We start from the raw sequence: 144179 nt of genomic DNA, 5'->3' as shown, positions 1-144179 counted from the left end.
TATCCTCTAAGTTTAAATTGTTTTGTTGTGAGAACCCTTCCTTGAATTGTAGCCCAGGCAAAGAAACCAACTTTTGGGAGACAAAATTTATCCCAGCATAGTTTAGTTGGGATGTAATCCTTGCAGATCTTTGCATCATCATATATGGTTCAAAAGTTGTCTTTACAGTTGTACTGCCCATCCTAGATTTAGACCATATCAGTTCATCTGACCCATGTCTGAAGATTATCATCCTACATCTGATTATTTGATGTAGTTCTTGAAATTTATTATCCCCCATGAAAGGATCCATGTCTTTCCATTTCCATCCAAATGTCGAGTTTGGTTCCATTATTATATATTCCCTTACATAATTTCCCCATAGGACTTTGAATTGTTCCTTTATACCTATAATATCCATAAGTTTGTCTATCAGAGGATGTCCCCCCCAGGAGTCTTCCCAGAACAAGGCAGATTTGTCATCATGAATGTCCTAGGACAGGTGGTTGGAGATGAGTATGCGGCAGTTCTTTATGAAATTCCAAATTTTGGATCCTTTGGGCGGGTCCATATCCCTAAATATTGCCTCCCTATGATTATTCATCAGATATTTGTTCCTCAGAATTCTGGCCCATTTGGCTTTTGAGGAGGTGTATAATCTCCAAACTAGTTTTGCCCCTAAGGCCTTATTTTGCCATAGAAGTTTCCCAATCCCCGTACCACCATCACATCTGTCTCAACATATTTTATCCTATGATATTAGTTTGGGTTTGTTCCTGTCCTCTGTGCCTAGCCAATAGAAGTTTTTGATTGTTTGAGTCAATTTCTTGTAGTCCCCCATTGAAAGTGGGATACATGATAAGAGGTAGATGGGCATCGCCACTAAGACTCTCTTAATAAGTGTTAATCTTCCCGCCCCTATCAGCCATAAACCTTTCCAAGATGACAACTTTTTCCTAACCTTCTCATTCAAGGGATCCCAGAGTTTATTGGTCCTGATGCCTTAATCCAAGGGCATTCCTAAATATGTGCATGGTAGATGACCAATTTTGTAACCTAAAAATTTTGAAATTCTAGATTCCTCCTATTCTGTCATGTTAAAAAAGAATATTTTAGATTTTTCCCCATTGACCTTTTCCCTGGATGCTAGCCCATACGAGTGCAAGATTCTCTTGATTTCCTTGGCTTCATTCAACTTCCCTTTTCCCAGAATCATTGTGTCATCTACGAACTGTTGGTGTGTGCATGGGTCGACACCTCCTGTAATTTGGATACCAACTAGCCTTCCAGCTCTCTGTGATGCATCAAAGCATCTTCCTAGGGCTTCAGACATAATAATAAATAAAAATGGGGAGAGTGGGTCTCCCTGCCTTAGGCCCCTACTTGCTTCAAAAAACCCTTCCAAATTTCCATTCAATAGGATTGAGAACCTTGGGTTTGAGATGCAAAAGTGGATCCAATTTACCCATTGTTTGTTAAAGCCAAAGGCTCTCATGCAACTATAGAGGAAATACCAATCCACTTTGTCATATGCCTTCTTAATATCTAGTTTTATCATCATATTTGGCTGGCCTTGGGCTTGAATGGAGTGAATAGTTTCCTGGACTATGACTATCCCATCTAAAATTGATCTATTGGGTACAAAACCAGTTTGCTCTTCTGAGATAATGGCTAGCAATAGTTTTTTCAACCTATTGGCCATGACCTTTGATAATAGTTTACAAGTCATGTTGCACAAAGAGATGGGCCTGAACTCTTCCCATTTTGAGGGGTTCTCCTTCTTCGGGAGTAAGGCTAGGAAAGTGTTATTAATTTCTTTCAAGAATTTCCCTGCATTTCGGGCAGATTCTAGGGCATCGGTAACCTCTTCTCCTAAAATGTGCCAATATTTCTGATAAAAACTGGCAAGGAATCCATCCAACCCAAGGGCCTTATCCCTTTGGAATTGAGATAGGGTAGTTTTAGCTTCTTCATGGATGATTTTCGAATTCAACACATGATTATCGTCATTTGTTATTAGTTTAGGTATGTTTTTAAATAAGGCCCTATTGTTAAAGAGATCAAAATGCTCCTAGTTATTGAGGATATTTTTAAAATATTGGGTTGCATCCTCCACAATTAGATTTTGTTCCGTAATGGTCTGGCCGTTGTTGTTGGCGATCTGAGTGATTCTGTTTATTGCCCTTTTCAGTTTGACACTGTTGTGGAAAAAAATTGTGTTTCTGTCTCCATCCTCTAGCCAAGTTTCTCTAGATTTTTATTTCCAAAATATCTCTTCCTTGGCTAAAATATCCTCATACTCACATAGAAGCCTTTTCTCTGCCTCATATGTTGTTTGGGTCATCTCATGTTAAATAACATCGTTATTCACTATTTCCAGTTCCTTTTCAACTCTTGTCTTTTCCTCGAAGATGTTTTTGAAGTTTTTTTTGTTCCAGTCTAGTAGTTTATGTTTATCTCTTTCAGCTTTGAGACAAGACGATACATTTTAGATCCAACAAAGACTCCTTCATTCCACCATTTCTGGATATTAGGGGGAAATTCCTCATGTTTGAACCACATCATTTTGAACTTGAATGGATGCCCAATTGTCTTTGCTTCCCCCATTAACTCTAATAGTATCGAGTACTGGTCAGAACTTGACCATGGCAATACAGTGGCCTTTAACTTAAATTTAAATTCAGTCAAGTCTCCTTTGAAGAAAAATCTGTCTAGAGTTTCAGCAATGTTGCAAAATCCCTTTCTTCTATTATTTCATGTGTGGAACCCCATCTCAGTCCTAATTTCTAGAAGGTGGTTGTCACTTATCTAGTTAGCAAAGTCTCTTTGTGGTTGTCTAAAGGACCTTATCCCACAACTTTTGTCTTTTTGATGTAGAATGGTGTTAAAATCACCTCCTATGATGATGTGTTGTGCTTCCTGATTTATTAGGAAGTGCTCTATTTCTTTCCAAACTAGTCTTTTCTTGTTTGTTGGGATTGGACCATAGACATTCAAGATGATAAACTCAAGGTTTAGGATAAGGGATCTTACTTTGTCAGCCAACCAATTCTACATTTTGGCATAGCATGTGAATGTGATTGAATTCTTTTTCCACATTATTCCCAGCCCACCCGAAGCCCCTGTAGAATCCACCATCTCCACCTGCCACTGGGTGAATTTTTTACTAAAGTCGATCATGTCAGCCTTTCCCAATTTTTTTTCTTGCAACATTACTAGATCCATAACATATTTCATTATATTGCGCTTGATTAAGCGTTGTTTGTTAGGGCCCTTAGGCCCCTAACATTCCATGTCAGTATGTTTATTCCTTTACGGGGAGTGGAGGGGGACTTTCCCGGACCCAACAAAGTTGTGATTTTGGTCTGCCCCTCCACTTCCCCATCCATTTTCATCTTGTCTAAAAAAGACTGCCGTCCTCTCTTGTTGGCAGTGGATTTGCCACAGTCTGGAGTCGATTTATTGCCTTCCATATGAAGGATGCCTTTGTTATCCACATTGCTTTGGTTGTTGTTCAATACCATATTATTTTCCCCTTCCTGCATATTGATCAATTCTTTGATTATGAATTCTCTCTCTTTATCTTCATTCAACCCTTCCACAACAGGAGAAGAATCCTCCATAGTGGGAGAGTCTACGGTGTTCTCCTCAGGTGTAGCCTGGGTTGAGTTATTACCCAATGTCTGGGCTCTGGGGGAGTCTGTTCATAATCTAATGAGATTGGTGATATTGGTTGCAATGTCTGCTTGAGCATCGTTGTAGACCTCCTCTACAAATTCTTCTACTAGTTTTCTCATTAAGTTATCAATGACGTTGCTTAATTCCTTCTGAATCTGATCCTCATGCCTACACTCAAGGGACTCATAATTATGATCTGTCCTGTTTGGATTATTTCCGGCGCGTAGATCCGGGGGGGTTGCATGGTTATTTACCTCCTGGAGGTTAACATTAATGATGAAGCTGCCAATATCATTGTTAAATTGGATATCAATTCTATTGAATGACTCTTTATGCCTATCCGGTTTTGGGGCTTGGGGTTTTTGTGTGCTAGGGTTAACCCTTTTATAAAAGGATAAATTCTCAGAGACCGGACCATGATACCATACTGGAGATAAGATATAATTTCCATCTACTGTATCTAGGGATATATTTTTTAAATTGTTCATGCTATTATCTACTTCTATTAAAATTTTGATATCGTATTTTTCCAACCAATTTGCTTCTACGACAATGAATTTGCCCAATTTATCCCCGATTTCTATGAGGATTTTGGCATGCATTAACTCAACGGGAACATTGTGAATTTCAATCCATTTAGAGGTTGATTTGAATTCAAACTTGTTTGCATCGAATTCAGAATGCCAGCCAATGAATTTAAAATTTACTCCATTGTCAAAAACATACTCCTCATACAAAAGCTTAGTTTTCAGCGATTTCTTATAGCATTCGATATACAAAAAATTGTTAGCTAGGGCAGTGATACTTACCTGGCCTTTGAATGTATCTTTCCACCAATTAGCAATCTCTGCAAGGGGTTGGTCATTGCCATGCCATTTTGCAAAAAGCCCATGCTCCTCGTAATAATTCCTCAACTTCAAGGCGACACTGGGAGTAGAGATTTTAATACATTCCAGGTTGGGTGTTACCGACTTTAGGGAATACTGACTACTTCTTGCCTTAGGGGCATAATTGTTCACATGATTCAGAGAACTCCTAACCACCGGAGTAGGCTTGATATTCCTTAATTTGTGGCATCGTTTTGGCAGGGCCACTCCTCCAACACCGGTAGGTTTTATGAAACCCTCTGCATGATTTAAATGTGGTTGTGAATTGTGCAAAGGCCTTTGAAGGGGTTGACACGGGCCAAAGGCAACAACCCTAGTTCCCAAGGGGATGCGATTTGCCTTTGTAGCACAGCCTAGGATTCGTGATGTAATGGGAATCACCCAAACATTAGACAAGTCCATCGAAGCCCTAGCCTCCCTTCTTCTTTCGGCTCTAACGACTCGCCTGCTTTTTACCATTTGCCATGGTTTGTTCTGCGAAGGGGGAGCCCTACTGGTTGTTGAAGGAAAACCTACATCGTGCCTATCGAAACCCCTATCTTGGTGATTGAGTTGTCCGAAGAATTGCAGAGCCATATTCACATTAAACCAAAAAAGTAAATTCACCCAATATTTGAAATTTATTTTAATTTATATAATTTAAAGTAAATTCCAACTTAAAACCTAAATTAAACGTTTAGAACAAGAGAGCAAGAGAGAGCAACTAACTATTGATAAGTACTTTCATACCAATGGTTTATAGATAGTTGTGTCCTTGAAGAGTTATACTAAGGGTAACATGTCATTTGATTATTATCTCCATCTATATCTCCTGCTAAGCTATCTATATCTCTTTCCTCTCCTTCTATCTCTCTCTTTGCCCCCTCTATCATTCCCACTATATCTATCTCCCTCTCGCTCCCTCTTTTTGTATATCTCTACTTCTTTGTCCTCTTTCTCCCTCTCTCCCTCACTATATTTATTTTTTATATTTTTATCCCTCTATATATATTTCTATATCTCTTTCACTCGCACACATTCCATATTTCTTTGTCCTTATCTCTATCTCTATATCTCTCTCACTCACACAAATACATACTCCCTATTTCTCCCTCTCCCTTGTTATCTCCTATATCTCTACCTCTATTTCTTTCTAGATCTTATACACTCCTCTTCCTCATCTCTCTTACTCTCTCTCTATATCCCTCTGTACCTCTTCACATGTAAGTTCCTATATCTTTATCTTTCTATCCCCCCCCTCTCTCATTGTTGCCCTCTTTCTATCTCCATGTCTCCCTCTCCGCATTTCCATCTCCTTCCATCTATTCCTCTCTCTCACCACCTTTATATTTTATAAGTTATATATATTCTTTCTCTCCTTTCTATCCCTGTCTCCATATCTTTCCATCCCTAGATACATCCCTCTCTCCATCTTTCTATCTCATCTCTCCCTCTCTTCCTCTCTCCCCCATCACTCCCTATTTTATGTCTCTCCACTTCTACTCTTTCTAATGTGTATACACATACTCCCTATTTCTCCCTTCCTACCTCTATCAGTTTTATCTCTCTATATTCCCCCCTCCATATCACTCTCCCTCTTTCTAAGGTCTACACCTTTTTGTCTATTACTTGTCTTTGTCACCTTCTTTCTCTCTCACTCTTTCCCCCTCTATCTCTATTTCTATACATCTATATCCCCCTCTGAACTTATATATCATTATCTCCATCTCTCTCTTATTCACTCTATTTTTCTTGTACGATCTCTCTCTCTCTCTCTCTCATATATATATATATATATATATATATATATATATATATTCCCCCTCCCCCCCCCCCCTCTCTCTCCCCTAGATCTCCCTCTCTCTATCTTCCCCTCCTCTCTATTTGTCCCCATCTCTCCCTGCATCATTCAAACCCTACCCCCTATCTATCTCTTTATCTCTATCCATCTCTCTCTTTCTCTTCTTGTATATCTCTACATCTCTCTATTTCTCTTCAAATATATGTGCATCTCTCCCTCTATCTCCCCCTATTTCTCTCACCCTCTTTCCATCTCTATTTATCTATCCCTAGATCTCTTTGTTTGTCAATCTCTTTATCTCTCTCCCTCTTCCCCTCTCTCTATTTATCCTTAGATATCTATTTCTCACTCTATCTCACCATATATTTATATGTATCTCTCCCTCTTCCTTTATAGATTTCTCTCTAACTCTATATCCCCCTATCTTTCTATCTCCCTCTACCTCTCTCTATCTCTCTATCTATTTTCCCTCTTCTTCTCTCAGTCTATCTTCATCTCTAACTATATCTTTCTCTCTCCCCTATAAATCTCAACATGTCTCCTTTTATCCATCTCTCTCTCTCTCTCTCTAGGCCTCTATTTATCTATATCTCTTTTCCTCTATATATCTATCTCTCCCTATCGCTTCTTTCATCTATCCCTCTAACTCTATCTAGTTATCGCTATCTCTCTCTACCACTATATCTCTCCCTCTCTTTATATATCACTTACTATCTCTATCTTTTTATCTCTCCCTTTCCATCTTTTTATTTTTCTTTTCGATCTTTATCTATTCCTCTCCCCCCTCTCTTTTATCTCTCCATATCTCTCTCCTCCTCTCCATATTCCTCTCCATGTTCCTCTCCTAATTCTCCATCTCTGTCTCTAACTCTATTTATATCTCTATCTTCTTCTTCTCTATCTCTATCTTTATCTCTTTACCCATCTATCTCTCTCGCTCTTCCCCCCTCTATCTCTCCCTCCTTCTAGCACTATCTCAACCTCTCTCTCGCTCTCACCATATTTTGTTGGTAGTGTAACTTGATTTTGTTCTCAATTTAAAGGTTTTTTTTCAATTATGATTGGATTGTTGTAAGTGGATGCATAGTTAATTTGAAGCTATCACTTTTCTAATGAGAACTTTGTTGCACAAACAACATTATGACCTCGTGTATTACCCAACTTTATGCTAAAAAATAGACCACTATTTTTCCTAATTCACCTTACACACCTCTTTCAGCATACCCATTGTACACTAAGGTGCAATTGCTAGTTATATTTATGATTATAACTTATTAAATTATTTTGTATATATTAAAATGATTAAAAAGAAAATTATAATTTTCAAAAAGTGCTAAAAACAGAATGACTTAAAAAAAATATGTAAAAATAATAATAATTATAAAAATAAATGCAATAACTGGGTTTATTTTTTGTAGTGAAATAGTTTAATCTTTCATTTAATCTAAATTTAATATTGTAAATCAAATCCCTATAAAATCGCTAATTGATTTTATACTTATATTTTGATAAATAAATAATATTAAAATTTATATATCTATATAGAAAAATCACTCTATTTAAAAAAAAAACAAAACAAAAAAAAACAAAACTATTTAAAATAGTCTTTTCCTTTTTAAATATAAAGAATGCCAAAGAAAACTCTAAAAAACTATCATTCATAGAAATTCCTCCTTGTCACAACTTTAAAAAAATATATTATTAAATAATTAATTATTAACTTATTTATCTTTTATTTTAAAATAAATAGGGAGAATGAGCATAAGCATAAAGTTAACTACTCATTCAACCCACTCTCCATTTTGTACATTGAATCTGTAATTGAAAGTTTATCTAAGTGGTGAATGCAAGTGATTGCTGATTCCACAATTTGCTTTCTCTCTTTTTTATAGATTTTATTTTTATTTATTTTTTTCAAATTTTAAGTGCACAAATTATTATTAATATTATTTATACAAAGTTAAATGTTTTGTTTAAAAATAAGTTAAACAATCGCATGAAAACATATTCTAAGAATGGTGTCTTTACCTTTCAACCGCTAGAAACTTATTTTGAATAAAATATGAAAATAGAAAAATAATTTTTAAAAAATATCGCTGTCATGCTTAATAATAGAAGTAAGAGTTAAAAGTAAAGAGGAGGAGAGAGACTACCAATGGAAGAGGAGATGCATTTTTATAACATCGCCACAATCCCCTTTCTAATGGAAATGACTAGGAGAGAGTTTAGGGGGAGTTTTAATTTTCGTTGGGGTGGGGGGAAGAGAGTGGGCGGAAAAAAAATTACTTTTCTTCAATGAAAGGAAGGAATATGTTTTCCTTCATTACATCTAAATGACTTCCTGGGGAGGAAAAAAAAAAAAAAGACTTGGTATGAAAAAGAAAAAACAGTTTTGGTTTTTATATGAAAGGAGGGAATACAGAATACGCAGGCGATAGTAATGGCTTTAGACCACATGGATTCGATCAATCATGGAGATACAGAGGAGCCTTCGGTAAAACATCTTAAAAGGACAATGTCCCATTGCCAATAGATTCAAGATCGAAATTGAAGGAAAGAAGTGATAGGAAAAAACAAAAGAAGTGTCAACGGGTTCAGGTACGCCATGATAATGGTTTTGTCTGTTGCTAACAAATTTATGTAAGTCTTGTCGTCGATCTAAGTTTTCCAAGAGGCCCATGAGGTGGTCTTCCTTATTAATTGGCAGGCTTAAGTTCTTTGACTCAATCAGAATTACACCTTCAACGTCTATTCCGGGAATCTTTAGATTATACTTGACCTGTTGGCTTTGCCTGCAACTGTAGGCCTCTACATTGCACTTCGAATGCTTTCTCATCCTCTCTAATTTGGATTCCTCGACTCTTCTGATGCTTTCGGTGACATAAATTTCAATCATAAGTGCTCGCTTTGGCTAAGACAAGTCTGGTTATCTTATACCTGTTCATATTAAACAGAATCAGACCTGTATTTTTAGATCGTTTCATTTAGCATTACCTGTAACCTCCACAACGACATTGTCCGCGATAAAAAGATGGAAACGGTTCACATCTCTGAGAACAATTACAATAAACTAGAAGATGAATCTAGACGCAGTGTAGAAAACAGAACATACTTGAAGGATCTTTTCTACAAACTTTCAACATATCCATTCGCTGAAATCACCGCAGGGGACACGGACAAAGAATTTGATTACATGCCTGTCAATGCATTTGCTTGAAAGTTTGTAAAGCTTTTAATACCAAATCAATCTTGTGCATATTCTGCAATCTTTAGAATTGATTAGGCCAGAACAGTAATTTGATGTGGGTGCTGTGTTGTTTAACCGTAAACATAATGTAGATTTGATTGTCTGTTTCTTTTTGCATCAATATTTCAATATTTCAGATTACTTTTTGTGATCATGAAATAGGTTATAGAATATATAGTAAACTTTAGAGACCCAGGGGATGTACCAAGTCACCTATAAGCCAGGTACATCGAACAAATCTGGGCCTTGGAATGGAACGCGAAACCCACAGCTATATATATATATAATGTAGAATTGGTTTAACACAAATCTTCTGTGTTTATATCTCATGTAATATTGTTATAAATATTAAAGTTCTTGAAATTTTAGCTATCAAGTATTGGGGTTAGGTTATATTTTGAGGGGAAGTGATAGAGCATTCTTCTTCTTACTTAAATAAATAAATAATCCTTGTTATTAGGATGGGGCTTATGATTCATAAATGATAAGGAAATAAGCATTGTAATAATTGTCGATCATCTTATCTTCTTATTTGTAGACCCGTGGACATTAAACAATAATAGCTTTTGATGATCCTTAATGACTAAGGTTTTGGGTGTATTTAGTATGAAGTTGACATCATATACGTTCTTTATTGAAATCTTGATTTGTTTATAAGGATACTTGAACCTTGTTGAGAAAACAAGTAGACATACATAGATTGAAGCATTCTAAGTTTACGTGTCTTAAATCTTGTATAATCTTATAGATGCTTGATTAAGTTTAGAAAGATAATTGTGATTATTAAAACCTTCTTGATTTCCTTTGAAATAAAGAAGACTATTATTTTTACAAAGTTGAATAAATCGTATATCTAGATAACCTACAGTAATCAATCTATTAAGTAGGGTTGAGATAGGGAGTTGGTCTAAGGAACCAATATCTAGTTAGCATGTCTTGAATAAGTAACATATGCTTTAGAGTGTGAGATAGTATATTATGATAAGCATAAGAAATGATGTTTGATAAGTATAGCTGGTAAGCTTAAGTGCATGTGAGTTAGGTCATGTACATGACAAGTTTTCTTACAAAAGTGTAGGAAGAATTTGATCCATATTAAGGAATATCTAAGTTATATCTTTAAAATCTTCATAAATAATGATAAGATGGAAAAATAAGTTTATTTGCCAAATTTTGTTTCTTTATTGATAATGGCTATAAATTGCCCTCTATTTATAGTCTTGATATTTACATATGTAATTTACTTTTGAAATAATAGGCTTGGATTGAAAATCAAGTTGATATTAACAATCAAGAAGAAAAAGGAGAATATTGTGCTTAAACCATAATGCCAAATTAGCTTGAAGTTGTTTATTATTATGCATAGCCTAGGGTGATTTATTAATATCAAAAGAATTCTTCATGTTGTAAAGAGGAGCTAATCAATTTAACATTAATGCATTGACTTGTGAACTAATTGTTAATTATATTGTAGAGAGGAGACAAGAATAAATTGGTTTGAACTTAGCATGGACTCAAGTTATTTAGTTACACTAATGCTTAGACATGCTTATACATGCTTTTGCAAGCTTTTATATTCAATCATCACATGGGTCTGGGGAAAAATTGTGAATAGTTTTCTTTTTTTACCATATGATTTTGAATTGGTTGTCATGCGTGATTTTATTTTTCTGCAAAAGTGTGGATAAGACTAGATCGTCAAATTGTATTGCACTAATGTGCTCTTGTATACTATTTGTATGCTCATGTGTGTGTCTGTGAGCTTCTATAAGTACGATTGTGTATTTCATTGTGTATCTTCAATGTGTGAGCACAAACGTGTATTGAGTATGGAGTAAAAGAGAAGGGTGAGTTTTTAGAGAGGTTTAAGTCTCTGCTTTAGCTCATCTGCTGGTAGTCTGCCCTAAAAGATCTTTGGCCAAAGTTTCTAGTGATCTCTTAGTATATGCTTGCTAATTGAATCATTGCATTTTCTCTCTCTTCCATATCTTAGTGTCATTACAATAGTATCTTAGATTGTAGATACTCTAAGTTGCATTGGATTCCATCCCCTACTAGTTTTGAGTTGCTAGGTGTCCTCGTGTAGGGTTAGAGGCTCTTTGTGTCATGAAGAACTCTAAGGAAACATAAATGATTTCCAGTTGAGCGGTAAAGTGTTCTAGCAATGTTCTCGCCCATGGTGTGTTCATAAGAGATAGATGCTAGGAACCTTGCCAGGATGAGTATCGACTATGCTTTATATATTCATTGTAAATCAAACTTATGGTCTTTTGTTAAAAAAAAAAAAAAAAAAAAAAAAAAAAAAAAAAAAAAAAAAACAAAAACAAAAAAACAAAAAAAAACTTATGTTTTGCCAATCTTTTGGCACATGAATTTAAACATTGTGTCAAATTATAACTTCTTGTATTTATTTAGTTTATATTAAGCAAGTTGTATTTGTGAATGATTAATTATGTGTAAATTGTGTAGTTTATAATTTTAATAATATGGAGGTCCTTACATTATATCAATCATAGTGTAGATAAATAATTTCTACAATATATAAAATTTAAAAATATAAATCTCAACTTTATAATAATCAATTTTATTTTGAAAATAAAAATAATAATCACTTTTCATTGGTGCAAAACAATTGATTAATTGGCATCAATATTTTGAACAATTCTTATAAATAAAGATGTTGTAAGAGTGTTGTAGAAGTAAAATATTAAAAATAAAAGAAAAATTATAACGATAAAATTTGTATATTCATATTATTTTTTATTTAATTGAATTTATTTTGGAAAAACGTCATAATACAAATGCATATGGATATAATACACATTTTGTATTTAGGCTCTTTCCTTGATCTATATCTTTTTACATAGGCTCTTTCATTGTCAATGCACATATGATCTTTTAGCTTGAACTGGTAAGAGCAAGGAAATCGACAGTCAAATGATTTTCAGTGGTCGATGCCTTCCTGTGATCTTTTCAATGGCAATTATTTACCAGAAAAATGTTATTTTCTAGCAACAAATAATTGGGAGTGCCAACTGTGAGAAGCCTATACCTTTGGTAAAATATATAGATAACTGTAAATAGTAACCTTAATTTTATCTCGATGAACATCATTTGTTTGTGGCAGTAAATCCAATAAATTTCAACAAAAAACTTAAATGGAACAAAAAAGAGAGTCCTTATGTGGTTGCACAGGGCAATTCTAATGGCACTTGGGTGTTTCAGCAGAAATTCACTTGTAAAGTTCCAAAAGTAAAGATTTATACAATATTGGAGAAAAAAAATGATCGTCGAGTTATATCATATAAGAACTTTCCAAATTTCCCCCTTAAGATTTATAACACCATTTTCTCGAGGGCTGCCAGTCAATATATATCATGCTCTTCTACTCATCCATAATAATGGGAATAGAAAGCCCATCAATGTAAAATTAAAATGCATAAATTAAATAATGCAGAGTCTCGAGCTTAAAAAATATTGTGCCAATAATAAATCCTCAAAATAATATTGTATCGATAGTTAGAATGTTCATAATGCCTTAAAATCTTTGCAAAACAATACCTTTTATTTTTCAAGGGAGAATATCGTTTATAAGAATATGTGAGATATAAATGATAGCGAATAATAAATCATTACAGTATCCTTGTTCAACGTGGAATGCAAATTAAGGCTTAACGTCACTGTTTGGTTAATCCGTTTATGTTAAATAAATAATGCAGGGAGCACCAATACCTTGAGCATTTAGTAAGATTCTCGTAAACAAGGGTGTTGTACACGTGTCAAAGATAACAAAAAAAATCATAGAATATGTAAGAACCCATGCACCATTGGATTCTATTATCGTTACGAGGTGTAGACAAAGTGTTGTAGGAGAAAGGATTCAGTAGTTGAGCGCATTCTAATTCTTGTGATAGAAGTTGTTTTAATAATCTCATATTTGTTGATTTAATGTTCAATTTTTGTACAACATTGCACCAATAGTTGTGACTTTAAAGTTGTTATTGCTGAGATGAATACCAATAATTGAATGAAATATAATATTTGTTATAAAAAGAAACCAATCATGTGATGCCGCACCAGCTGCACAAATATTGGGACACCTTTTACATGCCTATTGGTCTCACTTTTTTTTTGGGCTGTTTTGGACACCTTGGCAAAAAGCATGCTGACGTGGCATCATATTTGATGATATGGCCCTAAAACCTTAGTTATAAGCAGGAGACTTGCCAAATAAGTTGTTGCCAAGAAGTTGTTGTGAAACAATGAGAGTGACTTAAAATTTCCATGTAGGATTTTCAGAAGCGCGAAGTTAGGATGCACAACTACTGAGTCCTCTCCCCTATAGGAGATGTGGACAAAGTGTTGGTATAGGAGATGTGAAAAAAGTGTTGATATAGGAGATGGTACAACTAGCTTACATATATTTGATTTTAATCAAATATATATATAGTACGCCGAGAGATATCCTTCTCAAGGCGCCTATTAGAGTTCAAGTGCCTCGAGAAGGATATCTCTTGGCGTATTATATATATATTTGATTAATCAAATATATGTAAGCTAGTAGCAGTCACAACGCAACATGGAAATCAATACAAAAATCAAAATAGAACTATATAATATTATATTATTAATGTTTGTTGCAATAATATGTAATATTATTGCAATTATTATTATTTTCTATTTGTTTGTGTAATAATAATATAAAATACTGTTATTATTAATTTATATTGTTTTGATTATTATGATATTATTTTATAATTTATTGAAAATAATATTCATAATATAAATTTGAAATATTTTAAATCTATTATATTATTATTTTAAATTATTTTTAGTTATAATATTTTTTTATAGTTTTATTGGTAATATTATATTAATAGTGTTATATGATAAGTATAATACTATTATATTCTTATTTTGAAATTGTAATATCGTTTTATAGTTATTAAGTGTATAATATGAGGGCCGGGGTTTAAATCTTGGTTAGAGTTAGGGTTAGGATTATGGTTAGGGGTGGGGCTATGGTAATAGATAAGATTATGATCATGATAGAATAAAAATTATGATGGGCTTTAGTTGAAGATTAGGGTTAGGATTAAGGCTAATATCATAGTTAGGTTTATGCTTCATATTAGGTTTTGCATTAGAGATATAATTATAATGAGAGTTAGAGTTATAATTATAATGAGGGTTAGTATTATACTTAGGATTAGGGTTAGGGTTGGGGTAAGAGTTAGGATTGTAATTAAACTTAGTGATTATAATTAGGGTTAAGGTTAAAGATTATAATTATTAATTACAAATAAAATTAGGATTAGGGTTAGGGTTAGAATTATAATTAAGATTAGGGTTAGGGTTAGGGTTAGGGTTAAGATTGCAATCAAAGATAGTATGTGATGATAGCTATAAGAGTTAGGGTTTGGGTTAGGATTAGGGTTTGGGTTAGGATAGGGTTAGGGTCAAGGTTAGAATTATAAGATTAAGGTTAGGGTTTAGGTTAGGGTTTAAGATTAGGATAAGGATTATATATAGGATTTATTCTTAGGATTAGGGATAGGTTTCGAGCTATGGTTAGAGTTAGGGTTATGGTTAGGATTATTGTTAGGGTTAGGGTTAGGGTTTATGGTTATGGTTATGGTGAGGTTAGGGTTAAGGTTTAGAATTATGGTTAGGGTTATGGTTTATATCATGGTTGAGGTTGGAGTTAGGGTTAAGTTTATGGTTATGCTTAGGGTTACAATTATGGCTAGGATTACCGCTAGGGTTAGGGTTTACATCATGGTTAGGGTTAGGGTTAAGGGTTATGATTAGGATTAGGTTTCAAGGTTAAAGTTATGATAATGGCCAGGGTTATATCATGGTTAGGGTTAGCTTCAAGGTTAGGGTTTCGTTTAGGTTTAGGATTGTGGTTAGGGTTATGGTTAAGGATTACAATTAGGGTTAGGGTTAGGGTTATCGTTAGTGTTTAGTGTTAGGGATAATTTTATGGTTAGGATTATGTTTTATTATTAGTGTTACAATTATGTGTAGAGTTTATATCAAATTTAGGGTTTAGTGTTAGTGTTAAGTTTATGGTTAGGGTTTATTGTTAGTGTTACAATTATGTTTAGAGTTTATATCAGTTTTAGGGTTAGGGTTAGGGTTAGGGTTAGGGATAGGCTTTAGTGTTAAGGTTAATCTTATGGCTAGGGTTAGTGTTTATTGTTAGTGTTACAATTATGCTTAGAGTTTATATCAAATTTAGGGTTAGCCTTATGTTTAGGGTTTAGTGTTAGGGTTGGGGTTTATTATTAGTGTTACAATTATGTTTAGAGTTTATATCAAATTTAGAATTATGAGTAAGATAATTTGGTTTAGGGTTACGATTAGCATAATGGTTAGGGTTATGGTTAGCATTAGGATATACATTATGGTTAGGGTTAGGGTTAGGGTTAGTATTATGTTTAAGGTTAGGATTTATGATTATGTTTATGGTTAGGATTTACATTAGGATAAGGGTTAAGATTAGGGTCATGGTTATCTTTTTGTGTTATGGTTAGGACCATGAGGGTAAGGGGCAGGCTTTACATCATGGTCGAGTTAGAGTTTACATCATGGTTAGGGTTATGAGTAAGATAATGGTTTAGGGTTAAAATTAGGATAATGGTTAGGGTTAAAAATATGGTTTGGGTTATGGTTAATGTTAGCATTAGGATATACATCATGGTGAGGTTTATGGTTAGTATAATGTTTGGGGTTAGGGTTTATGATGTTGGTTAGGGTAAGGGTTAGGGTTAGGGTTAGCGTTGTTAGGGTTTCAAGCAGATCTGAAGCAAATATGAACTAAAAATTATATGCAGATTTAAATACAAAACATAAAGAAATAAAACAGGACACAAATAACACAGAGATTTAACGTGGTTCACCCAGAATGGGTTACATCCACCATACACAGTTGTCCAATCTTTCTTATTATCCAGCAAAAAATAGTACATCAACCTTACAATGCCTTAAGCATCCTAGCTGCTTATAACATGCGTTTTTAGGACAAAAACAAAGTTGGCCTTTTTAGATTTTATTACAATGTCAGTTTTTATCAAGAAAATACCCCAAAAAAATTTCTCGAGGGCTCCCGCCCTCGAACCCCCACTTTTCTCGAGGGCTGCCACCCCTGAACCCCAGACCCCGGCAAGGATACATGCTGAGTGTATAGTACTTTGTTGATCAGTCACCACATTTCAACAATCTCCCACTTGGAAACTGATCAAGCTCCACATCGAACAATCTCCCACTTAGAGACTAATACTACATGACACCACTGTACATGCAACATCCGCTGGATAAAACACTAGGACTCAACTGGTATAAATTCCACAATTATCAATCAAGAAGACCAACAGAAACTGATGAAGAAATCAGCTTTTCCTGTGGAACTGCCTTCGTGAACATATCGGCAGGATTCTCACTAGTGTGAATCTTCTCAAGCCGTAACTGACCCTCCTCCAAAACAGTCCAGATGAAGTGGAACCTGAGTTGAATGTGCTTTATCCTTGAATGAAAAGCATAGTTCTTCACAAGATGAATGGCACTCTGACTATCAGTATACAATGGGTGATCCTCTCGTGTCTGACCCAATTCCTCCAGAAAACATTGTAACCAAATCATCTCCTTGTTGGCTTCTGTAGCAACAACATACTCAGCTTCAGTGGTTGAAAGTGCAAAAACCTTTTGCAGCCTAGAAATCCAACTGACTGTAGTTCCCCCTATAGTAAAAACATACCCTGTAGTGCTCCTCCGTGAATCAATATCACCTGCCAGATCAGAGTCAACAAATCCACTTAGAGCAGCATGAGATCCTTTAAAACATAATGCCTTCGTAGTGGTTCCTTTAAAATATCGAAGGATCCATTTCACAACATTCCAATGTTCCATACCCGGATTACTCATAAACCTTCTCACAACTCCCACTGCATGTGTAATATCTGGCCTTGTGCATACCATTGCATACATCAGACTGCCAACAGCTGATGAATACAGGATGTTAGACATTTTCTTTTCTTCTTCCTATTCCTTTGGGCACATCTCCTTAGTCAATTTGAAATGACTAGCCAAAGGTGTACTAATTGCTTTTGCATCCTGCATGTTAAATCTTTTCAACACCTTCTTTATATATTCACTTTGGGATAAATTCAAGGTTCTATTTTTTCTGTCTCTTGTAATCCTCATACCCAGAATTTTCTTAGCTACACCCAAATCCTTCATAGCAAATGACCTGGCTAATTTCTGTTTAAGATCATTTATGTGTTCCATGTTAGAACCAACAACAAGCATGTCATCAACATAAAGCAACAGGATAATATAACTGCCATTATCCAATCTCTTAAAATATACACAATGATTAGAATGACATCTATGATAACCATGTTTAGCCATGAAACTATCAAATTTTAAATACCGTTGTCGAGGTGCTTGCTTTAGGCCATACAAACTTTTCTTCAACCTGCACACCAAGTTCTTCTTACCTTTGACCTCATATCCCTGTGGTTGCAACATGTAAATTTCCTCCTCCAAATCTCCATGGAGAAAAGCTGGTTTCACATCTAATTGTTCAAGATGTAAATCATCTGCAGCCACAAGACTAAGTACAGTTCTAATTGAAGTCATTTTTACAACTGGAGAAAATATTTCATCATAATATATACCCTTTTTCTATGCAAAACCTTTTACCACAAGTCTGGCCTTATATCTTTTCTGACCTCCTTCCTCCTCCTTCAGCCGATAAACCCATTTGTTAGGCAAGGCTCTTTTTTCTGCAGGTAAAGGGACTAAGTCCCAAGTCTTATTTTTCATCAAGGAGTCCATCTCCTCTTTCATGCCTAGCTCCCATTGTTGTTTGGCATCCACTTGCATTGCTTCTTCATATTCTTCTGGTTCACCAGAATCAGTTAATAATATAGAATACAAAGAAGGAGAAAATCTTTCAAGGGGTCTACTTGACCTCGTAGAACGTCTAACACTTGCAGGAGTTTGTGGGACATTCTGTTGTTGCTGAGCATCATGTACCTATGGCATTTCATTTTCAGGAATCTCATCCAACACCACATATTCTTGCTTGTCCTGTTCATGCTTCTTTTCCTGCATCTGTTCTTTATACATAACCTTCTCATTGAATATAACATCTCTATTTCTAGTTATTTTCTTATTTTCAAAATCCCATAACCGATAGCCATATTCATCTATCCCATATCCAATGAAGGTACATTTCTGAGATTTAGCGTCAAGCTTGGTTCTGTTTTCTTTATCAACATGGGCAAAAGCTTCACAACCAAAGGTTTTCAGAAAAGAATAATTTACCTTTTTACCAGTCCATGCCTCCTCTGGAATACCACCATCCAAAGGGGTTGAAGGTCCTCTATTTATCAAATAGATAGCAGTATGTACAACATCTGCCCAAAAATGTAAGGGCAATCCAACATGCAATCTCATGCTCCTCGTGCATTCCATGATAGTCCTATTCATTCTCTCTGACACACCATTTTCCTGTGGAGTTCTTGGAACTGTCTTCTGCTTTCTAATCCCATTTAAGGAGCAGTAATCTTCAAATTCTTTTCTGCAATACTCACCTCCATTATCCAATCTGAGACACTTCAATTTTTTCCCTGTCTCATTCTCAACCAAAGCTTTCCATTTCTTAAAAGTTTCAAAAACATCTTATTTTTGTTTTAGGAAATATACCCATGTTTTTCTAGTTGAGTCATCAATAAAAATAACATAATAACAAGAGCCACCAAGAGATGATACCTGAGTCGGTCCCCATACATCTGAATGCACAAGCTCTAACTTCTCACTCTTCTTCTCTTTCCCAACCTTGAGAAATCTGACTCTTTTATGTTTGCCATAAACACAATTTTCACAGAACTCTAAATCAATCTTCTTTAGTCCTGGCAATAGATTTTTGGAGTGAAGGATTTTCATCCCTTTCTCACTCATGTGCCCAAGCCTATGGTGCCACATTATCGAATCTGTTCTTGCAACATCTATTGTTGTTGTCCCTGCAGTAACTTTATCTATAGCAGCCAAGGTAGAGTAAGTGTTACCAGTACACAGATATAATGTGCCTACCTTTGCACCTTTAGCTACTACTAATGATCCTTTACTAACCTTCCAAATATTGTCTGAGAAGGTAACTATGCAACCTTCACTACCTAGTTGTCCTGTAGAAATTAAATTTCTTCTTAAGTTAGGAACATGTCTTACCTCCTGCAGAAACCAGTCATTTCCATTCTGCAACTTGATCTTTATCTTTCCTTTTCCAACAACTTGACAGGGCTCATCATCACCCAAATATACCTGTCCAAAATCACCTTGAACATAATCTAGAAAATATTTTCTATGGGGTGTAGCATGAAATGAAGCCCCAGAATCTATTACCTAGGAATCATTAACATTATCCAAACATAAGATTAAAGCATTTTGTAAAGTATTACTTGCAATATTAGCTTCCTTACTGTCATTTTCATTTTTGTCTCCTTCTTTGTTTTTCTGAGACCAATAGTCTTTCTTTAGATGACCAGGCTTTCCGCAGTATCAGCAATCCTTTTTTCCTCTAGATTGAGAGTGTCCTTTCTTTGACTTCCCTCGTGACTTCTCATTCCAAGGGCCTTTTCCTCTTTCCTTTGATCTTCCTCTGTTCTCCACATTCAAAACACTACTTGATGATGTTGGAGTCTCACCTGTGCTTTTCCTTCGCATTTCCTCGCTTAGGATAACACCAACAATATCATCAAATACCAAAGTATTTTTTCCAGAGACAAAGTTACTTACAGCCATAACCAAGCTATTCCAGCTTTTTGACAAAGAACATAAAATCAAGAGAGCCCTAACCTCTTCTGCAAAGGTAATTTTTACCGAAGACAATTGACTGGTAATTGTATTAAATTCATTTAAGTGCTCTGCTATAGATCCTCCCTCACTCATTTTCAAATTAAACAAATGCTTCATAAGAAATACCTTATTCGAAGCCGAGGGTTTCTCATACAACTTAGCCAATGTTGCCATCAAATCTACAGTCGTTTTTGCTTCTATTATATTGAATGCTACAGATGGTGCAAGGCACAATCAAATGGATCCCAGTGCCTTTCTATCTAAAATGTCCCACTCTTCATTTGACATTGTGGTCACTTTCTTTGCCTTTCCTTTCAATGGTCGCCACAAATCCTTTTGATACAGGTAATCCTCCATCTGCATTTTCCATAACTAATAATTCTGGTCGTTAAACTTTTCGACCTTAAATTTGGAATCCTCCATTGCTCCCACTCAAATCTGAGAGTCCTGCCAATTTACAGAATACCTCGCTCTGATACCAATTATTAGGGTTTCAAGCAGATCCGAAGCAATTATGAACTAACAATTATATGCAGATTTAAATACAAAAGATAAAGAAATAAAATAGGACACAGATAACACAGAAATTTAATGTGGTTCACCCAGAATGGGTTACGTACACCATACACAGTCGTCCAATCTTTCTTATTATCCAGCAAAAAATAGCACATCAACCTTATAATGCCTTAAGCATCCCAGCCGCTTATAACATGCGTTTTTAGAACAAAAACAAAGTCGGCATTTTTAGGGTTTTATTACAATGTCGGTTTTCATCCAAAAAAAATTCTCGAGGGCTCCCGCCCCCGAACCCTCACTTTTCTCGGGGGATGTCGCCCTTGAACCCTGGACCCTGGCAAGGATACGTGCTGAGTGTATAGTACTTTGCTGATCAGTTGCCACATTTCAACAAGCGTTAGATTTTAGGGTTAGAGTTTAGTGTTATGGTTAATATTATGGCTAGGGTTGAGGTTTATGTCATGACCAGGTTAGCGTTTACGTCATGGTTAGGGTCATGAGTAAGATAATGGTTTAGGTTTAGGAATATTTAGGGTTAGGGTTAGGATTATTTAGGGTTATGGTTAGGATTATGTTTAGATTTAGAGTTTGCATCATGGTTATGGTTCAAGTTAGGTTTTACACCATGGTTAGAGTTAGGGTAAGGGTTGGGGTTATGATTACGATAATGACTTAAGGTTAGGATTAGGATAATGGTTAGGATAAACATTATGGTTAGGACCTTAGGTTTAGGGTTATGGTTATGGTTATGGTTAGCATTAGGATATACATCATGGTTATGGTTAGATTTAGTATTATGTTTAGGGTTAGGGTTAGGGTTTACATTAGGATAAGGGTTAGGGTTAGGGTTAGGTTTAGGGTTAGCAATCAAGTTTAGGGTTAGGGCTTAGTGTTGGGGGTTTACATCAAGGTTAGGGTTATGAGTAAGATAATGGTTTAGGGTTAATATTAGCATAATGGTTAGGGTTAGGGTTAGTATTATGTTTAAGGTTACTAAATTTATGATTATGTTTATGGTTAGAATTTACGTTAGGATAAGGGTTAAGATTAGGTTCATGGTTAACTTTTAGTGTTAGGGTTAAGACCATGGGGGTAAGGGTTAGAGTTAAAGATAAAAATAGGATTAAGGTTAGGGTTTGAATTATAGGTAGATTCAATTTTATGATTAGGGTTACAATATCATATAGAAATAGATTTAGGTTATGGTTATAGATAGAATTATGGTTAGGATTAGGGTCAAGTTTAAAGAAAAAATTGGGGTTAGGATTTGAATTATAGTTAGAGTTAGCTTTACAATAAGTATTAGGATTTAGTTAATAAATAGATTCAAGGTCATTGCAATAGGCTTGCAAATCTTTGATGTTCTCCTCATAATAACTAAAAATACTTGATGTAAAAGTATTGTAAATCTTTGATGTGCTTCTCATATATGCTTTCTTTTTTTCTTCTCATATATGATTTCATATTTTAAGATGCATAATATGACAATCTTACATTGATTAAAGTGGTTCATAATATAAATCCATATACTCTCTAAGTTAGTAATACATGACTCTTCTAAGTATAGATTGTTATAAATCCATATACTCTCTAAGTTAGTTAATAATAATACATGACTATTCTAAGTAAATATTATCAATGCTCCCTTTTACTAACTTCTAAAGAAATGAAACCATTAATTTAAGGATCCTAATGTTTTAAAAACAGTTAGAGAACATATTATGGTATTTATATTATAATCTATATTTGTTATAAATAACTTTAAAGTAAAATAAAGTAATACTTTTACACTAAATAATAATAGTAAATGAATATTATCAAATACTAATTTGATATTTCTATTTTTTATTATATTTATTCATATAAAATATATTATTATACATTTTTGAACTGAAGTTAAACTTGTGTAGGTATTAGCATAGATCAACTAATTTAAAATAGTATACTTTTACTTGTGAAATTTTTAAAAAATAGAAATTAATCTAGATATATAAGCAACATTTTCTATTCTATTTTTTCCTTTTGCATGTAAATCAATTCAATTTCTAAAATTAAACTCAATTATTATTATTTTTTTAAAAAAATTGAATCAACAATTAGTTTTACACTAAATTTAAAAATAAAATCTAGATATAAATAGAATATTTCTAAAAAAATTGTAGATATATAAATAAGATTTCTATTCTATTTTCCTCTTTGCATGCAAATCACTACAAATTCTAAAATAATTGAAAATTTATTTTTTAATTTTTTAAAACAAAAGTCTGGATTTAAATGGAAATTTTCTATATTTTCTAAATACATTAGCAAAATATCTATTTTATTTCATCTTTTTACATGCAAATCATTGCAAAATCTAAAATTAAACTAAATCTTAATTTTAGAAAGAAAATTTTAAAAAATAGAAATTAATCTAGATATATAAGCAACATTTCTATTCTATTTTTTTCTTTTTGCATGTAAATCAATTCAATTTCTAAAATTAAACTCAATTATTTTTTTTAATTTTTTAAATTGAATCAACAATTAGTTTTACAATAAATTTAAAAATAAAATCTAGATATAAATAGAATATTTCTAAAAAAATTGCAGATATATAAATAAGATTTCTATTCTATTTCCCTTTTTGCATGCAAATCACTACAAATTCTAAAATAATTTTAAAAAAAAAAATTAATTTTTTAAAACTAAAATCTAGATTTAAATCGAAATTTTCTATATTTTTCGAAATTATTTTTAATTTTTTAAAACAATATCATTTAACTGTATGAATATTGGTATGCCAAATGCGGTTTAAGACAATGGAGAAGTATAAATATATTATGGTAGCAATATTTCATTATGAGAGATGCTCTATTCAAGGAAAAATGAAATTCCTTTGGTTTTGTGGATGTTACAGAATAAAAATACTTTGATTTCTTGAGTACAATCTTACAAAAAATTTATATTTGGACCTCAAACTTTTATTTGAATTTCAACATATATTTTGGTAGTCACAAAAAGTTTCATATTTCTAAAGATTCAAAAAATTTTAGTAGCAATATTTTGTTACTTGAAGGACAAAGACTCTTGGACTATACAGATCAAAGGATGAAACTCCTTTAGTTTTGTGGATATTGGAGAATAAAAATAGTATGATTTTTATAGGGAAATATTACACAAGGGTTATATTTAAACTTCCAAACTCTGAATTTCGACATATATTTTGGTACTCAAAATAAATTCCTAATTTTTGAAGATTGACAAATTGTAGTAGCAACATTTATTATGAAAGATGCTCTATTCAAGGACATAAACTCTTGGATCTAGAATCTAGAACATGAAATTCTTTTGGTTTTGTGAATATTAGAAAACAAAAACATTTTGATTTCTTGAGAACAATCTTACACAAGATTATATTTGAACTTCTTTGAATTTAATCTCAATTATATTTTGATAGTCGATAAATTTTATAATATTATATATGTATGCAGGAAAAGCGGGCCGATAGAACTCAATATGTGAAAAACTGAGCTCTATGGAGCCTTGCTCACACACCCACAGGACTTCTTGGTGCAAGCTATAGAGTCATGAGGTATGGCTCAGCTTCCCAAGGATGGTTCCATGGTTCTCTATCTTACACGGTCCCTCAAACCAATGTTTTTGCTCTCAGATCACTAAGCAAAATGGTTTAGGGATGGCAAATGCAAGAATGAGGGATGCTTTTGTTGATTTAATATGAGATGCATCCTAAGCTATGTATGATGCTATAAATGCAATAAACTAGTTATAAGATGACAAGATTAGTAAACAATACCATCCTAGCATACTATATTAGTTCATGATTTAAGCTAAATGATAAGGAACATGCTCTAAATTAGCATATTTAGATTAATTCTTGTTTAAAAGAGAAGCTAAATGATGAGCATAAAATGAGATATGAAAGCTTGAATGAATTTAAATATAAGTGTGATGCTAAAGACTTGGATATGAAAAATGGAGGAATGAGAGCTCTATTTATAGCAAAAATAGGGCAATGGATGGTCAGGATTGAAAGAGGCAATCAAGGGCCAAGTTTGAAAGTTGGGAATCCATGTTTGTAATTGGCACCAATGAAATGGTGACAATTGTCAACATAAGGTTGGTTGAGAGGAGGTGTAAGAAGCATTAAATGCTTGAGAAGACCTCATGGTTACCCTAGGGTTTAAGGGTTAAGGTTATCCATTGGATAAAGCTTTTACCCAAAGCATAAACTCTTGTGCAAAGGTTTAAGGATAACCATGGTCAAAGCAATAAATGCTTGATGAGACCCTTGGGTTAGATGGAGGTTGAGTTTATGGAAATTTTTTAACCATGTAAAAGGGTTGAGTTAACTATTAATGGTTATGAGGACTTTGGGGATAACTTTGTAAGAGTCCTTCCAAATTTGGGGGCATTCAACAAGTTAGCTTGTTGAATGGATAAAGGCTTTAATGTATTTTGAAGACTTTGCTCCAAATTTGAGAAGTGACCTCCTCAAATTTAGGGAAAAGGGATAATGGATGGGTTTGGGTTAATTAATTAGGTTTAGAAGAATCTAGAAGAGGTTAGAAAGAGGGTTAGGATGCAAGTGGGAGGTGTAGGATCTTGCAAGTGGGTGAGGGAAAATAGGTTTTAATTGAATTTAATTCAATTTGGTTGTAATTAAATAAATTAGATTTATTTAATTTAGGATAACCATTTTAATTAAATTTGAATTTAATTAAAAAGTGGATAGAGGATTTAATTGAATAAAATGATTTATTCTATTAAAGAGGTATAGTGAATTTAATTAAGCAATTTACTTAATTAAATAGAGGAATGTGGATTATTTAATTAAATAGAGAAACGAACATAAAATATTCATTTAGGAATATGGTCATTTTTATACGTCTACATTTTGCCCCTCTTTGAAGTGACATGTGTGCACATGTTATTTCAAAGAAAATGATGTGTCGTTGCGATTTTATGATCAATGTCATTTTTATGAATTTTCCTGTTGTGCCCCAGATTTGATGTGTGATGCTCCAGATTCGATAAACAATGGTGATAATGCCCCCTTGGGAGATGAATCAAAATTTTGAAAAATTTGATTTGATTTGATAATCGCGTTTGCGGCGCAAAATTTTGGCTAGGTGAAATGTTGAAATTGATTCATCTCCCGATAATTGACGTGTTTTAGGGTATGAGGGAGACCGCGAGCAAATTACATGCTCATTGCCCTAAGCCTAATTTCATTTTTCTCCTATAAAAGGCAAAAAGTGCTTTGATATGTTTCATTTGTGCTTGTTGACTTTGGAGAAAGAGACTTTTGGAGAGAAGACAAAATGCCTATTCCTTATTCCACGCATCGATTTGAGCGCATTCGGAGGCATCAGAGACCTGCCACATATGGACCACCAAAAAGTCAACGCTTTTGACCCTTTTTTGATTTTGAATTTGAATGTTTTTGGTCCGTCTTTGATTTTTGAAATTCGATTTTAACGTTTTAGCGCGTAGGGGTCTTAGATTAGCGCATACGATAAATTAGGTAGTCATAGGGTAGCATTTTAGGGTAGCATCCGAAAATGAATAGGGTAGCACATGAATGTTTTAAGCTAGCACATGGTCTCAGGTTAGCACATGATGAACATAGGGTAGCACGTCAGGTTAAAAGGGTAGCGCATAGGTTAGACCTAGCACATAGGGTTCCCAGGAGGTCGCATGGGTAGGGGGATTTAGCGCGTAGGTTAGACCTAGCGCATAGGGTCAAATAGGTAGTGCCAACATGGGATAGGTTAGCACATAAGTCGGTTTTAGCACTTAGGGTAGGCTGGGTGGCGCATGGAGGAAAAAGAATAGCGCATAGAGCTAGTCTAGCACATAGGGTAGACATAAGAGCGCGTAGAGAAAATAGGGTAGCGCATGGGTGTATTTTAGCACACAAACAAGTTTTTTTAGTGCATGGGTCGAGTTTTGCAAGAGTTAGTAATTTTTTGAAGGTGAAAAATTACATAGGAAAAGGTCAGTTTTGCCTAGGGAGGTGGATTTTTGCCATTTGCTGTGTCTTTGATCATGTTTTTGAAAATGTGTCCAATATGAGTGTTGATATAACTTGATTTAATTTGTGATTTGTTTCAAGTTATTGATGTAGATATGAATGTGTTGTTTTGATCGAACCATGATTTGTTTTTGCACTGTTTCAAGTTCAATGTGTGGAGCCTAATTTGTGTTACAAGCTGATATGGGTTGGAAACTTGAGTTGTTTTACAAGCTGATATGGGTGGGAAACTTGATTTGTTTTACAAGTTTATGTGATGTGGAGACTTGAGTTGTTTTACAAGTTTTGATATGGTTTTTGAAAACTTGAGTTGTGTTACAAGTTGATATGATATGATGTTGAACTTGATTAGATGAGCAAATTGTTTCATGCTTTTGATGTGGTTTTGATTTTGATATCTTTGTTTTGATGTGGACACTGATATTGGACTCGTTTTGTGTTTTGACAGGAGCGATTGAGAGTGGTGCAGTCGCGAGAGTGGTTTCCCAGACCTTGGGCATTGATACCACAGTTGACACAAGCTGACTTAGATGTGATCGAGAGATGCAGTTTATCATCTTTGCTAGACATGCCCTGGTTCACTGTGAACCGGGGTCTACTGATAGCGCTTGCTGAGAGGTGGCACAGTGATACGAACACCTTTCACTTTTCTACGGGTGAGATGACAGTCACTCCAGAGGACTGTTATAGGATTTTACGGATTCCCGTAGTAGGTGCTTTATTGCCATATGAGCAGACGGAGGAGGGTGGTACCGAGGCGATGCGGCGTATTTTTCATGATGAGATGGTATGCGAGTATGAGATCCCATGGCAGGACTTCCTGGATTTAGATTATGCCCCCCTCCCGTCAGTACTAGCAAGGTTTATCAGTGGATTCCTTTGTCCTAATCGCAAGTCAAAGGGATTCTCTGTGGGTTAGGGATTGGTTCTTGAGGAGATGGTGACCTAGGGCCGTAGGTTTGCTTGGGGATCAGCCATGTTAGCCCACTTGTACAGGGACCTGCATGAGGTTGTGTATCTGGATTATGGTAGTTTGTCAGCTGGCATGACACTTTTACAGGTATAGTGCTGGGAGCACATTCCAGCAGCGAGACCACTGGTAGACAGAGACAGGCCTGCTGGGTGGGCATATGCTTATGGTTACAAGGGTCTAGTTGTCCAGCATAAGTTGGGCAAACTGGAGCATTGGAGGAGGGTCTTGGATGATATAGATACGGTTGTCTGGCGACCATATATAGATTGTGAGGTCTAGGCAGAGGATGGGCTAGAGATGCCCTATGTGTTTATGAGTCGATTTTTGATAGGGCAGACGCCCTTTGTGATAGAGAGATTTTCGGTGGGCAGGGTGCTGAGGCAATATGGTCGGCAGCAAGGTATACCACAGGGGATCTGCTTGTATGCACATCGGAGATAGGATGTACCTGATTGGGGTCCCACTATTGACAGTGGAGCATCCGTAGAGGAGTTCTCTAGCTTAGCGGGGCAGATATGGGACTATGCTCCCGAGATTTTAGACGCACGGATGACCCATGAGTTTGCAGATTTGTTTGCAGCTTGTTCTGTTGCCAAGATATCATATCCTGAGGAGATGCGGTCGGCCTTTGATGATGATGAGGAGGATGTTGGGGGAGATGGAGATGATGGAGATGATGGAGGCAGAGGCGAACGACGAGGGAGAGGATATCGAGGGAGGAGAGGAGACAAGGGTAGGGATGGGGGAGGTCGAGTGGAGAGAGCAGTTCGGCGAGCTATGATGGATAGGGGGAGAGGAGGGCTAGTGATTGGAGCAGGGGAGGAGGGGAGAGTGGGAGAGGTGATGGTAGCGGTGGGAGGGACAGATGAGTGGAGGCAGCCGACACAGAGGAGGAGGACTGATGAGTTACCTCCACCAACACCTAGGACAGGCATAGGGATAGGAGGTACCCCTTCTCAGGTGCCCCTATAGGTCTGAGTCCCGACGCATGTGGAGGATGTGCAGATTAGGACCCTGCAGTTGATAGTTCAGCAGCTGCAGGCATAGCTATTGGCGCAACAGCGTCAGATTACTCAACTGACACTAGAGTGAGACACAAAGATACAACGGCGTGGTCGGGCAGAGGAGCTAGCAGCTAGCATTCATAGAGCGGCAGTAGGGGGCCCGATGAGAGATATTATGAGGGAGTTGTCCTTGAGAGTGAGGGAGGCAAAGTATTATAGACGCCATTATGAGGATGCCGTGCCCAGGGAGTGTAGAGTACAGAGCTTTATGCAGGCGAGATTGAGTCGAGCTCGAGAGACTGGGACACAGTCAAAGAGCAGAGGCATGATGGGGCCCTCGAGCCAGGATCCTTCTGGAGATCTAAGAGCTGGGATATCAGCTGCAAGACCATCCCCCTCAGGAGATAGTCCTACTTGAGAGACGATGTCTCTATTGTATTTTTAGATCATTGTTTTGCTTGTACTGGGCACAAACATGACAAATTTTATATATTTGGATCATTTTTTGATATTATATATAGATGGCACCATTTTCTTTGATCATGTGATGTGTTATATGGATGCATGTTCTATATGCTCTTTCTTTTCTTTATGATGATGCAATTCTTAGATAGATGATATGATGCATGATGTAAATGTATGATGTATGTTTTGATATGCTATGAGATGTATCTTGAAAATGAGATGTATGATAATGATAATGATGTGAGATTTATTTTGAAAATGAGATGTATGATTTGATATGCAAAATGATATGCAACTACTTTTAAAATGAGAACAACTTATTTTAAAATGATATGCAACTATTTTAAAATGACATGCAACTATTTTAAAATGATATGCAACTAATTGTTTTTGAGCATCATTCTGTATTTGTCATCCGATATAACCATATGTTATTTTGCTTTCGATATAGGTATCATCATTGAACATTGACTTGTTTGGGATATGTTGAAATTTTATACAAGCATAATGGTATAATTGAACCATAATGACCTGAGAAAAATTTACATGAGTTTTGATTTTGCAAGATAGCACAAGCATCAAGGTATAATTGAACCAGGACAACTAGAGTTTGGATTCGTATAAACAGACAAAATTAAACCATTTGTATGCGTAAAGTGGAATAATGTCTTTAGTGATATTCAATGTATCACATCTTGAGACAAGTATTTACATAGTACAAATGATCACCTCACAGACATAAGACTAAGAAAATATTGGAGTTTCCCTATGATCTCTAGCTTTGAAGCATTTAGTGAGAAAATGGAGAGAATCCAATAATTTAAAAAGTTCAAATGCAAAAATAGTCAAGACTTTATGCGATAATGCAACATTTAGTACTTCAGAAAATCATCCATCTTTGGTATTTTTGTGATTCTTTGTTTTTGCGATCCAATGTTTTTCTCTGCGATGGAGTGAAGTTTTTGGTTGTTGGATGTGATGTTTCTGAGTTTGGCAAATAGTTTTGATGTCTTGAACGTGTTGCAAGTGTTGATGATTTATTGCCCCTAGTTGAGTGTGGCTCTTGATGTGGATACGTTCAGTGATTACCAAGCCATGGTGGAATGTGGTAAGAGGATATATGGATAGACTAGGATAGTGACTATGCTAAGTATGTCCTAAATGGATATTTGCTAAGTGTCGGGCGATGGCCGATAGTACTTTACTGCAAGTTTATAGATATAGATGAAGGAGCTGTTCTTTCACAATAGCGCCTGTTACCAGGTTTTCACCAGTTGCTTTTATTGTACCTTTTTATTTGCTTTTTCTTGATTTTTTTGATTTTTTTTGCTTGTTTTTGCTTTTTTCGTGCATTAGACTACTCAAGTGTAGTATTTCTTCAGATGAATGTTGTTGGTTGGTTCATCGAACACATCTCCCTCCAAAGTTGTAAGCTAATAAGCACCTGATCCATAGACTGATATGATGACATAGGGACCCAACCAATTAGGTTCAAACTTCCCTTTCTTTTCTCGATCTTGTTGATTTCTTGGATTTTCTTGAGGACTAGGTCACCAACTTTGAAATTGCGAGGGATGACCTTGTGATTGTAGCTTCTACACATGCATTGCTGATGTGTTTTGAGATGAGTGTAAGCATGTTGACGTCTTTCATCTAATAGTTCCAGTTCTTGTAGTTGGTTAACCCGATACTCTTCATCTGGGATTAAGCCTTTTAGAGAGACTCTGAGAGACAAAATTTCTACCTCCAGTGGTAAAATAGCTTCTGATCCATAGACCAACAAGAAAGGTGTTTCTCTTGTAGGTGTATGGATGCTGGTTCTATATGCCCAAAGTGCTGGATTGAGTTGTATATGCCAGTCTTTGCCTGCATCATTTACTATTTTCTTGAGAATTTTCAGTATTGTTTTGTTGGATGCTTTTGCTTGACTGTTTCCTTGGGGGTAGTATGGTGTAGAGAGCCGATGTTGTATTTTGTATTGTTCACATAGTTCTCGGACATCTTAGTTTTTGAATGGTCGTCCATTATCGGTGATGATGGAACTTGGAATACCATATCTGCAAATAGGATAGTTTAGGATAAAAGACGTAATTTGCATTCCAGATACTGTGGTCATTGGGACTGCTTCTATCCACTTGGTAAAGTATTCTATTGCAGTTATAATGAACTTGTGTCCATTTGAAGATGAAGGATGAATTCTACCGACCAAGTCTAGTCCCCACTGACAAAAGGGCTAGGATGTTGTAAATGGCTGCAGTTCCTATGCTGGTGCATGTATCAGATTGCCATGGATCTGGCATTTAGGACACTTCTTGGCAAAGTGGTAAGAATCTTTCTCCATTGTAGGCCAGTAGTATCCCATCCTTAGAAGCTTTTTAGCAAGAGTAGTCCCACTTGAATGTGTTCCACAAATACCTTCGTGAAGCTCGTGTAAAGTGGAATCAAAATCATTACGATCAAGGCAACGAAGAAGAGTACCATCTAGACCTCGACGGTACAAAGTATCAGCAGTAAGGGTATAACGGATGGCTTGTCGGATAAAATTACATTTTTGGTTCCGAGATAAGTCAATGGGTATGATGTTGTTCTTTAAATAATCATAATTTGGTCCATATAAAGGAGAATCCGAACTGGTTAAAGCATAGACAACATGGGATTCAGAGTGGTCATAGGCTGGGAAGAACAGTTGCTCTACCAGGAACTCATAACGACTCTGTTGCTCTAGAATTTGCAGTAATGAAGCGATAGTAGCCATGGCATCGGCTGCTTTGTTGTTCAACCTTGGTATTTGTTCGAAGGTGATGTGTACAAAATACTGTTTGAAGTCATCTACCATTCGTTTGTAGGGTAGTAGCTTGTCATCCTTTGTTTGATAGTCATTGTTGATTTGATTGACGACTAGTTGCGAATCTCCATATACCATTAACTCTATGATTCTCCATTCTATGACCATTTTGATGCCTATAACCAATGCCTCATATTCAGCCACATTATTTGTGCATGGGAACATAAGCCTATATGATCTTGGTATAGTGTGTCCTTCAAGAGTGATGAAGAGAATGCCAACACCTAAACCATGTTGGGTGTAGGATCCATCAAAGTATAGGGTCCATTGCATGGTAGAAATAGCAAGAACGTCCCTGTCCGGAAATTCAATCTCCATAGTTTGTTTTCCTGGTAGTAGTACTTCAGCTAGTTGATCTGCAATTGCTTGTCCTTTGATGGCTCTTTGTTCTGTATATTGGATGTCAAATTCACTAGGAATCATGACCCATTTAGCCAATCTGCCAGTAAGAGCTGCCTTACTGAGTAGATATTTGAGAGGATCAATTTTTGCTACTAGCTTAATTATGTGTGCTAGCATATAGTGTCGGAACTTTTGAGATGCGAAGACTACTGTTAGACAAGCCTTCTCAATGAATGTGTAGTTGAGTTCATAGCCATTTAATGTCCTGCTGATGTAGTAGATGGCTCGTTCCTTTCCTTGTTGATCTTCTTGTGCTAACAGTGCCCCCATTGATATTTCTATTGTTGAAATGTATAGAATAAGGGGCTTTCCTGCAACTGGTGGTACTAGAACTGGTGGGTTCATCAGATACTGTTTGATTTGATAAAAAGATTCTACACACTTGGTCTCCCATCTGAAAGGTACATTCTTATGGAGCAAATGATTGAATGGTAAACTTTTATCAGCTAGCTGAGCGATGAATCCCCTGATTGATTGAAGTCGCCCTTGTAGAGATCTGAGTTGACTGATATTCTTTGGTGGTGGCATTTCCATAATGGCTTGCTGGATCTACTTCAATACCTTTAGTTGAGACAATGTAGCCCAGTAACTTTCCTGATGTAACCCTGAAGACACACTTCTTAGGGTTGATCCGAACTTGGAATTTCTTCATTTGATCAAAGATTTTTGTTAGGATGTCGAGATGTTCTGATCTAGTGAATGATTTAGCTAGCAAATCGTCCATGTAGTCTTCCATGAATGTGTGCATCATGTCACGAAAGATTGTTGTCATTGCTCTTTGATAAGTAGCCCCTGCATTCTTTAAGCCAAAAGGCATAACATTCCAACAGTACGTTCCCCAAGGACAGGTGAACGTTGTTTTATCTTGATCTTCTGGGGCTATTTTTATCTGATTATAGCCTGAGAAACCATCCATTAGTGAGAGCATTGCATGGCCCGCTGTGAGGTCTACAATTATGTCGATGCTGGGTAAAGGAAAGTCATCTTTTGGACAGGTGTTGTTAACATCTCTGAAATCAGTGCAGATTCTGATACTGTCGTTTGGTTTTGATACTAGCACTATGTTGGAGATCCATTCTACATAGTCGATGGGTCGGATGAATCCAACATCTAATAGTTTCTTTAGTTCAGCTTTGACCATGAGTGCCACTTGTGGATTCATATTTCGTAGTTTTTGTTTGATTGGCTTAACTCTTGGAGAGATGGATAAGTGATGCATGATTAAGTGTGGATCAACTCCAAGCATATTGGCATATGACCAAACAAAGTTAATTTGCTTTTCTTTAAAAAAGATGATAAATGTCGATCTTTCCTCCTCTGTCAGAGATTCTGCTAGGTGTATGTTTTTGACTGCTTCTGTGATACCAATGTTCATTGATTGAGTGGGCTCAATCAATATGGGTGATCACTCATGAAAGTGTTCTGGAAGAGTGTCAAGTCTCCCATCTTTAGGTGCCTTAAAAATGTTTTCACCCTCAGATGCGTCCTTTATTTTTACTTTTTTGTGATCTAGAGCTGCCATTGACTGGTTTTCAGCATCAGATCTTTTATTTGGTTCATTTTTGTGACTGGGAGACTTGGCACTCCCTGTTTTGCAAACATCATTACTTTGTTTGTCGATAGAGCCTGTTTTCGGGTTAACAATACATAGGTAATGGATAATAGATTCATCGTCTAGGAAAATTAGTATATCATTTATTTCAGGTTCGTCCCAGTCAATGAGGTCAGGAAAGACAAGCGGTAAGGAATCATTCGGTGGATCAAGTTCTGCTACTGTAAGTGTCAAGACAGAGGTTTCATCGTGATTGGTTTTGGTAAAGAAGCCAAGGATTTCATTGAGGTCTTTGATAGTATCATCTTTCGTATAGACTTGTTCATAATGTTTCTATTCACTTTCCTTGATGTCATAGATATTCTGCAGTCCAAATTCAAGAGGTCTATCTTTTGCGTTATGTTCTTCTTGAGAAAGGGATATGGTACGAGTATTATCAGTGATATCTGCAGTAGCATTTGAGCAGCTACCCCATTCATATTCATTGGAATCAGTCTCTAAGGCATCATCCTAGATTCTATCAGTGTTGTAAACAGGTATGTTGTAGGGTGAAAATAGATCTTTGATGATGGATACCAGTTTGATAGTTTTTGTTGATTCGGTGTCAGATCCTGCCTCTACTTTCTGTATTTGTTCATAGACTGTGCCTCCTTGGGGAGGAATAATGGTATCAGTAGATGATATTATCAGTTCTTGAGAGATTGGCGTTTGAATATGAGCTACTGCTACAGATATGGCCTTCTTGTGGCTTAGAAGCTTTTCTTGATGTAGCTTATGTTCTTGACGTTCACGTGCCTTGCGGATTGTTTCTGCTGACTCAAATAGTGCTTCTTGCCAGGATTCTTCTTTGTACTTCTTCTTTTCTTTCCATTGAGGTTTTGGAGTTATGCGTGGTGTCTTTCTTAATAGGAAGGTGAGTTTACAACCCAATCCTGTTTTGTCTCTACTAGGTTGTGAAGGAAGATCTATGGGCTCAGTGACTCCTTCTTTGCGTTTTCCAATAGGTCCTTTACCGTCATATCCCATTTGCTACATGATTAAGTAGCCCTTTGCATATAGGTGTGTTGGCAGAACTATGTCCAGAGCAGCTGCTTTGTTATCTTCTTCCTCATCTTTGTATAACCAACTAAGAATGTCTTTATATTCTGATTCATGTGCTAGAGTGCCTAGTTGGATGAAGGTACCATCAAATTTGGTGATGGGCTGAGTTACTTGATGTGTTGACGGAGTGGGCAATCCATGAGATCTGGGTGATGTTGGTAGTTTGGCCAAACACAGGGGTTCAAAAGAGTATTCTCCCATACCTTGTTCTTTGATTTGCATTTTCTGCTTGAAATCTCCAGATAATGATTTGGGCTTTCCCCTTTGTAGATCTGATGTTGAGGATCTCTGTTTTTCCCTATTATGAGGAACCAAATTGTCTTGGGCTGCCCCCATTGCATTACAATGTTGAAATGGATTGTGATCAGCTGATATAGAGACCTCTTGTCCGTTATAAGGAAATTTGACACACTGGTGATACGTAGAAGGCATTGCTTGCATTTCAGGTATCCAAGGTCGACCTAATAAAATATTGTAGGTGAGGTCTATATCTAAGACCTGACACATAGTATCTTTTTGCACTGGCCCAACTTGAATGGGTAACATCACGGTTCCTTTAGATGACCTTTCCTCATCATCAGAGGACTTTATGGTAATCTTTTTAAGGGGATCAATAGACTCCTCTGAGAAGCCTAATGTACGGATAAGTTTTAAGGTACATATATTAAGTCCAGCTCCTCCATCTATCAATACTCTTTTTACTCAGTGTTTATAAACGATGAATTCAATATGGAGGGGAGTGTTATGCGGATGACTCAAGGAAGTATTATCATGCTCTGAGAAGGTGAGATTATGAGGCCCTGTCATATGGACAACCATGGTTTGAAATCTGTCTGTATCCAGATCTTGAGGTACATTTGTTTCCAAGAGCGCTTGTTCCAATATGTTTTTGTGTTTGGGTGATAGTTTCAGCAATTCTAGTATAGATATCTGAGCCAGAGTTTTGCATAGTTGGCTGACTAAATCATATTGGATCTTTGGTGTAGTGGTTGTAGGCGCAATATGTCATTTCAAGACATATTTCTGAGTTCGGGGTGTTACATTGACAGATTCATGATCATGCTGGTCTCGGATTGTGATGACATTTACTTGATGGTCTTCAGCTGATATGTGATTGATGGTGTTATTGTAGATATGGTTGATACGAGCTCCTCGTGTATCGTTTGAGGTTGAAGCTCCATCTTTGTAGTTTGGAAGAGGATTTTTAAAGGCTCCGTGGTCACCATTTGTTTTGAGACCATCTAATGTTAAGTCACCCCGATCAATCATGTCTTGAACAATGTTTTCAATCTCATGCAATCATTCGTCCGATGACCCTTGTTATGATGAAAATCACAATAGTGTGAATCATTCCACCAAGGTGGTTTGATTTGGGGTTCATAGTTTCTGATTGCAGGCAAAGAGAGAATCTTGTTTGCTAGAATCTCTCTGAATGCTGACTCTAGTGATTGTCCGAGTGGTGTGAATACACGTTTTTGGAAATTTTTAGTGTCATCGTGCGAATTGTTATTAGGTCCTGGATTCGTGGTTTTGTTTTGAGTGTCATTGGTGTTGTTTGCATTGGGTTGACCTTGATTGGTGTTTGGTGCATATGTGTTAGCATTTGGATTAGCACCTTTAGGATTTTTCGTAGCCTAAGGATTTTCGGATAATGCGAGCACTGGTTGTTTAGATTTTGGATCATGCGATTCATTGTTGCCTTCATTTTTGTTTCGAGTCCAGAATCGAGACTTGTCCAAGTTGCTGTTGTTTTGGTTATTGTAGTATGATGAATTTGTTCCTTCTTTGAAGAATTTGAGCGTTCCTTTTTTGACACATGCTTCCTCTACTTGAATGTCATTTTCAATCAATTTAGCGAAAGACGGTATGCATTGGAGTTTGAGCCTGTAACTCATCTCACCATTCAAGTTGTTGATGAAGATTTCCATTTTCTCCTTTTCAGGAATATCTTGAGGATATCGTGATACCATATGTTGCCAGCGTTGAAGGAATATCATGAATGTTTCATTGTTCTTTTGTTTGGTGTTGCAGACATCTAGCATGGTTATATCATGTTGAATGTTATAGGAATATTGAGTTATGAACTTGTTAACCAATTCATCAAACGATCTGACAGGCAGTGTAATTTTGGATAACCATTCCATTGTTTGCCCTCCCAAGCTTCTTGGGAATAACCTCATCAGATAGGTGTCATCATGAGAAAATTCAAGACTCATGGTACAAAATTCTCTGACATGATCACGGGGATCACTTTTTCCATCGTACTTGTCAAATTTAGGCACGTTTGAGTTTGGAGGAAAAGGGATCATGTGCAATCTTCTGTCAAAAGGATAAGGATAGATTTCATTTAATGAGTACCGCACTATTGTCCCTTGTTGCATGTCTTGCATTTGTCTTTGTAACATTTGCATTTGTTGAGTAAGGGCAACCAAAGGTGCATTGTTTTGTTGAGGGAAAGGTTCTTCCCTTGTATTGATCCTGGGTTGAAACAGTGTATGGAACAATATGTTTTTCTCGGGAATGTATTGTCTTGGTGTATGTTGCTCCGATATGTTTTGATCCAGGATGTTTTGTCTTGGTGTATGTTGTTATGGCATGTTTTGATCAGGGATATCTTGTTCAGGGTCCCGTGCTTCCCTTTCTCATTGTCGTTCTTGATATTCGTAATGTTGAGGTTGCATTCTAAACACATCTGCATCAAGGTTTTCAGGGAGTTTTACTCCTTTACTTGTGACCATGAGCAAATATTTTTCTTTGTCATTTTCCATGAGCCTTTCTACAAGCTTTTGGAATGAAGCGCTTTCCTGACATTCCTGAAGAAGCTCTTTAGAAATTTTAGTATCTTCCAGGTGTGGACCTTCAAAAGGATTTGACAACCTTCGATTCATACTAGACTCTGCTTGTGCCTCGCTTTGTTGGTTTTGTTGAGAGTGAGTAATAGGCATTTTAGTAGAAACTTTCAGTGATGAAGGGGAGAAAATCCTCTTCGATACATTGCTTGGGGGTTGATGGTTCAGGTCGGGGTGTTTTATAAGTGATACACTCATCGGGCAAGAATGCCAGATTGATCCTTCCTCCACAGTTTATGATTTGATTAAAAGTGGATTTTTGACAATATGCCCTAGTCTTTAAAGGCTCTTTATCAAATTCATTGGATTTGTTTTGGATATAACGTTTGACGTGATGAAGGAATACTCGATGAGATTTGAAGAGTTGACGATTGATGTATAAAAACTTGTTTCTCTTAATGAATTTGGAAAAACTAGGTTGTTGTTTCTTCAACATGATGTTACGATAAAGATTCTTTCTTCTCAGAATATGGGGATTAGTCATGCATAAGTGATCAATGGTTTCCTTCGATTTGTTTTGGATTTAGTTGATCTTGTTTTGAAAATTCAAATTTTACTCTATCAAAGTGAAGGTTCAGATGCCCCTTCACGACAAAGTGTGTCAAATGATATGGATAAAAGTCTCCCGATATGGAAACTTGATTTGACAACCTGAAGTTTTTAAACAAGTGTTTTTGAGATGAAATCTGTGAGATGACAAAGGATCCTTTTGATACATGTGATGGTGTTTCCAGATTTTGATAGGATAGATATGTTTTATCGTGCAATCAATTTTGGATTTTTACAACGTTTGTTTGAGACAAACTTTGCTCAAAAAATGGTTTTTAAAGATTTGTTTTCGCTACTCTGCTTTGATGAAAAATGATGCTGATGAAAAGAGGCTTCTGAAGATGTTTTCCAAATTTTTAAAATTCCTCACTGTTTTGCCCCCTGTCTTTTTGTTTTTGGTCACATGTTAAAACAGAGACAAGATGCACTACTAAATCTACTTCACGCACTAAAAGAATGACCACACGCGTTAGGCTGCCCCCAGCCACACGCTAAAGTTTCGACTGTTAAAATTTTGTTTTCTACCTGTTTTGAAAAGCTATGCGCTAGTATGGGTCTGCGATGCGCTAATTGTTAAACCCTACACGCTAAAGTTCGACTTCCACGTGCTAAGTTGATGCTTCCACGTGCTAGGCTATTTTCCCGTTGCGCTAATTGTTTAACACTGTTTTGGAATTTTGGATAAAACGCTACTGTTTTGACCAGATGCACTAACTTGATGCTTGGATGCGCTAACAGAAGTACCCTATGTGCTAAGAAGTTGTTCCCACATGCTCAATTGCCCTGATTTTTCCTTTGGCTGGTTTCTTAATAATTTTTGGATTTGATTGTGAGTTTTTCAGTCTTGAAGGATGATTTTCTGAAGTAGTAAATGCAAGCACAACACAAAAAAGACAACCATTTTTGCCTAATCTAACAAAAAGTGTATGTTCTACGAGGATGTGTTCAAATCCCCAATGTTTTAATAGGTTTGGATACGAATAATACACTTCAGAAAGACTCTTTATTCAAAGGTCATAAATAACATCATAGCCCCCTAATCTCGATAGTCCGTCAGCTCAAACAACCGTGTCACCCCCTAGAGGGCACCCATTTTTTTGCCTTTTGTCAGAAATTAACTCAAAGTGAATCGCTTCACAATTGAGTAGTTATCTTGGGAGATATATGGTGAGTGATCTTGGGGGTGGATTCTTCCCCACCCTTGCACTATGATGTTATAAATGTCTGGTTACTGACTCGGTTCAAGGTTTCTATTTTTATGGTTTGTAATCAGGCTTCCTGTTTGGCCGTCAGTGATAAACTCCCTCAGGAGGCTTCCCAACTTTTAGAACAAAGGCTTTACGTATCTCGAGGATACTGGGGGAAGGCTAATTGCTGTGCGCAACCATTGAAAATGAATTTTGTCACTTTCCACTTTTGATTATAGTGGGTTGGAACACTTGGCGTCAAAGTCGTTTCCCACTTAGGTCGTTCCCTTCATAGCGGCCATAAATGACTTTAAGAGTTGATTCCAACTCCTCGGGAAGGCAAGCCTGCTAAAGGATTTTTATTTGCTTGAAGTAAAGAAAGCTTTAAGAGTGGTCTGGATTTTTGATCACCTAGTTAAGGGGAGAGCATATTCCTTCCACTTTCGAGACAAGGCAAACAATTTTTCTTTTTAGCTTTTCAAGATAAATGATTTGCTAACTTCTATTGGGAGATGTTGCTCCAAAAAGCATGGTGTCAATTTTACTTTCCCCAAATCAGTGATTATTTAATCTACGAAAATAATCGAGTCAACAAAGAAAAAGGTTCGATTTGGTCAACAAAAGAAAAATCGGTAAACAAAAGGGAAATAACTTCCCTCTTTGATTGCAACAAAATTTTTAGGTGAGGTTCTTTCCTTTGCAAAAAAATTTGAAAATGAATCCTTTTATACACCAAAGGATGGTGAGGTTCTTTTTATAGCTATTTTTGCAAAAAAGGAAGGTTTGTATGGTTCTTTTTAAAGCCCAAAACTAGGTTTTCTCTTATGAAAGCAATAAATGTTCTGATTTGTGGTTCTTTTTATAGCCCAAAGGAAACAAGTGACTTCATTTTTAAGAATAAAAGAAGTTCAAAATTTTAAACTAACTTAACTAAGTTAGTGAAAATCCTAACTATCTTAATATTTTTAAAATTAAGTTCCCATCTGCAACAAATTTGTTAGAATCCTGCAAGAAAACAAGTGGAAAATGTTAGATGGTTGGTGGACTTCAACAAGTCTACTTTTTTACTCTTGGTTACAGATTTTAAATTTTTGATTTCTGTCTGTTTTTGATGCGCTATAGAACAAACTGTATGTGCTACAAAATATTCGTGATGCACTAAGAGAAATTTGTGATGCGCTACATTGTTTTCAGGATGCGCTAGTCTGTGTTCCGAAAGCGCTGCTCTATTTTTCTCCCGCACTGAGACCTACAGGAAAAATTTAGTATTCTGATGCGCTAATAAACAGACTTAATGCACCAGATGATGGACCCAACGCGCTGAATAGTGAACTGGATGGGCTAGGTTGTTGACCAGATGCGTTAGGGAATGATTCCCACGCGCTAATTCTTGTTTCCCACGTACCTGCAAAAGTGGTTATATTTGAAAACCGATTTGATATATGGGGTAATGCCCCACGGTGGTCACCAAAAATGTATGCGGGAAAAGCGGGCAGATAGAACTCAATATGTGAAAAATTGAGCTCTATGGAGCCTTGCTCACACACCCACAAGACTTCTTGGTGCAAGCTACGAAGTCATGAGGTATGGCTCAGCTTCCCAAGGATGGTTCCATGGTTCTCTATCTTACATGGTCCCTCAAACCAATGTTTTTGCTCTCAGATCACTGAGCAAAATGGTTTAGGGATGGCAAATGTAAGAATGCGGGATGCTTTTGTTGATTTAATTTGAGATGCATCCTAAGCTATATATGATGCTATAAATGCAATAAACTAGTTATAAGATGACAAGATTAGTAAACAATACTATCCTAGCATACTATATTAGTTCATGATTTAAGATAAATGATAAGGAACATACTCTAAATTAGCATATTTAGATTAATTCTTGTTTAAAAAGGAAGCTAAATGATGAGCATAAAATGAGATATGAAAGCTTGAATGAATTTAAATATAAGTGTGATGCTAAAGACTTGGATATGAAAAATGGAGGAATGAGAGCTCTATTTATAGCAAAAACAGGGCAATGGATGGTCAGGATTGAAAGAGGCAATCAAGGGCCAAGTTTGAAAGTTGGGAATCCATGTTTGTAATTGGCACCAATGAAATGGTGACAATTGTCAACATAAGGTTGGTTGAGAGGAGGTGTAAGAAGCATTAAATGCTTGAGAAGACCTCATGGTTACCCTAGGGTTTAAGGGTTAAGGTTAAGTTAAGGTTATCCATTAGATAAAGCTTTTACCCAAAGGATAAACTCTTGTGCAAAGGTTTAAGGATAACCATGGTCAAAGCAATAAATGCTTGATGAGACCCTTGGGTTAGATGAAGGTTGAGTTTATGGAATTTTTTTAACCATGTAAGAGGGTTGAGTTAACCATTAATGGTTATGAAGACTTTGGGGATACCTTTGTAAGAGTCCTTCCAAATTTTGGGGCATTCAACAAGTTAGCTTGTTGAATGGATAAAGGCTTTAATGTATTTTGAAGACTTTACTCTAAATTTGAGAAGTGACTTCCTCAAATTTAGGGAAAAGGGATAATGGATGGGTTTGAGTTAATTAATTAGGTTTAGAAGAATCTAGAAGAGGTTAGAAAGAGGGTTAGGATGCAAGTGGGAGGTGTAGGATCTTGCAAGTGGGTGAGGGAAAATAGGTTTTAATTGAATTTAATTCAATTTGGTTGTAATTAAATAAATTAGATTTATTTAATTTAGGATAACCATTTTAATTAAATTTGAATTTAATTAAAAAGTGGATAGGGGATTTAATTGAATAAAATAATTTATTCTATTAAAGAGGTATAGTGAATTTAATTGAGTAATTTACTTAATTAAATAGAGGAATGCGGATTATTTAATTAAATTAGATTTAATTAAATAGAGAAATGAACATAAAATATTCATTTAGGAATATGGTCATCTTTATACGTCTACAATATATATTGAATAGCAATATTGTTTTATCCATATATATCTGTCCAAACAGAGAGATTCTAACGAAGGCTATATCTGCTATATATCTGTCCAGACTAAGAGATTCTAACGAAGGCTACAGAAAGAAAATCATGAAGTAACGAATACCAATACGGTAATTTGATAAGGAGTAGCATAAGCAGAGCAAGGATTCGATAGCGAAACCAAAAGCATCGAACACATGCCTTAAAGGAAATCACAAATGCAAGAATAATGCACAAAGAAATACAGAGAGATCCAAAGGAAACATAAGGCAACGAAGTCCTATAGAGTCTTGCATCCATCAATTTCTACAGAGCTTTTAATTAACAAAATACACAACTCCCAACCTGGTATTTTAGCGACTGAAGATGATTTCTTTTCCGGTGATGTAGAGCAATTACCAGTCCTCTAGATCAATCAAGGGCAGCGATTGATGAAGACAAAGGTGGCGATAAGTCTATGGTCTATTGAGACAGCCGATTGAAGAAAAATGACTATGATATCAAAGCCATTTCATAAATTTAAATCAGTATTATCTATTCTCTAGAAAAATGCTTATGAACCAATGAAGAATGATTAAAGCTTTGATTAGTATCAATATGCAGAGATCTCAATATGTAGCAATCAGTGTTGAAGACAATAACAAGGCTGGATTCGCTTACCTGAAAGCTTGTTGTTTTGGTGCTAGGATCAAAAACCTTTTTTCTCTCTTCTCGGGAGGATTATTATATAGCATGAAGGGTAGCATGCAGTAACATTACATTGCGTTACATTGAAGCAGAATGGCAATCGCAACCTGAACATTTACAGTAACGTTCATGCATTGGAGAGGAATGGCAATCGCAACCTGAACGTTTACATCTACCATTTTCTTTAACGGTCCACACATACTTGGAGCGGTTACAATGCATGGCCAAGGTTTCTATTTTCTTTAGTGTATACACGGATGCCTTCACTCCCCCCCTACTACGACTGTAGGAATGCCTCTCGACGTAATTAATAGCCTATCACTTTCAAAAAGATTAGTATTTGGAGACGATATATATATATATATAAGTTGGAAACTAATTTTATTATAGGAGATGGAGGACAAATACTAAAATATATTTAAAAATCGTATATAGAATGTTATACTTTAATATTTTTTTTTTTTTTTTGATCGGTAATTTTTGTGGTATATTGATTCCAAAAAGGAGATACAATCATCCGAGGCCCTACTAGATTTAAACATCGGCCCAAAAAACTAATAGTCCTAACCTACTATGGAAAACATTCAAAGCTAAGAACAAGGAAATGAGACACCAATACTATGCATCTCTGCACTAAAATATTACAGTCATCCATAAAATATACTTTTTTTAAAAAAACCAGCAGTAGAAGTAGAGCAAAACAAATTTATAGACCCGTTGCCGCTCAGTCGATATCGCTCTGGTTCGTTTGCTTCTCCTCCTCATCCGCAATATCTGCCAGTGCTTTTCCTTTTGTTGCTTCAGTCTTCATTTTTGAGATGCAATCCAAACTCCCGAAATCAAGGTCTCCTTCTAGACTTGCTAAAAACTGGACCGCCCGCCCTTCCTCAAATTGGTCTCGCAATTCTCTCCCAACCTCCATACGCAGCACCACCTTGAGGGCTTTCAAAACTTCATCTATTCTGATTAGCTTGATGCAGAGCTTCATGGCTTCCCAACCTATGTGATCTTGCTCACGACATTGTTCCTTTATTCGGTTTTCTGGCCCTCGAACAAGGGGTAATATCTCCTCCTCAACATCTCCCTCATGAATGTGGATTCTTGTCTAAGGGACAACCCACTCCAAAATGGAGTCAAGGTTGATCAGATAGTCCCCGTCAATCAACTTTGTCATCGTGAACTTTATTTTGTCTACCTCTATTTCAAATTCGCATGCCCAGGCCATAATCAAGGAGTAAACCTCCATATTCATCTTGTACTGGAAGTGAATGTGTGACAACTCCTCCCCCAACATTAGACACGCTGCACTCCATAGTTTCTCTTCTTTGTATTTGAAGAGTCCTTGCATTCTTTTATCCGACACCGTCCCCAGAAAAGGAACCAATTTCTTCTTGGTTCTCAGAGTAAAATTTGCCTCCATTGAACCTGCGCAAAACTGTTATCTCCAAACACTACAATGCAAATGACATAAAAACTCTCATTAATCAGATTATTTGATAATACTTCGCTCACAAACTAGAGTAGTAATCCTCCACCGTCGTTTGCGATGGGTCATAAATGCATAATCAATGATATAAAAGGAATGAGATTTCGCAGTAGATTTGTTGCCCTTCGCCATCATCTCGAACAGACACTCTGCACTCGGTAACTACCTCATTAACTGGAGTGCCTTTGAGAGGGCGTACATGTCATTGCGGGCTGCCTTGTGTGCATATTGATTATTTCATGCTTCTAGGACTGCATGAAATCCACTTCCACACTCTGCCATCTCCCTTCCACCACTTGGCCACTTGGCTTGTCATGTCACATCCAATGTTGGAGAGAAGGTCTGCCACTGCATTGGCACCTCGCTTGACATGGGAGACCCAAAACTCCTCAAAGAGGTTGAGTTTTTCTCGAATGATCTCCACCCAATGGGATAATTTCCAAGATGGGGTATTGCCCTTAGCAATTGCATTGATGATCACTTGGGAATCTCCTTCCAGGTGCAACTTTGGGATTTTCATGTTTATAGCCAATTCAGTTGCCATAAGTGCCGCCTGTACCTCTGCTTCATTATTTGTTCCATCCTGCAGTCGTTGTGCACCCTTGAAAAGGATGACCCCTTTATCATTTCTCACAACTACTCCCACTCTTGAGGTTTCCGGGTTTCCCCTAGATGCCCCATCAAAGTTTATTTTTATCCATTCCTTGCTTGGCGGTTCCCATGTAACCTCCTCTTTTTCTAAAGGGGGATTAACCCGCAGGGGCCCATTAATGGGTTGACAATTCACAAGAGGCCAATTAGCTTGAATATCTTCATCCTCACTAGTGTAGGGGTATTTGGCCAGATTATGGTTTCTTGCTGCCACTAATACTGATTCAGCTATCGCTCTTTCAACTCTTAACAACAAACTCTCCATTGATTCTTCTTTTTCTTGGAATATCCTTCTGTTTCTCTCCTTCCAAATCTCCCATACAACAAGGGATGGCACCACTAACCATAAACTCGAAAAAATAGACCTACAGCTTGGTATATTCTAGCTGAAGAAAAGGTCAAGGATTGTATTAGGAAGAGGGACCATCCATCCTAGCTTCCCTAAAAGGAAGCTCCATACCTTCTGCGCTTCCTCACATTGTAGAAGCAGGTGATCCAGGGATTCCTCTACCTTCTTGCACATTATGCATCTGAAAGGGCCCAAGAAGCCCAGTCTGCACAATCTTTCCCCTGTCAAGATGTGCTTTTTCAGAGCCAACCACGCGAAGGCTCCTACTTTTGGGAGAATTGGGGAGCTCCACATAAGTTTTATTGGCCATTCCTTTCTTTCTTCCATTTTGTCAAGAATGCTATAACCAATCTTGACCGAGTACTGCCCCGATTTTGAACCACACCATCTTATAGTGTCTTCCTTATTGGACAGTATAGGTGTGTACTCCTGCATGATCGTCTTTAATAGATCTTTTTGATTTGCTGGCAATGGAAGATTTCTACATCTTTCCATTTTCACATATGTACCCCCTGGACCCTTCTTTTCAAGAGAAAATCTCCTACCTTTTCTCCCCATTGGATTCTAGTAACCAGTTTAATATTCTCAATGTCTTGTCTATCTGAAAGAGCTAGTCTCCCCTCCCATGAATCTGTCTAGAAATTGGCCACTGTCCCATTGCCTATTTCCCAAATGATGTGCTCAGTAATGACATGTCTGCAAGAAGTAAAAAAACTCCATATGGTTGAGCCTTTTGGTAAGGTGCTGATAGTGAATATGTGTTCCTTGCTCATCTGATCTAGGTACTTATGTTTTAAAATTTGTACCCATTTCTGGTTCGGCTGGGTGTAAATTTGCCAAATCACTTTTGCCCCCATTGCTTCATTTAAGAGTTTCCAGTTTCTCAGTCCTACTCCCCTTGCCTGTTTGGCTTGACAAACTTTATCCCACAGGACCAAGGGAATTTTTTTATTTGCTTCTTTGCCGTTCCACATAAATTTTCTCATCCCCCTATTTATACAGTTAATCATTTTCTCCAGAATCTTCAGGGCTGTCATGGAGAAAATGGGGAGGATGGAGAGGACCGCTTTAAGAAGCATAATCCACCCAGATAGAGTAAGCCATTTACTCTTCCACCCTTCAAGGTGATTTGCACAAGCATCAATGAGTTTGTTCCATAGGGTAGGGCTATTATTCCCACCAAATAAGGGGGTACCCAAAAAATTTCTATGTAGGAGACCCTTTTTGACACCTAGGATATTTGAAATTTCTTGTTGTCTGTCGACCTCTGTATTAAAGAAAATAGCTTCCGATTTGGCCCAGTTAACCTGCTGACCACTTGCTCTGCAAAAAACAACTATTGTCTTTCTAATCACTCAGGCCTCTTGAAGTGAAGACTGTCCACACAGTAGGGTATCATCTGCAAATTGTTGATGAGTAACTGGCTCCATTCCTTCTACAATTTTAATTCCTTTCCAGCTTCCTCATTGTTGCTGTGATCGAATTAGTCTTCCCAAGACTTTCGCTAATATAATGAATAGGAAAGGCGATAACAGGTCCCCTTGTCTAAGCCCCTATGTGGTTTGAAAGAAGCCTTGCGGGCTACCATTGACCAAGATAGAGGTCCACACCCCCCCTATACAAGCCCATATCCAGCTAATCCATTCTTTGGAGAAGCCAAAACTCTACAAAACCTAGAGAAGAAATTCTTGATCCACCATGTCATATGCTTTTCTAATATCTAATTTGATCAACATTCGATCCACTTTTGATTGACGAACTGTGTGGATGGCCTCATGGGCAATTATTATTCCTTCCACAATCGACTTGCTTGGGACAAAGCCACTCTGTTCTTCTGAGATGATATGACTCAACAATGGTTTCATTCTATTTGAGATCACTTTAGTTATCACTTTGTAAATGGTGTTTCACAAATAAATTGGCTTGAATTCATTGAAAGTAGTAGGGTGCTCCACCTTGGGGATAAGGGCAAGTAGTGTGCAGTTTAGCTCCTTTGCAACACTTGCCTTGCTCCATGATTCCTCCACTACTACCCAAACCTCATTTCCTACAATCTCTCAGAAGGTTTGGTAGAAAAAAGCTGGGAAACCATCTGGCCCTGGTGCTTTATCACCTTCCATACTAAAAACCACATTTCGAACCTCCTTAGCTTGAATGGGTTTCATCAGTGCCTAATTTTGCACATCTGTTATCAACTCCGGGATAACACTTAGGCCGTTTTGTTGGTGCTCCAAATTGGTTTCATTGTCCTTGGAATGTAATGCTAGAAAGAACTGAACTGCCTCTTTATTTATGTCCTCCAAATTGTCTAGTAAGACATTCTCACTATTGTAGATGGTTGTGATTTTGTTCCTGGATCTTCTCACCTTAACCGAGTTGTGAAAAAAATTTGTATTTTTGTCCCCTTCCTGTAGCCAGCACTCTCTCGACTTTTGTCTCCAGTAAATCTCCTCTCGAGCTAGCACTTCACTATATTGTCCTTTGAGATCTCGCTTCTGCCAAAACATCTCGGATGTCATCCCCTTTTGAATTTGTTGCCCTCATATTTGGCATACTTATTATTTGAATTTCAAATTGTTCCCAAGGTTGGAAAGAGGTCTAATGAGTGTTTACGCGTAGGTAATGAGCATGTTGTCCAAGGTCATTACTAGTCAAAATCCAAAAAATGGAAAAACCTTGAGAATTACCACAAATTGGGAGAAACTAGTTCATAGTCAAGATCTAAATATCATTTTGTATCACATGTCCAACTTTCACCTGAACCCAGTTTAAACTTTGTCATATTTTAAACTTTCAATTTTCGGTGTTTGTTGTCCCCAAATGATTAAAATATCTCATTTAAGGTTTCTTCATGAGGCTTAAATAATTGTGTGGATCTATTTCCCTACCATTGACGTGTGTTTCAAATTTTAGGACCTAACTCCTTACCATTTGAAAGTTATGCCATTTTTCTCCAGCCAAAATGTTATATTTAAAATATTTAAATTATTTCTCAAATGATACTTTAATATTTTAAATTATTTCATTATGTTTGGTCATTTGCGATAAGAAAATAGTCTTCAATCATCAGTGGCATTCTTCCTTGATTCATTCTCAGCGAAAAATGGTTTCCAATGTGTAAAGGGTAGCTTACTGAACCAGAAGGTTAGAAATGCTCAAAAAGTGAGCTTTCTTAACCTTTTATCAAGAAGGTTAGAAATGCTCAATTTTGAGCATTTCTAACCCATATTTCTAACCTATCACAAAAAAAAAGGTTAGGAATGCTAAAAAATTGAGCATTTCTAACCTCATTTCTTAACCTTGTAGCCCCCACTTTATCAAGAAGGTTAGAAATGCTTAGTTTTTTAGCATTCTTAACCTCTTATAGATTTTATCAAAGAAAGTTTTAAAAAAAAAGAGAGAAAAGTAAAGGAAGACTGCAAACAAGGTTATGAGCATTCAAAATGAATTGAAGAAGAGAGGGAGTTCATCAAATGTCGAAGTTGCAGTTACACTGGGAGAACATATTTGCAGATTAAGGAAGCAATCACATGCCATGAAATGTAAATATGTATGTGAAATATGGAAGGCATAGACAAGCTACAAACCATTTGACATAGTATGTCACAGAGATGTCATCTTATGGCTGTCAAACTCGCAGTTCATGCACACAATGGAGTTATTGAAAACGTTTTCACTATTACTAGCAATATATTGATCTCCAGGCAAGCAAAATTTCATTCAATTGAATTTTGTATTAGATTAAAAATAATAACTAATGAATTGAATTTGGTTTAAATTTAATTAAAGTTAAATGTGGATTATGTAAATAGTTTGTATAATAATGATTGGTAAATTGAAATAATGGATAGTTAATTTAATTTGACTTAATAATGGTATAAATGTTAATTGATCTCTTTGGTGTTGATGTATAATTGTATTTGTGATAACATGGTATTGCCTTGCTCTGGTCTATCTTTGGGGGGGGTGCACAATTATGCTGAGTCTATAGGTTAAGACGCTATTGAGTCCTCCTTGCAAGTGATTTCTCCTTGTTTTGGTATGTTGAGAGATTCGTGTTTGCATGAGACCCTATTCCTATTGCCTTGAACCAACTTGAAAGTTATCATTTTCTAGCAAGTGGGCTAAGTCTTGCTAAGGTTGGAGTCTTGTCACTTTGTGTCTTAGATATCATGGCCTTGAGATTGTTTTGAATCCTAGGTGCAAGTAATGGGAGTGGCTTCTATTGGGGGTCAAGACCCAAAGTGGTCGACAAGGTAACCCAAAAGAAGTTTTGTAATCAAGTGATAACCTAATTATTAAACTTGGGTGGATAGTTAGATCACTTTAATCAACATAATTATCTGATGTCTCCTTTCTCTTGAACGCTTGTATAGGTTTGGGATAAGTGGAGAAGGGCTTGGAATGGCTTACACCAACCTTGTCTCCTTGAAAGGTTGGTGTGGTCCACTAGTGAATGCATGGGGGCCGGGGGTCGAGAGAGGTCACCAAGGTAACCCGAGATGGGGGTCAGGACCTAGAGAAGACCTACCAGGGTAACCCATGACATCCTAGTGATGACACTCTTCCCTTGCAACCTAGTGGTAACCCACATCTTTTCCTTCTGTGTATTGTTGAGTTTTTGGAAGTGGTTGGTTTTCTCATGTTTTTTGTGAGCCTCTGGTGTTTGGTTGTTATCTTGTGTATCTGTGGTATTCTCTTGTGAGCCTCTTGCTTGTTAAGTTTTGTTGATTCCTTGATAGTATTGATACGTTGATTCTCTTGTGAATCATGTTGGTACCCTTGTATATCTTGCTTCCGCCTAGTGGGTTTGACTGGTACTTCCTAGCACAGGGGGTGGACCTATTTTGATGCCACATGGTTGGGTGGACTACTTTTTGCACCCATTGGGTTTACCCCTTACAGCTTCATGTTCGTGTTGGCTTAGAGAAGAGTTGAAGACTATCATTGATGTACCATATTAATGTACACTTCCCTACATGGGACCTTGGAGATTTGTATAATGTGGATCTATCTTTTTGCATATGTAATTCTTATGTAATTCTCGAGCATTGTAATGAGAATCTTGCATCCATGTACATTTATGTAATGTATTTCATAGTTGTTCCTTGTAATTAAATTGAGTTAATGTATAACTTTGTGTAGCATCGTTATGGGACCTTGAGGACATTTGTTAATTGATTTATTACGTAATTTGTTTAACTATATTTTAGCATTTTTATATGTTATATTAATTGTTTAAAAAAAATAAAATTCGTATTTTCATGTTCTTGGTTGTTATGTCCTCTAGGCCTCATGGCAGGGCATGACATTTTTATTCATTGACAAATATTGGATCACATAAAAATTTGTATACTTAGTTTGATGTTATTGCTACAACACATCACTCTATATCATTTATTAAATCAAATCTTTGGTTTTGATTAGAAGCAATTGCCTTTTTGAAATTGTTACGTTTTTTTTGTTTTGTAGTCGGAGCATCTTCCTTTGTCTATTTGCATATTTGTTTGTATTGGTAACCATGAAAGATACATTTTAGTTAGATTGAAAAATTCAGCCGTACTAGTTACAAGCTTTGGAAACTTAAAATAGAGAATCTATATGAAAAGAGAGATCAATGGAGAGATGCTTCAAATAAGTATAATCCAAAAAGTATTTCGATGATGATTGGAAGAAACTAGATGACAAGAAACAAGACACCATTCATTTATGCCTTGTAGACTATATCTTGTTAGGTCCAACTAGGAAAGCTAATGTACTGAGAGGGGAGGGGTGAATCAGTACTTCAAAAATTTTCTTTAACAATAATTTTACGGATAAACCTAAACTAAATACTGTTGATCTCATAATATATAATGCTAAAACATAATCATAGAAATAACATTCATACACATTTCACTCCATAACACAAATATTTTGATTACGCAAAAACTCTTTGTTAGAGAGAAAAACTGCGGTGGGGATGACACCCACAACTTCACTATTGCAATAATAAAGGTTGCTCGGTTAGAGCTACATGTTTAGCTATTTCTGATAGCTTACCCTGTTAGGAGTATCAAGATCTTTAGATCTACCTTGCTAAAGGATTTTTACAACACTTATACAAAATGTTGCACCTGGTTAAAGGCTTTACAATTTATAGACTTTGTTAGAGTCTTTTACCCTGTTAAAGGTTTCTATTACAAATCAAATGATTCAATAAAATATTTACAAATATCTGCAACTTTACATCTGAAATGTTATAGCAGATTCTATGTGCTCAATATGAAATTACCTTGCTCATAGCATACCTCAGTAATTGATAAATCAACTCGGTAAACTCTTCTGTTTACTCTGTCCCTTAAACTGTTCTCTGAAGACTTTCTCGGTGACCTCTGAATATCTCTATTAGTCTTAGCAGTCACAACACATTGTGTCCTCTTATGATTTTATTTTATTTTCTATCTCACATGTCTCTCTTTTTTATTCTCAAATCATTCTGTATAAATAGATCTATGGGACGGTGATCTGTTCATGCTTCGGTCTTACAAACAAGATTTATCAAATGAATAAACATATAAATTATTTCATTGGATAAACTTCCTCAAAATCATACAAAATCTTGAAGTGCAATTACCTATGTGATAACAGTTAGATCTTCTTGAGTTTTGTAACACGTTTCACATATGTGTCCAAGTTCATTGAATCTGGTAACACGTTTCTACTCAGTTCAGATTACTCGGTATACCTTCTTCGTTGCTCGGTAGACATAGAACTTTACTCAGTAGACAGCTCGGTGTATACTTAACTATGTGACTCCTTTCTTCTGTAATCAACTGCTTTAGAGCTTACCAACTGAATATTTCGGTAGTATTAACCGACTAGAGTATATAGGATGACTTTGGACATAAAACTAATGACAACTTAGTAAATAATAACAATCTCCCCTTTTAACATTAGTTTGGTATGTTTGACAAAACTCCTTTCAAAGTCATAACTCAAGATCTATATACTTACAAAATTTGACTAAAATGACAGTATATACAATTGTCAATAAATAGTAACATACTCAAATATATACTCCCCTTATCAATATACTGTACATAACTTAATTGCATGCTCATGTGATCAATGCTTCCCCTGTCAAATTCAACTATACATTCGGATACTCTGTTCTACTCGGTACACTCCCTCTTATACTCGGTACACTCCCCCTTTTTGACAAACATCAAAACTAGTTACCATTAGGTGGAGGCAACTGGTCAAAAATAGATTTATACTTTGTGCGAGCATCGTTGAGAGCATTGGTAAGTGCACTCTTGACACTTTCCATTAAAGAATTATGAGTTGAAATATCAGCTAAGAGTGAGATCAGACCATCTAATGTGCTTCCCTTGGCTTGAGTGGACAAATGTGTAGCTCGGTTGATCTGCTCTTGGACTGATGATAGATGGGGAATAAATAATGTCTAAAGAGTCATGATATCCATCCTGATTTTGTGCTCTTCATTTCGAAGTTCCAACTATTGAGCCATAAGAGTTTGTAGCTTGGTATAGAAATTCTTAACAGAATTTGGCTCGGTGGTCAATTTATTGGAGAGATCAGTAATCTCTTTTTCAATGACTTCGGTCTTATGCTTGATATCCTTAATAAACAATGAAAATGTACAGAGCTTCTGAAATAAATAAAGAATATGTTTGAGTTGAGAGGACAAGTAAGCAATGAATCCAACAAGCTTGACTTTACCTATAGCAATTGCTTTCTGCACTTCTTCAATCATTTTGGTAGTAAGCTCTTTGTCCTTTAATTTGCTAAGGTATTATGATGTGTCTACTCCTGATGCTTCTAATTTAGTGAGTAGTTCATCCAGTTGCATATGGATGGCAACATCTGTATTCACGATAGCTTCAGGTAGCATATCTATCAATAATACTTTAACCTTATGAAGTACTAGGTTCTTCTTCTGAATAGCCATTTGTCTTTCTTGTTCTGCTTTGGCTTTACATAGTTCTCTGAATTCAATAAGTGCTTGCCCTTTCAGTTTTGAAATGTCAACATTTGGCAACACAATAGGCTTAGACAGATCTACCTTGAAACTATGCTTTTTCACTTTCTTTTATTTGGATGATGAGGCTTTCACCAGTTGAACAAGTACAATGGCTTTGGAGGCTTGTTCATCCTTGGTAGGTTGCTCGGTAGAGGCAACGCTTTTGTTAGTTCCCTTAGCCTCTGATGTGTCCTTGCTTGGGGTCTCAGTGGCAACAATTTCAGTGCTTGCAGGTGCTTGAGAAGTCTGTTCCCCGGTGGCCTGAGAAGTAGACTCACCTTGTGTAGTCATTTGATCCTCTTTGCCTTGTTCGGTATCCTTAGGTTGCTCGGTGATCACTTGTTGAGTTACCAGAGGATAGGACTTGACTTGTTCCAAAAATAATTCACTTGATACTAGTTTGGCATAGGCATTTCCTTCTATCATCTCTTGTTCCTGTGCCTCAATGTCCATGACATCCTCATCAAGTTGAATAGTTGAAGCAGGATCTTGCTCGGTGATGTCAACTATTTCCACTTCACCTTGAGGTTCTTTAGTCTTAATTTGGAAAATCTCTTGCCATTTTTCTTTAGTCTCCTTTTCTACTTCAAGATAGAGTCCATTCATCATTTTCAGGGCCCTTTGCTTCACTGGAAAGTTTGTCTAGTAGTTTTTCAAATGTTTTCTTATATCATCTACCAACATGTCTGGAAAGAGATGTACCAAAACTCTTTCTCTTATTTGCTTCTCTGAGTCCATAGCATATTTCCATCTGTTGTCAATATGAGAGTATAATGCTTTTGGAAGATAGTCAGTTACTTCAAATGGAACTACTTGGAATTTGAGAAGTGTACATACAACTGACTCTTCTATTTGCCTATTTTCTTCTTCTGTCCAGGAGTCATATTTAACATACCTGAATGACCCAAATCCTCCATATTGTTTCAAATTTGCACAAAAATTGTCAACATTATGTACATCTACCTTTATGCTTTTAACAATCTGAAATTTATTTGCATTTTCAGATTCTGTGTCACTTGACTCCTTATTCAAAATGAGTCTCCTAGTCGACTTTCTATAAGTCTTTGTAACTTTAGGCATTTCAACATTTTTCTGCCTCTTACCGGGTGACACTGCAGATGATCTAGTGTTGGGGCACTTAACTGGAGGTGTCGGTGATACCTTGGTTGTATCCTATTTCTTCCTTTTCAAAATTTTTCCTTTTGGCAACTCGGTGCTCAGAGTAATTGCTGCTTCTTGAGCTTCAGATTCTTCCTCAATTGAAAGTATATCATCTGTCCTACCTGTTGACTTAGTAGGTGTGGAGGTAGAACCTTCTCCAAATTTCTCAGTTAAGTCTTTTATCATTTTAGTGGTTTTTCTGGTAGCCTTTGGTACAACTATGCTCATTTTTACCTTCTCTTTTACCTCTTCATAGGTACCATATCTGAGCTCGGTAGAGTGCCTTAAAAGTGTCAAAAAGGCATCTATCTGTTGTTGAGAAATGTCAAAATCAATCTCATAACCCATAGGCGTAAGGATTGAGTTCTGGGTTCTACTACATTGACATAGCAGTAGTCGGTGTCTACTTCAAAACATATAGAGTCCTTATATTTCTCCACTTGCTGAGGTGGGATCCTGTACCTGTTATGCATCTTTTCCTAAAATTTGCTAAAGTAGTCATCCATTATCTCATTGAAATTATCACCTAGCTGTTTGATAAAATCATTTATCTGATGGGTGATTGGTCGGTGTAACTCCCAAACAACATTATCGACTGATGGGAAGAATTTCTGAAAATAGAAAAACATGCACACTAAGAGTGATCCAAACTTTAGTGTGTTAGCCGAGTTATTCTTCTTAGGTTTTCTTATGGTGTTGAGATTTTCAAATAATTTTTTCAACAACACTTCACATAGATCAATCTTCATACCTTTCTTCACAATCTTGTAGGCCAAATCTACAGTTGCACACGGTATACTGTTTTCCCTTGCCAGTTGAAAGAAACAATAACCAATGACTCTAATTGCAAATTTTAGCTCTGCATCTGTAACATTATTCAACTTAAGACCTCTGCAATCAGACTCAACTCCAGTTAAAGTTATCAATTCCTTTTGCGAAATCATCTTCTGTCCTCAGGCATGGTCGAATATAGGGTATCTGGTTATTATGTGAATGATCTCCTTGGTGATTTTGAACGGTTGTTCCTCTAACCACATAAAGTCGTCATGAACTCTGCTCAAAACAAATATGACCCATTGGGGTTTGAAAACTCGAGGGTAGGTTAGGGCTTCGGTCAATCCCTTGACTTTGATATGCTTATACTTGCTATCTAGGATTCCATCAGTGCATAACTCATCATACATGTCCTTGATCTCGGTATGACCTAGATCTTCAACATGACACTTAGTGTAAAATCTGACATCCTCAACCAATAGAACCCTCTCCGAAATAAGAGAAAATGCAATTTTATCGTCGAGTTCAGATGCTACTTTGGGAGGTAAGGAATACTTTACTGACGACTTCTCAATGGTCTTAACTACAATAGGATTTTGCAACTTGGGAGCCATTTCAAACTTGGATTGCTACTGACGAAAAAGCTTAGGGTTTTAACTAACTAGAAAATGCTTTCGACTTAGTAACTATAATTCAAATATTCACAGCTGATATAAACCAATTAACTTGCTTGAAAATGCGTTTAAGATTGTTGTGAAAATACCTTGAAATTCGCTCGGGAATCGTCTTGATCGCCTTTGAATCGCTCTGCTCTGCACTCTGAAAACTGGTAAGTGTAAAATGACCGCGTAAAGGACTTTAAGTACACATTCTACCTTATCGGGCTTCATGCAGTTAGGTAAGAAAATATTAAATGCACTCGGTTCCACTAAACCAATTACCTTCCTTTTCTGCTTTTACCGACTAAACAGGTTTCCGGCACTTACCGACTTCACTGGTGTTCCAAAAGACTAGATAGAATTTCAAACTTGCTATTGCATCTTAGCTATGCAGATCTTAAAATTAAGTACATGATTAAATAGGAACTGGTAAGATATAACCTTGAGAGAATGTAGTCCCTTTATACCTTTACTGATTAATTCGAGGTAGATGCACCTAACTCGATAGGTAAGGTGCTTTCTTCATTAGTTGACACATTTTCTTTCTTTTTCCAAAATTTCTGAAATGTGCTTCTTATCTCCTCAGTATCTCCTCTGGGTTGATCTCTGCAATCTTTAGCCAAGTGTCCAACTTTGTGACGATGAAAACATGTCATTCTAGGATTTCTCCATGATCTCGGGTTATTCAATCCAAACCTTATCATACAGTTAGCACTTATATGTCCATATCTTCCACAGTATTCACACCATATCCTTGTGTTGTAATCACATGGTACTACAGTATATTGATGGTTAAGATCTGTGTGAGTTTGGTAGCTTCTAGCATTTGCTCGGTGCGGAGACCACATATAGTTATTCTGTTTAAACCAACACTTCTCTGTGTTGTGTCCATATTTATTGCAGTTTTTGCAAAACCCCTTGAATTTTGCCTTCTGATAATTGTTAACAGACTTTGTCCTACATTGTTTAGATGTGTGACCATACTTATTGCAATTGTAACAATAATCGTCAGACCTAGTGACATTTGGTTGCTTACCTTTCCTGATTCGGCAAATGTTGGCAATATGACCTTGTTTTCCACAGTAGTTGCAAATAGGCTTCTTGTCCTTCATCTTATCTTTGTTTCCAGATTGCTTTGATGATTCTCCTCTCTCAGTGGTGTTGATCCCTTTCTCGATAGAGTTCTTTCCTTTGTAACCGAGTCGTGCATCTTTGTTGGCTCTTCTTGTATTTAGTTGCTCATCCAACATCCTTGACGCTTCATAACTTTTCTTCAGTGTTTCTTTTGATTTCTTTTCTGCTTCAAGTTCATCGATCAATCTTGATAATTCAAGTTTTAATGCTTGATTCTCATTTTCCTTTAGATTTGCTTCATGATGTGCATAACCCAATTGATCAGACAAATTACTTTGAATTCCAGTCATCCTTGTGATTTCATCATTCTTTTCAGACACCAATGCTTCTAGCTGTTGTTTTTCTCTTTCTATATCTCTTATGTTATCCTCAGTTGTTCTCAATGCATCAAGATTTTCAGTCATCTATGTACTGAAATACTCATCTTCCCTTTTCATTGTTTTTAGATGTTCATTCAATGGTTTGTTCTTTTCTTTCAGTTCTCCAATCATTTCTTCAGTCTCTTCTGATATGTTGTTCTTAGATGATGTCTCAATTTGTTCCACCAACTCTTGTGAGTCCTATAAATCATCAGACAACCTTCTTTTGACTTTTAGTGATCTTTGCATTTGTCTCTGCATATCTGCAATCACTTGAGTAGCATGATCCAATTCATCTTGAAGATTCACAATTCTCCGAGATTGTTTGTAGCCTTCCATTGATAATATCTTTCTCTTTAGGTTGTTAAACCCTTTTCCAAGAGTAGAGCTTTGATACCAATTGTTAGGTCCAACTAGGAAAGCTAATGTACTGAGAGGGGAGGGGTGAATCAGTACTTCAAAACTTTTCTTTAGCAATAATTTTACTGATAAACCTAAACTGAATATTATTGATCTCATAATATACAATGTTGAAACATAATCATAAAAATAACATTCATACACATTTCACTCCATAACACAAATATTTTGATTACGTGGAAACTCTTTGTTAGAGAGAAAAACTGTGGTGGGGATGGCACCCACAACTTCACTACTGCAATAATAAAGGTTGCTCAGTTAGAGCTACATGTTTAGCTATTTCTAATAGCTTACCCTGTTAGGAGTATCAAGATCTTTAGATCTACCTTGCTAAAGGATTTTTACAACACTTATACAAAATGCTGCACCTGGTTAAAGGCTTTACAATTTATAGACTTTGTTAGAGTCTTTTACCCTGTTAAAGGTTTCTATTACAACTCAAATGATTCAATAAAATCTTTACAAATATCTGCAACTTTACATCTGAAATGTTATAGCAGATTCTATGTGCTCAATATGAAATTACCTTGCTCATAGCATACCTCGGTAATTGATAAATCAACTTGGTAAACTCTTTTGTTTACTCTGTCCCTTAAACTATTCTCTGAAGACTTTCTCAGTGACCTATGAATATCTTTGTTAGTCTTAGCAGTCACAACACATTGTGTCCTCTTATGATTTTTTTTTTCTTTCTATCACACATGTCTATCTTTTTTATTCTCAAATCATTCTGTATAAATAGATCTCTGGGACGATGATCTGTTCATGCTTCGGTCTTACAAACAAGATTCATCAAATGAATAAACATAGAAATTATTTCATTGGATAAACTTCCTCAAAATCATACAAAATCTTGAAGTGCAATTACCTATGTGATAACAGTTAGATCTTCCCGAGTTTTGTAACATGTTTCACATATGTGTCCAGGTTCATTGAATCTGATAACACGTTTCTACTCGGTTCAGATTACTCGGTATACCTTCTTTGTTGCTCGGTATACCTTCTTTGTTGCTCGGTAGACAGCTCGGTGTATACTTAACTCTGTGACTCCTTTCTTCTGTAACCGACTGCTTTAGAGCTTACCGACTGGATATTTCGGTAGTATTAACCGACTAGAGTATATAGGATGACTTTGGACATAAAACTAATGACAACTTAGTAAATAATAACATATCTTGTATTATATTTTTGAGGAAGCTACCACAAATCTCCTATCGAGAAGGATTCCAATGGGAACTATTAAATATAGAGTTTGGTAAATGAACTTCATTGGAAAAGAAAATCATATAATCATTATAAATGAAAGAAAGGGACTTTGTTCCAAAGCATATGAATGCATTTAATTTGATTATGAGTTAGTTAGGATCCATGTTGGGACTTTAGTGATATTAACCTATAGAGAGTCCTTGTAAATTGTTTGTATGTAAACACTAGAGAGATTGGAAAATAACAGTATGTTGTAGATTGAGACTTTGCAACATTCCTAAGGACCTTGTATTAAATTGGTGTTGATTTTGAATAAGATAATTGTCAATGTCTTTTAATGGTGGGTTTTCTCTCAAAAGAGTTTCTCATATAAAAAATAAATTTGTATCTTATTTAATTTTGTGACTACATACTATTCCATTACTTTCATCTGTTTGTTATATTTTATAAGTGTTTGACTATTAAATGAACACATGATCTTATGATTTAATCATCCTAGTCTGCTAATCTTTTGCAAGGGTTAAAATCCCCAATAAATTGTATTAGAGTGTAAGTTTGATTGGGTGGATGGTGACTACTTTATTATAATGCAAAACCTAGCATGCATATTGATGTAACATCATAGTGATTAGTGAGGTGCAATTAGTAAGAAAGAAGAATATCAAATCTATAGCAAGCACATCAAGGTCTAATATTGAAAAATTCAATTGTCAAAAATTTGAATTATGGAAGTTGAATATGGAATATTTTTTATGGAGATAGATCACTAGACTATAGTAATTCTTCAAATAAACTTATAGGTATGCATGGTGAGGATTGAATAAAACTAGATAAGAAAGTTATCTAGTATAATTTAGTTATGTCTATTTTATGTTAATGAAAGTGTCATAAGAATAGACAACTAATTAGTTATGCAAGAGTTAGGTACATTACATCAATTTAATATCCTAGTCAATAAATGTTTTGAAAAATGAGGGAAGGTGGTTGTGTAACTAATCATTTGAATTTTTTAATACGATATTAGGCCAACTTGTGCAAATAGGAATGAAGATGGATGAAGAGGATAAATGTATTTTGTTAATTTGTTCCTTACTAGCTTCATATGATTTTAATGTGTTTAAGGACTAATGATAAAAACACTTAAATTGGAAAATGTTAAATTAGAATTTTCTTAATTCATGAAACTAGAAAAAGGTCCATGGATAATACGTCTTCTAATGCCCTTTCTATAGTAGACAGGTTAAAACAGAAGAAATGTAAGAAGATAAAAAATAAGAATTATAAGGGGAAAGATAAGTCTTAATCTTTGGGTAACTCTAAGGTAAAATGGTAGTGTTGATGGCCAAATTGACACATGCAACATAGTCAAAGTAGAGTTACTTCACCTCTCCTAAAATAGATAATTGATATAAAATCTATTGTCTTCCAAGGTCTAGGGAGTTTGGTCACAACTATGCTATTTTACATAGTGCTCAACATGGTCTATTTGTTCAAGGGGACTATTGGTTGTTTCAACCCAATACTAAAATGATTGTTTAATTTAATCCTACTCTAATAAAGATTTCAAAGAAACTCCAAAAGATCATATAGGTGATGCGAGAAATAACATGATCAATACTTAATCAATTAGTTTCATTTAACTAATTATCTAAGAGATTATAAAACTATTAGCATCAATCACGAAGGAAGACTAGGAGGGGGGTGAATCAATCTTCACCGGATTCAAAAAATTAAAATCCAAAAAAAAACTGATAAATTGCAGCAATAGACAGACAAGTAAATTAACAGAACAACATACAACACCAAGATTTTTGATGTGGAAAACCCAGTTAAGGGAAAATCCACGGTGGGAACCTACCCACAGTAAGATGATACTCTGTAGTAGTATGTGAAAAATATTACAATGGGGAATGCACATGCATTCAGGCACACTACCTAGAGCTCACTGCTCAAAAGATATTTGCCCCGAAGGATACAACCCTCAGGGAAGTCTCACTGACTTACAATATGATTCAAACTACAATCTGGAAGAAACGAACTGCAATGATAGCATCTACAAATGCATGATGACAGTTTCGGTTAAGCACAATTGTCCGCTTTGCAACACCAATCTCACCTCAACACTTCACTGAATGATAAGTCTCGTGTTTGCACATTCACCTCTCTTTGAAAATGTAGACACAATACCAACACCCAAATTACACGAATATCTCATGTCTATATATACAATTCATTAACCTTGATAACAAGGTCGACTAAACCCTCAACTCACAATTATAAAATTATATTACACGATAGCATGGACCTAATTCAAATTCCCAAATGATCACATCCATTGGAAATCATGCCAAGATCAACCGCAACATGCTACACCACCAGAAATACTACATAACATGAAAATCAATATCGGTTGATAGAAATCGCCAATAAATCGCATAACAATTAATGTGGATCGCCAAAGCAAATAGGACACGACTAGGAAACACCAGCAAGAATGTTAGAATCATCCGGAACAGTTGCACCAACACCACTTTTCAAATCTTCATTTGTCAACGTCTAGAAGCTCAAGAACACAACCAATCAGCAACTGACACGAAGAAAGATAACTTGCAAGGTACCAAACCACAAACCATCTAAAATGAAGATACACAAGATCATCTAGAACAATATCCCAAAGTCTCAGTGCCAGATCTGATCACACCGGAATATATCGAAGGAAATACAGGATTCTGCAAAATAGTGATCAGCAAAACCAAACTACAAAACCGGATCAGAAAATCTTTCCAATCTCACCGGAATAAATCACAAGAATATGTTGACATCAATGACAACAACATATCCTAGCAGCAACAATGACAAACCGTATCAACAAAAATAACAACACCCAATTTTTTTGCAAATACAATCTAAAGTACTAAAAGTGTGAGATTCAAAGGATTTTAGAATTCACAAGACATGCATTCATTCAACTCTAAATACCATATTCCATGCGTAAATAAGAATTGTATTTAACACACTTAATTAAGCACTATTTATCTCTTTAATAATAATAAAATGAAAGAAATTGAGAAGAATTTTGTATCACTTGCAAAATGAAACAAATTAATTGTAGATAGATCAGCTTGCATCTTCATTATTCATTCTTGTATCGCGAAATCTAGTTAACCTCACTTGAAATTCATAGTCCTATAGAGTTTTAAAATTCTCAATACTAAACTAGAATGTCCTTGAAATTATTGCTTAAACAACTTCAAAAATGATCTAACTATGGACCTCCAACCTTATCTTCAACCTTCAGACCCTCCAAACGACCTTGATTTTTACATTTCATAGCTCCAAGAAAGAAATAAATTCTTGCTCAAGAACATGCAAACTATAAGATAGGCCAGCATGTAAGTTGCCATCCCAAAATGAGATCCTATTTTATCTTAGTTTCCCCCAAAATTAGCGACCAATTTCAAATGTTAACTCCCACTTAAATGAGAGACTCAAAAAGTTCATGCTTTATAAACCCAACAAAATTTAAAAAGAATGAAGAATATTAAACTAAAGAATATTCCTTTTTTAAAATTTAAATTATGGCCATTGTATTCCAATCTGATGTTTATATTCATAGAGATTGGTTAAGCAATGGTTCAGTGCATCTTTATTTGGTCCATCAACCCAATCAAATCTAAATTTAGACTGGTTGAAGCCTTTTGATGTCTAGGTAAGTGCACAAAGATGGGGGACCAAAAAGGGGTCTAAAGATGCCACTTTTTTTTTTCTTTTTCTGAAATTAACTAAGTTTGAACTTTGACAAGAAAATGAACATAGTACACTCAAAATATGAGGATGCAGCAAGAACAAGAATTGTAGTGCTCCAAGTCTACTTTCTAAACTACTAGTTTTTTTTTGTTAAATGGTGGAGATTAAGGGTTTCAAAAAGAGGGAGCACACAATGTGGTGTTTTTTTAGAAAAAAATAACATAGTACCTGGTGTGCTCCCCCTAAAATGTCAACATTTTTTTGGAATGTTTGAAATCACTCCAGTGATAAATTAGCTAACACCATGTATCTTATGCCATATTTTTTGGCTAATTTTTTAATGAATATATGCTTTTTTGCTAATTTTTGAAGTGGACACATCTTGAAAAACACAAATTTTAGCATGCTCCCCCTAAAAATTTGTGAAAACTAATCAAAAATCAATTTTTTTTTTAAATTGTGTAGAATAGAGTCTAGTTTCTAAAAACGTAATTACTTTCAAAATTCGATAAACAAGTAAAAATCTATGGCCGAAATACTACATGTTGGTTTTTGACAAAAACAGACACACTAACAAAATAAATTATGGATGAAGACCTTAACATTATCAAAATTTGAAAAGAATTATATGGCTAGATAGCTAAGAGAGCTTTACAATTGTATGGTGTTTTTTTATTGCATTGAAACACATACAAACTTGATGAAGAGCACGAACAAAAAAGTAATTTTTTTTTTAATATTTGTTGGAAAACATGTCTCAAGCTTGAGAAGGGTGTCCAAGCCTTTGGGTTGGATGCCCAAGGCAAATTCAAGCCTTTGGCTTGGTGTTTTCAAAGGCAACACGTTTGGCGCATGCCAAATGAAAAAAAAAAATCAAAAATCCATTTGGTGTGTGCCAAATGTATTTAATAGCAGTTTTTCATCTTAGAAAGAACAAAGTGTTCTCTCTCTTGGAATATATACATAAAATATAACATTTAAGTATAAGTCACATTTCTATTTGTCTTTTTTAAATGTAACTTATACTTTAAGTTATATTTTATGTATATATTGTCAGGATGTTTGAGAGTGGTTCCAGATCTCTAGGAGTTATAATACAGATTCTAGTTTTTAGAGTATTCATATAAATTTCAGACTTAGTCAAATTTTAGTAATCACCATGCTCATATCAACATTATCTCTTTGGTCTCTTCCCTGCATTCCCCCTCTCTCTTCCTTAACCCCTGATGAGTAGCCTTTTTGGTTATTTTATATGGACTTATGTTATGTTAGATTTGTCATTTTTGTGACTTAGAGATTCTGATTGTGATAGGTATAATGCCTTTTCTGTTTAAAGCTATGAACTTTGCCATCTATTAAACAACCTTATAAATGATATGATAAATCTCTTTTAATGAAATGGAAATGCTTAATTAAATGTTGGTTAGAAGTAATATTATTCAAATATGTGTTGTGCATATTAACTTCTATGTATGCCACTGGAGGAGAGACTAAGTCAACACATTCAATATTCTAGTTTGCATTGTGTCGAATTAACTCATTTGTGATTAAGGTTGTAGTATTACGTTGATGGATGCAAAAGAATGTTATATCTAAGTTTTCATGTTCCTATTTATTTTGAAATTGATTTGGTGCAAGTTTGAGTATCGGTCATGCAATGATAGTGTACTATTTGTCGGAATGCTTTGCATTCCTCTACCTTCTGATGTTTTTGTTGTTGCAGTTCTCTAATATAATATTGTTAGTATCAAGTGATTCTATGTTGTGCATCTATAGGTGTTGTGGAGGTCCACATCATATTTTGATTGTGTTTGACTGGATTGCATTATGGGTTCTATCTTCTAGAGTTGACTTGAGTGTTCATTTCGTGTGGTAGTGTGCAGAGTCAAAGGCGATGATTTGTGGTATAATGCAGAGTGAAAGGTGATGATTAGGGATCAACTGGAAGGTGTGCCAACATGGTGTGATGCTTCACACATCTTGTGTCCCTTTTGCATTACTTTGGTAAAAGTATTTGGGGCCGACTATTTATACTCTACACATTACATCTAATTAAGCCGACCTAATTGATGTATATTATTTGTGCAGTTGAAATACAAAGGATGAGATCTTTGAGAGAATTGTATGAGTGGAATAAGAATTGTTATACAATGTGTTAAGTGTGAAAATGTGCAATTGTAGATGAGAAGTAATGAAGTAAGTTTTAGATGTCTAGAACAATGAATTGTAATCAACATTTCTAAGAATGCACTTCTACTTAGTTCAACAATAATTATTCTTTGTAATTAGACCTATTGTATCTCGCTCTAAAGAAGTGATCTTCAATGTCCGGCAAGTCCATTGTATCTTTCCCTAAGGTTGTACACCTTATTTTGCAAGTCCAAATCAGAAGTAGTGAGCTTCCTTGGCCTAGAGACTAAAACTTTGTAATTATTTTTCATATAGTGAGATAGTTATCACATTGGTTTTCCCATGTAAAACCTTGGTGTCCTTGTGTGATTGATCTTTTGTTTTCATTTGTTTACTTTTGCACATGTGATAATTGGAATGAATGATAAATGAATGATTAAGTTTTAATATATTTTGATTCATTGCTTCACCCCAACTCTCAATATCTAGAAGTGTTCAACAACATTTGTAAATCTCATTTCACACTATGGTCATAATTTCAATTTACTTGATTTTAATCAAGTTGAATTTTTAATTTTTAATCAACGAGAATAGAAATAATTTCATAACATTTTTTTATCATTTATAATCAAATTCAAATTGAGATAACTTCTAAATTTAAATTAAAGGTATGTTTAAATTAGGGTTCTCTCTCTCTCTCTCTCTCTCTCTCTCTCTCTCTCTCTCTCTCTCTCTCTCACACACACACACACACACACACACACATGCACATGCACGTAGACAAGAAAAAAACAAATACATACATACATACATAGAGCGAGAGAGAGAGAGAGAGAGAGAGAGAGAGAGAGAGATGCCATATGATCGTAGATAGACCCACAACAACATAAAACTACCAAATCACCTTACTCATAAGTCACATATAGTGTATTCATAACATAATATTAATTTACTTAATTCTATTTGAAAATCAATAATCACTTTTATACCAATTCCACTTATATGACTGATCTCAATTCAAAATTCATATATGCACACACACATAGAATGATGTCATATAATCATGCATGGCCCCACCACAACCTAAAACCACCAAATCACCTTACTCACAGTTCATATATAGTTTATTCATACCATAATTTATTAATACTTAATTCTATTTAAAATTCCTTAAATTATTTTTATACCGACTCTCCACATATATGAATGATTTCAAATAAAAATTCATATGCTTTACACAAAAATATCATAAGCAATAAAAATTATTCACCCATCCATTGGTTTTTTATGACATTAGAATAAGTTGCATGGTAAGGATTGATCCATAATTTAGGGTTATCACCAACATACTTAATATAATACATATTAAAACAACTAGGGAATAAGAATCATTAAACTTCTACCTTTGTAGTATAATTATCTCATAAACTATATTACACCTACCAATGTAGTAACTTTATGAAGGCATATCAAAATATCAAATGTGTACATAGGTTGCAATAGGTGTGGTAGGGTTGCAATAGTATTTGGGTTTCACGCCATAGATTGAATCAAGTATCAACATTTGAAACTCTAAAAGTGATAAAATAAACTAAAAATGCGAGGTTTCCAATCTAAGAAGTTATCTTTTGAGTTGATGTAGGAGGTTAGCATATTCACAATATGTACACTAGTACTATAAGGTTTATAAGATTCACCAAAAGGTTCAACTAGCTAACATCATAAGAGTCAACCAACAAGGGGAATTGTTACAGGGATCATAAAATAGCTAGAGATTATATACCCTCACCTTGAATTGGACTTTCCTTTTACAAGTCACTAAGATTGGGGTTGAAGGAGAACCCTAAAATTGTGCCAATAGGTGAATAGAAAAAATGACAAAATGAGTGTTAAAAATATTCTTATGAGCACGACGATGAGAGAAGCATGGGTGAAAACCTTAAGCATTGGTGGTGAGGGAAGTGGGGAATGTGGAGGTGATGATGAAGGTGAGGAGAATGAAGGAAAAGGTGATGGGGATGTGGAGGTTTTGACACCTTTGTCAAAGGTGACAATTGCTAGCTTTCATGATGGTTTCTACCTTGGGTCTATTCCCCTCACAATAGAGGTGATGGATCCTTGATTTTATAGTGACAACTTTATCATTGGTGCTAATGTTGTGGCTAGAGACATCCCTATTGTTGAGTATGACAAGGGTAATGACAATTTGGAGGTTGATTTGTTTCCTTGGATAGATTCTTGGGGCAAGGAAGAAACTCTCCTTGATATCCTTCTAGAGGCCCATTCGAATGCTTTGCAATATGTTAAGTGAGTTGAAGAGGATGAATAGATTGTGACAATGTGATTGGACACTATACAAGCTACATGTGTTGAGGATACTAAAGAGGATGATTCACTTACAACGATATGGTTGGAGGCCCAATAAGCTACTCAATTGCACTCAATCTCTTTATTGCAAGGTGTTCTAAACAAGGGGTTTGTTAAGCCTATTCTCTTTGAGACCAAGTTGTGTTAACTTGGAAACTCTTTTAAGAGGGATTTCCTATTGCCCCTTACCCCTTCATATGAAGGGTTTCTAGATTCATTTTTCTCCCTTTCCAAGATCATTAAATTTGTCCCTTGCAATTTGTGTGTGATATGGAGGTTGTGCTCACCCTTTTTGTTGCCCAAGATGAGCTTTCTCCTTCCTAGAGTTTGTTGTTGGAAAGCAAAGATATGGACGTTTATCCTATTGTAGATCCTTTGAATCCTTAATTTTAGAACTCAATTTTGTCTCTTTCTAATGTATGAAGGAATAATGCCTCTACAAACTTACACCATGCTCTTATTGGGATATTTCTTAATCATAGACAAAACATTGTTGTTATTCATAGTTGGGCACCCAATTGTTTGTTTGGATTTGGTCTACTAATTGTGCCTTCAAATCCATCAAGGACTACTCCTACATTCTTCTAGGAGGTCCTTCGGTTCTTGGTACAACTATTCTCTATTTACAAAAATGGGCTACTAGTTTGATGCTTCTAAGTTAAATATTGTTCCTATTTGAGTTCATCTCTAAGAGCTCCCTTTGGGTTTATAGAACGAATGCATCACCATTAGTCAGTTTATTACCTTGGACAATGTCATTTAAATAAAACTAGTTTTCTTTATGCTAGATTTGTACTTGTACTAAATTTGGTACAGAGTTGGCCAACATTATTAAAATGTGTTTCAAGCTTGGTGCTTGGGGGTAGAAACTTCATTATGAGCCCTCTCGTCGGAACCACTTTCACAATTCTGGGCATTTCTCCTTGATGTGCCATGACGTTCACGAGAAGGTGCTCAAGTGAATGTTATGGGTATGGATTGCAAGGTACAAGCTAGACCCATTAGCCCCTCTTTCGAGAACAATCTTTTTTACCACCCTCAACCTCATGTTAATGGGAAGGTGCTAGATCCTATTGAATGAGACCTCATTTCTAAGGCTAATAATTCTTGCAAGGTGAAGAAAAAAGTTGTTATTGTGATTGATTGTGCTTTGACTATGTTTTCACCCTTGAACAATGGAAGGATAATCCATTCCCATCCTACCCAAGACTTCTTAGGCCTTTCTTGAAGTTTGGTTTTAAAATACTTTGACTGGTTGGATTTTAGTTTGTTGCTCCTAGTCGTGTTCTTTAGCTAGTTCTAATGTTGTTTAAAGGGCTCTTTGTGTGAAACTTATTTTTTTCACCTCTATGGTTGTTTTACTTTGTAGATCCTTTGTTGATCCTTTTTATTTGTACAAGGGTTTGGGCCCTTTCAAAATCCCTATTTGCCTTCATCAAAATAATATCAAAATGAGTTTTACTAACTCCCATCCTACCCAAGACTTCTTAGGCCTTTCTTGAAGTTTGGTTTTAAACTACTTTGACTGGTTGGATTTTAGTTTATTGCTTCTAGTCATGTTCTTCAGCTAGTTCTAATGTTGTTTACAGGGCTCTTTGTGTGAAACTTATTTTTTTCACCTCTATGGCTGTTGTACTTTGTAGATCCTTTGTTGATCCTTTTTATTTGTACAAGGGTTTGGGCCCTTTCAAAATCCCTATTTGCCTTCATCAAAATAATATCAAAATGAGTTTTACTAACTCCCATCCTACCCAAGACTTCTTAGGCCTTTCTTGAAGTTTGGTTTTAAACTACTTTGACTTGTTGGATTTTAGTTTGTTGCTTGTAGTCGTGTTCTTCAGCTAGTTCTAATGTTGTTTACAGGGCTCTTTGTGTAAAACTTATTTTTTTCACCTCTATGGCTGTTTTACTTTGTAGATCCTTTGTTGATCCTTTTTATTTGTACAAGGGTTTGGGCCCTTTCAAAATCCCTATTTGCCTTCATTAAATTAATATCAAAATGAGTTTTATCAACTCCATTTGCAAGAAGAAAACAATCATAAAATAACAAGCATCAAAGATAAAATTTTCTTTTAAAAAATATTCGAAAATGAAATTTAAGGTGCCAATCTATATTAGATAGGGTCACCATATACAATAAACAAAAAAAAAGTTAAAGATATAAGATCCTCTAACAATTTTCAAAAATTTGCCAAATACACATAAACTTTAAAAAACTAATAAAAGTAAAGCCAAATACATATTAACTAAGTCATACTTAAGTTTTACTTGCTACACATCATGATATTATCCACACTATGTAATATTAACCCGGAACTCAAATAGAAGCATTAGAAGCAACTTCCACCTTACATCATTCTTCCTCTGAAATATTCTGTAGCTATTTCTAACTATTGGGTCTTCTAAAGAGAAAATTGATGATGTTGGAAATCATATCTCTCACAAAGATCAGCGGTGAGGTCGTTCTTCCGGTAATGGTGAATATTCCGAATCCGAATAGCATTGTGAACCAAAAGAAATATCCCATAACAGGTTCCACCTTATTCCATGGGTACATAACCATCGAATAGACTGAAAACGCAACAGCACTAGACAATGCGAACCACAGTACAATTTTTGTGAGACCTTCTGCTCTATTCATAATTTGTTGCTCCGCTTCCCCGTTCAAGGTGTCACTTCCCTACAGTCATTTAGAGTTAAAAATTAAATAATTAAAAATATTTGTTAGATAAACGATGCTACATCTTGTTTTAAATGTTTGTTTTAGTGTTTTTTTCCTTAATTTATATACGAACATATGTAATTCTGAAAGCTGAATAGATTATAGTAACTTTAAAAGTCATTTTTTTAAAGATTTCTTTATGAATTTCATCGCTCTATATAAATATAGCTTCGTATGCTCTTCTGAAATAAAAAGAGTCGGCAAGTCTGCAATTTTTCAGCAGTAGACACGGAAATTTAGAATTAACATTCAGGATTTTCTACTTGTGAGTCACCTACAAAAAAGTATGGATTCACCTACCAAAAATGACATGGCCATGCTAGAGTTATTGTGAGCATTTTTTATCATGTAGATGTTAATTTTCATGTCTTTTGGGATGATTTTGTAGCATGTTCTATAGGTCTTTTCATTCCTTTTGCATGAAAATTTGGATGTGGGTTGGTAAGCAAATATGATTGTAGATCTTAATCAGTGGATTCTTGGAAAAAATTGGTGTTCTTTAACTTTGAGGTAGTACTTTCAAGACTGAATTAAACAATGTGGGTTAAAGTCCTACACGTTCATCAAATCTTTTTTTTGGGTGCCCTAATTCCATATCGATATTACAAATTTTTAGATCCATTGAAAAGGGTTGGGTTTCTTTCATCTATAAGGTAAAAGCTCATCTAGGTTGAGCTCAAAATTGTATGTAAATGAATATAATAGAATGCCTCAATTTCATGGAGATCTTAATCTCTTGGTATAATTCCAAGCCAAAATGTTGGAAATTCGATAAATCTATTCATTTGTGAAAAGAGTGCACGAAGGAGAAGAAAAAGAAAGGTAAAAAAGATATACCTGATCTTGACTTTGAAAACTCCTCTCAAGATGAAGTACATGCTTCTGTCACAAACTTGGCAAAACGTGCATTGGAGGATGTGTGATTTATAAATTTAGGTGACTCTTTCCACATGACCTCTCAAAGAGGTTGGTTTTTGAAGTACGAAGAGTTTGATGGTGGGAAGGTGCATCTCAATGACGACTCTCACCTAAAATTTGTTGGTCGCAGAAGAGTCAAGACCCAATTCTCTAATGGCAAAGTGAAGGGGATTGATGGTGTCTCGCACATCCCTAGATTATTACAAAATCTACTTTCAATTAGCAAGTTGAGTGATATGGGTCTGCAAGTTGTTTTCTCGAGTGGTGGATGTAAGATGACAAGAGGTTGTATGGTGCTTGCTTAGGGTGTTCGGATTGACGCCCTGTATAAGCTAGATGCATGCACGATTCAATACAATAGTGCTTCTATGAAGTCCAAGAAAAGGGCTTTGGATTCTTCACCCTCGCCGATTCAATGCAATAGTGCTTCTGTGAAGTCCAGGAAAAGGGCTTTGAATTCTTCATCCTCACTATTAGATCAAGCAGAGAAGAAGATTGTTATTCCTACATTTGATGGTCATGCTTTCTGGGTATGTAAGGGTGCACGTGCTTTGGGCAAAAAGCTCCCAGCAGCGAAGCCATTGTTATGGCATCATAGGCCATACTAGTGAGAAGGGTCTTAAAGCCCTATAAGTGCTTGTTAAAGGCCTTGATGACTGTAATCTCAAGTTTGATTAGATGACTGTAATCTCAAGTTTGATTAGATGACTGTAATTTCGAGTTTGACTTTTGTGAACATTGTGTTTATGATAAACAACACCGTATTTCATTTTATTCCAAATTTCATAAGCCTTTGGGGTTTTCTATTATGTTCATTCAGAAGTGTTTGGTTCTATTTAATGTTCCAATGCAGTTAAAGAAGGTTAGTTTCCAAAAGAACAGTAGACGTGATTACTGCCAAACATGCCATCAGAAAAATTATGAGCAATAAAAAAATCCAGACTTCTTATAAATGCCGTTATCTAAGAAATACCAAAGAGATGATTGAAAAGAACAAAGTTCCAGAATACTTAATAGAATTCAAGAGTTGTAACTCAAGCATTCACCGATTACCGGTTGCTGTTGCTGTCGATTTATTCCTTGCGGAAGGGCTCTCATTCCACGCAGAACTTGTGTTTCTTCGCTTGGCCTCGGCAATTGAAAATGGTTAAATGCAAAATTTTGCCCCTGGAAGGAATTCGAGAGTGAGGGAACTTCCAATGGAGAAAACTCCAGAGATACTTCAAAAAAAAATGTACTCATGGTTAGACACTTACGTAAGTTTGATTAGATGACTGTAATTTCGAGTTTGACTTTTGTGAACATTGTGTTTATGATAAACAACACCGTATTTCATTTTATTCCAAATTTCATAAGCCTTTGGGGTTTTCTATTATGTTCATTCAGAAGTGTTTGGTTCTATTTAATGTTCCAATGCAGTTAAAGAAGGTTAGTTTCCAAAAGAACAGTAGACGTGATTACTGCCAAACTTGCCATCAGAAAAATTATGAGCAATAAAAAAATCCAGACTTCTTATAAATGCCGTTATCTAAGAAATACCAAAGAGATGATTGAAAAGAACAAAGCTCCAGAATACTTAATAGAATTCAAGAGTTGTAACTCAAGCATTCACCGATTACCGGTTGCTGTTGCTGTCGATTTATTCGTTGCAGAAGGGCTCTCATTCCATGCAGAACTTCTGTTTCTTCGCTTGGCCTCAGCAATTGAAAATGGTTAAATGCAAAATTTTGCCCCTGGAAGGAATTCGAGAGTGAGGGAACTTCCAATGGAGAAAACTCCAGAGATACTTCAAAAAAAAATGTACTCATGGTTAGACACTTACGTGCCGAAATGTCAGGCCTTGAGGTTCATATATAAATAAGGTTGTTGAATTCAAAGATGGATCTCTCGTTGGAGCTCTTATCTGACCAAGCTGAACCTGGCATGACAACAGATCAAATATTCACACGATAAGCTGGCACTATTATCTTCTGTGCATCTTGTAATCCAATACAGACAATTTAAATATTTACTACAAGAACAACCCTACATACCTAGAATCTACTATATGCAGTTCATGGTGGACACTGCAAATCAATACAGTTCTATTCGTACTGACCTTTCTATGCACTATCTATACATCAAGACTTGTCTGTAATTGTTTGATTTATGTCCAGTTTGATAAATTTAATACAGGTCCTTAAATTGGTTGTATTGTCCATTCAATGAGTGAGCTGTTAAAATGCAGTGTGTACTGCAGAAATTGTTGTTTCCCTACCGTTATTTGTACTTCATCATGTGGTTGTGGCCGAACTACTGGACTCCATTAGTGAAATGAAATTAAGATGCAACATACCGTGTCAAAATTACACGCAACCATAGATGTTCCTGCTATATTAGACTCTGCACAATGTGGAAATTCATGTATTTTCAGCTATGAATGCTGAGACAATTTTCTATTCTACTTAAATGTCTAGTCTTTGCGCCATGTGGATATTTTTGCATTTACAGCAATAAACACAGAGACATTTTTCTATTCTGCTATAAGTAGCCCTGCACATTCGAACAAACAGAAAAAAAAAGCTATTTAGAACACCTTGTATCGTTCTGTGTGTATACATACACGCATACACACACATACATACACACAAACATACACACAAACATACAGGCCTCTATTGCAATTCACTGACCCACACCAACATCTTTGAACCCTCAATTTAGTCCACAAGACACCAAAAAAAAAGGCATTCGACACCATTGCATTAAATAAAATAGAACTTTCACCACTTGTCTCCAACTATATGAAACCGTTACATTCAAATGATAGTGGAGGAGTGCCATACTTAAGCAACTCTATTATTATCCATATTTTTGAAACTCTTGTATACTATTAATATTGTTGCAATCCTAAGATTCTCCTCTATTATAAGATATCTCTGGACATAATTTCACAGAAAGACGATCTACAATAAAATCAATGCTATCCATAAACACAAAATGATTTCAAGAAAAATTTGACGGTTGCATGCCCGTTTGCTTAGATGTACAAAATAACCCAAACTTAGTTAAAAAAAATCGACGCCACTTAGTAGTGCCAGGAGCTGGCAGGGTAGTGGAAGTGAGGCGTTGGCAGGGTAGTCATGCTAAAGGCGTTTCTCAGCAGCAGAGACGTTTCTTTTCCATATTGGAATGGTATTAGCCGCCATCGCCTTTATATGAGAACGTTTTCAGTAGCGTTTTACTGGCCCCGTTAGAAATGGTGGACGCACTATAAATACCCCTTGCCCAAACAAATCTTTTCATCCAATTCTCTTGGAAACTTACTCTATTTTATCATGTAAAAGGGAAATTTGCTCTGTATTATCGTCGTTTTTGCAAGACAAGTCACACGTCGTCGAATGGCAGGAGGAAACAAGTTCTTTGGCATAGCAATCTGTCCATGATAATGACGACATACATTGTGAATGCTATGGAAGAGGCAGCGATGGCTCCCAGCCCATCTCTGGTTGCAGGCACTGCTACAGAGGACAGTGGCGCCACTACCATGGCAACACTACCCTCTGTAGCAGCTATTTTTTTCAGATCTCGTTAATTATAATAGTCTTCAAGCATATGCATATTTTGCAATAGCAGTTTCTGCAACAACCAAACCTCTCAACACTCAACATTAATAGAGGAGATATGCATGGTGTATTCCATTAATACAGAAGATATGTCTGGTAGGTTTAATAAATCTAAAAGGAAGAATATGGGAGGAAATTTTATAAGGGATAATTTGGTTTTTTAGAGCAGTAGCTTGATAATTTAATTTTTTTTTTAACTCCCAGATATTTTTTAATTCAGTCAATTAAGAGTATTGATATCCCTTCATTCAGATGAAATACATTAGCTACATTGAGATGCAGTATGTTCGACTTGCATTTTTTCCCAACTAATGTTTCTCTAGATGCTGGCCAGCATTAATTGTCACAGCTGCAGTTAACTGACTATTAAAATGATTTACCTTATGGTGGTGGCTTCTACTACCAAAAGTTAATAGACATTTTTGTAAACGAGTTAAAGTACAAGTGGCCTACTCTATTTAATTTTTATCTATCATATCCCTGTATTGGGATACAATGCAGTTGTTTCTTATATAGACTGGAGCTACATCACACACACAAACATAGACATGCATATGCATTGCCAGTAACTTTTGAGATTCTTAAGAGTGCTTACAACTTACTATTGATGGAGCAAAGTGAGTATCAGTGTAGTCTTATTGATTTAACTGAAGAAGGATGATTACTGTCTTTATAATATTATTTTGTCATTGATGTCAAGAAATTGATTCTCTGATTCAGTATGATGTTGCCATATTTTGAGAAGTATGTATTGATGAGAATTAAGATGTCGGTAAGTGACACAGAAAGAATGAGATAATGAAAGGGAATAATAAGTTATTCAATGGGCAACTATTACCAAATTAGACAATGATGAGATCATGTTGTTTTGATATCCTACATATGTTGTTGATTCTAAGGTTAATACTATAATATGTCATCGAGCAAAGAACCTAGTCGGTAAACCCTAAGGTTATCGATATCGGTTAATGAAGGCAGAATGTCTACAGAATAAAGTTTAGTATTTACCGAGTAACAACCGAGTTATGACAGATCACATTGGATGGATAAAAGCATTATTTAATAAAGGACGTTGATGTGTTGGAGATGAATAGATGATTGGTATGCCGCGCACGAAGTTTGTTAAGGATCTACGGCAATGGAAAATCAAGGGGAAGATCTACAACACAGATTGAACCGCAATAACCTAGCACAAGTTCCTAGGAAGGAATGCAAGTTCCTAGGAGAGGTAAAATGTTTTAGATCGAAGGATACATTGAACCTAGTCAAGATTGATAATCTGATGGCCAAGATTGATCATGGGAAATGTGATCAAGGAGATTAAGCGGTTAACAGAGTGTTTATAAATAAGGAATTGTTGATAAACAATGTATGCGGGCAAGTGTAAGCACATGGATGCTACATAGTGATTACCGAGCACAGAAGCTTGAAGACCTGTTTGATTAACAAAGTAGGGAGCCCAGCAGAGGGACAAGATAAGTCTTATGATTAGATTGTTTTGAGCAAATAAGAATCTGCTTTAGCATTTTAGATGTGAAGTTGCAGATATATTTTTATTACTGTTATTCTGTAAAGTGACAGAAAATCTCTTAACCGAGTGGACTTAACAGTCTTATTTGTAAATCCTCTAGCAAGGTAACATTCTAAATGAGTGTTTGAAATCCTTTGACAAGGTCACTTCTAACAAAGTGAAGATTCTAACAGATCTGAGGGAAATCCCTTAACCGGGTCACATCCAGCAATGTGTTTGCAATCTTTAACAGGATTTGCTTTTAACCAAGCATACAATAGAAGAGTATATTTCTTAGTGAGTTCGAAATCCCACAGTGGTTTTTCCCTATTTGGGTTTTCACGTTAAATCTGGTGTTATATGTGTTTATGAGTTAACATGTTTAGCAGTTTTCGGTTATATTGTTGAAGTATAAGTTACTGAGGTTGAATCTGTTGATTTTATGGAAGATTAAGTTTGTATGATTCACCTCCCCCCCCCCCCCTTCATCTTGTTAGCTATTGGCATCAGTACTTTACATTTAATATCAGAACTTAACAGTTGAATACTTTTTGAGAAGTTGTTATATGAAGGAATTACTCCAGAGTTCTTTACTATTATAATTATTCCTAAAGAGCGTTGAATCTTTGTATTGTATTGCAACTCTTGTTGCTGATAATACAAATTGAGCTTTGGTTCTTGGAGTGTGGCCCAAAAGGGTTTTCCCACATTGCTATTGTTTTATATGTTTAAATATGAATTTGCATGTGTTTATCTACTTTGCAATAGTTAAAGGGTTTGTAAAAAAAAATTGCATTCACTCTCCTGTCAAATTTATCATTTGGAAGCATTATTTAGCACTTTGCTTCCTTTCAATTGGTATCAAAGCCTAGTATGGTTTGTTATTGTTGTTGGGTGGAAAGAGTTTTTGTGTTGATCTAGTTTCAGTGAGAGTTTTGCAGAGAAAGATTTTATAACCATGTTACAACTTTGAGATGGCAAGCACATCAAGCAGAATAGAGATGGAGAAGTTTAATGGTGGCAATTTTGAGTTATGGAAATTCAAAATGTTTTGCAGAGAAAGATTTTATAACCATGTTACAACTTTGAGATGACAAGCACATCAAGCAAAATAGAGATGGAGACGTTTAATGGTGGCAATTTTGAGCTATGGAAATTCAAAATGCAAGACATTTTCGTACATAAAGATCTATGGGGTGCATTTTTTTTCGAGAAAACCACAAACTACAATTTAATATGTAGGGGATACAATGGATCAGAAAGCCAGTGGTTTGATAAGACTTTGTCTAGTTGATTTTGTGCCCTTGAATGTCCAAGAAGAGAAGATTGAAATTGAGCTTTGAAACAAGCTAGGTCATAATTACCAAAGGAAATCCTTGGTAAATAAGTTATTCTTGAGAAAGAAGTTGTATTATAAGGATGGAGGAAGGAGGATCCAATGGATATCACATGAATACATTTAACATGCTAGTTGCCCAACTAGGTACTATCAATATCAAGATAGATGAACAAGAGAAATGCATGCTTCCGTTATGTTATTTGTCAGACTCATGGGATCACATTGTAATGGCCATTGGAAGCACAATAACCACATTTAAGATGGAGGATGTGGTTGCTTCATTGTTATCTGAAGAGATGCAAAGAAAATCTTTTGCAATGGCTAAGCTGGCCTTGTTGGTTGTGGTAGAATGGTGGAGAAAGGAAAGAAGAGCACAAAAAGTAAATCCAAGTCTTCATGGAGATCTTAATCTCTTGGTATAATTCCAAGCCAAAATGTTGGAAATTCGATAAATCTATTCATTTGTGAAAAGAGTGCACGAAGGAGAAGAAAAAGAAAGGTAAAAAAGATATACCTGATCTTGACTTTGAAAACTCCTCTCAAGATGAAGTACATGCTTCTATCACAAACTTGGCAAAACGTGCATTGGAGGATGTGTGATTTATAAATTTAGGTGACTCTTTCCACATGACCTCTCAAAGAGGTTGGTGTTTGAAGTACGAAGAGTTTGATGGTGGGAAGGTGCATCTCAATGACGACTCTCACCTAAAATTTGTTGGTCGCAGAAGAGTCAAGACCCAATTCTCTAATGGCAAAGTGAAGGGGATTGATGGTGTCTCGCACATCCCTAGATTATTACAAAATCTACTTTCAATTAGCAAGTTGAGTGATATGGGTCTGCAAGTTGTTTTCTCGAGTGGTGGATGTAAGATGACGAGAGGTTGTATGGTGCTTGCTTAGGGTGTTCGGATTGACGCCTTGTATAAGCTAGATGCATGCACGATTCAATACAATAGTGCTTCTATGAAGTCCAAAAAAAGGGCTTTGGATTCTTCACCCTCGCCGATTCAATGCAATAGTGCTTCTATGAAGTCCAGGAAAAGGGCTTTGAATTCTTCATCCTCACTATTAGATCAAGCAGAGAAGAAGATTGTTATTCCTACATTTGATGGTCATGCTTTCTGGGTATGTAAGGGTGCACATGCTTTGGGCAAAAAGCTCCCAGCAGCGAAGACATTGTTATGGCATCATAGGCCATACTAGTGAGAAGGGTCTTAAAGCCCTATAAGTGCTTGTTAAAGGCCTTGATGACTGTAATCTCAAGTTTGATTAGATGACTGTAATCTCAAGTTTGATTAGATGACTGTAATTTCGAGTTTGACTTTTGTGAACATTGTGTTTATGATAAACAACACCGTATTTCATTTTATTCCAAATTTCATAAGCCTTTGGGGTTTTCTATTATGTTCATTCAGAAGTGTTTGGTTCTATTTAATGTTCCAATGCAGTTAAAGAAGGTTAGTTTCCAAAAGAACAGTAGACGTGATTACTGCCAAACTTGCCATCAGAAAAATTATGAGCAATAAAAAAATCCAGACTTCTTATAAATGCCGTTATCTAAGAAATACCAAAGAGATGATTGAAAAGAACAAAGCTCCAGAATACTTAATAGAATTCAAGAGTTGTAACTCAAGCATTCACCGATTACCGGTTGCTGTTGCTGTCGATTTATTCGTTGCAGAAGGGCTCTCATTCCATGCAGAACTTCTGTTTCTTCGCTTGGCCTCAGCAATTGAAAATGGTTAAATGCAAAATTTTGCCCCTGGAAGGAATTCGAGAGTGAGGGAACTTCCAATGGAGAAAACTCCAGAGATACTTCAAAAAAAAATGTACTCATGGTTAGACACTTACGTGCCGAAATGTCAGGCCTTGAGGTTCATATATAAATAAGGTTGTTGAATTCAAAGATGGATCTCTCGTTGGAGCTCTTATCTGACCAAGCTGAACCTGGCATGACAACAGATCAAATATTCACACGATAAGCTGGCACTATTATCTTCTGTGCATCTTGTAATCCAATACAGACAATTTAAATATTTACTACAAGAACAACCCTACATACCTAGAATCTACTATATGCAGTTCATGGTGGACACTGCAAATCAATACAGTTCTATTCGTACTGACCTTTCTATGCACTATCTATACATCAAGACTTGTCTGTAATTGTTTGATTTATGTCCAGTTTGATAAATTTAATACAGGTCCTTAAATTGGTTGTATTGTCCATTCAATGAGTGAGCTGTTAAAATGCAGTGTGTACTGCAGAAATTGTTGTTTCCCTACCGTTATTTGTACTTCATCATGTGGTTGTGGCCGAACTACTGGACTCCATTAGTGAAATGAAATTAAGATGCAACATACCGTGTCAAAATTACACGCAACCATAGATGTTCCTGCTATATTAGACTCTGCACAATGTGGAAATTCATGTATTTTCAGCTATGAATGCTGAGACAATTTTCTATTCTACTTAAATGTCTAGTCTTTGCGCCATGTGGATATTTTTGCATTTACAGCAATAAACACAGAGACATTTTTCTATTCTGCTATAAGTAGCCCTGCACATTCGAACAAACAGAAAAAAAAAGCTATTTAGAACACCTTGTATCGTTCTGTGTGTATACATACACGCATACACACACATACATACACACAAACATACACACAAACATACAGGCCTCTATTGCAATTCACTGACCCACACCAACATCTTTGAACCCTCAATTTAGTCCACAAGACACCAAAAAAAAAGGCATTCGACACCATTGCATTAAATAAAATAGAACTTTCACCACTTGTCTCCAACTATATGAAACCGTTACATTCAAATGATAGTGGAGGAGTGCCATACTTAAGCAACTCTATTATTATCCATATTTTTGAAACTCTTGTATACTATTAATATTGTTGCAATCCTAAGATTCTCCTCTATTATAAGATATCTCTGGACATAATTTCACAGAAAGACGATCTACAATAAAATCAATGCTATCCATAAACACAAAATGATTTCAAGAAAAATTTGACGGTTGCATGCCCGTTTGCTTAGATGTACAAAATAACCCAAACTTAGTTAAAAAAAATCGACGCCACTTAGTAGTGCCAGGAGCTGGCAGGGTAGTGGAAGTGAGGCGTTGGCAGGGTAGTCATGCTAAAGGCGTTTCTCAGCAGCAGAGACGTTTCTTTTCCATATTGGAATGGTATTAGCCGCCATCGCCTTTATATGAGAACGTTTTCAGTAGCGTTTTACTGGCCCCGTTAGAAATGGTGGACGCACTATAAATACCCCTTGCCCAAACAAATCTTTTCATCCAATTCTCTTGGAAACTTACTCTATTTTATCATGTAAAAGGGAAATTTGCTCTGTATTATCGTCGTTTTTGCAAGACAAGTCACACGTCGTCGAATGGCAGGAGGAAACAAGTTCTTTGGCATAGCAATCTGTCCATGATAATGACGACATACATTGTGAATGCTATGGAAGAGGCAGCGATGGCTCCCAGCCCATCTCTGGTTGCAGGCACTGCTACAGAGGACAGTGGCGCCACTACCATGGCAACACTACCCTCTGTAGCAGCTATTTTTTTCAGATCTCGTTAATTATAATAGTCTTCAAGCATATGCATATTTTGCAATAGCAGTTTCTGCAACAACCAAACCTCTCAACACTCAACATTAATAGAGGAGATATGCATGGTGTATTCCATTAATACAGAAGATATGTCTGGTAGGTTTAATAAATCTAAAAGGAAGAATATGGGAGGAAATTTTATAAGGGATAATTTGGTTTTTTAGAGCAGTAGCTTGATAATTTAATTTTTTTTTTAACTCCCAGATATTTTTTAATTCAGTCAATTAAGAGTATTGATATCCCTTCATTCAGATGAAATACATTAGCTACATTGAGATGCAGTATGTTCGACTTGCATTTTTTCCCAACTAATGTTTCTCTAGATGCTGGCCAGCATTAATTGTCACAGCTGCAGTTAACTGACTATTAAAATGATTTACCTTATGGTGGTGGCTTCTACTACCAAAAGTTAATAGACATTTTTGTAAACGAGTTAAAGTACAAGTGGCCTACTCTATTTAATTTTTATCTATCATATCCCTGTATTGGGATACAATGCAGTTGTTTCTTATATAGACTGGAGCTACATCACACACACAAACATAGACATGCATATGCATTGCCAGTAACTTTTGAGATTCTTAAGAGTGCTTACAACTTACTATTGATGGAGCAAAGTGAGTATCAGTGTAGTCTTATTGATTTAACTGAAGAAGGATGATTACTGTCTTTATAATATTATTTTGTCATTGATGTCAAGAAATTGATTCTCTGATTCAGTATGATGTTGCCATATTTTGAGAAGTATGTATTGATGAGAATTAAGATGTCGGTAAGTGACACAGAAAGAATGAGATAATGAAAGGGAATAATAAGTTATTCAATGGGCAACTATTACCAAATTAGACAATGATGAGATCATGTTGTTTTGATATCCTACATATGTTGTTGATTCTAAGGTTAATACTATAATATGTCATCGAGCAAAGAACCTAGTCGGTAAACCCTAAGGTTATCGATATCGGTTAATGAAGGCAGAATGTCTACAGAATAAAGTTTAGTATTTACCGAGTAACAACCGAGTTATGACAGATCACATTGGATGGATAAAAGCATTATTTAATAAAGGACGTTGATGTGTTGGAGATGAATAGATGATTGGTATGCCGCGCACGAAGTTTGTTAAGGATCTACGGCAATGGAAAATCAAGGGGAAGATCTACAACACAGATTGAACCGCAATAACCTAGCACAAGTTCCTAGGAAGGAATGCAAGTTCCTAGGAGAGGTAAAATGTTTTAGATCGAAGGATACATTGAACCTAGTCAAGATTGATAATCTGATGGCCAAGATTGATCATGGGAAATGTGATCAAGGAGATTAAGCGGTTAACAGAGTGTTTATAAATAAGGAATTGTTGATAAACAATGTATGCGGGCAAGTGTAAGCACATGGATGCTACATAGTGATTACCGAGCACAGAAGCTTGAAGACCTGTTTGATTAACAAAGTAGGGAGCCCAGCAGAGGGACAAGATAAGTCTTATGATTAGATTGTTTTGAGCAAATAAGAATCTGCTTTAGCATTTTAGATGTGAAGTTGCAGATATATTTTTATTACTGTTATTCTGTAAAGTGACAGAAAATCTCTTAACCGAGTGGACTTAACAGTCTTATTTGTAAATCCTCTAGCAAGGTAACATTCTAAATGAGTGTTTGAAATCCTTTGACAAGGTCACTTCTAACAAAGTGAAGATTCTAACAGATCTGAGGGAAATCCCTTAACCGGGTCACATCCAGCAATGTGTTTGCAATCTTTAACAGGATTTGCTTTTAACCAAGCATACAATAGAAGAGTATATTTCTTAGTGAGTTCGAAATCCCACAGTGGTTTTTCCCTATTTGGGTTTTCACGTTAAATCTGGTGTTATATGTGTTTATGAGTTAACATGTTTAGCAGTTTTCGGTTATATTGTTGAAGTATAAGTTACTGAGGTTGAATCTGTTGATTTTATGGAAGATTAAGTTTGTATGATTCACCTCCCCCCCCCCCCCTTCATCTTGTTAGCTATTGGCATCAGTACTTTACATTTAATATCAGAACTTAACAGTTGAATACTTTTTGAGAAGTTGTTATATGAAGGAATTACTCCAGAGTTCTTTACTATTATAATTATTCCTAAAGAGCGTTGAATCTTTGTATTGTATTGCAACTCTTGTTGCTGATAATACAAATTGAGCTTTGGTTCTTGGAGTGTGGCCCAAAAGGGTTTTCCCACATTGCTATTGTTTTATATGTTTAAATATGAATTTGCATGTGTTTATCTACTTTGCAATAGTTAAAGGGTTTGTAAAAAAAAATTGCATTCACTCTCCTGTCAAATTTATCATTTGGAAGCATTATTTAGCACTTTGCTTCCTTTCAATTGGTATCAAAGCCTAGTATGGTTTGTTATTGTTGTTGGGTGGAAAGAGTTTTTGTGTTGATCTAGTTTCAGTGAGAGTTTTGCAGAGAAAGATTTTATAACCATGTTACAACTTTGAGATGGCAAGCACATCAAGCAGAATAGAGATGGAGAAGTTTAATGGTGGCAATTTTGAGTTATGGAAATTCAAAATGTTTTGCAGAGAAAGATTTTATAACCATGTTACAACTTTGAGATGACAAGCACATCAAGCAAAATAGAGATGGAGACGTTTAATGGTGGCAATTTTGAGCTATGGAAATTCAAAATGCAAGACATTTTCGTACATAAAGATCTATGGGGTGCATTTTTTTTCGAGAAAACCACAAACTACAATTTAATATGTAGGGGATACAATGGATCAGAAAGCCAGTGGTTTGATAAGACTTTGTCTAGTTGATTTTGTGCCCTTGAATGTCCAAGAAGAGAAGATTGAAATTGAGCTTTGAAACAAGCTAGGTCATAATTACCAAAGGAAATCCTTGGTAAATAAGTTATTCTTGAGAAAGAAGTTGTATTATAAGGATGGAGGAAGGAGGATCCAATGGATATCACATGAATACATTTAACATGCTAGTTGCCCAACTAGGTACTATCAATATCAAGATAGATGAACAAGAGAAATGCATGCTTCCGTTATGTTATTTGTCAGACTCATGGGATCACATTGTAATGGCCATTGGAAGCACAATAACCACATTTAAGATGGAGGATGTGGTTGCTTCATTGTTATCTGAAGAGATGCAAAGAAAATCTTTTGCAATGGCTAAGCTGGCCTTGTTGGTTGTGGTAGAATGGTGGAGAAAGGAAAGAAGAGCACAAAAAGTAAATCCAAGTCTTCATGGAGATCTTAATCTCTTGGTATAATTCCAAGCCAAAATGTTGGAAATTCGATAAATCTATTCATTTGTGAAAAGAGTGCACGAAGGAGAAGAAAAAGAAAGGTAAAAAAGATATACCTGATCTTGACTTTGAAAACTCCTCTCAAGATGAAGTACATGCTTCTATCACAAACTTGGCAAAACGTGCATTGGAGGATGTGTGATTTATAAATTTAGGTGACTCTTTCCACATGACCTCTCAAAGAGGTTGGTGTTTGAAGTACGAAGAGTTTGATGGTGGGAAGGTGCATCTCAATGACGACTCTCACCTAAAATTTGTTGGTCGCAGAAGAGTCAAGACCCAATTCTCTAATGGCAAAGTGAAGGGGATTGATGGTGTCTCGCACATCCCTAGATTATTACAAAATCTACTTTCAATTAGCAAGTTGAGTGATATGGGTCTGCAAGTTGTTTTCTCGAGTGGTGGATGTAAGATGACGAGAGGTTGTATGGTGCTTGCTTAGGGTGTTCGGATTGACGCCTTGTATAAGCTAGATGCATGCACGATTCAATACAATAGTGCTTCTATGAAGTCCAAAAAAAGGGCTTTGGATTCTTCACCCTCGCCGATTCAATGCAATAGTGCTTCTATGAAGTCCAGGAAAAGGGCTTTGAATTCTTCATCCTCACTATTAGATCAAGCAGAGAAGAAGATTGTTATTCCTACATTTGATGGTCATGCTTTCTGGGTATGTAAGGGTGCACATGCTTTGGGCAAAAAGCTCCCAGCAGCGAAGACATTGTTATGGCATCATAGGCCATACTAGTGAGAAGGGTCTTAAAGCCCTATAAGTGCTTGTTAAAGGCCTTGATGACTGTAATCTCAAGTTTGATTAGATGACTGTAATCTCAAGTTTGATTAGATGACTGTAATTTCGAGTTTGACTTTTGTGAACATTGTGTTTATGATAAACAACACCGTATTTCATTTTATTCCAAATTTCATAAGCCTTTGGGGTTTTCTATTATGTTCATTCAGAAGTGTTTGGTTCTATTTAATGTTCCAATGCAGTTAAAGAAGGTTAGTTTCCAAAAGAACAGTAGACGTGATTACTGCCAAACTTGCCATCAGAAAAATTATGAGCAATAAAAAAATCCAGACTTCTTATAAATGCCGTTATCTAAGAAATACCAAAGAGATGATTGAAAAGAACAAAGCTCCAGAATACTTAATAGAATTCAAGAGTTGTAACTCAAGCATTCACCGATTACCGGTTGCTGTTGCTGTCGATTTATTCGTTGCAGAAGGGCTCTCATTCCATGCAGAACTTCTGTTTCTTCGCTTGGCCTCAGCAATTGAAAATGGTTAAATGCAAAATTTTGCCCCTGGAAGGAATTCGAGAGTGAGGGAACTTCCAATGGAGAAAACTCCAGAGATACTTCAAAAAAAAATGTACTCATGGTTAGACACTTACGTGCCGAAATGTCAGGCCTTGAGGTTCATATATAAATAAGGTTGTTGAATTCAAAGATGGATCTCTCGTTGGAGCTCTTATCTGACCAAGCTGAACCTGGCATGACAACAGATCAAATATTCACACGATAAGCTGGCACTATTATCTTCTGTGCATCTTGTAATCCAATACAGACAATTTAAATATTTACTACAAGAACAACCCTACATACCTAGAATCTACTATATGCAGTTCATGGTGGACACTGCAAATCAATACAGTTCTATTCGTACTGACCTTTCTATGCACTATCTATACATCAAGACTTGTCTGTAATTGTTTGATTTATGTCCAGTTTGATAAATTTAATACAGGTCCTTAAATTGGTTGTATTGTCCATTCAATGAGTGAGCTGTTAAAATGCAGTGTGTACTGCAGAAATTGTTGTTTCCCTACCGTTATTTGTACTTCATCATGTGGTTGTGGCCGAACTACTGGACTCCATTAGTGAAATGAAATTAAGATGCAACATACCGTGTCAAAATTACACGCAACCATAGATGTTCCTGCTATATTAGACTCTGCAAAATGTGGAAATTCATGTATTTTCAGCTATGAATGCTGAGACAATTTTCTATTCTACTTAAATGTCTAGTCTTTGCGCCATGTGGATATTTTTGCATTTACAGCAATAAACACAGAGACATTTTTCTATTCTGCTATAAGTAGCCCTGCACATTCGAACAAACAGAAAAAAAAAGCTATTTAGAACACATTGTATCGTTCTGTGTGTATACATACACGCATACACACACATACATACACACAAACATACACACAAACATACAGGCCTCTATTGCAATTCACTGACCCACACCAACATCTTTGAACCTTCAATTTAGTCCACAAGACACCAAAAAAAAAGGCATTTGACACCGTTGCATTAAATAAAATAGAACTTTCACCACTTGTCTCCAACTATATGAAACCGTTACATTCAAATGATAGTGGAAGAGTGCCATACTTAAGCAACTCTATTATTATCCATATTTTTGAAACTCTTGTATACTATTAATATTGTTGCAATCCTAAGATTCTCCTCTATTATAAGATATCTCTGGACATAATTTCACAGAAAGACGATCTACAATAAAATCAATGCTATCTATAAACACAAAATGATTTCAAGAAAAATTTGACGGTTGCATGCCCGTTTGCTTAGATGAACACAAGAGAATCTATAAATGTTATATTAAAAAAGCATAAATACATTCATTAACAAGTGAAATAAAGAACTTACACTTTGATTGTATTTTAAATTATGAATGAATGAAATATTTTAATGACGTCTAAAGGCTAAAGCAGCCTATGAGACCAACAAACAACACACACCCAAAAAAATAGTGCACCAAGACTTTAACTAATATCTATTCTCCTCTCTAGAAATAAAATGATGTACCATTCTAGATGCCCATATTTATCATTTCCGTAATGTCTTTTTAAAATCAAGCCATTTCATATTATGGTGAATGTTTTTACTAAAGTCAACAGGGTTTTGAAAGGACCCAAAACCTTTTTCAAATGACTCAAAAATAACAACTAAGTAGAAGCAAATTAGAGACAACACATCAGCTAACCAAGGCAGAATAGTGAACATTAACCAAAGATGGATACATATTTAGCACGCTTTGCTTCAAAAGGCTCAGAGGGTGAAGGAGGATCCCTCTTTGTCTTATGTACTATTGTCTAGAATGGGTGTTTGTTCAAATTTGAACCTAAAGGGCAAGAGGGGAGAGAGAGAGAGAGAGAGGGGGAGGTGGGGGGGGTTGGCGGGGGCTCCCCCAAAAGCCTTATCAAATTGCACAACTTTAACAAAACGAGAACAAAAGACATAATAAATGGAGTTGTACCAGAAAGGGAACTTTATGGCAAAGAAGCAAGCAAACTTGAATCCTCTGACACCTCAACAAAACCAAAAGGAGAAGATTCTAAAATGGGTGATTTTGTATCATTTGAAACAACATCTGAATTGTCCACAAAAAAATCATTACGAAAATTAATGAGGTGATTGTGAAGGGCATTCTTCCACTAAGTTGAGGAAGACTGCCTGTGAACACCACGAGAGCAATCAAAATCCAAATGGCCAATAGTAAAACAACATCTAAACTAAAAAGGAATCCCCTCATGGTCCACCATTTGACACCAAGACCTATCATTAACCTTTAGAATCACCTCTCCAAGTAGAGCTTTTGATAATCAACTTCAACTAAATTGTGAGCAAAATAAGTGTGGCAAATTTTTTTAGACTCAAAGTCCACCTTGTACCTATAGTATCACCAATAGCCTCATAACCTTCACCACACCAAAAATGAAGGGGAAGATAAAGTAATCTTATAGAGATAGGCAAAATACGTGTAGAATCTTTCAAAGGGTTGAAAGATGGCTTCTACGGGCAAACTGAGAAGGGATGTGAATCTCACATCCAAATGTCGCCATCTAACATAACCTTACAAACATCAAAAAAATTAAAAAAACCACAAAAAGACCTCTAACATAAGGATAAATCTCCATTTTACCCTCAACCAAAGGAGCCATACCTAGGAAATCCCACAATGCAAATCAAGAAAAGAAGGCCAAAAAGGATAAAACATACAAATTAAACCTTTGCTAGAAAAAAAAATCAAACAATCACAGCTTATCCTAAAGGAATCTTAGGAGCAATAGAAGCACAAGGAATAGTCCTCTTGACGGAACCCCTCACCCTCTTAGAAGCATCAAAATTGACATGGATAGAGACTTGCACCACATTGGTGAATGAAATGTGGCTAGAGGAAGCACAACACAAGTTTTAGCAGGGTTGAACCAATAGGAGAGGATTCAATAGAACCCACCAATCTCACACGGGCAGCAAGAACAATAGTCCCAGCCGAGCTAGGAGGCGAAGGAGGCGGAAAATACTTGCAGACAAAATATCAACCAAAGCAAAAAACCTGGGATCCCAGTACCCCAGCTTTAAAACAGAAATAATGGCCCGAAAGCAGACTGTCAAGGTCGTGAAGGAACTTGAACACAAAGGGGTTTTTGATTAGGTAGGCCTCATTGAACAAAAGAAACGGGTTTTTAACTCTGCGTCCAAAACAATCTCCGCATCCAGAACCAGGTGCCTCACAGAGATCCTTTATTTTAAAAACTACCGTTCAGACCTAGTTTTGAAAATCCAAGGGCTTGACGTGGCTTATTTTGAACCACGGAAAAAACTGTTGTTCAGACCTAGTTTTGAAAATCCAAGGGCTTGACGTGGCGTATTTTGAACCACGGAAAACAAAACTAGAGTTCTTTTTTTTTTTTCTATTTTATTTTTGTCCCTAAACATTTTTAATTGATGTCGGTTTTATTTCAATTATATATAGTATATTATATACTTATATTTAAAAAATATATGTAAAATATGTCGAGAGATATCTTATAATAGAAGAGAATCATGTCTAAAAAAATGTTCTTCTAAAATACTAAACATCAAGAATACAAATCCATTAAAGTTATGCAAAAAGCTTTGAATCTAGTGGAGACAAGTGGCGAGGGTTCAATTTTATTTGGAGTAATAAAATAACACCTCCACAAAAGCTCAAACATGGCATATTTCATGCATTTACCTAGGGGAGGCTTGTGGCTATGCAACACCTAGATTGTATCATTGACCATGTTTTTTAATTAATTAATAAAAATATAAGGAGATTTATTTTTCAATTAATTATTAAACATGGTCAATGGTACAATCTGGGTGTTGGATAGACGTTGTCGGAGGGGAGACGGGCCAGTAGTTGTAGAGGGTCCAATAGTTGTTATAGCAATTGTGCTTATAATATCCAGTCTTGCAACATATTTATACTATATACTTTAAATAAATAATCCACATGTAAATAAAAAAAAATACCAAATGTTGGTCAAAATGGACCAATACTTGAACACGAGAATCTATAAATGTTATATTAAAAAAGCATAAATACATTCATTAACAAGTGAAATAAAGCACTTACACTTTGATTGTATTTTAAATTATGAATGAATGAAAGATTTTTAATAATGTCTAAAGGCTAAAGCAACCTATGAGACCAACAAACAACACATACCCAAAAAAATAGTGCATCAAGACTTTAACTAATAGGTAACCTCCTCTCTAGAAATAAAATGATGTACCATTCTAGATGCGCATATTTATCATTTCCATAATGTCTTTTTAAAATCAAGTCATTTCATATTATGATGAATGTTTTTACTAAAGTCAACAGGGTTTTGAAAGGACCCAAAACCTTTTACAAATGGCTCAGAAATAAAAACTAAGTAGAAGCAAATTAGAGACAACACATAAGCTAACCAAGGCAAAATATTGAACATTAACCAAAGATAGATACAAATTTAGCGCCCTTTGCTTCAAAAGGCTTAGAGGGTGAAGGAGGATCCCTCTTTGTCATATGTACTATTGTCTAGAATGGGTCATTGCTCAAATTTGAATCTAAAGGGCAAGAGGAGAGAGAGAGAGAGAGAGAGAGAGAGAGAGAGAGAGCCCTCCCCCAAAAGCCTTATCAAATTGCACAACTTTAACAAAACAAGAATAGAAGATATAATAGATGGAGTTGTACCAGAAAGTTGCAGGAAACTTTATGGCAAAGAAGCAAGCAAACTTGAATCCTTTGACACCTCAACAAAACCAAAAGGAGAAGATTCTAAAATGAGTGATTTTGTATCCTCTAAAACAACATCTAAATTGTCCACAGAAACATCATTAGGAAAATTAATGAGGTGATTGTGTAGGACATTCTTCCACTAAGTTGAGGAAGATTGCGTGTGAACACCACAAGAGCAATCAAAAGCCAAATGCCCAGTAGCAAAACAACATCTAAACTAAAAAGGAATCCCCTCATGGTCCGCCATTTGACACCAAGACCTATCATTAACCTTTAGAATCACCTCTTCAAGTAGAGCTTTTGATAATCAACTTCAACTAAAATGTGAGCAAAATAAGTGTGACAAATTTTTTTAGACTCAAAGTCCACCTTCTACCTATAGTATTACCAATAGCCTCATAGCCTTCACCACACCAAAAATGAAGGGGAAGATAAAGTAATCTTATAGAGATAGGCAAAATACTAGTAGAATCTTTCAAAGGGTTGAAAGATGGCCTCTAGTGGCAAACTGAGAGGGGATGTGAACCTCACATCCAAGTACCACCATCTAACATAGCCTTACAAACATCAAAAAAATTAAAAAACCACAAAAAGACCTCTAGTAGAAGGGTAAATCTACATTTTACCCTCAACCAAAGGAGTCATACCTCAGAAATCCCACAATGCAAATCAAGAAAAGAAGGCCAAAAAGGATAAAACATACAAATTAAACCTTTGCTAGAAAAAAAATCAAACAATCACAGCTTATCCTAAAGGAATCTTAGGAGCAAGAGAAGCACAAGGAATAGTCCTCTTGATGGAACTGCTCACCCTCTTAGAAGCATCAAAAGCGGCATGGATAGAGACTTGCACCACATTGGTGAATGAAATGTGGCTAGAGGAAGCACAACACATAAGTTGTAGCAGGCTTGAACCAACAGGAGAGGATCCAATAGAACCCACCAATCTCACATGAGCAGCAAGAACAATAGTCTCAGCTGAGCTAGGAGGCAGAGGAGACATTGTCACACCAGGAGGGTTAGAATGTTGGAAATATGAGTTTGTGTTGTTGTCATTGATGTCAAACTTGGTTGTCCAGGTGGATTTTGGTCTAGATTTATCTTGTGTTGGTATTGCACTTGGTGGAATATTTTGGTGTTGGTTATGACAATATGCAGGAAAGAGTTTTTTGTCTCATTGACTATTTGGTTTGGTTCATTAGTTTATGGTTTGCAAAACTAAATTATTATTTCTTTCTAATAGGAAGAGTCTGTGAGACTAGTTCGGAAAGTCTTTGGTGGCCTTTAGATATGTCAAAGTTTTTGTTACAGTTCAAAGGACATGATTATATGATTCTCTTCTGGTGTTGGTACTTCGCAAGTGAGTTATGTTGATTTGACTGTGATATATTTAGTTTTGTTGTGGTTCAGTATGTCTGATTGGTTTATCTTATTTGGATAATGTATTTAGTATGGATATGCTTTGGATGATAAATTGGGATATTGTTTTGGATCTCACCTTGGTGTGTGGAGATTTGCGTGGAGTATTTTGCATCGGAAGATATATTTTTGGCCAACCGGTTGTCAAGATTTAATGGATATCTACAAGTTACATATATAAATGATAAGATTATATAATAACCAAATGAAAATATAAATATTCATTCGATATACACAAATTAAGTTTCCATAAACTAATCATTTAGTCATTATATCATCGTATTATATATTATTATATATACCTTGTATATCTCACATTACACATCTCTCTCTCTCTCTCTCTCTCTCTCTCTCTCTCTCTCTCTCTCTCTCTCTTTGTATATATATATATGGTATCTCATATATTCTACTCTATTTTTTTCTTGTATTCTGCTCTCACATAATATGATTATGTTTCTATTATACCTTCCCCAATTATAAGGATATGTCCCTATCAATTTTCCTTCATTGTTGGACCCTTTTAAAATTTGGCAAGTCATCTAAATGTGACACATTGTTGTTACTCTGACTTGTGGTATCTTTGAATGTCTTTAATATGTATGATATGAATTGTCTTAGTGCCAACCTTTATAACCCTTGCAAATTTTCACCATTGACCTCCATTAGGTTTTCTCATCAAGTTTTCGACCAAATGAGACTAAATTGAATCTATTCTAGCAACATCAGCCCCATATTAAACCATGTATTATACTCAAGATACATTAGATGTTTCTTGTCACTCTATAAAAAGGAAAATTTTAAGTTCTATTTATAAAAATATGCAAAACAATATGCTATCTTAAAATCACGATTTCATATCACTATGAAATTTCCCCAAAATTGGCTATATATTGAAACAATATCTTAAGTATATTGTTATAAATAACCCACAGTTGATTGTATGTGGTTATCTATTTAGTAATAGCTTGTTGTAGATGATGCACCTAAATATTGAGTTTATTTAGTAGTTATTTCGTTGCATCTATAGAAATATTTTGTGAGATGGATACCATAATTAGTGAAAACTCTTGAAAAATATGTCGATTGCATATTGACCACCACTATAAGTTGCTTCATTTTGTCTATAATGTAGGAGATGTAGACTCCAAAATCACCTACAAAAATAATGGTGTCTTCCACAAGAGATTATTCAAGATAATGAGATCGATTGAATATTGAGATATGATATGGGATATGTTATAAATGTACAATCACCTTGATAGAGAAATTTTAGGTGAAAACCCTTGTCAATCCACCCTCTGGGAGTAGCCATGGTGGATGTCATGTTGAGAGACCCTGTGATGAATTCTTTGTACTTGTGCTTTTTCCACTCATGGTAGAAACCATGATGGATGTCATGTTGAGAAACTCCATGATGACACTTGTACGTGCGTTTCTTTCCACACATGGGAGTAGCCATGGTGGACGTCATGTTGAGAGACTCCATGACAATATCACATTGAGAGACTCCATGATGAACCTTTGAGCTTTCCACAAATGGGTGTAGCCATAGTGGGCGTCATGTTGAGAGACTCCATGACATAGATATCTAGAAAATATCTCCCTAGCTAAGAGGGAGTGTTAGTGTTTGGTAGCTTCAGGAGATATTTTTCTCTAAATTTAAAATAATAAAACTAACAAAGGCACTGATTCATATAAACACAGGCAACAATTAATAGAGTTGTTAACTAAAGACACACCCTTTCAAATAATGTCTCCTTTCTAAAGAGGTGCATCATTTCACTAAACATGGAGAATATAAGAAGACTCAAATCATTTGCAAATGTGATGAATATACACTTACATTTCTAATCCTAAAAACTAACAGTGTTCATATTTGTTGATCTTTGTGTAAATCTGTGTTAGTTCATACTTAAGTAGCACTATAAATTTATTTATTTTTCATGAAATTGTATGTTCAAGCAAGAAACTTTCTAGGTTAACATGTTGAACTCTTGAACTAATTTAGGACTATTAAGTAGAGATATACTATTGGAAAAGAGAGGCATTTGAGGGTTTAAGATTTGTAAGATAGAGACAAGCACATGAAACTCATTTGATAGCTAGGGTTTGCTTTATTGTTAGGGTTTCAGTTGATTCCAACTCTATTGTGAGACTAGGCATAGATCAATCTTGAAGGAAGACATTCTCACCCATTAAAAATTAAGAAATCATAATAATATTTGATTTTATTTTATTCTACCAATGCATAGTCCATTGTTATAAATTCCTACTATGATTATTATGATCCTATGATTATCAAAACTCTAGAGGATTGTTGCATAGTATTCTCTACTAGGTTAATGATGTATATGCCATTTTCTTGATTATATCTCAAAACACTTGTGACAAGAATTACCTTTAGTTGCATTATCTAACCTAGCTTCTTGAAAGACACTCATAGATTGAATGAAGTGATTTCTCACAGAGACTAACAATCACATAGTAAAAATACAATCAAACTTTCTTCAAATTTATTTAAAAAAAATATTTGTATCCTTTAAAAGATCTTTCGAATCACCCTCTCAAGATTGGTAGGGTTCAAAGTGCAGAAGTGGTTTAAATTCCTTTGTTCATTGGTGTTTTCCAATCTTTTAAATCCCCTTGTTCATCGGTGTTTTCCAATCTTGAAGATAGGTGTCTTCCATATACATAGTTTGTTCACATTAACCACAACATGTTAAGAACCCTACAATTAAGGGTTAATACAAAAAGACCATTTTCAATGATGCCTGCTCCCACTCTTTTGAGCTTGGCTCTAACAATTCCTTCCCCCACTCATTCGACCTCTGCGCTTGGGCTTGGGCAGTTTCTGCCAAGTGGGCCTCTATTTGGGTCTTCACTTGTTGTCCTGGGTGTGGACTTGTCATGCCTTCCACATCCCCCTGCTGGTGCTAGCAGCCCTCATGTCATTGTTCTCCCTCCTTCTGCGCAACATTTGGCTATTGGGGGACACCATTCTGACCCCGTGGTTCCATCTTCACCCACGCCCTTTGCACTGGGTTTTTGTGTTGGGTCCCCCACGACTAGTGTCTCTGATCTAGTTTTGGATTTAGATGCCCTTGCTGCTGGTGATGCTTGGGTTTTTAGGGACTCTCCTCGGATTGGTGTTGTTGACAACCCTCTGGCGAGTGCTAATGCTCTGCCCAGACCTCCCTTTGTCGGGCAACGTAGCTTTGCTCGTGTGGCTAGATTTGCTACCTAATCTTATAAAGGGGTTCCTCCTCTTCCTTGTGCCAAGACCTCCCCTGTTGTGGTCTGTGGTGGGGAGGTTGTGGAGAATGTTGATTTCTATCAACACAGCGCTTTGGTCTACAGATTTGCTGGGTTTTGGCCTTCTCTTACAAACCTTCATCGTTGGGTGATTGATTCTTGGAAGCATCTAGTTGCTCATGGCATTGAGCTTTTCCCTTGTGCTAAAGGCTTTTTCGTTGCTTCCTTTACCTCTACTCATGATCGTGATTTGATTTTGGGAAAGTTGTGGATTTGGGGGGATCACTCTCCCTGTATTAAGCCTTGGACTTCTTCCTTCAACCCCCTTACTGAATCTCTCTCTGTTCATTTGGTTTGGGTCCGCCTCCTTAATCTCCCTCTCCATTTCTAGGAGCCTTTTTGTTTTGAGGCCATCGATAACTCCATTGGCAACTTCTTGAAGGTTGATGATGCCACATTCTCCATGGGTCATTCTACCTTTGCTCGCCTATTAATTGATGTTGACATATCTCTAGCCCTCCCTAGGGATGTGGTTCTTATGGTTAGGGATAGGCTATGGACTCAACCACTGGATTATGAGGGCCTCCCCTTTCGCTGTCGAAGGTGCTTCTCAACGGGTCACTTAGCTTCAGATTGTTCTCTCTCTCGCCGCAGAGGTGCTACTACTTGGTGGAAGGATGCTACTAAAGCACACTTGACAACTAATGCTTCGGACTCTGTTTCGGTTGAATCCTCTCGAGATGAGGTGCCCCTTATTGCTCATGAAGCCATTGTTGATGTTACTGTCGTCGTAGACTCTTCCGCCACCTTGGCTCCTACATCTATTGCTCCTGCTCCAGAGCTTTGCTCTTCTCCTAGCGATTTTGCTCTTATTGTTGTTCTACAGCAACAGTCTATTGTTGTTCTGCAATAGCAGTCTGGCAGTGACTTTGCGGGGTCTTCCCTACCTGATTTTTCTTTGAATGTTCCTACTAATAGTGTTGCCTGGACGGTTGTTTGTTGCAGGCGGAAGGGAAAATCTACCCCCCTTTGTCAAGTTTTGGGTATTTCTCTCCACACTTGAGTTGGGTTCGGTTGTTGCAGGTTTGACAGGTTTGTTTGGCCTGTCCGACTTTGTTTGTTTGGGGTTTGCACCCTTGCTTGGTCTGTTTAAATTTGATAGCCTTTTGGCTATGTAAGCGCCCTAGTTAATGCTGATCTTTTTTAACAAAAACAATAGATTGGTCAATACTATTAAATAGAAAATCAACAATATACATTTTAGTATTTGAAAGTAACTTCTAGCCCTATTAGAGAAATTTGCTTGGCAAGTATACCATGCATGTTCTTTCCATTTTTATTTCTCTACAAGGTAAGACACATTTTTTTGTCAAAGACATCTAGATTGTAACTAAATGGTGTGAAACAGAAACAATGGCCCGAAAGCAGACTGTCAAAGTTGTCAAGGAACTTGAACACAAAGGGGTTTTTGATTTGGTAGGCCTCACTGAACAAAATAAACGGGTTTTTAACTCTGCGTCCAAAACAATCTCCGCATCCAAAACCAGGTGCTTCACAGAGATCCTTTATTTTAAAAACTAGTAGCGATTCACTATTCAGACCTAGTTTTGAAAATCCAAGGGCTTGACGTGGCGTATTTTGAACCACAGAAAACAAAACTAGAGTTCTTTTTTTTTTTTGGTCTATTTTTTTTTTTGGTCCGTAAACATTTTTAATTGATGTGGTTTTTGTTTCAATTATATATAGTATACTATATACTTATATTTAAAAAATATATGTAAAATATGTCGAGAGATATCTTATAATAGAAGAGAATCATGTCTAAAAAAAATGTTCTTCTAAAATACTAAACACCAAGAATACAAATCCATTAAAGTTATGCAAAAAGCTATGAATCTAGCTGGAGACAAGTGACGAGGGTTCAATTTTATTTGGAGTAATAAAATAACACCTCCACAAAAGCTAAAACATGGCATATTTCATGCATTTACCTGTCATTTGCATGTCAAATTGTTTCAAAAATGAAATTTTGTTTACAAACATTTTGATGTCATTGTAGATGGCTCTCAGCATAACTAGGGGAGGCTTGTGTCTATGCAGCACCTAGATTGAACCATTGACCATGTTTTTTAATTAATTAATAATTAAAATATAAGGAGAGTTTATTTTTCAATTAATTATTAAACATGGTCAAAGGGACAATTTGGCTGCTGGATAGACGTTGTCGGAGGGGAGAGAGGCTAGTAGTTGTAGAGAGTCCAATAGTTGTTATAGCAATTGTGCTTATAATATCTAGCCTTGCCACATATTTATACTATATACTGTAAATAAATAATCCACATGTAAATAAAAAAAATACCAAATTTGGGTCAAAATGGACCAATACTTGAACACAAGAGAATCTATAAATGTTATATTAAAAAAGCATAAATACATTCATTAACAAGTGAAATAAAGCACTTACACTTTGATTGTATTTTAAATTATCAATGAATCAAATATTTTAATAACGTCTAAAGGCTAAAGCAGCCTATGAGACCAACAAACAACACATACCCAAAAATATAGTGCACCAAGACTTTAACTAATATCTATTCTCCTCTCTAGAAATAAAATGATGTACCATTCTAGATGCCCATACTTATCATTTCCATAATTTCTTTTTAAAATCAAGCCATTTCATATTATGATGAATGTTTTTACTAAAGTCAACAGGGTTTTGAAAGGACCCAAAACCTTTTACAAATGGCTCAGAAATAACAACTACGTAGAAGAAATTTAGAGACAACACATCAGCTAACCAAGGCAGAATAGTGAACATTAAAACCAAAGATAGATACAAATTTAGCACCCTTTGCTTCAAAAGGCTTAGAGGGTGAAGGAGGATCCCTCTCTGTCATATGTACTATTGTAAAGAATGGGTCAGTGTTCAAATTTGAATCTAAAGGGCAAGAGAGAGAGAGAGAGAGAGAGAGAGAGAGAGAGAGAGAGAGAGAGAGAGAGAGAGGCCTCCCCCAAAAGCCTTATCAAATTGCACAACTTTAACAAAATAAGAACAAAAGACATAATAGATGGAGTTGTACCAGAAAGTTGCAGGGAACTTTCTGGCAAAGAAGCAAGCAAACTTGAATCCTCTGACACCTCAACAAAACCAAAAGGAGAAGATTCTAAAATGAGTGATTTTGTATCCTCTGAAACAACATCTAAATTGTCCATAGAAACATCATTAGGAAAATTAATGAGGTGATTGTGTAGGACATTCTTCCACTAAGTTGAGGAAGACTGCCTGTGAACACCACGAGAGCAATCAAAAGCCAAATGCCCAATAGCAAAACAACATCTAAACTGAAAAGAAATCCCCTCATGGTCCACCATTTGACATCAAGACCTATCATTAACCTTTAGAATCACCTCTCCAAGTAGAGATTTTGATAATCAACTTCAACTAAAATGTGAGCAAAATAAGTGTGACAAATTTTTTAAGACTCAAAGTCCACCTTCTACCTATAGTATTACCAATAGCCTCATAAGCTTCACCACACCAAAAATGAAGGGGAAGATAAAGTAATCTTAACGAGATAGGCAAAATACTAGTAGAATCTTTCAAAGGGTTAAAAGATGGCTTCTAGGAGAAAAATAAGAGGGGGTGTGAATCTCACATCCAAGTGCCACCATCTAACATAACCTTACAAACATCAAAAAAAAAAAAAAACCACAAAAAGACCTCTAGCAAAAGGGTAAATTTCCATTTTACCCTCAACCAAAGGAGCCATACCTCGGAAATCCCACAATGCAAATCAAGAAAAGAAGGCCAAAAAGGATAAAACATGCAAATTAAACCTTTCTAGAAAAAAAAATCATACAATCACAACTTATCCTAAAGGAATCTTAGGAGCAAGAGAAGCACAAGGAAAAGTTTTGTTGACAGAACCCCTCCCCCTCTTAGAAGCATCAAAAGAGACATGGATAGAGACTTGCACCACATCGGTGAATGAAATGTGGCTAGAGGAAGCACAACACACAAGTTTTAGCAGGGTTGAACTAACAGGAGAGGATCCAGTAGAACCCACAGCAGCAAGAACAATAGTCCCAGGCGAGCTAGGAGGCGGAGGAGACACCGTCACACTAGGAGGGTTAGAATGTTGGAAATATGAGTTTGTGTTGTTGGAAATATTTAATAATTTGTTTATGTGGTTCATTCATTCTTATTCTTCCCACTTTAATTATCTTCCTCTATTTTCCCAATTAAATATGTGAATTAATTAATTTGTGTATTTAAATATCCCTTTTCATTAAATTTGAATTTGAGCACATGGCTCCTACTCCTAACCACCTAGCCTAACCACATGCTAACCTAACCCACCCAATTCAACTAAGGGTTTAACAAATCTTATCCCCTCTAACCTCCTTATCCTAACCATTTATTGAGTGTCTATCCCCTCTTGGAGACACATGGCACTTATGTCACATGTCTCTCATCTCCTTGCCACTTGCCCCCTTTGTTGGCATATGGTTGGAGATTCCTTTCCACTTTTCCCCTCAGGGATGACAAGCGTCCCTCTTCCTAACCTCTTTCCAAACTTCTTCAATCTCGATTGTCGATTTCTCCAAACTGAATCTACACCATCGATTCTTGCCACCTCACCTCTAGTCATGGAAATCTTATAAATACCCTCTCTCTTGGCTATGAGAGGATCCATGAGAATTGTAGTATTCTCTTAGCATTTCCAGCATTCATAGCATAATTAACATTGCATCATAGAATAGCATAGTAGCATTTTCATTTAGTATCTTGCATGATGGCTTTCATGATATAGTTTTTATCATAATGTAGATTTGCATAGAATTGCATTAGTTCTTTCATCATAGCTTGCACTATCATATTCCCATCTCGAGTTGTCACTTTGCTAACATCATGCATCTGAGAGCCATCCTTTGAACCAACGAAGTCCTCAATAATAGGGAGCGATGAGATGACATTGGGGAGTTTTTATTTCAATTGCTTATTTCATTTGATTTCCCTAATAGAATGTGTCATTGAGTATGTGTGATTATATCCTTATTAATAGATTAGAAACACAATATTTTGCACACAACTCTAACACCCACTCTTATGTGCAACTTAGGGAGATGGAATCAGTATGCAAGAATGATGCAAATTGAAAATATGGGTACTCACTACAAGGCCATGGTAGGTACCCATGTACAAATGACCTCTTAAAAATGTAGAAAAGGAGAAAACCACTTGGGAAAAACCCCTCTCATAAAGTTACATTGCAAAGGAAGATCTTGTATAAGTGATAGATTGAGTGATGTATGGAGGTCTCATCAATAACCCCCTAAGAACTACATTCATCACAAAGATACAATCAATATGCCTCCATGATAGGAAAAGAGAGATACTAGATAGCACCCCATAATAAACAATATCCTATGAAAATATTTAATGTCTGAAGATAAAACAAGATCTAATATCTATAAACAATTTGTCTCTCATTAGGAGTAAATAAAACCAAATAAAAAGACAAGAATGCTTCACATTCAAGATAGGAATTAAAGTGAAGAGAATTAAGAAGTTGGATGATGGTGTCTCTAAAAACTGCTCACGTGTCTCATTGTCCATGAAAAATGAAGATACCAGAATCTAGTCAGGTATGTAATGCCCCGCCAAGGAATCTTAGAGGATTATGAGAAAAATACACATGGAATAAAAGGAATTTTTTTTTAAGTACTCAGTTGTGGGCATACACATCTCAAATAAGTATTAAGCTCAAACCCCAAGATTAGATTAACCTTTTGATAATTTACAATGCACAAGCAAAAGTCTAGACACCCATAACTTAATCATACAAGGGTAAAGATATTCCAAACCTTATGAAAAGTTCCAAGAGGTGTCTATGTTCATACAATACCATCTGCAAATTTGCAAGACTCGAATTGATGAACAAGACGAACTTCTAGGTCCTAGGTGTCACAGATGAGCTATGAAAAAACCCTATTCATAAATGGGTGCCCCAACACCATGCAAATCCACTAAAAACCTACTCAAACTACCTTTGATGGTTTCTTGATGTTGTTACCTTTGCAATGCATCTAAAACTAGGCCAATCAAACACCCCAAACTCCCAGAAACCTTTCCAAACTGAACGGTTGAAGATGGTCTACCGAACCTAACCTAGGCCACCCAAAGGACACATGCATACTAGGTGGACACTAGAATATTATTATAGTGTCCCTAACCTATGCTAGCATCCCTGAGATGGGTGAACTCACGCAGTCGTCTTGTGAGACATGCATCTACCTAGACTAGTGAGCTTCCCAATTGGACAACTTGACATCTCGAACACCCTAAACTCCTAGGTAAAGTTGAAATACCCATACAACCCTCAAATTGAGAGAATTGGGATAAAAGGTGAGAAAATAAGTCTAGAAAGATGTCACCAAGTTAGCAAGTGACACCTACAGGACTAGTCGAAAAGAGGGTAAACTCAAAACATACTCATTCCATTCAAAACTCCCCAAAACTAACTCTATGATGCTTGGGGATGTTCAATCAAACAAGAACCAAGTTGGAACACCATGGTACATCTATGAGTGGTCCCAATTGAGTTTAGAATGACTCCAATATGCTAGAAACCACACTAACTTTGTCAAGATCTCACGACCACAATAGGAGATGACTAAATCAACCTCCAAGACTATACAAATCACCTCTATGTTCAGTTTAAAGCACCAAATGAAGTGTCCCTAAAACATATCGATAATGCATAAAGGATAGAATAACATACAAGATCATATATCATGCCTTACTCTAACATCGGAGCACATAAAGCTATACTAATCCATAATAGTATGATACAATTACATCTAACTCCTCATGGAGTGTTCATTAAATACATAATCAATGCTAGAATACTTGATTCAATATACAAATAATCACAATCTTATGATAAAGAGAGAATGAGAATGAATAAAGGTTGAGAAATGTGGATGAACTCTCCAAAGCGATCACAATCCAATTCCTCCAATCCCTAATGGTTGTTTGCAACACCACTCGACCATGTGGAATCCTTAGGTCAACCCCACTGTGCTTGTCAAGATAGTCGCATGACCTGAACAATCATACAAGGCATATAAGAGGGACTAATAAGCTAACACAAATGAAACACACAACATGGAGAACGCATTCAATATGAGCAACTCAACCAAAACAAGAACCACACTGCAACATCAAGATTGTTGGCCATTTGGTGGAATTGATTATGTGTTGCATTGATGTTTTTTCATTGATGCCAACATTAGTTGTTTGGATGCTTTACCGGCACCCTTCTGGTCCTGGTAGGTTGAGTGGTTTCTGGTTGATTTGGATCTGGCATGATCCGGTAGGCTCTGGTATAGTTTGGTGATGGAATTGGCTTGTTCATGATACTCATGCTCATATTTGGTCAGTTGGTTTTGGTCTGGTAATCGGAGGCTATCTTGCTGGCTTAGATTGGTTTTTGGTTCTGGCGAGGGTTTCACCAGCAAAGCTTTTGGTGAAGATCTTTGATGAATTGCATAAGTGGTGTTGGTGCAGCTTTTGGTGGAATTTCAGGATGCTATTGGTGATCATGTTCGAGACTTGGCAGATGGAGATCATTGCTATAGCATGTGGACCTATACTGGGTCCCAATTGATCAAGGTTATGGACCAGCTTTAATGTAACGTGTGGATTGGATCTCTCGATTTATTTCTAGGTTGTCTTATGTGTTGGATATTATTTGTTTGGTCTAAGGCCGACATGGTTTGTAATTATGTAATTGGTTTATTATCTGGTGGCCGGCCTAATTGTTTATGGTCGAGGGTTTGTATATATAGATGTAAGATCTCATTGTAGATCATCATGGTTATGGTAGAGGTCATAGTCAAGGAATGTAATGTGTGAATAATGTAATATCATTCAGGTAGAGGATTTGATCAATCATTGGAGATCGAATTGGGTTTGTGTAAGAGGATTTAGTCCTCTGGTATTGAGCTTAACCGGAAATGTACTCAAGCATAGGAGATGCTATCTTTTGCAGTTCAACACTTCTCTCGATTGTAGTTTGGATTTATATGTAGTCAGTGAGGCTCCTTTTGTGATGAGCAGTGCACTCTAGGCTGTTGGCCTTCCTGCAAGTGCAGGCCCCTCAATTGTAATTCACATACTTACTACAGAAGTATTATCTGACTGTGGGTAGGCTTCCCACCGTGGTTTTTCCCTTTACCGGATTTTCCACATACAAATCTTGGTGTCATGTGGATGGTATTTATTCTGTGATTATTGTTTATGCTTAATTGGTATAACTGCTATTCTAGTATTAATGTTTTGGGTTTCGGTCTTAAATTTTAAATTGCTAATAGTTCTAGTAATCTATGACAATTGATTCACCCCCCCCCCCTCTCAGTTGTCTTCCGGTTATTTGAACTGTCTAACAATTGGTATCAGAGCTTTGGTCCTCTCTGCAGAAAGCTTAACCGCTTGAGGTAGATCCTATGGCGACTAACAGTTCAAGTTCATCCAGTTCTTCTAGAGCTATCTTTTAGAAGGATATTTCGAGGCTTGATGAAACAAATTACACAGTATGGAAGATTCAGATGGAGACTCATCTGAGATGTCTTGGCAAGGAGATTTGGGAGATCACACAAAATGGTGTCACACCTTATAATCCGGGATCTGGCAATCCTCCTCCGGCAAACCTGGACAAGGAGCTTGAGAATGATTGTAGAGCAAGAGAAGCCCTCTTGTGTGCACTTTCTGATAAGCAAATAATGGGATAAACTGACAAAACATCTAGAAGGATAAGTTGGAGACTCTTAATGAAGGTGACCCTATAGTGAAGATTGCTAAAATTGATGGTTACCGGGTGAGATATGAAAACCTGAAGATGGAGGAAGATGAAAGGATTACTGCATTCATGGAAAGGATAAATGAGATTGTTATGGGACTTCAATGTTGTGGTGGAACTCTAAGAGAAGATGAAATTGTTTCTAAAGTTCTGAGAGCCCTACCACCAGCTTACAAAATGAAGGCTACTACTATTAATGAGTTGAGAACAATGGCTAATACATCTGTCAATAGAGATACTTTGGCTGGGAAACTATCTGCTTTTGAGCTTGAAGAATTTGGACCTTCTGGAGTTGTGAAGTCTGAACATGTTTTTCATGCATCTACATCTACAACTGATAAGCAAGATTGGAAAGCTTTATATGCAAAGGAATTAGAAGATATGAAGAGAGAAGATGATGAGTTTCAGCAACTTGAGGCACTATTTGCTAGAAGAATACCTAAAGGACCGGTAGGGAGTAAGTATGAAGGAAATTTAAATAGAGTTGTTAACTAAAGACACACCCTTTCAAATAATGTCTCCTTTCTAAAGAGGTGCATCATTTCACTAAACATGGAGAATATAAGGAGACTCAAATCATTTGCAAATGTGACGAATATACACTTACATTTCTGATATTAAAAACTAACAGTGTTCATATTTGTTGATCTTTGTGTAAATCTATGTTAGTTCATACTTTAAGTAACACTATAAATTTATTTATTTTTCATGAAATTGTATGTTGAAGCAAGAAACTTTCTAGTGTAACGTGTTGAACTCTTGAATTAATTGAGGACTATTAAGTAGAGATATACTATTGGAAAACAGAGGCATTTGAGGGTTTAAGATTTGTAAGATAGAGCCAAGCACATGAAACTCATTTGATAGCTAGAGTTTGCTTTATTGTTGGGGTTTCAGTTGATTTCAAGTCTATTGTGAGACTAGGCATAGATCAATCTTGAAGGAAGACATTCTCACCCATTAAAAATTAAGAAACCTTAATATTATTTTATTTGATTTTATTCTACCAATGCATAGTCCATTGTTATAAATTCCTACTATGATTATTATGATCCTATGATTACAAAAACTCTAGAGGATTGTTGCATAGTATTCTATACAATGGTAATGATGTATATGCCATTTTTATTGATTCTAACCTAGCTTCTTGAAAGACATTCATAGATTGAATGAAGTGATTTCTCACAGAGACTAACAATCACATAGTAAAAATACAATCATACTTTCTTCAAATTCATTTTAAAACAATATTTGTATCCTTCAAAAGATCTTTGGAATCACCCTCTCAAGATCGGTAGGGTTTAGACTGTAGAAGTGGTTTAAATTCCTTTGTTCATTGGTGTTTTCCAATCTTTTAAATCCCCTTGTTCATTGCTGTTTTCCAATCTTGAAGATAGGTGTCTTCCATATACATAGTGTGTTCACATTAACCACAACATGTTAAGAACCTTACAATTAAGGGTTAATACAAAAAGACAATTTTAAATGATGCCTCCTCCCACTCATTCGAGCTTGGCTCTAACGGCTCCTTCCCCCCCTCATCCGACCTTTGCGCTTGGGCTTGGGCAGTTTCTGCCAGGTGGGCCTCTATTTGGGTCTTCACCTGTTGTCCTAGGTGTGGACTTTTCATGTCATTGTTCTCCCTCCTTCTGCGTAGCGTTTGGCTATTGGGGGACGCCCTTCTGCTCCGTGGTTTCATCTTCACCCACGCCCTTTGCACTGGGTTTTCGTGTTGGGTCCCCCACGACTAGTGTCTCTGATCTAGTTTTGGATTTAGATGCCCTTGTTGCTGGTGATGCTCGAGTTTTTAGGGACTCTCCTCAGATTGGTGTTGTTGACAACCCTCCTGCGGGTGCTAATGCTCTGCCCAGACCTCCCTTTGCCGAGCAACGTAGCTTTTTGCTCGTGTGGCTAGATTTGCTACCTAACCTTCTAAAGGGGTTAGTCCTCTTCCTTGTGCCAAGACCTCCCCTGTTGTGGTCTGTGGTCGAGAGGTTGTGGAGAATGTTGATTTCTATCAACGCAACACTTTTGTCTACAGATTTGCTGAGTTTTGGCCTTCTCTTCCAAACCTTCATCGTTGGGTGAGTGATTCTTGGAAGCATCTAGTTGCTCATGGCATTGAGATTTTCCCTTGTCCTAAAGGCTTTTTTGTTGCTTCCTTTACCTCTACTCATTATCGTGATTTGATTTTGGGAAAGTTGTGGATTTGGGGGGATCACTCTCTCTCTATTAAGCCCTGGACTTCTTCCTTCAACCCCCCTTACTGAATCTCTCTATGTTCATCTAGTTTGGGTCCGCCTCCTTAATCTCCCTCTCCATTTCTGGGAGCCTTCTTGTTTCGAGGCCATCGGTAACTCCATTGGCAACTTCTTGAAGGTTGATGATGCCACATTCTCCATGGGTCATTCTACCTTTGCTCACCTATTAATTGATATTGACATGTCTCTAGCCCTCCCTAGGGATGTGGTTCTTATGGTTAGGGATAGGCTATGGACTCAACCGCTGGATTATGAGGGCCTCCCCTTTCACCGCCGAAGGTGCTTCTCAACGGGTCACTTAGCTTCAGATTGTTCTCTCTCTCGCTGCAGAGGTGCTACTACTTGGTGGAAGGATGCTACTAAAGAACACTTGACAATCAATGCTTTGGACTTTGTTTCAGTTGAATCCTCTCGAGATGAGGTGCCCCTTATTGCTCATGAAGCCTTTATTGATGTTACTGTTGTCGCAGACTCTTCCGCCTCCTTGGCTCCTACATTTGTTGCTCCTACTCCAGAGCTTCGCTCTTCTCCTAGCAATTTTGCTCTTATTGTTGTTCTACAACAACAATCTGTTGTTGTTCTGCAATAGAAGTTTGGTAGTGACTCTACGGGGTCTTCCCTACCTGATTTTTCTTTGAATGTTCCTACTAATAGTGTTGCCTGGACGGTTGTTTGTCGCAGGCAGAAGGGAAAATCTACCCCCCTTCGTCAAGTTTTGGGTATTTCTCTCCACACTTGAGTTGGGTTCGGTTGTTGCAGGTTTGATAGGTTTGTTTGGCCTGTCCAACTTTGTTTGTTTGGGGTTTGCACCCTTGCTTGGTCTGTTTAAATTTGATAGCCTTTTGGCTATGTAAGCGCCCTAGTTAATGCTGATCTTTTTTAACAAAAACAATAGATTGGTCAATACTATGAAATAGAAAATCAACAATATACATTTTAGTATTTGAAAGTAACTTCTAGCCCTATTAGAGAAATTTGCTTGGCAAGTATACCATGCATGTTCTTTCCATTTTTATTTCTCTACAAGGTAAGGCACATTTTTTTGTCAAAGACATCTAGATTGTAACTAAATGGTGTGAAATAAACAAGAAAAGATCATCATATAAAAGAATCTAGACAAGAAGTTGGTTGGAAAATCAAAGGAAGGAACAACACACATGGCAACCCATAAATGGAGGTAATAAATATGCTCCTATAATTGAACACTTGAAAATGTTATGTTTAATAATGATAAAGATTCTCAAACCTTATATTATAGTGAAGGGTCTGCTTCTAAGACCACCAAAAATCCAAATATTGAAGCACGGTGTGGCCCTGATTTTAAAATAATTATGGGTTCTCTTGAAGAGAAAGAAACGAGAGGAAAACTTAGCTCTTTTTAATGATATTCTTGTAGCTAGGCTTTGAGAATAATAGAATGCTACATCTTTTGGGCTACTCGGAAACAAACCTGTAGGTGAAATTGAGCACCCCTTTTAGTATAGAGAAGATCCAAATGGTGTTGAATAGCAAGGTTATGTGGATTATGAGGGTCTCAATGACGAACAACTAACTAAATAAAAAAAAGGAGAAAGTTGGAATAAATTTTGAACATACAAAGCAAAATGCATATCTTTTTGGGATCAAGGTGTCTCAACCTTAGATTCTTAACAATGTCAATTATTTAATTATTTATTACACCCAATTTGGACGTCCTAAAATTTTGAGTACTAGTATCATAGGTTGCTATGTTGAGACTATGACAAAAAAAAATTATTTACTATGACAATTACTAGTAAGGTGGAAGAGTCATGGAGAGTTGCTATACATGGTGGAGTTCACTTTTGACAAGTGGTGTGAGGTAAGGAATGTGCCTAAAACGGATTTGGCAGTTTCTATGTCATAAGTGTAGTGCATATAGCAAGATTACCGTTATGGTGTATCATGAGTTAGTGCTCTAGAAAGTTGCTATTGTCAATGTGTCATGGAAATAACAACTTGTTTTCTACATAACTTAGCTTTTGAGCATATGAGTTGGTTTTGGAAACCGTAGGCTCTTTCCACTCATGTGTTGAGCTCTATAAATATGTGGCTTCTTAGTATAATTTTTTATGATGAGGTTGAATATTTTTTGAGAAGTTGTTATATGAAGGAATTACTCCAGAGTTCCCTACTATTATAATTATTCCTAAAGAGCGTTGAGTCTTTGTATTGTATTGCAACTCTTGTTGCTGATAATACAAATTGAGCTTTGGTTCTTGGAGTGTGGCCCAAAAGGGTTTTCCCACATTGCTATTGTTTTATATGTTTAAATATGAATTTGCATGTGTTTATCTACTTTGCAATAGTTAAAGGGTTTGTAAAAAAAAAATTGCATTCACTCTTCTGTCAAATTTAGCATTTGGAAGCATTATTCAAAACTTTGCTTCCTTTCAATTAGTATCAAAGCCTAGTCTAGCTTGTTATTGTTGTTGGGTGGAAAGAGTTTTTGTGTTGATCTAGTTTCAGTGAGAGTTTTGCAGAGAAAGATTTTATAACCATGTTACAACTTTGAGATGGCAAGCACATCAAGCAGAATAGAGATGGAGAAGTTTAATGGTGGCAATTTTGAGTTATGGAAATTCAAAATGTTTTGCAGGGAAAGATTTTATAACCATGTTACAACTTTGAGATGGCAAGCACATCAAGCAAAATAGCGATGGAGAAGTTTAATGGTGGCAATTTTGAGTTATGGAAATTCAAAATGCAGGAAATTCTCGTACATAAAGATCTATGAGGTGCAATTTTTTCAAGAAAACCACAAACTACAATGCAATATGTATGGGATACAATGGATTAGAAAGCCAGTGGTTTGATAAGAATTTGTCTAGTTGATTTTGTGCCCTTGAATGTCCAAGAAGAGAAGATTGAAATTGAGCTTTGAAACAAGCTTGGTGATAATTACCAAAGGAAATCCTTGGCAAATAAGTTATTCTTGAGAAAGAAGTTGTATTCTCTAAGGATGGAGGAAGGAGGATCCAATGGAGATCACATGAATACATTCAACATGCTAGTTGCCCAACTAGGTTCTATCAATATCAAGATAGATGAACAAGAGAAATGCATGCTTCCGTTATATTCTTTGTCAGACTCATGGGATCACATTGTAATAGCCATTGGAAGCACAACAACCACATTTAAGATGGAGGATGTGGTTGCTTCATTGTTATCTGAAGAGATGCAAAGAAAACATTTTGCAATGGCTAAGGAGTCCCTGGTTGGTTGTGGTAGAATGGTGGAGAAAGGAAAGAAGAGCACGAAAAGTAAATCCAATTCTTCATGGAGATCTTAATCTCTTGGTATAATTCCAAGCCAAAATGTTGGAAATGCGATAAATCTATTCATTTGTGAAAAAAATCCACGGAGGAGAAGAAAAAGAAAGGTCAAAAAGATATACCCGATCTTGACTTTGAAAACTCTTCTCAAGATGAAGTACATGCTTTTGTCACAAACTTGGCAACACGTGCAGTGGACGATGTGTGATTTATAAATTTAGGTGCCTCTTTTCACATGACCTCTCAAAGAGGTTGGTTTTTGAAGTATGAAGAGTTTGATGGTGGGAAGGTGCATCTCAATGATGACTCTCACCTAAAATTTGTTGGTCGCAGAAGAGTCAAGACCCAATTCTCTAATGGCAGAGTGAAGGGGATTGATGGTGTCTTGCACATCCCTAGATTATTACAAAATCTACTTTCAATTAGCAAGTTGAGTGATATGGGTCTCCAAGTTGTTTTCTCGAGTGGTGGATGTAGGATGACAAGAGGTTGTATGGTGCTTGCTTAGGGTGTTCGGAATGACACCCTGTGTAAGCTAGATACATGCACGATTCAATGCAATAGTGCTTCTAAGAAGTCCAAGAAAAGGGCTTTGGATTCTTCACCCTCACCGATTCAATGCAATAGTGCTTCTATGAAGTCCAGGAAAAGGGCTTTGGATTCTTCATCCTCACTATTAGATCAAGCAGAGAAGAAGATTGTTATTCCTACATTTGATGGTCATGCTTTCTGGGTATGTAAGGGTGCACATGCTTTGGGCAAAAAGCTCCCAGCAGAGAAGACATTGTTATGGCATCAGAGGCCATACTAGTGAGAAGGGTCTTAAAGCCCTATAAGTGCTTGTTAAAGGCCTTGATGACTGTAATCTCAAGTTTGATTAGATGACTATAATCTCAAGTTTGACTAGATGACTGTAATTTCAGGTTTGACTTTTGTGAACATTGTGTTTATGATAAACATCATCGTATTTCATTTTATTCCAAATTTCATAAGCCTTTGGGGTTTTTGTTGGTAACTAGGTAAGATGGGTTCGGATTGCCTTAAGGCAACATCCGAACCCATATAGGACTGGGTCCTATCCTAAAGGGGTAACGTGCCCCCAAGTTAAGTTCAGCCCCATACCTTCATGCCACCCTAAAATGCACCACGCCTCAATAAATAAATTGGCGCCAAATGGGGGAAGGCCGACTTGGATTTAACAAAGGTTAAAGACTCATATAAATAAAGTCAACTTGCATATACAATCATTCACTTCACATCATATGCAATCAACGGACTATCTCTGCAATTAAAGATGCGAAACTTGAAGAGGATTGTGTGAACTTGTCCAAAGGATATAAGGCTTTTTGGTGAAGACTTGGTGTATTTAGAAGGGCAGATTTGATATACAAAAGAGGATCAGATCTGGAGAATCAAGCTAAGTATTGTATTTGTACAATTAAGAGTGAATACATAATCTGACCTGTGGGTCTTTAGTGCTGGGTTTTTCCTCCTTGGAGGTTTTCCTAGGGTATTTTGCGTTTGTCTCCTGCTCTCTTGTTTCATTTGTGGATTTACTTGATTATGATTTACTAAATGCTAACAAATAATTAAATGTTACAAATCTAATTACTGAACTAGGACACAAATTTAACATGGTATCAGAGCTAAGGTGTCACTAATTTCAGATTTTAGTAAATCATTTGCTGCATATAGTTGTTGTTTGTTTTCAGATCAAAATGTCAGGTTTGAGGGCTGAAGATAAACTTGATGGAGCCCTTGATTTTGTCGCTTGGAAAGTCCGTATTCTTTTGATCCTTGAAGAAAATGATTTGCTGAAATTCGTAGAAGAAGAAAGGTTGGCCCCTCCAGAAGATGCTGAAGCGCTGAAGCAGTTCAAGAAAGACTCCCTCAAGGCTAGGAAGATCATAATTGAATCCGTCAAGAATCATCTTGTCACTGTCATATCAAAATTTGTGTTTGCCAGGGAAATGATCAAACACTTGGAAAGGATGTATGAAGTCAACAACCTCAGCAGGGCTCTTGCTCTAAGGCAACAACTTCTTCACATGAAAATGAAAGAAGAAGACTCAATCATAGCCTACTTCATGAAGATCAATGAACTAAAGGACATAAGTACTCTTGATTGTCAAATTTCAGATAAAGATCTTGTTATGATTGCATTAAATGGTCTACTTGATGAATGGGAACCATTCATTCGTAGCATTGGTGGAAGAGCTGATCGTCCCAACTTTGAGTGTCTTCAATCCGATTGCATTGAAGAGGAATCTCAAATTGAGGTAAGAGGAAAACTCAAGAACTCTCACAAAAATGATAATCATGTTCTCTTAGCTAAATCTAGGAAAGGTGGACATTGGAAGAAAGAAAAGAGAAGCAAAGATTTTAGATCCTCCTCCTATGATCCAAGGAAGAAGTCAAGAGATTCCTCTCACAATCGTTGCTTCAGATGTGATAAGTATGGTCACTATGCCCGAGATTGTCAAAATGATCCCAAGGAAAGGGAAGCCAATTTAAATGAAGTTGTTGAACAAAGTGAGGATTATCTTCTTATCTCTGCTCTATCAAGCAATGTCCCTACGGACAGTAATACTTGGATAATTGACAGTGGTGCCTCCAGACACATCTTAGGTTTTCATGAGCATCTTTCAGATCTGATTGAAAAAGATACCAACCTTCATGTGGTAATCGGTGATGATGCTAGATACTCGGTAAAAGGCTCTGGTACTACCTCTTTAAAACTAGATTCTGGTATTTTCTTACAACTCTGTGATATCCTTTTTGTACCTGGTATTAAAAGAAATCTTATTTCCATTTTTGCCTTAGAAGATAAGGGTTTGCAAATAGCATTTTCTGAAGGGAAGGTACTTGCTTGGTCTAAGAATCTAATTTCAAAACTTCTCGTGTTATTGGAAATAGATGTGATAGTTTATATAAGCTTGCAGCTAATCCAATTCAAGCTCTCATCGATGAGGCCCCTGAATCATGCGAGCTATGGTATAGAAGACTTGGACATCTACACTTTCAAGCTCTTCCCACTCTTAGTAAAATGGTTAAAGGTATGCCTAAACTTAGTTTATCTCATGATGATGCTTGTAAAGGTTGTGCAATGGGTAAGAATGTAAAGAACCCTTTTCTTAAAAGTGACAGTAGGGCTAAAGAAAAGTTAGAACTTATTCATTCGAATTTATGTGGCCCTATGTCTGTAGCATCTCCTAGCAGCTTCCTTTATTATGTTATCTTCATAGATGATTTCTCTAGGAAAACATGGATTTACTTTCTTAAATCTAAAGAAACTAAAGAAGTCCTAAATAGATTTAAAGAATGCAAAGCCTTAGTTGAAAACACTACAGGGAATCGAATTAAATGTTTAAGATCTGACAATGGAGGTGAGTACACCTCATGTAGTTTCTATGATTTTTGTGTTAAGGCAAGAATTAAGAGGGATTTCTATGTTCCCTACAATCCTCAGCAAAATGGAGTTGCTAAAAGAAAGAACAGGACCATTGTTGAAGCTGCAAGAGCCATGATTCATGATCAAGACCTGCAACCTTTTCTATGGGTGGAAGCATCCAAAACAACAGTTTACATTCAAAATAGATGTCCTCATCATGCTCTAAGGGATGTAACTCCTGAAGAAGCCTTTACAGGAATCAAACCTGACATCAGCCACCTAAGGATATTTGGGAGCCCGGTGTATGTTCATGTGCCTAAAGAAAAACGAACCAAGTTGGATCCCTATGGAAAGAAAGGCATCTTAGTGGTATATAGTGAATCTTCCAAAGTCTTCAGGATCTACATTTCAGGTCAAAGGTATGTTGAGGTAAGTAGAGATGTAACTTTTGAAGAAGATATTGCTTTCAAAAGATCTAAAGGTTCATTATCTGATAATAATGATATGGTGATTGAAAATCAAGATTCAAAAGTTGATGCTAACCCTGAGATACAGAAGGAGTCCACTAACCTTCCGGATCAGGAAGTTTAGGATGACCTAGCAGAACCCATGGACTCTACAGATATACCTCAGGATATTTTGGTCTGCAAGAAGAGACCACTTTGGGAGAGAAACACGATTCAAGATGCTGAAGGATTTGTTGCTCCCAAAGGAACCTTTAGAGATAGCAGGAGACTCCAAAATCACACCAACTACATTTCTATGATGTGTAATATGATTGAGTCTAAACCTCACAATGTCGAAGAAGCCATATCCCATCATGCTTGGAAATCAACCATGGATGAAGAGTATGGGTCTATCATCAAGAATGATGTCTGGGATATTGTACCCAGACCCAAAGGTAAGTCTGTTGTTTCTTCTAAATGGTTGTTTAAAATTAAACATAATGCTGATGGTAGTATTGAAAAATATAAAGCTAGGCTAGTAGCTCGTGGTTTTTCTCAAAAGGAAGGAATAGATTATGAAATTTTTTTTGCCCCTGTTGCTAGATATACTTCTATTAGGTCTATAATAGCTATTGATGTAGCCAAAGGTTGGGAGCTGCATCAAATGGACGTTAAGATAGCCTTCCTCAATGGTGTCATTGAGGAGGAAGTCTATATTGAGCAACCAGAAGGTTATGTAATCCATAAAAGAGATTCTCATGTTTGCAGGTTGAAGAAAGCCTTATATGGGCTCAAACAGGCTCCTCGTGCTTGGTATGAAAGAATTGATAAGTACTTACTAAGCTTAGGATTTTGCAAGAATGATGTTGATGCTAACATTTACTTGAAAATTTATAATGATGAGATGCTTATTTTGGTTTTGTATGTGGATGATTTATTTCTCACTGGTTAAAATAAATTAATCATTAGATGTGAGAAGGAATTAGCCTCAGAATTTGAAATGAAGGATTTAGGTCTAATGCATTACTTCCTAGGGTTAGAAGTATGGCAAAAATCCAATGAAATTTTTCTAAGTCAAGGAAAATATACTATTGATATTCTGAAAAGATTTAGAATGATGGATTGTAAACCCATGTATACTCCTATGGAATCTAACTTAAAGAAGTTAAGTGTTTCTGCAGCTAACTCTAATTTTGCAGATCCATCTGAGTACAGGCATGTCGTGACCTTTTTCACACATCGCCCCATTGCAAATGGGGACCCTCTCTTTTCCTGCATTCTAGGGTTTTTGTTAGTGTCTCGTGGCCTTCTGCCTCAGTTTCACCAAGCCCTGTCCAGTTTTGAGCATTTCAGGCCCTGACGATTGAAAGCTAGTTTTTGCAAGCCAAGTGATACCAAAGTCCGAATACCGTCAAAGTGCCTAGAAAGGCCAAAGGATGAAGATCGCAATTGATTTGGATGAATCTGGACAACTTTCTATTTTTAGAAAGTTTGCTTTTTTGCTTTTTCCTATTTTTTAGGAAGTTTCGTTTTTGGCATTTTCAGCCCGATCCCCGATGTGGCTATTTTTAGAAAGTTTTTCCTATTTTTAAGGGATGCCTGCTTTTTTCTTTTTCGGGATGTGAACCTAGGGTTTACACTTGCACCATTGACAAACTTCGACCGGAACTCGAAAATTCCAAGTTTTGACCTAAAAAAGCTAAATCCCTAGATTTTAGGCTTTTTGCTTTTTCGGGATGCGAACCTAGGGTTTACACTTGCACCATCGACCAGCTTTGACCGAAACTCGAAAATTCCAAATTTTGACCTAAAAAAGCTAAATCCCTAGATTTTAGGCTTTTTGCTTTTTCGGGATGCGAACCTAGGGTTTGCACTGATACCACTGACCTGCTTCGACCGCGATCCAAAATTTTCAAGTTTTGACCCAAAAAGCTAAGTTCCTATATTTTAGGGGGTCATGGCACATTCAAAGGATAATTAGCTCAAAAAAATCATCTAAGTCTAGAATGTCATCCTGATCCTCAAATGTCCTAAAATTTGGCTAAGTTTGGAATGTCATCCTGATCTTGAAATTTGACTAAGTCTGGAAAATTGGGGAATCCTCCAAAAACTAGATTTTGCATTATTAGTCCTAGAGATCTGAAACCACTCTCAAACATCCTGACAATATATATGAAATATAACTTAAAGTATTCTTATACTTAAATGTTATATTTCAAATATAGTCCGCCCTCTTGAGAGCCTTCAAAAAGTCCGCCTTGAAGAGAGAGCTCTAAACTCCGCCCTATGTTGAGAGATGCCTAAAGTCCACCTTGTGTAGGTAGTGAAAAATCTGCCCATGATGGTGTGCAAGTCGCCTTGGCCAACACTCAAAAGTCTGCCCTATCCTAGCAAGATGATGGTGACCTCCAAAAAAGTCTGTCATATAGAGGTTAAGTTAGAAGTCCGCTCTTGATGAAGAGTCACCAAAGTCCGCCCAAGGGAGGGTCTCCAAAAGTCCGCCCATGTTGGAGAAGTCTTCAAACTTCACCCAAGATACTAAGTATGATGATGAAGAGCCTTATGAAAACTCCACCCTAGGCCTTCAAATGTTGAAGAGGTAACACCAAAGTCCGCCTTGGTGGAGGTAGCATCAAAACTCCGCCCTATCCAAAAGGATGATGGAAAGCTTCTAGGAGTCTGCCATGCTGTTTGAAGACCAGCAAAATTTTGCCATGTCTTGGGAAGATGCCCTCAAACTTCGCCTTGACTTAACCATGACTAAGCTAGAGGAATGTCCAAAGTCCGCTATGCTTGAAGGAGAAGTCTTCAAACTCCGCCCAAGATGCTAACTATGATGTTGAAGAGCCTTCTCAAACTCCGCCATGCCTTGGAGAGGTAAGGAAAGTCCACCCAAGTTTGAGAAAGATGAAGGTAAGCATCCAAAAGTCCGCCTACACATGAAAGTCAAACAAAATCAATAAGAATGCAAGTGATGTCATGAAAATCCTCCAAGATTTCGAACTTAGAGACCAAAATAGAAAGTTCTTTGGAAAAGAATATTTGAAGATTGATAAGGATTTTGAACTTAAATCCAAAATGGAAAGTTTTAAAAGAGAATATTGGAAGATTAATAAATATTTCGAACTTATAGCCAAATTGGAAACTTTTGGAAGATATTTTTCTCGAATTTGGAAACATGACAACACTTTCCTAAAGAATGAAGTTAAAATTGGAAACATGAGTTGGAAGATTTTAAGGGTTTCTAATTGAGGATTTAACTTTATTTACAAATACTTCGTTGTAAACTTCATTTCTACACCAAGAAGTTCGAAAATATTAAGGAGAGCATAGTAAAATACTTTCAGTTTGGAGTTCATCTGGAGAAAGTTTTGGATATTGTTGGAAGTTGGATAAACTTTTTTGACAAAAGTTTCACAGATTTTTGGAGAAAGACAACCAGTATAAGGAAAAATTATTGAATCTCTCCTAAATTTTTGAGTATTTTTGAGAAATTTCCAGCCTTACTTCCATTTATTCGAAGGTGAAATTAAATTCATGATGCAGACTTATGTATTTTTTGAGTTTTTTTCAGAGTTTGAAAAATGATTTTTAGTGAATTTGTTCGAATTTCTAAGGGAGGAAAATCATTTTTTTTGGCTAAGTATAAGAAATTTTTGGAGTTATAACACTTGGTGTTGGATTGTGATCACATTTATCTTGAAGGTTGGAGAATTTACACGCGAAAATCATTTTTTTTGGCTAAGTATAAGAAATTTTCGAAGTTATAACACTTGGTGTTGATTTACGATCACAACCACCCTTGAAGACTGGAGGGTTTTGAGGATGAAATTTCAGTTTTTATGGCTAAGTATGAAAATGAAATGAAATCTCCAAACACTTATCCGTTTGCAGCCTTGATTTTCTTTAATCCAAGATAGATTTCTAGCTTATTTTCCTTTGGTTTTACAGGTCGTAGGAGGAAATAGAAGCGGGATCATCATAGAGATCGCAGCTGGAGTTTCAAGCCAAACAAAAGATTGAGGACAAGTTCACAAGCAAGGTTCATCCGGGTGTAAAGATAGCTAAAATTTGGCTAAGTATGGGAAATGTTTCACAAAGAAAATTCCAATTTCCTCAATTATGATGAAGGCATGGAGAAATTCTTCTCCAAATTTCAGGGTATTGAGAGGGAGGGCATGATCACAGCGAATGCTTGAACAACTTGATCCCATCATTTCATATTTGCAAGGGGTTATCTAAAGCTTTTACCCTCCTCCCGCGCAACATAAATTGGCAGCTAAAGGTAGGATTGTCACAGAAAACACAAATGGAGTTTCAAGCCAAATTCAGAATTGAAGACAGGACCACGAGCAAGGTTCGTTTGAGCATAGAGAGGGCCAAAATTTGGCTAAGTATGAGAAATACTTCGCGAAGAGATTTCTTCTCCAAATTTGAGGCACTTGAAAGAATCTCAAGGCATCAAGAAAGAAAAAGTTCTCAGACTTGGTGAAAATATGGAAAAGTTAAATAAATTTCCAACTTCTTGAAGGATTTCATCTCCTGAAGAAAAAAAAAAGACAAGTTCCCAAGTAGAATCAAATGGCGACAAGAAGGAATCAAATTTCCATCCTTAGACAATTTCTTGACGCAAATTGGAGAATTCAAGGAAGGCATCCAACACGTTGAGGTGGCGCCTCATCATCTTTCGACCAACCAGATCACTCTAAGTCAGCATGTCTAGGTTCAATGAACCTGACTTATCCAGAAGCTTCTAGAAGGGCACACTTCGCAATGCAACAACCTTCTATTTTCATTTGATGGTTCATATTTAGCAAGAAGGACAAGTGTCCCAAATGTAATTTTCTCATTGGCCGAGGGTATTTAGTTTTGGGAAACCCTAATTAGGGTTTGTAGCTTTCAATCTGGGCCCTTGATCACTATTTTGATCTCAGTCGTTCATTTATTTCTTGAAAACTATATAAGGCTACCTCCTCTCATTTGGAGAGTGTGAGGTTTTTGATGTATTGTTGCGTAAGGTCATTTCCAAATAATATATTGCATGTGCGCTGCTTTGTAATCCCTACTGTTTGGATGATTTGCATGGTTTCAATTTCCTCAACACTTAGTTAGAATTAATTTAGATTTGCTTTCTTTGTTGTTAATTTGAATGAAGGATTTGATAAGTGTCAATTGATGGTGTATCTCTGCTCATACTTTTGGTAAATGGATGAATTCCATTTTACTGTGCAAAGTTAGTCTGAGCCCATCCTCTGTGCATCCCAACATCTTAATCATAAGCACAATCCATCGAAGATTGCATCGGCTTTGTGTAGTTGTCCCTAGTGTGGCAAAGCAAGGTTTGGTTTCTCGAGAGCACCCAATTGATACCATCTCTGGAATTCGTAGGAGTAGATTAGCCGCCTTAACCCTATCTCTTTTTCCCTTTTTGAAAGTCTAAATCCCAGAAAATCCCCAAAAAAGAAGAAGAGCCTAAAATTGCCAAATCCATCTAAGTCCAGTTGTTCAAGATAGTTATTAAACATAAGTCCCCCTCGAGATTTTCAGCATACACTACCCAAGAAGCTATTCCACTAAAGTCACTTGTTCGCACATATAGACCTTGGAATCAGAAGTTATTTTTCAGGAGAGGATAGAATGCCTTCGGGCATCCTATTCTAATGTTTGGTAGATGATAAAACAGACACCAACAAGGCAGTTGATTAGATCCTTGATGTACCTAGTCAATACTAGGCCAGATATCTGTTATGTTGTGAATGCCCTCAATCAGTTCATGAGCTTACCTAAACTTGTTCACCTTGTTGCTGCCAAGCACATTCTAAGATACCTGTGTGGCACTATTGGTTATGGGCTGAAGTATTCACTTAATACCTCAATCTTCTTGGAAGGCTACTCAGATTCAGATTGGGCAGGAAGTGTCAAGGATATGAAAAGTACTTCAGGTATCTGCTTCAACTTGGGCTTTGCAATGATCTCTTGGGCATGTAGAAAGCAATCTTCGGTAGCATTAAGCACTGCAGAAGCTGAGTACATTGCAACATCTGTTGCATTCAGAGAAGCAGTGTGGCTTTGCAAGCTCCTTGTTGGATTATTTGGTCAAGCTAGTGGTCCTAGCACCATTCATTGTGATAATCAAAGTTGTATAAAGATGTCAGTAAATCCTGTGTTCCATGATCGGTCCAAACATGTGGAAACACACTATCACTTCATTCGGGATATGGTGCAAAGAGACGCCATTCAACTAAAGTACATTAGCACAGATGAATAGGTTGTAGATATCCTTACCAAACCCTTATCTAGAGTGAAGTTCGAATACTTCAGAGATAGACTTGGTATTGTGGAAAACGGAACCCTGATTGAGAGGGAGCTCCAATCTCAGTGACTCTATCTGCAACACTTTGATCATTCTTTGCTTGTGTGCAAGAATGAAATGTGTCCAATCTATGCAATTTTAAAATTCTTTATACTATGGGCTTCAAAGACATGTAGCAGGCTTGGATTGTGATTATTTCAATTCACTTATTCTCTCATCCTACTTCAGCCTAAGTATGCCCTGTACTATTAAGGTTTTCACCAGGCCTTAACCAAATTAAGATTATTTATGTGCATGGCTAACAAGTTGCTTGCATATGAGCTCTAAAAGTCTCATCCAGGAATTGAATTTGGGCATATCTTGCTATCATGGCACTCCATGAGACCACATCTCTTTGAGGCAGTCTGTCAAATGGTTCACAAACTTTCTCAGTTTGCATACATGTCTATGAGGGAAGTTGCAACTTTAATCTGTATGCTTTGATGTTTGTGTATGCCCTGTTTCAAAGCCCAATTTGGCACAAGCAAAGGTGATGAAGCCAAAACTTGTGTAATTTGGGTTTACACTTAGCAATTGCATTTACTTGAAAATTTCTAAAGCCTTTTCAACAAACCCATTTTGTGCATATCCTACAAACAACGTAGTCCATGATAATACACCTGTTTGAGGCATTTTGTCAAAAGGGTCACTTGCCTTTTCTATAGTCCCACATTCTTCCCTTTTGAAAAGAAGTAATTGAGAATACATATCTACATCAATTTTTTGAAAAAAAAAGTTGAATTTTGAGGTTTCAATTTTCGAGTTTGAGAAATCTAGATGTGGGTATTACTGGGATTTGTTTCTCAAAAAGTTTTTGGCTTTGTTTTAGTGAATTATGGTGATGTAGAGATCAAGATTTATGGGTTGTTCCTTTTGGGAGTTGCTTAAAATGCATTAGAGACTTTGGTTATGTGGAATTGGTGTGGGTTATGGGGAAAATGTGGAATTGGTGTGGGTTATGGGACAAATGTGGAACAGGAAATAATTTATTTATTTATATTTTAATATTTTAAAATTTTAAAAATATTGTTTAATCTTTTAAGAGTAATAAGTTAATTTGTTTACTGGCAAGTAATAGTTTATGATTTTGATATTATAAATTAGTTAAGGAGAGGAAAATAAATAACATACTTATATTTTAAAAATTTTACAATATTTAAAACCTTATTAATTTGAATTCAAAGCTAAAATATATCATATGACCTAGATTTGTGTCCTTTAGCAATGTTGTTGCATGGTAGCCACATTTTATGATGTCCAATATTCAGAATTTGCATAAACCTTTTGACAATATTTTTTATGCAGTTTTCATGATGTGCTATAAAGAATTAATTCCAATTTCCCATGTAGTGATTGTTGATACTAGAATGTTAATACATTTTTTTGGAGTTGAACAAATCTTGTAATGATTTTTTTATCTCAATTCTTACACCTGTCAATTGCATCTTTCAATGAGACCATTAATGGATGTCAATCTTTAGGCAACATTCGAATGGTTCTTCAATGCTCTTGAAATTTAACAATTATCTTTGAAATGATATCTCTCAACGTATTTTACATAGATTTTTATGCCGAGAGGCATCTACAATGACATCAAAATGTCCGTAAACAAAAATTCATTTTTGAAAAAAATTGACATGCAAACGACAGGGGAATGCATGAAGTATGTCATTTTTTGGTTTTTGTGGAGGTGTTATTTTATTACCCCAAATAAAATAGAACCCTCGCCACTTGTCTCCAACTATATGAAACCGTTACATTCAAATGATAGTGGAAGAGTGCCAGAATATTTAAAAGGGAACAATCAATAAAATCAAGTAGCGTTGAGACATTATTGGAGGAGTGGGCTTGACATTGTGAGTATCTGACAATTCTAAATTCCAGGTTCATGCTGGTATATACTTAAGCAACTCTATTATTATCCATATTTTTGAAATTCTTGTATACTAATAATATTGTTGCAAATGTCAAATTCCCTTCTATTATAAGATATCTCTCGGCATATTTTCGCCGAGAGGCGATCTACAATGGTATCGATATTGTCCGTAAACACAAAAAGCTTTTCAAAAAAAATTGACATGCATTCCCCAGTCGAAATCCAAATTTAGAAAAATAAAAAATTTGGCACTGTCTCGGCTATTGGAGAATCTCCAACTACCTGAAAAAACTCAAATATAGAAATTTAAAAGGACTATCCAACAATAGATATGGTGCTGCCAAGACAGAGCTGTTACTTTTTGTAGTCGCTATAAATTCGAAAATGGAGACAATAAATTAGTGGTTTCGCATGGAGATAAATGTTAGTAACTGTCGGACATAAATTCACTAGCATGGAATTCATACGTGGAGTATTCTCTTCCGAATGCTTTGCTAATAAATTGACCAAATGTTAAGCAATTCCATCATGCAATTCTCTCTATTATGAATCACGTGAATAGTTTTTGAGGGGTCTCGATGCATCTTCTATCACTTTTCTTCATTCTGCGCTTCTCTGAGCTTGTGACTTCGGTGGTTTTTGGCCTCTATTGCAGCATCGCCCTTTTGGGAAAATAGCTAAAGTCTTGGTGCGCTTTTTCATTTTTCATGAAACCGGTAAAAACAAAGGTCAACTCCAATGAATCTCGCAGCTTGAAAAATTGGCATGCAGAGTTGGTTGTACGGTGACACTGTGGAATAGTGGGAAATAAAATCTGCCGAAGCCATTACACATTCGTCAATCTATCCCATGTCTACATGATTTCTCCTCCCATATTTGGGTTTAAACTTGTAATGGCTACAACCTACATTGCGTGTAAATTGAAACTAGACGCCAGGATTAGTGAAGAGCATAAATGGTGTTCAGATGCTAGCTACTCCATTTGAAGGGCCTACATATAATCAATGGTCTCTTCAATAGCAAAACTAGAGTGTCCATACTACACCCCCAGGAATGTGACAACCATGCCAGCAGTCTCAAGCGGGAGGTGAGATTGTCATTGGGAAGTATTTTGCATCTTCGTTATATCTGTCTCTGTTTCTGTCACATTTGCTCCACAAAAGTTGAAAACAATTTTTTTTCTTGTGTTTTTGGGCGATTTTTAAATTATTTATACTATGGGCTTCAAAGACATGTAGCAGGCTTGGATTGTGATTATTTCAATTCACTTATTCTCTCATCCTACTTCAGCCTAAGTATGCCCTGTACTATTAAGGTTTTCACCAAGCCTTAACCAGATTTAGATTATTTATGTGCATGGCTAACAAGTTGCTTGCATTCTAGTTTCTGGATGATATGAACTCTAAAAGTCTCATCCGGGAATTGAATTTGGGCATATACTGCAATCATGGCACTCCATGAGACCACATCTCTTTGAGGCAGTCTGTCAAATGGTTCACAGACTTTCTCAGTTTGCATACATGTCTACGAGGGAAGTTGCAACTTTAATCTGTATGCTTTGATGTTTGTGTATGCCCTGTTTCAAAGCCCAATTTGGCACAAGCGAAGGTGATGAAGCCAAAAGTTGTGTAATTTGGGTTTACACTTAGCAGTTGCATTTGCTTGAAAATTTCTAAAGCCTTTTCAACAAACCCATTTTGTGCGTATCCTGCAAACAACGTAGTCCATGATAATACACCTATTTGAGGCATTTTGTCAAACAGGTCACTTGCCTTCTCTATACTCCCACACTCTTCCCTTTTGAAAAGAAGTAATTGAGAATACATATCTACATCAATTTTTTGAAAAAAAAGTTGAATTTTGAGGTTTCAAATTTTGAGTTTGAGAAATCTAGATGTGGGTATTACTGGGATTTGTTTCTCAAAAAGTTTTTGGCTTTGTTTTAATGAATTATGGTGATGTAGAGATCAAGATTTATGGGTTGTTCTTTTTGGGAGCTGCTTAAAATGCATTAGAGACTTTGGTTATGTGGAATTAGTGTGGGTTATGGGGGAAATGTGGAATTGGTGTGGGTTATGGGGCAAATGTGGAACAGAAAATAATTAATTTATTTATATTTAATATTTTAAAATTGTGAAAATGTTGATTAATCTTTTAAGAGTAACAAGTTAATTAGTTTATTGGCCAGTAATAGTTTATGATTTTGTTATGGTTTGGGATATGGTTTAATTAAAGTTAAATTTGAGGTTAAGAGTTGTAGGAGGAATCTTTGAGTTAGGGTTAAATTATGATTATAGTTCCATTATCATTAGGGTTAGGGTTTAGTTAGGATTAGGATTTAAGTTCAATCAGGGTTATGATTAAGGTAAGGTTAGAGATCAATTAGGGAAAATTATTAAGTTAGGCTTAGGGTTTAATAAGGTAAGTTTAAGGTTAGTTTTCAATTTGGGTTGGGGTTTACTAAGAGTTGAAATATTAGATTTTAATTATATTTAAGATTATAAATTTAATTACGATTAGGGTCAAGGTCAATGTTAGTTTAAAATATGATTAGAGTGAAATCAAGGTTAGGCTTAGATTTTAACTAGAGATTAATTAGAGTTAATCTTAAGGTGATAAATTCTTCTCGATAAGATATATTTCCGCGTATTTTACCTAAATTTTTTAAATAGAGGTATACTAGTTTACATATATTTTTTAAATATAGATATACTAGTTAAAAAAATATAAGTATACTAGTTATAAGATATCTAGGTATACTAGTTTACATATATTTTTTAAATATAGATATACTAGTTAAAAAAATATAAGTATACTAGTTATAAGATATCTCTCGACATAATTTCGCAGAAAGAGGATCTACAATGAAATCAATGCTATCTATAAACACAAAATGATTTCAAGAAAAAATTGACGGTTGCATACCCGTTTGCTTAGATGTACAAAATTACCCAAACTTAGTAAAAAAAAATCGACACCACTTAGTAGTGGCAAGCGCTGGCAGGGTAGTGGATGTGAGGCGTTGGCAGGGTAGTCATGCTAAAGGCGTTTCTCAGCAGCAGAGACGTTTCTTTTCCATATTGGAATGGTATTAGCCGCCATCGCCTTTATTTGAGAATGTGTTCAGTAGCATTTTACTGGCCCCGTTAGAAATGGTGGACGCACTATAAATACCCCTTGCCCAAACAAATCTTTTCATCCAATTCTCTTTGAAACTTACTCTGTTTTATCATGTAAAAGGGAAATTTGCTCTGTATTATCGTGGTTTTTGCAAGACAAGTCCCACGTCTTGGGATGGCAGGAGGAAACAAGTTCTTTGGCATAGCAATCTGTCCATGATAATGACGACATGCATAGTGAATGCTATGGAAGAGGCAGCGATGGCTCCCTGCCCATCTCTGGTTGCAGGCACTGCTACAGAGGACAGTGGCGCCACTACCATGGCAACGCTACCCTCTGTAGCAGCTATTTTTTTCAGATCTCGTTAATTATAATAGTCTTCAAGCATTTGCATGTTTTGCAATAGCAGTTTCTGCAACAACCAAACCTCTCAACACTCAACATTAATAGAGGAGATATGCATGGTGTATTCCATTAATACAGAAGATATGTCTGGTAGGTTTACTAAATTTAAAAGGAAGAATATGGGAGGAAATTTTATAAGGATAATTTGTTTTTTTTAAGAGCTTATAAGGATAATTTGTTTTTTTTTAGAGCAGTAGCTTGATAATTTAAATTTCTTTTTTTGTAACTCTCGGGTATTTTTTAATTCAGTCAATTAAGATGGTTGATATCTCTTCATTCACATGCTACATTGAGATGCAGTATGTTCGACTTGCATTTTTTCCCAACTAATGTTTCTCTAGATGCTGGCCAGCATTAATTGCCACAGCTGCAGTTAACTGACTATTAAAATGTACAGATGGGGGTTAACTTCTTTAACAACAAACTCTCGAGAGCTTTAACAACCTTTAAATATTTATATCTGAGGTACCTAGTGGAATGAGTTGAAACTGTGCTATAAAAAAATCAAGCAAAATTGAAATCCATTACTGCAGTGAATATTGTGTTGTGAAGTATCTTAAATAAATGTTTTTTTGGTTTATGAAGATTATTTTTAATATTATTTTTTGTTTGCTCTCCTCTTTATCCTATGTTGGTGGTTTCTACTACCAAAAGTTAATAAACATTTTTGTAAACGAGTTAAAGTACAAGTGGCCTACTCTATTTAATTTTTACCTATCATATACCTGTATTGGGATACAATGCAGTTGTTTCTTATATAGACTGGAGCTGCATCACACACACACAAACATAGACATGCATATGCATTGCCATTAACTTTAGAGATTCTTAAGAGTGCTTACAACTTACTATTGATGCGGCAAAGTGAGCATCAGTGTAGTGTTATTGATATAGGATGCACTCTTTGCTTCATTATCTAATAGATACATTTAATAAACATATTAAAATGCTATAGGTGGATCTAGAGAAATATCAATAGAAATCTAATTCACTCTTAGCTTCATTATCTAATAGATACAATTTGTTTCATTTAATAAACATATTAAAACACTATAGATGGATCTAGAGAAATATCAATAGAAATCTAGGTCCAAATACTGTGTTATAAACAAAGTAGAATGGAAATCCATAATAAATCAAGAGTAGCATAACATATAGAGACAAATCATTATAAGTAATTAAACAATATATTTCAGAAATTATTAAAAAAATCAACAACTATTATTAATCAAGAGTAGCATGACAAATGGAGACAAATCCTTACAAGTAATTAAACAATATAATAAAATAATTAAACAACTCAACAACCAAATATTATTTAAACTAAGTGATTATTTAATGTTAATAATCAAGTAGAGTAGCAAATAAGGTTATAGTTCATACCTGTACTGCTGGCTGTACATCATCAAGCTCCGATGTTCCAGTCCGATCAATAGCAAAATTTGGAGATGACGCGGGTGCATCACAGGTAACACTACCCAATTCCTGTATTGAAGATTTTAGAAAACTCAAACCCAACAAACTTGACTATCAAAAAACGGTAATGGTAATTGTGAACAAATGGATCTGGCAATAGCAATATTAAAGCAATCGGCAAAAGAATAAAATTAAATTACCCTCAACGTGGCAGAGTCCAGATTCAAGCATTCATCTTTTAGTGATGGAGGGGAAAACTCATCTTCAGGAATCTCAATATCATTATCAAAAGGCCGCGGTTCTTTCAATGACTGGGAAAATACTTGCAGACAAAATGTCAACCAAAGCAAAAAACATAGAAGTATTAATTCAGACGCTCTTAGACGGGATCTCATCTTAATGAAAAGCGTGTTTCCTGGCCTCAATCTACAGACTTTAATTTTGGCATAGCAATCTGTCCATGATAATGAGCAGGAGGAAACAAGTTCTTTGGCATAGCAATCTGTCCATGATAATGACGACATGCATAGTGAATGCTATGGAAGAGGCAGCGATGGCTCCCTGCCCATCTCTGGTTGCAGGCACTGCTACAGAGGACAGTGGCGCCACTACCATGGCAACGCTACCCTCTGTAGCAGCTATTTTTTTCAGATCTCGTTAATTATAATAGTCTTCAAGCATTTGCATGTTTTGCAATAGCAGTTTCTGCAACAACCAAACCTCTCAACACTCAACATTAATAGAGGAGATATGCATGGTGTATTCCATTAATACAGAAGATATGTCTGGTAGGTTTACTAAATTTAAAAGGAAGAATATGGGAGGAAATTTTATAAGGATAATTTGTTTTTTTTAAGAGCTTATAAGGATAATTTGTTTTTTTTTAGAGCAGTAGCTTGATAATTTAAATTTCTTTTTTTGTAACTCTCGGGTATTTTTTAATTCAGTCAATTAAGATGGTTGATATCTCTTCATTCACATGCTACATTGAGATGCAGTATGTTCGACTTGCATTTTTTCCCAACTAATGTTTCTCTAGATGCTGGCCAGCATTAATTGCCACAGCTGCAGTTAACTGACTATTAAAATGTACAGATGGGGGTTAACTTCTTTAACAACAAACTCTCGAGAGCTTTAACAACCTTTAAATATTTATATCTGAGGTACCTAGTGGAATGAGTTGAAACTGTGCTATAAAAAAATCAAGCAAAATTGAAATCCATTACTGTAGTGAATATTGTGTTGTGAAGTATCTTAAATAAATGTTTTTATGGTTTATGAAGATTATTTTTAATATTATTTTTTGTTTGCTCTCCTCTTTATCCTATGTTGGTGGTTTCTACTACCAAAAGTTAATAAACATTTTTGTAAACGAGTTAAAGTACAAGTGGCCTACTCTATTTAATTTTTACCTATCATATACCTGTATTGGGATACAATGCAGTTGTTTCTTATATAGACTGGAGCTGCATCACACACACACAAACATAGACATGCATATGCATTGCCATTAACTTTAGAGATTCTTAAGAGTGCTTACAACTTACTATTGATGCGGCAAAGTGAGCATCAGTGTAGTGTTATTGATATAGGATGCACTCTTTGCTTCATTATCTAATAGATACATTTAATAAACATATTAAAATGCTATAGGTGGATCTAGAGAAATATCAATAGAAATCTAATTCACTCTTAGCTTCATTATCTAATAGATACAATTTGTTTCATTTAATAAACATATTAAAACACTATAGATGGATCTAGAGAAATATCAATAGAAATCTAGGTCCAAATACTGTGTTATAAACAAAGTAGAATGGAAATCCATAATAAATCAAGAGTAGCATGACATATAGAAACAAATCATTATAAGTAATTAAACAATATATTTCAGAAATTATTAAAAAAATCAACAACTATTATTAATCAAGAGTAGCATGACAAGTGGAGACAAATCCTTACAAGTAATTAAACAATATAATAAAATAATTAAACAACTCAACAACCAAATATTATTTAAACTAAGTGATTATTTAATGTTAATAATCAAGTAGAGTAGCAAATAAGGTTAGAGTTCATACCTGTACTGCTGGCTGTACATCATGAAGCTCCGATGTTCCAGTCCGATCAATAGCAAAATTTGAAGATGACGCGGGTGCATCACAGGTAACACTACCCAATTCCTGTATTGAAGATTTTAGAAAACTCAAACCCAACAAACTTGACTATCAAAAAACGGTAATGGTAATTGTGAACAAATGGATCTGGCAATAGCAATATTAAAGCAATCGGCAAAAGAATAAAATTAAATTACCCTCAACGTGGCAGAGTCCAGATTCAAGCATTCATCTTTTAGTGATGGAGGGGAAAACTCATCTTCAGGAATCTCAATATCATTATCAAAAGGCCGCGGTTCTTTCAATGACTGGGAAAATACTTGCAGACAAAATGTCAACCAAAGCAAAAAACATAGAAGTATTAATTCAGACGCTTTTAGACGGGATCTCATCTTAATGAAAAGCGTGTTTCCTGGCCTCAATCTACAGACTTTAATTTTGGCATAGCAATCTGTCCATGATAATGAGCAGGAGGAAACAAGTTCTTTGGCATAGCAATCTGTCCATGATAATGACGACATGCATAGTGAATGCTATGGAAGAGGCAGCGATGGCTCCCTGCCCATCTCTGGTTGCAGGCACTGCTACAGAGGACAGTGGCGCCACTACCATGGCAACGCTACCCTCTGTAGCAGCTATTTTTTTCAGATCTCGTTAATTATAATAGTCTTCAAGCATTTGCATGTTTTGCAATAGCAGTTTCTGCAACAACCAAACCTCTCAACACTCAACATTAATAGAGGAGATATGCATGGTGTATTCCATTAATACAGAAGATATGTCTGGTAGGTTTACTAAATTTAAAAGGAAGAATATGGGAGGAAATTTTATAAGGATAATTTGTTTTTTTTAAGAGCTTATAAGGATAATTTGTTTTTTTTTAGAGCAGTAGCTTGATAATTTAAATTTCTTTTTTTGTAACTCTCGGGTATTTTTTAATTCAGTCAATTAAGATGGTTGATATCTCTTCATTCACATGCTACATTGAGATGCAGTATGTTCGACTTGCATTTTTTCCCAACTAATGTTTCTCTAGATGCTGGCCAGCATTAATTGCCACAGCTGCAGTTAACTGACTATTAAAATGTACAGATGGGGGTTAACTTCTTTAACAACAAACTCTCGAGAGCTTTAACAACCTTTAAATATTTATATCTGAGGTACCTAGTGGAATGAGTTGAAACTGTGCTATAAAAAAATCAAGCAAAATTGAAATCCATTACTGCAGTGAATATTGTGTTGTGAAGTATCTTAAATAAATGTTTTTTGGGTTTATGAAGATTATTTTTAATATTATTTTTTGTTTGCTCTCCTCTTTATCCTATGTTGGTGGTTTCTACTACCAAAAGTTAATAAACATTTTTGTAAACGAGTTAAAGTACAAGTGGCCTACTCTATTTAATTTTTATCTATCATATACCTGTATTGGGATACAATGCAGTTGTTTCTTATATAGACTGGAGCTGCATCACACACACACACACATAGACATGCATATGCATTGCCATTAACTTTAGAGATTCTTAAGAGTGCTTACAACTTACTATTGATGCGGCAAAGTGAGCATCAGTGTAGTGTTATTGATATAGGATGCACTCTTTGCTTCATTATCTAATAGATACATTTAATAAACATATTAAAACGCTATAGGTGGATCTAGAGAAATATCAATAGAAATCTAATTCACTCTTAGCTTCATTATCTAATAGATACAATTTGTTTCATTTAATAAACATATTAAAACACTATAGATGGATCTAGAGAAATATCAATAGAAATCTAGGTCCAAATACTGTGTTATAAACAAAGTAGAATGGAAATCCATAATAAATCAAGAGTAGCATGACATATAGAGACAAATCATTATAAGTAATTAAACAATATATTTCAGAAATTATTAAAAAAATCAACAACTATTATTAATCAAGAGTAGCATGACAAGTGGAGACAAATCCTTACAAGTAATTAAACAATATAATAGAATAATTAAACAACTCAACAACCAAATATTATTTAAACTAAGTGATTATTTAATGTTAATAATCAAGTAGAGTAGCAAATAAGGTTATAGTTCATACCTGTACTGCTGGCTGTACATCGTCAAGCTCCGATGTTCCAGTCCGATCAATAGCAAGATTTGAAGATGACGCGGGTGCATCACAGGTAACACTACCCAATTCCTGTATTGAAGATTTTAGAAAACTCAAACCCAACAAACTTGACTATCAAAAAACGGTAATGGTAATTGTGAACAAATGGATCTGGCAATAGCAATATTAAAGCAATCGGCAAAAGAATAAAATTAAATTACCCTCTCCGTGGCAGAGTCCTGATCCAAGCATTTATCTTTTGGTGATGGAGGGGAAAAGTCATCTTCAGAAATCTGAGGCTGTGGTTTTATACATTTCTTGGAAAATACTTGCAGACAAAATGTCAACCAGAGCAAAAAACATAGAAGGATTAATTTAGACGCTCTTAGACGGGATCTCATCTTAATGAAAAGCGTGTTTCGTGGCCTCAATCTACAGACTTTAATTTGGGATCCCAGTACCCCAGCTTTGAAACAGAAACAATGGAACTTGAACACAAAATAAACGGGTTTTTAAAAATCCAAGGGCCTTGACGTGGCGTATTTTGAACCACGGAAAACAAAAGTACAGTTCTTTTTTTTTGGTCCTCTTTTTCTTTTTTCTTTTTTTTGTCCGTCCGTAAACATTTTTAATTGATGTTGTTTTTATTTCAATTATATATAGTATATTATATACTTATATTTAAAAAATATATGTAAAATATGTGGAGACAAGTGGTGAGGGTTAAATTTTATTTGGAATAATAAAATAACACCTCCACAAAAGCTAAAGCATGGCATATTTCATGCATTTACCTGTCATTTGCATGTCAAATTGTTTCAAAAATGATTTTTTGTTTACAAACATTTTGATGTCATTGTAGATGGTTCTCAGCATAACTAGGGGAGGCTTGTGTCTATACAGCACCTAGATTGAACCATTGACCATGTTTTTTAATTAATTAATAACTAGTATACTTATATTTAAAAAAATCTATGTAAAATTCGCCGAGAGATATCTAATTTCAAAATATTTAACATTTATAAAAAATGAATAAATCGTTTTATCTTTTATCTGATAAATGAGACTTGCATCAATCAAAAGATTCACTATAAATATGTTATTAGAGGCTTTATCAAAAATAAATATGTTATTAGAGGCTTTTATCTGATAAGTGTTCAAATTTGAATCTAAAGGGCGAGAGAGAGAGAGAGAGAGAGAGAGAGAGAGAGAGAGAGCCCTCCCCCAAAAGCCTTATCAAATTGCACAACTTTAACAAAATAAGAACAAAAGACATAATAGATGGAGTTGTACTAGAAAGTTGTAGGGAACTTTATGGCAAAGAAGCAAGCAAACTTGAATCTCTGACACCTCAACAAAACCAAAAGGAGAAGATTCTAAAATGAGTGATTTTGTATCCTCTGAAACAACATCTAAATTGTCCACAGAAACATCATTAGGAAAATTAATGAGGTGATTGTGTAGGACATTCTTCCACTAAGTTGAGGAAGACTGCCTGTGAACACCACGAGAGCAATCAAAAGCCAAATGCCCAGTAGCAAAACAACATCTAAACTGAAAAGGAATCCCCTCATGGTCCACCATTTGACACCAAGACCTATCATTAACCTTTAGAATCACCTCTCCAAGTAGAGATTTTGATAATCAACTTCAACTAAAATGTGAGCAAAATAAGTGTGACAATTTTTTTAAGACTAAAAGTCCACCTTCTACCTATAGTATTACGAATAGCCTCATAAGCTTCACCACGCCAAAAATGAAGGGGAAGATAAAGTAATCTTACCGAGATAGGCAAAATACTAGTAGAATCTTTAAAAGGGTTGAAAGATGGCTTCTAGGGGCAAACTGAGAGGGGATGTGAATCTCACATCCAAGTGCCACCATCTAACATAGCCTTACAAACATCAAAAAAATAAAAAAACCACACAAAGACCTCTAGCAAAAGGGTAAATTTGCATTTTACCCTCAACCAAAGGAGCCATATCTCGGAAATCCAACAATGCAAATCAAGAAAAGAAGGCCAAAAAGGATAAAACATGCAAATTAAACCTTTCTAGAAAAAAAAATCAGATAATCACAACTTATCCTAAAGGAATCTTAGGAGCAAGAGAAGCACAAGGAATAGTCCTCTTGATGGAACCCCTCACCCTCTTAGAAGCATCAAAAGAGACATGGATAGAGACTTGAACAACATCGGTGAATGAAACGTGGCTAGAGGAAGCACAACACACAAGTTTTAGCAGGGTTGAACCAACGGGAGAGGATCCAATAGAACCCACAGCAGTAAGAACAATAGTCCCAGGCGAGCTAGGAGGCGGAGGAGACATCGTCACACTAGGAGGGTTAGAATGTTGGAAATATGAATTTGTGTTGTTGGAAATATTTAATAATTTGTTTATGTGGTTCATTTATTCTTATTCTTCCCACTTTAATCATCTTCCTCTATTTTCCCAATTAAATATGTGAATTAATTAATTTGTGTATTTAAATATCCCTTTTCATTAAATTTGAATTTGAGCACATGGCTCCTACTCCTAACCACTTAGCCTAACCACATGCTAACCTAACCCACCCAATTCAACTAAGGGTTTAACAAATCTTATCCCCTCTAACCTCCTTATCCTAACCATTTATTGAGTGTCTATCCTCTCTTGGAGACACATGGTACTTATGTCACATGTCTCTCATCTCCTTGCCACTTGCCCCCTTTGTTGCCATATGGTTGGAGATTCCTTCCCACTTTTCCCCTCAGGGATGACAAGTGTCCCTCTTCTTAACCTCTTTCCAAATTTCTTCAATCTCGATCATCGATTTCTCCAAACTGAATCTACACCATCGATTTTCTTACCACCTCACCTCTGGTCATGGAAATCTTATAAATACCCTCTCTCTTGGCTATGAGAGGATCCATGAGAGTTGTAGTATTCTCTTAGCATTTCCAACATTCAGAGCATAATTAACATTGCATCATAGAATATCATAGTAGCATTTTCATTTAGTATCTCGCATAATGGCTTTCATGATAGTTTTTATCATAATGTAGATTTGCATAGAATTGTATTAGTTCTTTCATCATAGCTTGCACTATCATATTCCCATCTCTTGAGTTGTCACTTTGCTAACATCATGCATCTGAGAGCCATCCTTTGAACCAACGAAGTCCTCAATAATAGGGAGCGATGAGATGACATTGGGGAGTTTTTATTTCAATTGCTTATTTCATTTGATTTCCCTAATAGAATGTTTCATTGAGTATGTGTGATTATATCCTTATTAATAGATTAGAAACACAATATTTTGCACACAACTCTAACACCCACTCTTACGTGCAACTTAGGGAGATGGAATCATTATGCAAGAATGATGCAAGTTGAAAATATGGGTCCTCACTACTAGGCCATGGTAGGTACCCATGTACAAATGACCTCTTAAAAATGTAGAAAAGGAGAAAACCACTTGGGAAAAGCCCCTCTCATAAAGTTACAATGCAAAGGAAGATCATGTATAAGTGATAGATCGAGTGATGTATGGAGGTCTCATCAATAACCCCCTAAGAACTACATTCATCACAAAGATACAATCAATATGCCTCCATGATAGGAAAAGAGAGATACTAGATAGCACCCCATAATAAACAATATCCTTTGAAAATATTTAATGTCTAAAGATAAAACAAGATCTAATATCTATAAACAATTTGTCTCTCATTAGGAGTAAATAAAACCAAATAAAAAGACAAGAATGCTTCACATTCAAGATAGGAATTAAAGTGAAGAAAATTAAGAAGTTGGATGATGGTGTCTCTAAAAACTGCTCACGTGTCTCATTGTCCATGAAAAATGAAGATACCAAAATCTAGTCAAGTATGTAATGCCCCGCCAAGGAATCCTAGAGGATTATGGGAAAAATACACATGGAATAAAAGGAATTTTTTTTGAAGTACTCAAGTGTGGGCATACACATCTCAAATAAGTATTAAGCTCAAACCCCAAGAATAGGTTAACCTGTTGATAATTGACAATGCACAAGCAAAAGTCTAGACACCCATAACTTAATCATACAAGGGGAAAGATATCCTAAACCTTATGAAAAGGTCCAAGAGGTGTCTATGTTCATACAATACCATCTCCAAATTTGCAAGACTCGAATTGATGAACAAGACGAACTTCTAGGTCCTAGGTGTCACGGATGAGCTATGACAAAACCCTATTCATAAATGGGTGCCCCGACACTATGCAAATCCACTAAAAACCTACTCAAACTACCTTTGATGGTTTCTTGATGTTGTTACCTTTGCAATGCATCTAAAACTAGGCCAATCAAACATCCCAGACTCTTAAAAACCTTTCCAAACTGAATGGTTGAAGACCGTCTACTGAACCTAACCTAGGCCACCCAAAAGGACACATGCATACTATGTGGACACTAGAATAGTGTTCTAGTGTCCCTTTCCTATGCTAGCATCCCTGAGACTGGTGAACTCACGCAGTCGTCCTATGAGACATGCATCTACCTAGACTAGTGAGCTTCTCAATTGGACAACTTGACGTCTCGAACACCCTAAACTCCTGGGTAAAGTTGAAATACCCATATAACCCTAAAATTGAGAGAATTGGGATAAAAGGCGAGAAAATTAGTCTAGAAATATGTCACCAAGTTAGCAAGTGACACCTACAGGACTAGTCGAAAAGAGGGTGAACTCATAACATACTCATTCAATTCAAAACTCCCCAAAACTAACTCTACGATGCTTAAGGATGTTCAATCAAACAAGAACAAAATTGGAACACCATGGTACACCTATGAGATCCCAATTGAATTTAGAATGACTCCAATATGCTAGAAACCACACTAACTTTGTCAAGATCTCACGACCACAATAGGAGATGACTAAATCAACCTCCAAGACTATACAAATCACCTCTATGTTCATTTTAAATAACCAAATGAAGTGCTCCTACAACATATCCATAATGCATAAAGGATGGAATAACATACAAGATCATATATTATGCCTTACTCTAACATTAGAGCACATAAAGCTATACTAATCCATAATAATATGATACAATTACATCTAACTCATCATGGAGTGTTCATTAAATACATAATCAATGTTAGAATACTTGATTCAATATACAAATAATTGCAATCTTATAATAAAGAGAGAATGAGAGTGAACAAAGGTTGAGAAATGTGTATGAACTCTCCAAGGCTATCACAATCCAATTTCACCAATCCCCAATAGTTGTTTGCAACACCACTCGACCATGTGGAATCCTTAGGTCCTCTCCACCGTGCTTGTGGAGATAGTCGCATGACCTGAACAATTAAACAAGGCATATAAGAGGGACTAATAAGCTAACGCAAATGAAACAAACAAAATGGAGTACACATTCAATATGAGAAACTCAACAAAAACAAGAACCATGATGCAACATCAAGCTAAGAGACACCATACATAATGTATCGCCACCGTCACAAAACAACAGTCAAATAAGAAGGATGTCCGAGCAACAAAAGAAAACATCAAAAGAGAGAGGAAACATCCTTATTTGGAAACAATAAGGACGAGGAGGTACAATCAAGAGCAACACAAAATTTACCATTAGTCATGATTCACAATGCATTAACCAAAAGCTCAACCAACAATAAATCCATTGGGTGCTACCTAATCTATTAGAACCTAGATACTAGAGTGATAGTGTAGGGAGTGGCATTATGTGTTCTCATGAGGATTCACCTCATGAAATTAAGCATCCTCTCATATGGACAAGGATGACAATCATGCAATTCCCAATGCTTCATGTGTGGGCATACAGTTGGAAGTATGTCTTATTGCGGTTTTCAATTATGTCAAACTTGTGGGTTTAGAAAGTTGTTGGTCCAGAATGTCCGTGGTGCAAAGATATCTTGTTGTGTTGGTGTTATAGTTGTGTTTTAGAAGTGTTCAAGCCCGAAAAATGTTGCTGATGTTGTTTGGTATTGTTATCTTCTTTGGATATATTTTTGGTATCATGGATATGTTAGTTTGGTTGTTTGAAAATGTCTTTGTATTCTTCAGACGTTGTGGTATTGCTCATAGGTGGTTGTCATATTCTATGCTAGACCTATCTTTGGGTGCGGATATGATTTGTGGAAGGTAATCTAATGTGTTATGGGTCACACCGTAGCGTGTGGAGATCCATATTAGAGTTATTTGCATTGGAGAGTGTTTTGATCGTTAATTGTTAATATGGATGTGTTGTGTGTTTATATGTTGTTAGTTATGTTTTGGTGATTGCAGATCGATGAATTGATCTTTGTAAGATGTGTTTGGTCCCCTCTTTCTCCTAGAGTGGATCAACATGTGTGTTTTTGGTCTGAAAGGTATATTTTGTTTCAGTTCGACTCGATTCAATCTTTGTTGATCTATCTTATATATAAAGAATGATGATGTAGATGAAGTGTAGAGAGGGTGGATGAAAGCAAGAGGAAGTGTGTGGTGTGAAGACAGTCAACGGAATTTGGTGAAGAGCATAGAAGAAGAGTTGTGTTCAAATGGTATGCAAGTTGTTTTGAGACTATGTCAAAGGTATGAGACAGAGTGTTGACAGTTGAGGTCTGAGTTGTGTGTGTTAATGTTGGTTGCTTTATGCAGAGTTCAAGGACAAAATCATGATCAAGAGATCGTTCTTTTAAAATCATTTTGGTATCTTGTATTGTTGTAGTTAGCTTCAATGTGCAAGTTCACTTTTTGTATCTTTCCCCAAGAGAAGTTAACCTTAGTCTACAAGTCTAGAGAAGTGATCTCTTATCATTGTAATCTAATACACACTTGGATATATTTTGTGGGCAGGTGTTCACTGTGGTTTTTACTTGTTTGGGTTTTCCATATATACAATCTTGGTGTTCATGTGTTGGATATGTGTTGTTGAGTAATTACTTATGTGTTGCATTAATTTTTGTTTAAACTGATTCACCCCCACTCTCAGTCCTGCCTTGGGTTCAAAAATTAGTATCAGAGCAAAGTTCCTCTTGATTAAGCTTAACCACTTGAGGTAGATTCGGTTTAGCATAGGACGTGCATTACAAAGTTTTGATCTTTGATGGTACAATTTTTTGTACTAGAAGGAGAGAATAGTATCGCATTAGGAGACATTGCAGAATTAAATTTGGGAAATCATTCAAACCAGATATACACCCAATCCAGGTATTCCTCAAACTCCATATGAGATAAAGTTAAAGGAGACTAATGTGAAGGCTACAACTATAATTTTTAGTTGTATAAGTGATTCAATGTTTGGAAGAGTAAAAGGATTGAAAGAAGTTAAAGTTGTATGGAACAAGCTATGTTTGGTATTTGAAGGATATTTGAAGAGAAAATAGGCTAGGATAATGAATCTGAAGCAAAAGTATGAGAAGTTGAAGGTGTTGAGAACTATATTCATAGAGTGACTGATTTAGATGATGGCATTAGAGTTGTTGGTGGAGATTTGTATGAATGTGATGTTGTTCAGAAGATCTTGCTGACCTTGCTGAAAATCTACAAAGCAAAAAGGTGTGCTATATAGAAAATCAACGACTTTAGTAAGTATACCATTGATCAACTTACTAGTACCTTATCAGCTTTTGAAATTTCAGAAAGGGAGGAAGAGAAAAGAGAAAAGAAAGAAGTAGCATTTAATGTTTCAAGATATGATGATCTGGAATGTAGTGAAGATTTAGATGAAGCTAAAGCAAATTTTGCGAGAATATTGCAGCAAGGCACTGAAAAAAAAGGTAAGTTACCTCTAAAATGTTTTTCTTGTGGTAGAATTAAACATTATGCTTCACACTGCACTTACAGGGAAGACTATAAGAGACCAGATGATGAAATGAAAATTATGTTGACTTGGTCAACACCTCCTTCGAGATTCGTGACATGTGCTTCCTCCTACCTCCCATGTAACCTTGTCTTTGGCCGCTCTCCCATTCATTGATAGCTTGATCTTTTGGTGTAATGGCAGTGGTGATTCCAACAATTGGTATCAAAGCACTGGGTTACAAGTTCAAATCCCAAGAGGCCTCCTTCATTCCGTCGATGTGGAACCCTCAGTCGGTGTTGAGGGGGAGATTGTTGACTTGGTCAGCACCTGCTTCAAGATTCGTGATATGTGCTTCCTCTCGCCCCCCGTGGATCCTTGTCTCTATCCAATCTCTCGTTCGTTGACAACTCGAGCTTTTGGTGTAACAACAGTAGTGATTCCAATAAATTAGAACTAGGAAACACAACTTTAATAGAAGACAAAAAAATGGGCTTATGTTTTATAGAGGAACATGCATCTGAAGATGAAGTCAATGATGACTCGAATGAAGAATCTTTGTTTCTAGCAATTGAAGAAAAGGAGAATGCCTTGGAGAAACCAGAAGAGGAGAATATAATCAAGACTACATTGCATGCTAAGATAGAATTGAATACTTGGATTATTGCAAGGTTTATTAATCTCAAGAGATATTATGGTGGATCAGTAAATTTGCTAGAGAATATGGTGCAACTATTCAAGGTATTGAAAGTGTTTCTCTTGATGGTAGGCATATGACTAATGATGTTTATTATGTTGAAGGATTAAGACAACTTGTTAAGTGTTAGTCAGATGTGTAGAAAAGACTGTGAATTTTTGTTTAGTCGTGTTGGATTTGTAATCAGAAAACAGAAGACTGGTAAAAAGGTTGTAGAAGGAATTAGAATAAGAGGAAATGTATATTACATCAAGGATAAAAAGGATAGTAAATGTTTTCTAGCTCAAAAGTTTGAGATTGTTCCAACAATTACAAAAGACAAGTGATCTGGAAGAAAACAAGGAGAAGGAAAAAAATGAAGAAGAGGAAGTCTCAGAAAAAGTTCTTGCTAAGTATATTCAAAATAATCATTTCGAAAACCAGATAATATGAGACAAGACAAAAGGTGTTCAGACAAGAAGGAAGATCACAGAAGCTCAAGAACAAGCCAATTATTGTTTTCTATCAATGATTGAGTTGAAGACCTATGAGGAAGCAAGAAAAGATAAAAGTTGGGTAAAAGCAATGAAAGAAGAAATAAATGAGATACAAAAGAACAAGACTTGGGAGTTGGTACCTAGACAAGTGGACAAGAATGTGATAGGAACTAAATGGGTATTCAAGAACAAGCTAAATGATCAAAGACAAGTTATAAGGAATAAAGCAAGACTAGTATGTAAATTATACTCTCAGGTGGAAGGCATAGACTTTGAAGAAACTTTTGCTCTATTAGCAAGGATGGAAGTTATATGTATGTTTATTGCATTTTTTCTTACAAGAACTTCAGAGTTTATCAAATGGATGTCAAATCAACATTTCTGAATGGAGATCTAGAAGAAAAAGTATACATTGATCAACCAGATGGATTAAGACTGACATAAGATCTTGATATGGTGTGCAGACTAAAGGAAGCATTGCATGGACTTAAATAGGCACTTAGAGCCTGGTATGCAAGATTACATAGGTATTTGTTTCGATGGAATTTTAGGAAAGGTACAACAGATAGTAATCTTTATTTTAAGATTGATGGAGATAAGTTGTTAATTTTTATAGTCTATGTTGATGACATTATATTTGGAGAAAATGATAGTTTACGTAAAGAGTTTACTAAAGAGATGGAATTTTTTTTTGAAATGTCAATGATTGGTGAGCTATCTTTCTTTCTTGAGTTACAAATTATTCAATCTAAAAATGAAATTTTTATCTCAGAAAGAAATTATGTGAAAGAGATGTTGAAGAAATTTGATTTTGATGACTATAAACCTATTACAACTCCTTTAACTGTTGGATGCGAGTTGAGAAAAGATTACGAGTCTTCAGAGGTTGATCAAAATAAGTATAGGTCGATGATTGGTGGATTGTTGTATTTGACTATGTCCAAACTAGATATCATGCAGGCTATGTGTTTGGTAGCTAAATTCAAGCTAATTCAAAGGTGACACATGAGCAAGCTATGAAAAGAATTTTTAGATATTTGAAAGGTATTGTGGATTTTGGACTGTGGTACAAAAAAGGTGGAGATTTCATGTTAAAAGCTTGTACTGATGCAGATTACGCTAGAAGTGTTGATGATTAGAAGAGTACTAGTGGTAGTGCTTTCTTTTTAGGAGACAAATTGGTCTCCTAGTTCAATAAGAAACAAGATTCAGTTTCCCTATCTATTGTTGAAGTAGAGTATATCGCAACAACATCTTGTTGTACTCAAGTACTATGGATGAGATAGACTCTTAAAGATATAAAGGTAACATATGATGAGGCTACTCCTATTATGTGTGACAATACAAGCGCAATAAACATTTTGAAGAATCCAGTTATGCATTCAAGAACAAAACACATTTCAATCAGATATCACTACTTAAGGGAGAGAAGGAAGTTCGGTTCGAGTACATTTTTACAAAAGAGCAGGTTGCAGATTTTTTTGCTAAGGCATTGTCAAAGGATACTTTTGAGTTTCTTTGGGATAATCTTGGGGTTATTGCCCCTCCTTCTTCTAGCTAGGTGCATCATGGTAGTGCATCTTTTCAGGGCTAGCTTTCATGCCTATTTATTTTCTTGGATTGATGTTGTGGTTGTTCTTAGGGGAAGTAATGGAGTGTATAGTGTTGTTGTGGCCTTTGTCTTTGATGGAAAAGGGGGAGAGAAATAGAAGCTTGAGAGAGATATTTGGGGGAGAGAAATAACAATTTAAGAGAGATAGAGTAGTGTTTGCGGTATTTTTGAGAGAGCAATATTGTTTTGCAGATTGGTCAAGTTTTGGTCTTGTGTTGAGTTTAGTCAAGTGTTTCCAACAATGACAAAGGGAAAGATTGTTGGAAGTATGTATTAATGTGGTTGTCACTAATATCAAACTTATGGTTTTAGAGAGTTGTTGGGGAATGGCTATGGTGTAGAGATATCTTGTTTTGTTTGTGTCACAGTTGTGTTCTAGAAGTGTTTGGGTCTGGAGAGTGTTGTTGATGTTGTTTGATATTGTTATCTTCATTGGATATATTTTTGGTATCATAGATATGTTAGTTTGGTGGTCCGAAAATATCTTTGTATTCTTCGGACGTTGTGGTATTGTTCATAGCTAGTTGTGATATTCTATGTTAGACCTATCTGTAGGCCCAAATATTATTTACGAAGGTAATTTGATGTTTCATGGATCTCATTGTAGCGTGTGGAAATATGGATTAGAGTTATTTGCATTGGAGAGTATGTTTTGACTATTAATTGTTTATATGGATGTGTTGTGTGTTGATATGATGTTAGTTATGTTCCAGTGATTGTGGATCGGTGAATTGATCTTTGGAAGATTTGTTTGGTCCCCTCTTTCTCTTGGAGAGGATCAATGTGTGTGTTTTTGGTTTGAAAGGTATATTTTGTTTTAGGCTGACTCAGTTCAAGCTTAGATGATCTATCTCGTATATAAAGAATGATGATGAAAATGAAGTGCAAAGAGTGTGCATGGAAGCAAGAGGAAGTGTGTGTTGATTAGGTTGAAATTACCGTAATACTGAGAGGAGGGGGTGAGTCAGTATTCCCACTTAAATAGAACAATAAACTTTTTACCAATTGAAATTGTCCTCAAAATATCAAATAGACTTGACTGAAGCAAAACAGTTAATGCAAAATAAATAGGAAGAACACAACCATAAGATAAACACCAAAAAAATTTACATGGAAAACCTAAAATGGGAAAAACCATGGAGAGTGTTAACTCTCAAGGAAATATAACTAGTTATATTTGTGTTTAAAAATAGGTGGCTCATTGTCAAGTGGCTCATTGCTAGATTACAAAAATGACTCACTCCCAAAGTACTCATTGCAGATACAAAAAGGAAGAAACGACTAACTACCAAAATACTCACTGCAATTGAAAGGGTTGAATTGAAAAAGTTTGCATCTCCAAATGCATGAGATCAGTTCCAATTTTTATCTCAAATTACAAAACTTAGACTTTACAAAAGATATGGTTAGAGATCTTTGCACTACTATTTCACATCAGGTCTGGTAAAGGACTACTGTACCACTAATATCCTTCATTGTCTGCAACACTCACATACACTGCTTCTTTCACTGCCAACTATCCTCTGCACATCACTCTTGATTGATTCTCTCATGTATGTCTCTCTCATTCATCACTCACGAACATATATAATATATATTGTGTAGGGAAAAAAGTGAGACTAAGTATGGAAACCCTAATCCCACTCTAATACACACTCATGGAATATGAAAGAGCCTAGGGAGGTAACACACATCGTCTACTTCTTATGAGAAAGAGAGAGTCATGGATTACCTCTTAGGTTTTGTATTCCTTTGTTGTAAATGAGAGAGAGGATTGATGCAAAATGCAATCTAAAGTAAATAAGCAAGTAAATCCTAATCTGAGAATGCAGATCAAAGAACAACTGATACACTGCTGAAAAGTACAGATTGGAAGGAAAAATCAGAGGTGCACCTGTGTCTAAAATTTGAGCAAAAATATCTAGGACTAGGGTGCCATGCCACTATCCTGATTCTACAATTCTGGAGCTGCAACTGATAGGAGGGATTCTGAGATCTATAAGTTACTGATCTACCAAGTTGTGCTGACAGAGGGCAGAACCAGGGGGCCACACCCCTATCCTGGGTAGGACCAGGGCACCACGCCCCTTTCCTTGACATATTTCTATGCTTCTGAGGTTTTTGGGTGGTGTAGATGCCTATTCCAGACCTGTAACTGCTTCTAGATTCCTGTTTCTGCACCTGCAACTAA

General features: G+C 36.0%; 2 protein-coding genes across 6 annotated transcripts; both read right to left on the bottom strand.

The window, feature by feature from the left end:
- Positions 1-45272: 45272 nt before the first annotated feature.
- LOC131859331 (uncharacterized) lies at positions 45273-46350 on the bottom strand. Its single transcript, XM_059212945.1, has 2 exons — positions 46203-46350; positions 45273-46030 (listed from the first exon to the last, which is right to left on the bottom strand). The coding sequence occupies exons 1-2, from the start codon at positions 46348-46350 to the stop codon at positions 45273-45275; spliced, it is 906 nt and encodes a 301-aa protein (XP_059068928.1).
- Positions 46351-70243: 23893 nt separating this feature from the next.
- Positions 70244-131899, bottom strand: LOC131053400 (uncharacterized). Of its 5 annotated transcripts, XM_059212958.1 has the most exons (14): positions 131641-131899; positions 131408-131509; positions 129527-129637; positions 129294-129395; positions 127413-127523; positions 127180-127281; positions 86452-86547; positions 86249-86362; positions 79969-80064; positions 79766-79879; positions 73486-73581; positions 73283-73396; positions 72717-72830; positions 70244-70703 (listed from the first exon to the last, which is right to left on the bottom strand). In XM_059212958.1, exons 1-14 carry the CDS (start codon positions 131818-131820, stop codon positions 70410-70412), a joined length of 1746 nt encoding a protein of 581 aa, XP_059068941.1. In that variant the 5' UTR covers positions 131821-131899; the 3' UTR covers positions 70244-70409. The 5 variants fall into 5 exon arrangements, with proteins under 5 accessions (XP_059068941.1, XP_059068945.1, XP_059068942.1 ...); XM_059212962.1 differs by lacking the exon at positions 73283-73396; XM_059212959.1 differs by lacking the exon at positions 79969-80064.
- Between the last annotated feature and the right edge of the window lie 12280 nt (positions 131900-144179).

The sequence above is a fragment of the Cryptomeria japonica genome, chromosome 10 (assembly GCF_030272615.1).
Source record: "Cryptomeria japonica chromosome 10, Sugi_1.0, whole genome shotgun sequence".
Lineage (NCBI taxonomy): Eukaryota > Viridiplantae > Streptophyta > Pinopsida > Cupressales > Cupressaceae > Cryptomeria > Cryptomeria japonica.
This window is presented reverse-complemented; position numbering and strand designations above follow the sequence as displayed.

Excerpts from the sequence above, each read along its gene's own strand:
- LOC131859331 (XM_059212945.1), bottom strand. The coding sequence starts at position 46,350 with ATGGCCAATAAAACTTATGTGGAGCTCCCCAATTCTCCCAAAAGTAGG. Across the intron at positions 46,031-46,202 it reads GATGCATAATGTGCAAGAAG|TGGTGCCATCCCTTGTTGTA; the intron begins GTAGAGGAATCC and ends GTTTATGGTTAG.
- LOC131053400 (XM_059212958.1), bottom strand. The coding sequence starts at position 131,820 with ATGAGATCCCGTCTAAGAGCGTCTAAATTAATCCTTCTATGTTTTTTG. Across the intron at positions 79,880-79,968 it reads AAGGCCTGACATTTCGGCAC|GGGCAAAATTTTGCATTTAA; the intron begins GTAAGTGTCTAA and ends AATTCCTTCCAG. Across the intron at positions 72,831-73,282 it reads ATCGACAGCAACAGCAACCG|GGGCAAAATTTTGCATTTAA; the intron begins GTAATCGGTGAA and ends AATTCCTTCCAG.